Source organism: Sparus aurata, chromosome 2 (assembly GCF_900880675.1).
Source record: "Sparus aurata chromosome 2, fSpaAur1.1, whole genome shotgun sequence".
NCBI lineage: Eukaryota > Metazoa > Chordata > Actinopteri > Spariformes > Sparidae > Sparus > Sparus aurata.
The window spans coordinates 11546511-11687461 of NC_044188.1; the positions used below are offsets into that span (position 1 = coordinate 11546511).

Genomic DNA, 140951 nt, shown 5'->3' on the forward strand with positions numbered 1-140951 from the left:
CTAATCTTGTTTTACTTTGCAAATGCATTTGCTTGCACTTAATTGCAGCAGCAAGCAGTCTCTGAGTGGATCAAAATACAAAATTTGAGCAGTTGTTTGGGCTGCTGTTGACCTCTAATAAATTTCGAGGTTAATCTGGTTAAATTACTGACTAATAAATTCAATTTTGAAAATGTGGTTAGCACAGAAACACCAGCAATGTAAGTCAGGGACAAATCTGGAGAAGTGTCACACTTAGCAGCTGTAATGGGCAGTAAAAAGGCACGTAGAGGTTTTAATGGATAACTCGTAGAAGCGATTCTTCCTCACGCCGAAGATGTTCAAATATAGGACCCCTCAGTCTGTTTTTAGACCTGAATTTACCTATGATGACTGATATTTGCATGGTTGACTCAGACACTGCAGAAACTCTCTCTGCAGTGGATGATAAGCTGCACCTCCTGATTCAGCCTGACAGCAGCCCGACGAGCGTATAATGGTTCACTGAGGCACTTAGGTTCCCCTTAATGTTCCCCATTTCAGCAACGTAAGGCCTGTCTTTGAACGCCACGTGCAAGATACGTCAGATTGACGTAAATGTTTATTTAATGAGCGTCGGATGTCTTGACACTGTGGAGATGACAGGGCTTTTCAAACAGAATAAAATCTGCATTAATCAAGATATTCATGTTATAAAAATGGATGCCGCTGACCCATGATTATCACCCGACTCTGCAGAGCATTTTGGCGTCTCTTAAACCTGAACCTTAATCCATCTTCCCTCCACACGTGTCTTGGATCTCTTAATTAACCGAGCCCTGAACCTGAGTTCTTCTCCAGTCTGCTGTCCCTCCACACACCTCTCCTTCATTAGCCTCCCTTGTTCCAGTGTTTTTGCAGCTTGTCGACTTCTCCCGTTTCTAGAATTTTTCCCTCACCTGTGTTTCTCGCTCGACTCCACCTGCACCTCCTCCCATCGTTAAGTTGAGTTAGTTTTTATTTAAGTTCAGTCATTTTTTCAGTCATTGTTGGGTCATCTGTGTACGTGATCATGCTGTCATGGTTGCCTGATCTTGTCTTGTTTGCCTCTTCCTGTTGTTTTTGCCTCGTTCTATTCTGTTGTTTTTGCCTCTTCCTGTTGTTTTTACTTCTTTCTGTTGTTTTTGCCTCTTCCTGTTGTTTTTGCCTCGTTCTATTGTTTTTACTTCTCTCTGTTGTTTTTGCCTCTTCCTGTTGTTTTTACTTCTTTCTGTTGTTTTTGCCTCTTCCTGTTGTTTTTGCCTCGTTCTATTGTTTTTACTTCTCTCTGTTGTTTTTGCCTCTTCCTATTGGGTTTGCCTCTTTCTGTTGTTTTTGCCTGTTCCTGTCCTGTTTGCCTCTTCCTGTTGTTTTTCCTGTTCCTATTGTGTTTTTCTGATCCTGCCGTATTTGCCTGTTTCAGCCCTGTTTGCCTGTTCCTATTGTTTTTGCCTCTTCCTGTCTTGTCTGCCTCTTCCTGTTGTTTCTGCCTCTTCTTGTTGTTTTGGCCTGCTCCTGTTGTTTTTTCCTGTTCCTGTCATGTTTGCCTCTTCCTGTTGTTTTTCCTGCTCCTGTTGTTTTTGCCTGTTCCTGTCATGTTTGCCTCTTCCTGTTGTTTTTCCTGTTCCTGTTGTGTTTTTCTGATCCTGCCATATTTGCCTGTTTCAGCCCTGTTTGCCTTTTCCTGTTGTTTTTACTTCTTTCAGTTGTTTTTGCCTGTTCCTCTCATGTTTGCCTATTTCTGTTGTTTTTGCCTCTTTCTGTCATGTTTGCCTCTTCCTCTTGTTTTTGCCTCTTCCTCTTGTTTTTTCCTGTTCCAATTGTGTTTTTCTGATCCTGCCATATTTGCCTGTTTCATCCCTGTTTGCCTCTTCCTGTTGTTTTCGTGTCTTTTCCTGTTGTTTTTGCCTCTTCCTGTCATGTTTTTCTGATCCTGCCATATTTGCCTGTTTGCCTGTTCCTGTCATGTTTGCCTGCTCCAGCCACTGATCCCTTATCATCTCAGCTCTCATCGTGCCAGTACCTGCTAAATAACAAACGGCAAACAGACAAAGTTAGCAATTTAGCTAAAAAAAGCAACTGTTTTGTGACAAGGTTATCACATCTTCCTTAATACAGTGATAATATTTAAATGTCAAAACAATCAGTTAACGCTGCTCTTACTCACTTCTTCTCACGCAGCCACATTGAAATCATTTGCATACAAAAGATCAGTTCAGCTTAAAAGTGGTAGTAGAGAGTCACCCTGGATATTGCAGGGTAGCCTGTATTTTTTCGGATCGAGCTACACTTTTTGATTCTGAAGGAAAAAAATAGATTTGCCCTTCAAAGACCAGAAAGTCTGATGTCCTCACCTCGCACTCGAGCAGGAGTGCTGGGCATTTCAATTAAAGATGGGGTGAGGAGGTCAGTCTTAGTTGGTGACAGTACATCCATTAAAAAGTTTCCACTTTTTAAACTCTGTGTTACTTACAACACTCTTGGTGAGAGGGTATCCAATCAATGCTCATCAAATACAATATTTTGTAATCTATACTTGTAACTACGGGCTAAACGATCTGCTTGCAAATTACGGGCATGCATCAAAAAGTTTCCCAGCTTTCCTAATAAACACCGTCTGTGTCGAGAATTATCAGGTTTTTCTGCTACTTGCTTTACTTTGTAAAAGGTTATTTAGAGTCAATCAGCCTCTGTAATAAAAAGTCATGAAATTCAGAGCCGTCTCACCAGAGCAGGTCTGGGGTGAATGGCACAGCTAGCTAATCTCCATATGAAATGCAAACAACAAACGGGAAAATTAGCTGCAAAGAGTAATTGTTTGGAAGGAGGCACGGAGAAAGTAAATCGCGGGGAGTGAATGGGACATGTCAGCATTAGCAAAGTCTTGAACTGCCCTGTAAATGTCCCACGAGTTCACACAAAGGAGCTGTTTATCTCCAGAGTTATGTAAAAAGAATTTACAGTCAGTCCTCGGCGAGAGTCAATTCCACATCGACTCCCTAAATAGAAGCAGAAATGCACAATCAAGCCAGGAGAAGCGGCTCCTTGTTATTGGAATCATTTGACAAATGAATATTTTTATCGGAGCAAATAAATCGAGAAACAATGAACAAAAAAACAACAAGTCAGTGTTACCCAAGGCTCAACTCTGTTATTTAAACATGAACCTGCACAACAGAGCCAAAAACACTAAACAGATGCAATGTACACAAGGCCAGATTTTAGATATGGGCTGTGTTTGTGATCCGTGACACAGCCCCAGGCAGGTTTCAGTGTCATTTGCATTCTCTCAAACATTCCCAGAATGAAACAATGTGCCTTCCTCCGCTGCGAGCTCCAACCGCAGCCAGCTCTGCACCACCCGGCTGTCTCCCTTCGCAGCTGAAGGTGCATTGTCATGGACACGGCTTGAGACAGAGCCGATTGTTATGGTAACATCCGTTTGTTTGGAGGTGTGGTGTCAATGTAGGTGTGGCTAATTGCACTGTGTTCTTGTAGGCCGCTGAGGGCGAGTATAAACTCTGTGACTTGTTATCCAAAGCCCAAGGGCGTTGGAGAGATAATGTCAGCCCGCCGCTCCTGACCCAGACCGGGACTTAAACCTTCAGGGCAAAGACGCTCCACATTCCAGAGTCAGGGGGCTTTAGTCGTCCCTCTTCTGCAGCGCAACCGCCTGTGTTTAAACAGCCTTAATCAGATCTGTGTGTTGGAGTGTTGAGGGAAGGGCTGGATGTGCATTGTTGCCTCAGACAATGACAGGCTCTCTGGCAGCGGTGTGAGGTGACACCTGTAAAGGTGCTTCTTTCACACCCTGCAAACAAGGTATTAGGAAGTCAGTTAGTGAGCAAACTTCATTTACGTGGCGCCATTCAAGACTGAGGCCACAGAGAGGACATCAAGATAGACAGAGAGGGAGCTTTGAATAAAGGTTTAATCTCAGTAAAAAGCTTAAGTAATTACAGTAAAATTCTGTTTTTAATTTTAAAATCATTTAGTCCAATTGAATCTCCCATCATGTTTAATTTGTTGCCATTGTTACGGGTTAAATATAATGCAGAATACTATAACTGCCTGTAAAATGATTGGTTTGTTATTTGGCTTCTGTCCCTGGCATTTCAAGCTGAATGAATTGATCACCACAGGATATGGGAGATGCCTCGTCTCTAATTGTTTTGCGAGGGATTCACTTAAGACATCCGGCAAATATCAAGCAGTCAGAGTGGGAAATCAAGCAGCACCTGACGGAGGAGACGTTTTGGAATCAGGCGAATCTGCTTAATTGCGGCGAAATACAAAGAGCAGTCAAACTTTGAGTCAACTTGAAGCAGTTAATGAATTCAGCGAGAGAGAAATGCAACATGCAGCGTGTTGTTATGTATTCGTGTGCGTGCGACTGTCACCAATTGGGACCTGCAGCGGGCTCGTGAGCAGTAGTGCATTCAGAAATCTGACACTCCCTCAGAATAAAAGACAAGCCCTACTCTCTGTTGGAGACGAGCGTGAATTCGGAAGAGGAGCTGCAGATGTTTATTTCCTTCACTGCAAACTCGATATTTTGGACATGGCCCCCGTATTTATTTCATGCCGAACTGGAAAAAAGTAAAGGGAGGGTATGAATAATAGTGGCAATAAGATGAAAAAGTGTCAAATTCCGTGTTTTTAAAGGATTTAAACGAATAAAACTGACAGGAACTGGCTTCCAGACATCAGCAGCCCGGTCACTGGTCAGACTCATAAAGTATTCAATTTGCTTTCTATCGCCAGCAGTTCCCCACGACAGTCAAAATTTTACATCATTCATCAGAAGTTTTATTTTCATACATAAAATATGTCGGTCTTGTGTTATATGTTATATTCTCATCTAATGGTTGACTAAAAGAGGGAAATGTTGAGCAGGGCTGCAGAAACAAGTCTTGGCACACAGAGAGGCAGACTGTGTCACTGATGCATTACAGTTTTACGCATTGCATTACTTCTGTCACGCTTAAAGCTGCTGATTATCCAAAAATGTTTTCTTTCTATGAGCAGTGGTGGAATGTCTTGACTCACATCTGAGGTACTTGTTCTTGAGTGCAAACCCTCTCGGATTAGCTGGAAAAATGCATCGTCACAAAGCTGAGAGCTAGCAGTTTATCCTGACATCATCGTGACGTTCAGTTCTCACAGGACAGCGACGCTACAAATACATGATGATCTCATTTCATGGATTGCCGCAGATTAAACTAGACATCAACGTGTAATGCGGTTAAAATAAGCTCGACCTTAAACATCTGCATCGGTAAATTGTAACATACACATTAATGCAGCAGTAATGTGTATGTGTAATGGTGAAACACTGACAGGGGAGCGCTCTACATTTGATACTTTCATTACATTTTGCTGATGCTGAATAATCTTACCTTGGTGCGGTCTTGAATGGAAGACCCGTAGCCTACTCAGAGTTGAGTCATTTAGCTAAAGTAAAGAGTCTGAATAGTTCTTCAGCCAGCCTACTAGCAAAGGCTTCATGTGTGATGTGAAAAGGAAAAAAATATCCCAGAGGATACCTGGTTGTGTGAATTATGCCAAATGAAAGAAATTGAGGATTAGTCACAATTCTCTTCTGTTGTGTCCTCATTATGATGTGTTGAGAGAACAGAGCAGAAATGTTCTGGTGCACCGACGATGACAGATTACAATGGTTGTTTAATTTCGTCACTTAAAGCTGGCTGCCTTTGTTTCTTGGAAAAAAACCTCAGGATGTGTTATTTTGTTCAGTGATATTTGTAGTTTATATTAGAAAATGATGATTGGCACCAATATACATCTCAGGTAAAAGTAAGAACATTTGTGTCACTAGTTGAGGGTGATGTGTGTGATGATTGTATGTCTGTCCATCCTTTGGAGAGGGATCCCTCCTCTGTGGCTCTTCCTGAGGTTCCTTCCATCTATTTTTTCCTCTGTTAAAAAGTGTTTGTTTTTTTCTCAATATGGCAAGTTATTCCTCTCTCGAATCGAGGGGCTATATAAATAACATTTATTTGATTATTTGATTTGATTTACCCCTAGTTTATGTGCTGCTGCTCTGGTTTATGGTCTGTTTGTTTGGGCTCATTACTTGTGCAGTCGATCAAATATTGTGAGGAACACTGGTCTTTTTAGCCCACTGTTTTGACTTGAACAGTTGGGGATTTTCTGATTTGCTTCACTCTCACAGCTCTTATCAACTTGCTTTCAGCAGGTAGTTGTTTTCACACACACAGGCTTCTTCCTGCCCAGCACCAAACAGCCAGACAGACAAAGATAGCAGCGAGCGGGTGAACATATTGGAGCATTTAGCTGCTACAGAAACCGATATTTCTCTAAGGAGGTGGAGGAGACCAAAAACAGAGCCAGAAGGGTTGAATATGGGACTTCCAGTCGCTGAGTGGCCGAAAACACGACTGCAACTAAATCATAATCCTGCTCTGTACTTGTTGGATTGACATGTCAACATAAAATGTGTTGGATAATATGTCAAAAACACGATCAATGCAGGTTTCAGTGACTGTTCAACTTCTACGCAAAGCATCTTAAACTGATTTATATTCGTGCATTTAAAATGTGGAATACGTAGCTGATATTGTCGCACGTCACCATTTCAAATTTGCTTATATAAAACGTACCTATAAACTCCAACATAAGGAGTCTCCTCAGGCGCTCAGTGACAGGGTGAAACCTCTCGGGGGTTTATGTCACAGTCACTCAGAGGCGTCTGCGGGGAATTGTGAGGGGAAGTTTTGTAAAAAAAAATCTTCTCTTTGTTTGTGGAACTCTTAAACTTTTATGTATTCATGGATGATGAGCTACTTTAAATAATTTTTTTTTATACAGCATTTTTTGTATTAAGTAAGTGTAATTTCACTTACAAACCGGCACATTTAGACGACAAAATCAGTAAATCAAACAAAATGATGACGATTGATTGATTTATTGTGTTGTATTACTGTGCCAGTTTGTAACTAAAATATATTGCATACAGTGAGAGCAATCAAGTGACACCGATGCTTGTGTTCCATATCAACAAACACCTCCACAACTCTCGAAATCTTGTCTGATGACACATTTTCGAAAAGCTAAGCGAGAGCAGGATTACTGTAATGAATGCAAAGCTGAGGAGCAGACCGTACAGACAGCGGCTTCTTCTTCTTCTTCTCCTTCTTCTTCTGCTTCTTCTTCTCCATTGTACAAACTACATTTCCATGAAATCCCAGCAGACCATAAATGGTACCACCTGATCCGGCTGTTGTGGGAGGTAAGAAATAAAAAGTTTATCTCTATATTTGATTACTTTGTCGTCTGTTTGATATTCTCGACATGCCCTTTTCACTCCAATATATCATGAGATTGTATCTCACTTCAGCTGGTATCTTCTCCTTCTGCTTTAAAGATTATCCCGCGAACTGAATGTCAACCTGCTTTCACCACTGTATTGTAAAAAAGAAAAAAAGAAAAAAAGAGGAGGAAGACGAAGCTGCAAATGATAGCGCAGAGACAAATTATTCCCCAAACTTTCCCTTTGAAATCCCGGCGCGGCGAGGAGCTCCAACTTTTTTTAATTCTAGTTACGGAATTGGCATAACACGACTTATCTTTTGTTTAAGAGTTAATTTCATGGAACATTTGGGTGTTGCTCGTCATTATGAGGAAATGGCGGATACGTTCGCTGCCATATTAAAGAGGGATAACAAGAATCTGCCGTTCGTGTTTATTCTGGGTTGTTGCTCAAAGCGTCAGCCTGCAGCAGGCGGCATTTAAGTGCCTGCCTAAAAATCCGCTGGCAACGAAGCCGCCATTAGCTGACAAACCAACAAATAGTTTCAGGCTGAGGTGGGAAATAAACAATACTGACAGCTGACAGATGCCTGAGTTGTAGCAGACCGGTCTACATCTTCATGAATAATTTCTCTGCCTTTCATTTTGCCAGTGAATTACATTTATGCATTTCCCAACCAGGTAATTTGCGAAAACAGACACAACCAGCAGCCAGACTAGGTCGTATGTATCGCGCTGCAACAGCTGCATCCAGTGCAGGCTGGAACATTTCACCTGTAATACATCTGAACTCCTCAGCCCCTCAGTGTAATTGATTTTCCCTCACGAGAAAAAAAAGAAAATCCAAATTCAACTGGGCAGGTTTCCTTCTCTTTTATATGAACTCCTCAAACAAGGCTGAGAAAAGTGTTGAGACAAAGGAATCACCATCAGAATCATCACTGTTGATCTTTGAAGTCATAAAAGATAAAGCGAACGTTTCAGACATAGAAAAGCGCCTTGTTCACGTCTCTCTTAGAAATAATTTTGTCTGTAATTCCCTCTTTAGAAGATGTGTCGTATGATCGTTAAACACATTGATGTCAGACAGCAGAATCTCCTCAGAGTGTTTTTTTAATTCAACACTCCTTCTCCTTCTTCTAAAATCTTATGAAAAACTGCGGTGGTTTCTCTGCGGCATCTTCCCAACAGGTCGCAGGCCTGGAGGAATCACTTTCTTTCACGGAGCACAATGCCTGCACAAGGAATTTGTCTCGGTGAATTTGTGCTGACATGCTGCAACACAGTTCCACAAGACAGGATTAACTGACGGCACGCAGGATAAAAAAAAAAAGGCACACACGGTGAAAAGACATGCAGTACGATATTAGAGTGTAAAAAAAAGAAGCACCAGTACATGTGCAGAACAGTGTGACGGCAGGTTAATGCTTAAATATGCACCAACAAACAGAGATGTTCTTGACCCTTTATGGAAGAAGTATCACAAGCCCAGAGGGCAAAATAACATTGTCTCTCAGGTGTGTAATTTGAAATATCTTTGCGTCTTTGCACGCTAACTTTTTGTGTCCTAACCTGTCAAATCTTGTGTTTACATCCATCCAAAAGCACTTTCCCTCTAAGTCAGGAGAAGACCAGTGTAGCATAAACACTTTCTTTACTAATTATTGTGTTGTTGTGAAACAACACAACAGGCTCTTACTGCCACCCACTGCTTCCTTCTTCAGTCAAACTGTTCTATTCATAAATTTTACCAATAAAAAAATGTTAAAGCACCATGAAATTATGAAAGAATGGATTACAAGAACCAAAATGCCAGCCAAGTGGCATTAAAGTGTCAGCCTACAAAGCAAAGCTTGATGTGTCCACACACTTTGGTAACACTTTATTTGAAGGCCGTGTTCAAAGAGTTTTTGTTAATGCTGGTAACAGTTGTCATTAAGTGTTATTCTGTCAGTTATTACAAAATAAAATAAAGTTGATATGATCTTCACATGACTAGATGTAATGAGTCGCTCGTAGTGACAAACCCAACAATAATTATTTGGATATCTTTAGCATCTTTCAGTTGATTGTTTTGGCTTAACAAAACAAATCAGTCTGTGCAAAAGCTAAAAAACACAACAACAACAAAAGAACCACGTTAAGCTATCTGCCCAGTATCTAACGCCAAAAAGACAGAATTAGGGACTGGCTGGTGAACACAGTGAAAAGTCAGATATATCTTTTGGGAGTTGGTGGTGACCAAAAATGGAGCAAAAATTAAACTGAATAGTGGACTTATATTTGTAACATGAGGGTGCGCTGGGAATGACTGGACTACTCTTTCTGAAAAGAGACAGCAGGATGGTGCCAGATCACTTCTTGATGTGTTTTAATATCCTCCGTGCACGAGCAGTTTCACAACATGGAACTAACCAATCAGGAGCTTGCAGGACTACGATTAAGGTGAACATGAGAGAATCACAGAGGCATATTCAACAGGTTATTGTAACTAATTGTAAATACACAAATAATAAATGTGTCAATATAAATCTACAGATAGAAGCTGTGTAGACACTGTAAATATATTTTTAGCAAATTAACCCGAAACCTATGAATCAACGTAACTTCTGAAATACAAGGATCAGCTTCATGGTACTTCTACACATTCATCAGGTGGTAAAACACAAGCAGAATTTGTAAAATAGTTAGCTGTTTCCTACCCAGTCACCAGAATAAATGTGGGAACTGTACGTTTCTGCAAACCACTGATATGCTGAATCTGTAAGTTAAATATGTTGCAACTTCAGGTCAGTTTTCAATTTGATCTGGTTAGGTTAAGGCAGAAAAATGACCTGGTTAGGGTAAGGGAAAGATCTGTTCACTTGGTTCAGTCGCAACAAACATGGCCGAAAATTGTCCTGACGTCTGAGTCGACAAATACCCAGTTTTTGGCTGTAAATTGTTCCAACTTCCTGTCAAGAATACCCAGTTTTGTTGCCGCAACCACAGTCGGAAATGGCCGAAAGCCAAAATGAAAATTATCCAGTTGTTTCTTGCTGACAAACATTGAAACCGCATCTCGTGACAGCGGCCTTTCAGCCGTCACAACCACCACCAGCCCCTCCACCTCCTGACATGACAGTCAGCTTGCATGTAATCTGAACTTGCTCTCAAGTGACCATACAGCATCAGATAGAGCAGCTTTAAAGTCCCTGCTGATAAGATGCACAAGAAGCTATGCTGGGTGTTCGACATCAGTTAACAAACACACACATACACACACATTTCTCATTATCTCACACTCAAATTAAATACCAGTCCCCAGTCTGGAGAATATGCATTACATTGTGTGCATGCTAAATATTATTGGCACACTTGCCATTTTAAGCCTCATGGAAACATAGCAACCCCGGCAACACAACACATGCCATTTGGTCTCCTCATTTGTTTTACTGTTGCTATCAAGAAGCACTTTCTATCGATCGGTTATAATAGAAGTGAGGTATGGCTGGTATGAGGAGCTCAAACAAAGAGATCCATTCTCCTTTTCTTTGTGTAAATGTGAGGATTAGTTGGGGGGAAAAGTTAGGCTCTGCGGGGAACAATGAAATCAATAAAACAGAGACTCCTCGCAGAAAGAGAGGTAACTCTGCATCGACTGCAGGCTGCTCACACACTCAATCAGATTAACTAATGAAGCAATTATCGATCCAAAGTGGGGCTGCTGGCCGGCACAGGACTAGCCATTAAGTGGATCTTGCCTTCCCTTGGCCATGCTGCAAATGTCAGGGTCACTGTGTTCGCTGCTTGACACAGTTTACTGACGCCCAATCTGTCGAACACCGATCACCCGTCTGCCTCCCAGGAGAAGTTGGCGAACACCTCAACAGGACAGAGAGGGAGGACATTTGGAAGAGCCTCATGCAGGAATGCGAAGGAGAAGTGACCACTGCAGGGCTGCAGATGAGCCTGTTTTCTGTCTGGCTGCTGTTGTTGCTGAATTTCATTATTTTGATACACGACACACACCTATGGTAATTAGTGTAGACCTGCAACACGAGCCAGCGAGGGAAGAGGAAGGGGGGGAATCCGTCCCTGACTGTCAAACATTTGTATTTTCATAGCCCGAGTCCATGGCAACGCAGGGTTGTTTGTTTCCATGCTCATAGCAGGAGCAGTGTCACGAGATGTCTCACAAGATGTCAACATCGGAGCGTTCATTCTTTCATCAAATAATAGACAGCAGGCGCCGGTGCAGTTCCCCCAATATGACATGATATATTGTAATTCATTAGTCTGTGTGTAATCTCTTTCTCCAGTCATGGGGACTGACTGAAAATGTTCTCCAGTGAATACAAATTTAACTACAGCTGTCTTTATACCACTGAAAAGAAAAAAAAAAGGCCTGACATTGAGTTCCAGCAGCCTGCTTGCTGGTTTACTGTAGATTTCTTTTAGGGTTCTGACATGAAAATTGAGGTTGTTCTTCATTGTTGTTTTGTTTTTTCAATATTTAGTCCTTGACCAGCCTCACCCGAAAGCCCAATTACTACCTAGATGTTATTGTTTGGTAGTTGAATGCTGTGCTACATGCTTGGTCATCAGTCAGTCTCATTCACTCTCAGCCACATGGAGAGAGAGAGAGAAAAAAAAAAAAAAAAGCAAATTGTTCTTTTTTTTTTCACTCTGCGCACTGAGGCAGGAAAAATATTGCTTTGCGGTTAACTTCTAATCAAATTGCATTAGGTTTTCACAGCCTGTGCCCTCGCTCCATTTGCACAAACCATCACAGACCTACATGAATTTCACACCCAGGGTGAGGAATACTTACTTCTTCCCCCCGATAGATCCCCCCTCCACAACCCAGCACACACTGTGCGCACACGCAGACACACACACACGTTGTGATCAGACAAGCATGATCATGCAGTTACAGCGCAGTGGTAAACCATTTTATTTGCACCAAGTGTGGTTTTAATGACATTTTACATGCTCTGATGTTATTTTTTACCAACTTCTGAAATGGACTCGGTGGGGACTGTCTGTCACTGTTATACCTGTCTCAGGACCATGTTTTTTTCCTTCTTCATCTGTAGTCACGATCTGTTCGTCATCACAGGAAACCTGACTTGAAACCACGACGAGTAAATATAGATAACTACTGACATTGCGCAGAGCCAAAATAACGAGTGCAAGAGCAGAGAGAAAGAACGGCCCTGTCCGTGCCAAAACCTTCACATTCATTCCAATTATTAGCATAGTCATTATATGGATATTAATTATTGTGGTGCTGCTCTTGAATGTGCTCAAGGAAATAATTGAAAAGTAAGGAGATATGAGCGAGGATTTTAATAATTAATTAGGGATTAATTATTTACATGGAATTTTCTTCAATTATAATTAACCTTGGACCTACATCCTATAGCTCGCTTTACCACGGGCCGCCTGTCCCGTCGCTTCCTGCATGAAAAAAGGGAGCCGGTTGATTGAAAGCACCGCGATGTGTGTCTGTGTGAGAGTGTGTCTGTGTGAGAGTGTGTGTGTGTGTGTGTGAGACGACATGTTGGAGGCAGCAGAGTGTACATGTACATTTACCCGAGTGCAGCCGCAGTTAAGTACAATTCTGAGCTCCTGGCTCTATCCATCTTGGCAGACATCTACTGTTACTCCACTTCACATTCAGACGCTGTATTTTTCTACTTCACAGCCCTCGTGCAATGGCTGCAGTTACAAGTTACATGGTGGAATGTGGATTCTCGCCGTGATAAGCTCATAAAATGTCACTGTTGTCAGTTATAAATAAACAAATAAATATATAAATAAGAAAATCTAAATGCCAGCTTTTCAGAAACTCCAGCCTCTCGTATCTTGATGACACACTACGTTTCTGACATCGACCTGACATTGAAATGAGTCACCAGGGTAACATATCAGCAGTTTACATGTAGCAAACCACAAATTGTGTCCATACGCACGTGACATAGGCTATTTCTCCCAATTGACATCTGTATGTTTATATGTTTATTACAGGCAAAGAGGCTGCCAAACTGATGATCCCTGTTCAAGGCTGCATTTTTGACTTTTATAGGCATGAAACCACTAGATGCTTCTTTTCAGGGACACCTAAGCACAATTTCCGACCATGTTTGTGACACGAAAGTGGCTGTTTTTGACAGGAAGTCTGAACTTGTTTATAGCGACAAAACTGGGTGTTTTAAAGGAGACATCAGGAGAGAGTTTGTGGTGACCAAAGCAGGTATTTTAAGCCAACCCATAGTGTTCTTCAGCGACAAGACATAGAAATTGAACCTGAAGAAACGTAAAGTTGCGACATAAACAGACGTAACCTTTCCACTTTTCTGTGTTTTTTTTACAAAAACGTAGCTGACATGTATTCTGGTGATCAGGCTGACATTTCGGCATTTGTGAGCCTGAAAAAAGCATTTTGAAGGGACACCATGGGACTTCCTTTCCGTGTTTGTGTTGATGAAAGTGGACATTTTAAGCCAAACCACAATGTTCTCCTAACCCTAACAAAGAGCTTTTTTATGTATTTCATTTTACGAGTGAATGGTTCCCTTGTCTGTGTTTGGGTGAGCTCGCCGAAATAAATTCCATTAAATTACACTGATGTGGCAATAAAGTACGGAATCTTGAATCTCCAACTTTGAGACATAGATCATTTCTTTGATACGTGACTCAAAAGATCAGCCGATTGATCAAGTAGCTGGTGGACAGAAAATCAAGCCGCAACTGTGTACGCTATGTTGATTGATTTTAAAATCAGAAATGTCTAACGCTGTGTTTTCCAGCTTCTCGAACGTGTCTTTTTGGCTGCTTTTTCTTCTTATTCTTCCCTTCTTGAATCGCCGTGCGCAGATTATTTTTAGCTTTTCTACGACTGTTGATTAAAAACGTGACTTTGGGCGTTTTCCACTACTTCTTTGATTAATCAGTTATTTGAGAATATCCTCGGCAGAGTCTGCCGCTTTGGTACAGACACTCGGTAACGTGCGCTTTTAAACCAAGTTTAACTCTAATTGCAGGTTCAGGGTGAGGGTACGCGTTCCACCAATGGGTTTTGTGCATGAGACAAGTCTGAGGTGGGGCGTGATTGAAGGTTTCCCTCTTTCCCTGTGTGTGTGTGTGCAGAGTGTGCAGAGTGTGTGTGCATGTTGGATAGAGGTGGGGGGTGGGGGGTGGGGTGGGGTGGGGGGGGGGGGGGGGGGGGGGGTAAAGTGGGTGAGAGGAGGAGGGTGAGTTGAGTGAGTGTGTGTGTGTCTTAGTGTGTTTGGGGTGGGGGGGGCATCTTGAGGAAAGGGGTGGGGTACACTTCTGTGTGGGAGGAGGGGGGAGGTGCTGCTGGAGGGGAGAGGAAGGTGGTGGAGGGTGGGGGGGGGGGGTATCAGGGGCGGAGCTGCCCACAAGCACCCCCCCTCCCCTCTCCTCCCCTCCCCTCTCCTCCTCCCCGCCCTCGCGCTCCGTCTGTGAGCCCCTCGCAGTTACCTGTTCTACCAGAACTGATGTGAGCGCGTGTTGGCGAGCACATGCCACGTTTGGAGAGGAGCCTGAACCTGAAGTGAGACACAGGAGCGTTTTTTCCCCATTTCAAAACCTCACCCACCTGCCTGCAAGAGAACAACTCGACCAAGTGGTCCTAACAAAACCTCTGACACGAACCGAGCCGCAAGGAGGATCCGAGAGACCCGCGAGGATGCACTTGTTGTCCGCCAGCTGCGTGTGCGCCCTCCTCATCACCGCCGCGCTCCTCCACCGAGGTAAGCCATTGTCTCATTAACCGGCCGGCGGGTGCTCGCTGCTCACGCGGCGCCGCAGGTATGACGGGAAGGTCCCGGCAGGTGCCTGTGAAAACTTCAGCCCCGGCTTATCGATCACATTTCCGGGGGGAGAGGCGGAGCAGGCACGCGGGTGGCTCCCCTCGCTTATAAGTTAGTGAGCGGTGTTATAGTTAAGCATTTGGAAGTATTTGTTCTGTTTTCTATATTTATGAATGTGGCTTTTGCTAAAAAAGAAAAAAAAAACAAAAACAAAAAACAGTTCTTTTTATGTTGTTTTGGCATCTTATAAACAACATAATGCACAAATCCCTCTGTCAGATGAGAAAACTCCTTATCTAAATCTCTATAATGTGTGTTTTATAACCCAACTCCGTAAAATTCCCCATTGTTCATCATTTCCTGCTCATATAAGTATATAAAAAGTGACTTTCCTGTGTATAAACTGCTTATGAGACATGAAATCCATTGTGCCACCCTGTTTTTCCCTCCCCCCCTCACACTCCCTCCTCCCCATGATGGGAGAGGCGGGCATCATCTTCATCATCATCACCCATTCTTCACATGTGCTCCTGGCATGATGTCATCGTGATGCCTCATTTTTTTTTTTTATTGTGTGTGTTGTATGTGCTTTCGCAGGCTGTTGAGCCGAATGATGCCGCGTTCACATCCCGTCTGATGTGTTGTAATTATGGGTTGCCTTGTTGGGTGGAGGGAAAGCGCTCCTGACAGGCTCCCTCTAGTAATTACACGCAGGATAAAACACTTTTTTTTTTTTCCTTTTGGATGTGGGCAGTTGTAAAATGGGTTGCACAAGTGAGTGCTTCCAAGTTGAATTCGGGTCTCTTGGGTGCAGAGACTTGGCATTAAGTGCTGGCTTTGAAAAATAGAGTAATTTGATGAAATAAGGGCTGGTTTTCTTTTCTTTTTTTGTGTTGCTGTCTCCAGACTTCCTTGTTGTCTGCTCTGTCGGGCCAACAGGTAGCAGCACCATGTGCTCACATCACTCAGCCAGGGCCATTAAGCAAAGGGCTGCACAAGGAGCTCAGAGCACTCCCTCGGTTAAGGGAAGGGGCGGAGAGGTGGATCTCTCTGTACTCCCTTCGACCTCGTCACACCACGGTGACGCCTGTTGTTGTAAATTAACACCACGCAGCACCTATCAGTCAAGGCTCAGGTGGTTTGTTTGAGAGGAAACGAATGGTCCCTTTTTAAGATGTTTTTTTTTTAACACCGCTGTGCCGCTGCAGTGCCGTGTGCTTGAGACCGGAGGAGAGTGCACTGGGTTGGTAATGAGGTTAGACTTTTTACGGCCCCCGTCCACCCCGGTGTGTGTTTTAGCAGACGTGATGGTCAAAACATGTGTGTGTTTGCTGACACAACAGATGGCCAGTGCTGCCTCGGAGAAAGTGACCCCTGCGAGGTTTCTTTAAACAGAAATATTCGCGTTTCTTTTGGATTTTTGTTTTTTTTTTTGTGCTCAATCTGGGCTCAAAATCTGACTGAGAGGGGTTTTATTGAGTTTGGGATTTGCAATAAAACCGGCATCGATACTTGTAATAAAAAAACAGGCCTGTGTTTATTATATTTGAACAGATGAGAAGAAGGGGAAAAAAAAGCAGCAGCTCTGGTGGGGGGACGGGGGCTTCCTGCGGTCAAGGCCGGGGCTCGTCCAAATCCAGAATGAGAAACCGAGCTCCTGAATTACTCCTAGAACAAACACTGTAGAGAGATGCATCTGTTTTTTTGTTCGCTCCCCGTCTCCACCCTCCACCCTTCCCCCACCACCACCACCCTCGCCCCCTCTCTGAGCAGACAGACAGCCCTCGGTGTCACAGCTGGTATTACTTGTCGAGCGAGCGGGGCTCTCCCTCCTGCTAATGGACTAATCTCTTGCGGGGGTCACCCAATTTCACCTGAGATAGATTCACTCTCCTTTCTTTCATCTTTAACTAGGTTATGTCCAGACCCGTCTCATGAATGCCGTGATGCTAATGCACAGGACAGGATAAAAAAAAAAAGAAGTACACTTGTCTGGCGTGTGAGATTCTGCACAACTGCGTATATTTGTGTGCTTGTGCACGTCTCGTTTTTTTCCGGCAGTTTTCCCCCTCTTGATGTTTGAAGACTCTGCTTGTGGTTGTTTTTTCTTTGAAAAAGAGATTTTTCTTTGTGACTTGGAAAGTATTGTATCCCTTCATGCAAAATTCAGATGCAGCCATGAAAAGTATGGCAACTCAGCCGAATCACGGATTTGAATAGAAATGCTGCATCTGTACTTCACTTTTATGTTTTCGCTTTAACACTTCCTCTCTCTTAGAATAGTTTGCTTGTCTGTTGATCCAATTGTGCTAAAAGACTCGCTCCCTAGCAACAGAAGAAAATCAAATTATGAAATCAATCCTGACCATGTGAATATCTGATTAAATACACGAGGAAACAGGAGAATCTGTGGAATTTAAAGTCAGCGAGCAAAACCATCCTATTAATTCATAGTTCTTCGCACTTATTGGAATAGGAACGCTCAAAATGGACCTATAATGGGATATCTTCACAACTCATTATCTTGCTGATGCTTAACCCATTATAGCAGCTCGTAATGTCTCTCAAAAGGCTCTGTAGGACTCTCCTGTGTTCGAACACAAGTGTGAAGTGGAATCTTTTCCCAGTGTCACACACTTCATATACTTTAAAAAAGACCTTTGGATCAAGTAAAAAAGTGAGACTCATTCAACGTGAGTGAGATAGATGTTCAACGAGAGGAATATGTCTTTTGTGTGTTTGATTGGGGGCATTATATCCTTGATAGGAATAATAAATAAATGGTAATGTGAGCAGAAAAGCAGAGGTGTTGCTCACAGGGAGAGAAAAAGTGTGTGTGTGTGTGTGTGGGGGGGGGGTGCACTTTCATGGGTTCCTCGAAGAAGACAGACAGCCGAGGCCGTACTGTAAATTAAAGCAGCCTTTAGGGTTCTGGAGCCCAGGGTCACCTCTCAGCAGGGGGGTGTGGGATTCCTGCCAGCGCCCCTGGCAGCAGCAGCGCTTTACATCCTGGATGTGAGGATCAAGCTTAATTAACCACTCACGGGGGGAACGTTAGCTTTGAATTGCTAAATAACTAAAAACAAATCAAGATGAAGTTATGGGCTGGAACTATAGATAACCTGAAGTTATGATGAAATGAAAGCGCCGCTATTACATAATCTTGGATGCGGCGTTAAATAGGAAAGAGAGCAAAGAGCGGGTTTTAGTGCACTGCTGAAAACTGTGGGAGCCTCAGATAAGGGGTTGATCATTAACCTGCTCTACTTCTGTGGAGCTGTGAATGCTGCTTTCCAAGCAATTAGGGCCACAACATCAGCCCGTCCCCTGAGGAAATGATGCTTTTAAACATATGCTTGCGGGGCCATATGGTGCGTTTAGACGTACAGGAGACCTGAAATTTAAATATCGACAACTAAACGTAGGAAAGTGTAATTCTGATGTTACACAGCTGCTGCTTTCTTTTGGCCTTTGTCTGCCCTGCACCCCTCACACAGTGGGTTTGGAGTGGTGCACACCAACACATCCACACACTCACACGCACACGCTCTTTTTTTCCACCCCCAGCAGGACACTGAACAGGTGGAGCAGCAGTGTTGATTTGTTTTCAGGGCCATGAAGGGAGCGAGTGTCTCTTTATGATTCCTGTTTGTGTGTGCAGTTGTTGAAAGAAAAGCTTTTTGTTGCCATCACTCACTTTGAGCTCAATGATTAACTTCAGAGTTGTTTTTTTTTTTTTTTTTTTGCCTCGTCATTCACTTGTTTGGAACTTTTTACAGGCTCAAGAACTGTTTGTGCGTTTGCTCCAAAATCCAAACTCCACCTTTTTAGATTAGATGTAGCGGGACGGCGGGGAAAGAAATATGAGTTACCACATGAACATGCTGAGTTTCCTACGCGTCAGAGAGAGCAATTCGCTCTCAGCTGGCCCCTGCGAGCAGGAAGATGTATGAGTGGCCTTGCCTTGGGAAAATGAAAGGACTTGTGTGGCAAAAGTAATCACTCTGAGGCAATGACTCAATGAGAAAAAGGTCTTTTGTCCGCCTGTGACAGTTTTACACACAGGATTATCAGTAAAACAGCAGCAAGTGAATCTTAATTACACTGATGATTGGCTTGCCCCACTTTTGGGGCCAGAATGAGAGATATATTCAATTTTTAGAAACTCTCTGCGAAAATGGCCTCTCCAGCAATCCTTTCTGTGGTGTAATTTGCCTGTCAGGTTAAGAAGTTGAACTTAGCATTTTATTGACTTTCGACACATGCATGTTTTAGACTCGAGCGGGATCATTTTAAGGTAAACACAAGACCAGTGTCTCAGTCTGCTCCTGGCAGTTTTCTCACTTTCCTTACACAGGTTTTCTCGCTCTGCCGTGCAAAATAATGGTTTATTTGTTATCCAAGGGGAGGGACCAGGCATCTATTGTTTCAGCTATAAAGAAAGGCTTAACAACAGGAGAGAGATGACTGTGCTATGCAGTAGTGCCTCTGTCTTTATGCAGGACTACCCCATTGAAATGCATGGAGGTATCCTTGGTTTTGGTGAAAGCCCAACAGCACTCTGAAATTGGGCGGCCCTTGTTTCAGGGACAAAAAGTGAGGTTGTTTCTGTCCTTTGTCATTGACGCAGCCCCCAGCTTTCACTGGATTCCTGTGGACTCCCGCCGACAGTATTGTGAGGCTGGCTCTTTTTAAACAAATGAGTGTATGATAGCGACTTCTTGCTCCCGCTCCTCTCTTTGTCATTAATATGGAACAGCACACACCCCTCGGAGAGGGCACAGAGTAGCTGCTGCCTGTCCCTGCACTTCACATGTGCAACCTGGTGGAGGGGGGGAGCGTCTCTGCTCCATATGAAAAGCCAGTGGCCACACCCAGATTTTTACCGGGGCCTGGATCTTTGTTCAGATTCTCTGTCAGAGTCATTGCTCTGTCTTAATGAATTCTTTGAGAGGCCTCCATTAACTGTGATGGTAATCATCCGACCTCAGAGAGCATATAAGGAATATCATAAAGGGGCGCATAACGTATGTGTGGAAAGCCAGAGGGTGGGTGCTCATGTGCCTTTTGTTTTGTGAATTACATTTAATGAAGTTCTTTTTGTCATTAAAATTTATATTAAAGATTAAGCAAAGACAAAGGAGCAACAGTGTTCACACCAATGACAGCAGGGGGGGGGGGGCAGTGATGAACTCTGATATTTATGCCTGCACTCCCATAAAGTCATTATTTCTGTCTATTTATGAGAGTCAAGCAGAAAGGCGGGACGTTGCTATTGTATTAAACCTGTGTTTTCACTCTGTCTGAGGTTCAGGGAAGTCAGCCGGGTTGACACAGCCTTTGTGCAAAAGGTGAAACATTCATTTCAAGCCCGGGGCCAACTAATAAAATGACATGGAGTTTTGTCTTCCCATTCATTTCTGAATCATCCCCTGTTAGGTCCTTAGCTCTTTTGCAATACTGAGAAGTCGCTCTATTCACTCAGACGCTGTTTAGCAATCTTTCATTCATGAAACGTCGTGCTGGTCCCTGTTACGTCTTTGCCTTTGGGACTCAACAGAGTCCTTGTGTCTGCATATGACCTCGGTATTCACATTCTTGCCTTTTTAAAAGCCGTTCCTTTGTGTTGCAATGATGTCCACTATCCTTCTCTCATAGACTGCCGCAGCAGTCTGCGGCGCCTGAAGCTATCTTTGATTACATGCTGCTTCAGTTGAACTTGCAGGAGACAGGAGTTCTCATTCAGAGCGCCTCTCTCACACAGGGGGATAGCAAGAGTACATCTCTGATTGGAATTAAAAGCTTGTCATTCCGTTAGTGCCTAAATAGAAATCAAGATAGGAGATTAAATGGTCGGCCCATCTCTCTGGGTTAAGAATGTATCATGACACTCTGGAATAGCCCTGAGATTTATAGAGGTCTATAATGCACCCATAGGGAATATAAAGGCCCAACCTGCTCTCAAATGCTGGATGCATTTGAGGGTGTTTTTCTGACAATGGAAGGTCTCTTTTTTTTTTCAAAACTCTCATTAAGTGGATTTCAAGCTGCTTGATAAGATTCACCACTGGGGGTACTGCTGAAGATGCCACGGAGCATGTGGAAATATCAAGGATACGCTCAATTAATTTGAAAAAGCAGGAATTATACATTTTAAAGAAAAAAATCCAAATTGGATCACAGATTGGTGTGATGCTGATTTTCAGTGAATTTGTTGTCACAAAACCAGCAAGCTACCAGATGCAGGAGGCTGACTGCTGAGTCCACACCTCCCTCCGACCTGAGTAAGTCTCAACACACCACATGTTGAAATAGTAAAAATAATGGATAAGTTATTAGAATACTTATTTAGGAGAGGAGAACAGTTTAAATAGCAGACAAGTAAAGGGTGAGTATATGAAATAGTTGACTAAAAGTCTTGAATTACACTTTGAACTACTAAGCTAAAAGTCAACATTTTGAATAGTTGGCTAAAAGTAAAGAGTAGAAATAGTAAGCTAGAAGTCAAGAGTTGAAATATTAAGCCAAAAGTAAACATATGAAATAGTTAGCCAAAAGTAAGAAGCTGAAATAATATGATAAAGTAATTAGTTGACATAGTGAGTTTAGCTAAAGTTAGCTAAAAATAGGCTAAACATCTGAAATAGTTTGCCTCTAGTAAACAGTTGGTTTATCCTGAAGTAAATATTAGAAGTTATGCTAAAAGTAGGCTTAAGATTTTAAAGAGCTAGTTAAAAGCAATCAGTTGAAATAGCTAAATGTAGCATTAATGGATCACAGTAGTGAATTTCCAATTGAAATAGTTAGCAAAAAGTAAACAGTTGAAATAATATATGATAGGAATGTGATGGGTAAATAATTGTAATACTTTGTTAAAAGGGTTCGGTTAAAAGGGTTCAGTTAAAATAGTTAAATTTATATGTAAACAATTGAAATGCTAGGCTAAAACGGAACAGTTGAAATAGTTCAAGCAATCAGGTGAAATCAGGTGTTGAAATGTTCACCTTCTGCCTCTGTCACAGGTAGTCCTATTTGAAAAGCCAGACCGGTTGGGAACCAGTATTCTTCGGATGTTGTTGTAATTATCCCCTGATAATCATATATTTCAGAGGACAAGTTTATTGAAAGATGAGTTTATTATTTGACCCTGCTGGGAACAGTTCTTGCTCTTAACTTTACATAAATCATTAATCTCCCATTCCCTTCTGGCAGCAAGACATTTTCACATTCCAGTCCATGAATGCTTGGCCTCAGGGCATGTATTTCCTAATGAGCAACTTTCTTTCAAGAACCATGATTTAGTGAGAAGAAACGTAATACACAGGACAGATTACAGTATTCAAAACGATCTTGTTGCACATAAAAATGCATCAGCGGTAGCAGCGCTGTGTCCTCAAACCCGACATCGTTTTCTGTTCAAAGACGTCAAGTGGTGGCTTTTTGCTTGGCAATTACCCCACTAGCGATGCTTTGGCTGATGCACGACTTGTGGATGTGTTAGATGTTTTCGGATAAGGCGCTCTGCTTTGCTGTTAAGTATTCAGCTGTTCCACTGCCAGACCTTACACGGAAGGTGAAGAGATGCTTGTCGGGTAATTGGATGCAATACTTAATTTTCTAACGGGACATCTTAGGAGGTCAAGTAGCTGCGAGTTCCCGGGGAGACTTTCTAAGCATTACACATCCCTCTGGTGCAATTTAAATACTGACTTTTGGACTGACTTATCCTCTTAGCACAAAAGAATCTGCGTGTGTGACTCTGATTCGACTCGAGCTCGACTGCAGGGTGGTCATGAAAGGAAAAGAAGGCAGGAATGTTTCAGAGCTAAACTCAGAAGCAGCCTGTCTCAGCCGGGTCATTTAAAAGTTGCTTTATTGCCGTGTCCGGCTATGCTACAGAGTGAGGTCGTTATTAGAAGAACTTTGCAGTGTTTAATTCTGAGTAATGAAGATGCCATAACCCATTATGTTACCATTTATTTTCTCCCATTCAAGCAGTAGATACAGGGGAGATGACACGTAATTTCCAGATTTAATGATAGTGATTTCATTTGAACTTGCTGGGTCAGACAGCACAAAGTTTGACACTGAAAAATGACATGTCATTTCTTTTTCTTTTTTTCCCCCCGCGTCGTGCAAAGCGGATTTTCTCCTCTTTTCCGAGGAAATCTCAGGATTACCTGTCTTATTGTGGAGGGCTTGCCACAGCATGCTCGTCTATAAGCAGCGCCAACGGGAGCAGATAGTCCAAACCAGAACAACATCACAGCCACATTTTGCCATTATGAGAATATTTGTTCAGACAATATCAGATATTGTCCCCCAGTGGGTTTCCAATAATTGAACAACTCTGTTACCTTTCTGCTCAGGGTGGCAGTTCTTCACGTATCACGCTTGAATGATTATATTTCTTATTGTCCTCCTCAGCAATGCCCTGTGTTCACTTTATCTCAGGTCATTTCATCTGCAAATGTGAGTCTTTGTATTGATGACACCTGAAGTGGAGTGAGGCCGGGGAAGAAGTGTGTTTTTCAGAGGTAATCTCACTAGCTGCTCTCTGAGGAGTTTCTCGACACAGCAATGCTTTGAGCTGAACGCCAACATCAGCGAGCTAATGCTAAAATGCTGATATTTAGCAGGTATAAACGTTTATCATGTTGGATTCATTATCTTAATGCAGTAGCACGCTAACGTTTGCTAATTCATACAATACATTTCAAACTAAACCGAAGCTACAACAATTTGTCCTACAGGGAACATAAAGGCTCTCCTCAGGTTCCAACTAATGATTATTTTCATTATTGATTCATCTGAAGGTTATTTACTTGATTAATGGATTAGATCATCAGTCTTCATATAGCTTTACTTGAACCCTATTATGTTTTATTTCCGTACATGCAGTCTCTGTTTTTCAAGCAAAAATATAAACCATTGGCTTGTTCCGGCTTCTTAAATGTCCAAATTTGCTGCTTTTATTCGTCTTTTGTGATAGTAAATGAAGAGTAATTTGGGTTTTGGATGGTTGGTTGGATAAAAGAAGCCATTTGAAGACATCATTTTGGATTGATGCATGAGCGGGTTTGAGTGTGTTTCAATTTTTGGGGACATTTATTAGACTAAATGATTGAAACCTATGATGTTTTTTTTTCCTATCCTTTTGGTCTTGAAAGTTAAAAAGGGCAGAGTCTGCACAAACAGAAGCTCCTCTCTCCCACAGAAACACTGCTCCTGAAATGCCTCGTCAGTAGTCTTTCATTCTGTGACTTCTTGACATCTCTCTACGTCACCATGTCACACATTTGTGTAACTAGTGCATACATATGGCAGGCAAGAATTGGTTTAGCACAGCTGCTCTGTTGTTGTTGTTAGCGGTGCTGGCTCAGGCGTGTGTGCGCTGACCAATCAGAGCAGACCTGGTAGGGCGGCCTTAAAGACACAGAGTGTTTCATACAGAGGGGGAATACAGAGCTGCAGCACTGGACAGTATGAAAACACTAATGTGTTTTTTGAGTTTTAAGGCATGAACACATGTTTAAGTAGTAACCCAAAATAAGATTATGAGCCTGAAAATTAGCAGAATATGTCTCCTTTAATCTTTTTGTCCAGTAGTTGTTGTGATGTTTCAGACCATCATTGGCATTCCTGTTTCATATTTCCTGAATACGTGCAGTGTTTTTTGAACCACAGCGAGGTACTCCTTGTTATCAGAAATGTCTTGTTGTGTTACAATTTTTAGCTTTTTCTGGTCTTTCAGGGGAGCCTCCGCCTCGAGCCAGTGTCTTTTTGTCTGACCCAGCAGCAGAGGCAGCTCATTGCTTCGGAGGACTTTCAGAGCAGCGTTGTTGACTCAGTTTGCTCGAAGGTGGGAAAGTCTGTGCAGAACATTCCCGTGGAGATTTTAACTCCAGAGCACTCGAGGCCACGTTGCAGATATTTTTGTATTTTGCGAGTATCTTGGTATCAGTGGTAAGAAGAGATGTTGGCACGATTCCTTTTCTTATTGACAGGTTTTGTATGAAGTGGGGTGTTTCTCGGCTGTTCACTCTCAGTTACATCTGCAGGGCTTCTTCTGCTCTTGTTCTGGGTGTAGCAGGCAGGACAAGAAGCAGAATGGGAGCAATGCAACGCCAGAGTGGATAGTTAAAAGCACTTACCTTGATGTATGGCTTCCCCTCATGCCATGATGGGAGGGGAAAATGTAATAGCCACTACTAATGAAATTATTATGCCTTAAAGGAGCCATGTTCCCAAGACGACAGTGACATACGCTGAATGACACAAACTGAGAGTGGTTATCTCATCTCGCAGAAACAAGGGACCCAAATGAAACGGCGGGTTTTGGTTTGTTGTGACAGTTTTATCTCGTGTGTATCTCTTTAGGAAACAGGAGCACATTAGCGACCTTGCTTTGACACGAGATAAATCGTCTTTTGGACATAATTCATTTCACATAAGCAAACAATTCCCCCCCCCCCCCGCCTACAAATCATGCACAAAAACCAGCTCGGCGCCATCGCAGTCACAGGAGTAGAAACCTTTCAGCCAAATCATGTTAGCAGGTTATACCGCCGCGCAAATCTGAAAGTCCTGAAGTCGCGAGAAGACTCGGTGGTGTGACAGCGCATGTTAATCTCCAACCTTTCACAGTGCTCCATCAAAGCAGACGTCGGTCCGCGGGTATTAAACGTGAAACCACACAGATTTGATGTGCAAGCAGGTACATAATCCTTTGTATGTATTATCTGCATTCCATGTATTCCTCCCACCGCTCTCTGCTCTGTTTAGCCAGCAGCGGCTTTAGGACCCCCCCGGAGCCAGGAGCTAATGCAGGACACAATTTGAAACCGTCATGCCCTCTTAATACCAACCAGGCTGTTTGGCTTATTGGAATGGGTAGCAGTGCCTGCACTGTTTCACAGTGAAGGGTTAGAAGGTCAGGTCTGTCATTACGAGTGCACAACAGCATACATGACTCTTTGCTCAACTAATGTGAAACTATCAGTCTCGCCACGGCAATTACCACAGATGAAAGCTACACGAGCCATCTGCTAAACAAATGAAAATATCTTCGTGTTCTGGTATTTTCTCTTGTTTACGGCCTAACAGGGCATGTATGATTGAAATGAAGACGGGACTATAACGAAACTAGTTTGCCATTAATCATCCATTTTGTGCTCATGCCTCATGCAGCTACTAATGAAGCACTTTAAGATCGATAAGTGGATGCATTCTTGTTTCCCCACGAAGCGAGGTGACACAGTCGGGGCTGAATCATCTCCCTCTTCCTCCTCTGCTCCGGTCAGGGCCGTGCGTGGGTTTGTTGCCTGCTCTGCGGTGTAGAAAAGGCTCATTTTACCTTCACCAGGGGTGTGTTGTGGCAGCAGGTCTGATTGGTATCCTCAGGCATCACCTGCAACTGTAATGTTGTCATACAGAATATTGTATTATAGTAAACACAACTGCTCCCCCAGGAGCAATGAGATACAGATGTTCAAAGAAATTCCTATCGAGGCAAGCGTGGGGGGCAGGGACGGGGCGTTGCAGTCTTTACAGGAAAGTGAGCAGTTGCGGTGCAGACAGACAGGCAGGTACTTGAACGAAAAGAGGAATCTGTAGCTGCCAGCTGCGCTAGTATTTCAAAATAGAAATATAAAATCTAACCGCCGGTAGGAGGATGTTTAAAGTCTGATGGTTCAGAGGATGTTTGTTCGCATATAAAATATGGTGAGCATAAGCGTTTGTCATGGGTCCTGCTTCAGCTGCAGCTAACAATTATTTTCATTACCGATTCAGCTGTTGCTTCTGTCAGAAAATAAGGGGAATGTGCCTGTCATATGTGCCCCAGATGTGCGTAAATTGGTCGTCTGGTCAAAAACATTTAGTGTAAATTTACCTTAGAAACTAGCAGCTGAAACAGCTCGCTAAGTAATCGTTTGACAAAAGATATATCACCAGCAGCTTAGATAATCGATCACTGGTTTCATTTTTTAAGCAGAAATGGCAGCCTGTCTCCAGTTCAAGCTCCTCAACTGAGGATTTGCTGCTTTTGACATCACTCTACTGTTATGAAGCCTTTAAAACCAGTAAAAGATAACCCTTAAGTCATGTCACGATATAACGATATCCAAATCTGTGACCATATGTAGTCTGACATCATGACAACATTATAAAATCGATATGTTGCCCAGCCCTGACTCCAATAATCAAAGAAATATTGATCAATCAGTTACAGAGATCGTAAATAGTTGCTGCCTTAATTGAGGGTTTGTGATATGTGTTTATCTTTTAGTCTATAAAATGTTGAAAATCTGTTTCTGGAGTGTAACTTCTTCAAATTGTTGTTTAGTCCAACAAACAGCCCAAAGATATTCAATTTACAGTTAACTCTACTAAAGCAGCTTAATGTTCGACGTTTACTTCTTGTTAAATGACATAAACAATGAATTGATTCTGAAATGTGTTGACTGTTCATTATCCGTCGATTGTTTAATCAATTAATCGACTAATTATCCCAGCCCGTCGTGCCAAGCGCCCTTAAGGCTAATGTTAAAATTGATTACACGTGACGTTCCGTCTATAATCAAGAGAGGAGACACTTAACCTAGAAGTCAGTCCTGTTCGAGTTGGCTCGGTTGCTCCGGGCGAGAGAGGCTGGCAGGTTTATGGCCCGTATGCGGGAAAAAAAAAAAAAAAACCCGATACCTGCTGTCTGATGTGATACCTCTTGAAGAGACCCGGTGAAACGACGAGCACTTTGATGTCGAGGAGGTTGTTTTGAATGTGTCAGGAATATTTTAGGGCTGCCTATTAACACATCTGGCTGAACGGAGGGGGTGGGGGGTGGGGAGGAAAGAGAGAGAGAGAGAGAAAAACGTTCTGACAACTTGAGGATTCGCTCCTTGCACTGAGATTTATGGATTCCAACTCTTCGGTAATTCAAAGGGCACTTTCTTCATTAGCGAGAAGCATTACTGAGTGTTGGAGGCTCCATCTGGAGCATCACACCATCTGCTGCTCCTCCTTAACCCTCACATTTATTTTATTAGGCTCTAAACATTTATTTTATTATCTGTGTGGCTGTGTTTTTAAAGCCTTAATTGCGCTGATTACACTTCTCCGTGATTGCTGCGAGAGATGGGTCTGTGATTTTTAATTACATGTGCCAAATAAAGCGGTTTTCCGAACAGCAAGTCCTCCCCCTCTCAGAAACTGCATTTATCTGCGCCTCGTAATATCAAACATTAAAACCACCAGGGAGGCATGTGATCAGATACCTGTTATCAAAGCTCCTCTGAAAGTGTTGTGTTGGAGATCCCTAGAATACAGACTAAGAACATGAAGCAGAGCTGCAGGAGGTATTTCCATGTTTCGCCTTTCATGCGCACACCCCACAGTGAAAGTCAGATCACGTTTGGTATTCTCGTGCTAAAAACGAGCAAAGTGTGAACACCGGTCAAGAGATAAAAAAAAAAAAAAAAAAAAGACAAATCTTTCGATGTGAGATTGAGCTCAACTTCAGCACCCGGGTAAGACTCTAAGAAGTGTTTCAGTAACTGCGAGATTAACTAACTTAAGTTCAAAGCCGCTGTGATTAGAAGCAGAGTGGTTGCGTGTGGATGCCGCCTCTCCATTAGGCATGAGCGAGCAGCACCAATTCAATAACACTCGAAGGATCCTCGAGTATAATAAAGGTTGAAGGCTCCTTGGCGTATGAAAAAGTTATCACATTTAAATTACTCAGAAATAATTGAGAATGAATGAGTGGTTTCTAATCACACGTCTGAATTAACTGGATAGGGAGTTAATAAGGCTCGGCCTTGCTATCCCCCAGCACAAAAGCAACATCTGAAATAAACTCAAAGCAAATTTAATAGCCTTTCTTTTGGTGCGTTTAGGTAATGAAGTGAAAATGTTGAGCATTGAGGCGGTTCGCTTTTATAGACAAGGGCATGGCGTTAAATGCCTTTTTAATTATTAATATTAAGATACAGTATATTATTAATTCTGCGCATATTGAACGTAACTGCTGATTGACCTGTCAGAGGCTACAGATGGCCTCAACAGACAGTTAACTCAGACAGGTGTTGTGCGATCATTTGCACGTGTCACAACCCTAATTAAGATTTATCAGTGCAGCAGAGTGATTCGGGATGGCGATGCCCAGCTATTCTTACTGTTTTAATTGCTAGAAAGTATCTGATAATCCCATTTGCCCCGTAAACTAGTGATTTGCTCACAGGCTGCATCTATTTTTAGGATATTACTTTGATCAGAGGGAGCAGAAAGGGGCGGGGGTTTGTTAACTCTTGCCAGCGCTGGATGGAGTGTTTTTTTTTGTTTTTTTTCAACTCCTACCTGAGTAGCACAGTCATCGCTACACGGTCCAAATCCATTAGCTTCCAAATAGTCACCGCTACTGACAATGAATTTAAAAATCTGTCTTCATTCATAACCAAGAGACTTGGGTGAGGTAATGTGTGCAGAAACAGAAGGATGAAGTCATCGGCAAAACGTTAGGAGTTGCATTAGGAAGGGTTAATGGACAAGTAGGAAGCACTGTGGCTGTGCTTTGTTAATGGCCTAATGTTGCCTTTAATGGCATGACGTTAATGGGAGTTCTTTGTGGATGTTTGGAGTCAGGACTTCATGATCAGCCCACAGGCATCTCAGAACCACTTCCACCCTTGGGTCCTGTGGCCCCGCGCCCCCCTCCAATACATAATTCAGGATATAATGGACGTGATCTCTGAGTGCACTTACCACCCGATCGCTCCAGCCGGCCGCTGTCTTAAGAGCAGACCACGCCGCACGCGTGCAGCTCATCTGCGGATGCAATTTATGACATTTTTAAAGGTTTTGTTTTTTTTTTTTTTTACGGACGTTCGTGTGGTTGAGTGTATAGAGAGGAGCATTTCAGAGACTAATGATCGTGCCACAAGATCAATTTCTAGGAAACCTTATGGCAAGTCATTTAGAGTGATAATCACCCTTCTTCTAATATGCTTTTATCTTTTCCATCTGTCTCGCCCAGAGAAAAATGGAGCAAAATGACTCTGTGATGCCGCCAATGATGTGGCGAGGCATATACACAGTAGTGGACACATCTACAGAGGAGTTTTCCTTCTTAACTGTATATATACATCTGTTCTCCAGCCTTCCATTTATTCCTGCGCCACCAACAAGCCTTCCCCCACTCAGATATTAGCTTTCTTCTGCTGAAACTTATCAAATCAAAGCCACTTTGATTGCACTGAGTGAGACGGTAATTTAAAACAAGCTTGAGTATCATTAATTAAGAAACGCCTGACAATGGCTCCCTTTTTCAAAAATCTCATATTAAACGTGTTTTTTGCTCATCAAAGGGGAAAAAAAGAGATTCTTTAATCTACTGCAGGTTCTTTTTTGATAATCTGTGAATCTTTATGTCGTGTTTCTGAGGAAACAACTTCAAAGCTTGTATGTTAATCAATAAATGATGATGCAGAGACTCAGAGTGCACTTGTGTTCTGTGTACTGTTGGACGTATGTAGCTCAGAATAGGAAAAAAAAGCTTTTGTGCGATCTACCTAGCAGTCTGAGGTCTATTTGCTGTTTGGCTCTGTATTTTTCTTATTACCTCGGATAATTTGTCAAGGCAGACAATGTGACACCACGTTGAGATATTTCCACAGCGGCCTCATTGAAATTGTATGATAAACTTTACCAATCTAAAAAACATCAACAGAGAATATCTGTTTTTGATGCCACATACTTTCCTCATTACCTAAACAGATTGAAAACCAATACAGGCAATAAAACGATAAGCTACACCAACTGTCTCCTTAATGGACCGGGATGCAATGCGGTCACAAGATTTCCTGTATTTTGAGCTACAGAGCCGGCCTCACATCTTCTTCCTAGGGGCTTATTATTCTCTTCAACTACACGACTAACCCACAGATGATGCAAAGTGTTTGCACCTCGTCCTCTGGGGATTGTCGGTGGGTATTCTGGGAATCGTAGGAAAATCACAGCAGCAGAAGCAAACAAGGCGCGAGACAGCACAAGAGCTTTGAACCCGGAAAGTCTCACTCTTAGATTAACAAGGTAGGAAGGGAACAGATAGGAAGAAAGTTTGTTTCAAACAAAGTCCCACCTGGTTCAAATCAGCAACAGAAAAACAAATACAGAAATCTCTCATGTGAAATAACCAAATCTGATCTAACTCGGACAGAAAATATTGTTTCCATCGGTCACAGCGAAGAGTTGATTAAAGAATATGTTTTGGGGGCCTTTAAATCCTGTATCCCAGATTTATTGTATGAAAGACTTTTCTTAACATTTCTTAAGGGTTCCAGCCTTTCATTACACGAGTGGCTCGAACACACCTGGAGGCGAAAAAAATAAATCTTTCCCTCCTCCTTGAGCCCTCCCCCTCTTTCTTTGTCCTCTTGTCTCAATCCCTGACGAGAGGCGGAAGCAGCAACCTGATCCCTCAGCGGCAGGTCTGCACAGGTACTGAGCCCTGCTTGGGACGCGTCTGAAATCAGAGGGAAATGGAGCCAGCCTTTCCAGTCACAAGGCAACAATGGGAGCCCGACAGGTGGGACTGCAGGCGATGCATTAGCCCTGTTCCTGCCTGCTGTCGTCTGGAGGTGTCTGTTGTTGACCACACATGATGCAGCAAATGCACAATGTTTTCTTTGCCTGAGGGGGAGAGAGCCACCTATATGTCTCCCTCCAAGATAGGTTTCAAACTACACTTTATATTTAGCTGGTGGGGAGTGTAAAGCAGGTTTGGCTACTTATTTCTCAGGAACATTCGAAGAAGAAAGATGCATGAAGAGCACCGATGTCTTATTTTGGTGGCTTTTACTCTGTTGCTTTTCAGTCTTTCACTTTGTTAAAACCTCTTACATGCACATGAGAGCTGTTTGGTTTATTTTCCAGAAATAACATGCAGCTCTGAGATCGGGCATGTTGTTTGCCAAGCATGAACACTATTGTTGTTTCTGTTGTTTAGTGGCCTTAAAATATGTCCATGCATACTGGGGTGAAGGAGGGGAGCCATTATGCCTAACAGACTCAGACTAATAGTACTGTGTGTTGTATACTCTGCATACTTCCCCATTCACTGTCCATCCTGATCCTCAGCAGAACATAGGCTTGCTGTGCCCTGCAGTGGTTCTGCTCAGCACAGGCTGCAGAAATATCACAGGGTTTTTATTTATCTTATTTTAATCTAGCTTTTTGTGACGATACTGTGTGCAAGAATTCTGCATTAAAACGACCGTAGACCTTTGGTTACATATTCCCTCATGTACTTACATTATCCCAAATGTTCACCAACATTGTTAGGTGTTCAAATCGACCAGATTATTCAAGGTGACGTCTGACTCACATGGTAACCTGTCGCTGTAACATTACATCGTCCATGAATTTTTGTGCCTGGGTCCCGTCAAGTAGAGTTTCCATCAGAAATGGTGGCTGTTAAGTAGCGTTTCACACCCTGTGAGTTTGTATTTGCAGCCATATCACTTTACTGTGCCATAGTCGTATGATAGAGTATGTGTGCATCTGTGTTTGGGATTCAGGTGAATGAATGAACTCAGCACTCACCAGACAGGCAGTCAGGTTGATAAACAGGAGTGAAGATAAAACCACTTTATGATCTCAAAAATGTAAGGGCAAATCCCTGAGCTCCCCTCCTTTTCAGTTAATGGCTCAGAGTCAGAGGTGATTGTTCCTCCACTAGATCTGGCTCTGCACCGGACTCTTTCGGCAACTGGACAAAAAAATACTGATTCCGGCGCGCAGGTGGTTGAGTGGTTAGAGCGCATGCCACATACGAAGCCGACCCCGGTTCGATTCCGGCCGGAGGTCCTTTGCTGCATGTCACCTCCCCCTCTCTCTCCCATGTTTCCTATCTGTCTACTGCTTAATAAAGGTGTCTATGCCAGAAAAAATCTTTAAAAAAAAAATACTGATTCCAATAATCAATACTCAAATTTAATTCAGTTGAATCATTTTAGTCATTTGTTAAATTTTTGAGTTAATTCTTTGGAGGCTGATTATGAGAGGACAAATGCACTCATACCAGACATGTTCCATTTAGCATTTTTTCTCCGGAACCCAAAATATTGACTTTGCAATCAAAGAAAACAAAGAAAAACAGCAAATCTTCCTGTCTGACAAGTTTAAACCACCAAGTGTTTGGCATTTTTGCCTTTAAAAAATGAATATGGTCACAAATCGCTTAATCTCGATGTGTAATAACCAAACAAGTGTTCAGTTATCTGAACGCCGGAAGTGAATGAGTTCATTCAAAGTTTGAGCACAAATGCTTTGAAAAAAAAAGAGATAAAAGAAGATATCTCGCCTTTATGTTGCATAAAGAATGAAATATAATATATGGGAAAATAAATGGCTCTGCTTTTCTTGAGATTAATTTCCCACTCTGATATTTTTTTCATCGCATGTCTGTGCATCAGTTCAGCGTTATATTAATGTCAGGAAATATCACACGCTCTTTTCAGTCATAAAACTAATAAATGTTAGACTTGTGACAACGTTTCTCATGGAACTTGTAGATAAGACTCCATAGAGAGAGGATCACTTATTAAAAAAAAAAAGAAAAAAAAAAGACACAGGCCTAGTTCTTCTGGACTGCAGATATAGAGCCTGTGGGGGACATTGTCAGAAAATGAAACCTTTGTCCTCAGTTGTCCTGTCTGTAAATGGACCTTTTTAGCAGATTGGTTCCCTCTAAAAGACCTTAACACCCTTCCGAAGGTCAAAGAGATGCAGGGCAACATCTTCAGGGTATTAGGGTAGCTTTCCAGTGGCCTGCGACAGATGGTGTGACATAAAATGAGGCTCACAAAATGGAAAATCTGATGTCAGTGGAGTTCATTTCACACAATGTGTCTTTTGTCAACCACAAAGTACTTGTGATTTCTGCAAAATAGATGAATTTAGGCAGCTTGTCAACAACAGCACCAGAGCTGAAAGGACTATTTTATTATCAAAAATTCCTTGCAGGTAGTTATAAAGCACAAATGCAGAATATTCACTAGTAGCAGCTTCTCAAATGTGATGATTTGCTGCCTTTTCTGTGTCATATAGTTAACTGAGTGTCGACTGCATAAAACATGGAGATGAAATCAAGAAATGGGATCAGAAAATAGTCAGATGTATGAATAATATAAAAATACAGCTTTGGCAAATTATAATTGGAACCTGAAGACAGCTTTAGATTGGAGAAGAAAAACGATATTGAGAAGTTTCAAACTGGTCGATCTCATCAGAATGAAATAAATCTAAGCTTATAAATCAATGCTGGTGTAATGCCAAATTCACATGTCTACGCTGTTTGAGACTTGCAAAAAGAAGTATTGGTGGAGAGGAAGAGCACAGAACGTACAGCAACTGCTTGATCCTTTTTTATGGTGGTTCGGGTGATCAAATCTCCACCCGAAATCTAATTCCAGCAAAGAAGAGCAGTCGTGCTCACAAGTTTTACCTCTGCATTGATAGATTTATTTTAAAACGGAGACGTGTCATCAAAAAGAAGAGGGGAAAAAAAAAACATTTCGCAAAGAAGGATGACAGGAGACATTTTTAGTTAGGGCGGAAAAAACAGAAATACGTTTAACCACATTTGCAGACAGCACGGCCTTAAATTCCAGAAATCCAGTGTATTTGATTACTTGTGCCACTGCTGCTTTCATTGATGAAGGAAAAAAAATCTGCTTTCTCCAACTCAGTTCAAATGTATGCTGTATAAATATTCTCATTTCATTCATTTTAGATGATTACAGACAGACAGTTGCTCCAGCTTTCAGAGAGAGTTAATAAAAGAGTTGCTTTGAAGCTGAAAATCTGGGAAGGCATTCCTTTATTCACAGAGAAAATTGATCAGGAATCAGATACCCCTTTTCAACCAAGACGATTGAGGTGCTGGTTCTGTGCCAGTGCCCACTCTGGAACCAGTTCTTTGCGTTCTGGAATCAGGAAGCTTTGCTGGTCTAGAAAAAAAGAACCTCTTTAGTCTTGGGTCGGGGTTATTGTGACCAAGGATCAACTATAACTGCTTATGACCGCCATTTTAAAAAATCAGAGCTAGTGTAGCGTGGAAATAAGAGACGTTTATTGAATGATGTGACTCTACGGTGGCTCTCATGCCCATGTAGAAGCAGACTTTCTTAAACAGTTCCCAGGTTGAACTCCAAAACAGCACCAGCAACCAGACCAGAACCAGCTCTTTGTTCGCTTTGGTCGAACAGTGGCAAATAAGGGTGTGGATAAAAGCAGCATGATAGTGACATTGGTATTAGAACATCTTAATACCCATCCCTAACGATGGAAAGTTCAGTGATCAACAAAGTACTTAAAGTTCATCCTGAGGGGAACGTGAATGTCAGTTGAGACCCACTCAGAATCACAAATGTCAAGCTCATGGTAGTGCTAGAGGAAACGTCAGAGGATCACCAAAGTGTGTAGGATTTATCCCCCGGGGACCATGAATGGCACTACCAAATTACAAGGCAATCCACCCACCAGTTCCAGTGGTGACTACGCCATCAAACTGTCGCTAGCCCACCCATAAAGGTGGGCTGTAAACTTTTGTTTTGAGGCATAATGTTTCGGAGAAATACCGACCAAAACATACAAGGGTGGAGAGTCATTCAGCTGTGGACATTAATAATTTTTCGCTGTCTAGCTCTCTGCAGTCCGGTACAAAAATACAAGCTTATGCCCTTAGTTTTATGCCAAAAAGACACTGACAGGCAATTATAGTAGGCAGGAAAAAGCAAAATTATAGAGCACACAGTGTTGACGTTTGGAACGATGCCTCCATGGTTCAGCCCCGCAACAAAGAGAGAAGCTGTGTGCAAGTCCGCTGTCAGTTATCCATCAGTGACATGATTACACCCCTTCCCGAGAGAGAGAGAGAGAGAGAGAGAGAGAGAGAGAGAGAGAGAGAGAGAGAGAGAGAGAGAGAGAGAGAGAGAGAGAGAGAGAGAGAGAGAGAGACTCTAGCTTGTGTGTTTCATAAAAAAAAATGTAAAAATCCCCCTTCAAGCTATCTGGCCTGGAACACTTCCTCAGCGTGAAGTGATACTGTATCAGAATTCAAAATACAGTCATGTGCTTGTCATAGCTACTAAAGCAGGGGCTGATGGGCGTGAGCGAAGCAAAAGAGCTGACAGCGGCATACAGAGCTCCTGGACGACGGGGGTCCCTCTGTTTTCAAGTAATGACAGATCGAGCCCCTCGTTTCAGATGCTTCATATGGCTAATCAAAATGCAGAGCTCGTTAAATTATTAAAGAAGAGACAAGGACGAGAAGCAGGAATGTCACGCAAGGTTAGCTTTTCTTTGATTTCCCGCTTCTTAGGCAAGCGCCGTTCAGTATGAGAATCCAGCACTTTCCTCAAGTATTATTGATCTAGCTGAAGTGGTTCTGTCTGCCCTCCTCACCGCTGAACTGCTTCTGAAGCGAGGGCTATTTGCCATCAAGTCTTTGTGGACTTGCGCCATGGGATCTCCATTCACTGCACAATCCTCATTTTCAGTACTTAATAAGTTTGGGCCTCCGTCTTCTTGTTGATGTAGCAGCTCGAAGGCGTGCACACACACACACACATAATCTGACTCACACATACCCACACACACACACACACACACACACTATAATGGGAGGGCGTAAGGTAGCAAAACAGGGATATAGAGACTAGTGTAGGGAGGTAGCTGATTTCCCTGGTGAGCTTATATCTGAGCTGTCGTCACCTGTCTCTTCTGCGGGATAGAGGCGCCTTAATCAGGAACATGAAAGTGTCTCCTGTGGTGCTGCCTCCTGTCTCTGTCACTCGCCTGTCTATTACTTGATTTACCATCGCCAGAGCATCCGCTAATTTTTTTTGTGTGTCCAGTACGAGAGCTCTGAAATCCACATGAACGCCGGCATGCCAAGCTATTTTGGATGACGACAAAGTGTAGTGCATCGGAATATAGATCTTTTGCTGTAAAAGCTTGAAAACAGACTAAACATAGTTTCATCAGCCAAGTGCTTCATGACTTTAATTTCATAAGTAGTGCTCACAGACACGATTATGATCTGATGACAGGTTTTCAGAAGTCTGACGCGTTGCTCCTGTTTGAAGTCTCAGACACCCCAGCAGTGGATTTTCATATGCTCTATATTTGTGATTGGTGTCTACAGAAGTTTTTTTTTTATTTTTTTACAAAGCATCATTCCTCCCCAAATCCCAAACAAGTCTAATTCTGTCTGTTTTTAGATTTTTAGACCACTTTTGTTCTTCATCTCTCGCCATATATTACTCATGTTACAATAGTGTGTTTTTGAATTACCTTCTCGCAAACAAAAAAGTGTGATCAACCTTGTATGTGAATCCTAAAGCCTTGGACAAAATCATTCCTTTATGGTGCTGTTCAAGTAATTGGCGTATAGCAATCAAGTAGTCAACCTACTGTGTTCAGTTTGGGTTTTTGGATACATGCCCACAATTGAAAATACTTTCAAAACTTTGTTTATTTAATTTTCTTTTTTACTTAACTTCCTCATGGTAACCTGGGGCTGCGTGATGAGAAAAAGAAAGTAATTATCTCTCAATGAAAAACATAGTCCCCTCGAAGCTTTTGAGAAACTGCCAAAAATTTGCAAACTAGATGCAGCAGCAAAAACTTGGCGTCCTCAGGCCACTCAGACAATCAGAAATAGTGATTCATGGGGGAAGCGCCTGTGGTCCTAGCTGCCCTCATCTATGCACACATTGCCTTCTTCAGCGGGCCCTTGGTGTGGAAAAACCTGGGCTGTATTTTGAAACAGTCAATAAAATTCAGTAAATAGCTAAGCCTTCCATTTGATTACCGACTACTCTCAAACTGTTTGTACGAGTACCGCTGGAGGTACACAAGCTCCCTCTTGTGGCATGGCGTCCAAGAAAATATTAATACTATCAAAATATTGCGAAAATCTGAATTAGACTGTATATTTAGAATAAGTTTAATCCTGCCTATAATGTTTTTGTTTTAGCCTGCTACATAGTCATATTCATACATATTGCGCCACCTACTTTTAGAGCTGGATATCTGGGTAACTTTTCTAACTATCTGCCATTTTGCAGCCTCTCCTTCATAAGGTAAGCTTATTGGAAAAAGCATTTTGCGACGTTGTAACTACACAGTTTCGCCACTACGAAAGTTGGCTTCAAAGTCCGGCACTCTCTCACTGGCTTCTTGAGCAGCGCCCGAAGCACCGAGGAAGGTTAGATGCAGACAGCATAAAACCGGTACACTGAATGGAGTTGTATTTTCTTGAGTTGGTACACTGTGTAAACGGTGTTTCCGCTGTACTTATTTGGTGTAATGCCTCTGCAGTTCTGTCTCTAAATGTGGTTTGAACAGGGTCTGAAAAAAAGGGGAAAATTCAGATAAAATGCAACTTTTATAATTATTTCCTCACAAAACAATCAATTAGAATAATAAAGTACGGCAATAAGACAACAGGGTTAACCTGCCTGTTACCGCCTTCTATTCATAGAGACAACTGTTAGAAGTGATAATTTCTCCGTGCACAATGGGTGTGCATGTGTTTGTCGATGTGAAGTCACACTGTTCACCTACTTTTGTTGTGAAGGATTACCTTATCTCGGTAAGCAGCAGGAGCTTTGTCTTCTGTAACTCAACATGTGCGATTAGTTCTCATTGTGTAACAGTGTAATCTGCACAGATAAAGCCTTTCCCTTAATGCAGACTCTTTTAAAGTTCTCAGAGAGGCTGAACACAGCTTTATTTGAATATTCAAAAATGCCCATTTGAATATGAAATGTAAGGAGTCTATTATACAGGAAGTGCGATAACCTTTTCCAACACTGCAGCACTTGCAGCGTAACCTGAATATGACTGACTCTTGTTACCGAACAATTGTAAGATTCAGCAGAGGAGGTTGTGCAGCACTGTCTCCTGAGAACGTCTCAACGCGAGGAAAACATATGTGGACCTGGTTGCCAACCCAATTCTGAATAACATTAGGATGTTTCCTCGACCATTAGTGTTTCCTGGCACCAACATGCCCAGGTGTAGCACTTAATCTAGGTAGTGACAGATTATCTCTGACACCCTAAATAACTCAAAAAAATGAATTGCAGCAGGATATCATCAAATTTGACACAAATGCAAAACATGTCCCCATGCCTTGCGCAGAGAGCTCATTAACTGCCTCCCCTTAATAGATTCACAATGTCTCCTTTTTCAGCCCGCCGTGTGCAATCTTTTCTGCCTGGACCAGAAAACCTGCATGTCTGAGCTGAAGCCCGTTCAAGCATGAGAGGCAGTTTCATTAGATTTACATCAGAAAGACAAAAACAAGGGAGTGTGGGATGGCTACATGAGTGTGCTGTACTCGCACCAGCAATCTGCATTACCATTTCAGGTGGACGGGACTGATGTACGCCCAGTTGCCAAAAATCGGGGATGTGAGCAAGCCTCTGTGAAATGCAGACACACATTTACAGTCCAGCAAGCGGCCCATTTGCTGCGTGTAGACTTTTTCATGAGTAGAGGGATGCGGAAAATGCTCGAATACCTGAAGTAAGGTGGCATTTAAAACCAGCGAAAATCACTATTGGGACCGATCAATGCATAAATAAGCTTTTCGTCCTTTTAATTCACTCCATAATGCGAGAGGAGCAGATTACAGGTGTGGCAAATCGTAGACAATAAGAGGAATCAATGCAGGAAATGGTTTTAATTGTGTCGTATTTGGCAGTTATCCCTTGCTGAAATGTTCCTGGTGAAACTGTCAGCAGCTGAAATGTGTCGAGGTTTGTTTTGTCCTGTGCTGTCACGTTTAAATGTCGCCGAGCCTTATTTAAATGCATGGATTGTATCTGTGTGGGTGCAGCGCTGTGGTGTCTGTGTTTCTCAAATAGTTGTTATTGGGTGGGTTACAATGCTTTGATGCTCACATAAGCAGCATCTGCTCAACAGCTTTAAGCACCGATCAGAGGCATCATCACAGATATACCTCATACCTTTCTAAAGCCCTTATTGTTCTCCTCTGCGTCTATTTTTTGTTTCCTGTGTCCGTCCTGGTAATTCTTGATGTTTTTACCTCCATCAATCTTATTTTACACAGTTATCAAGTTCAGTTCTAAATAAATCACACTATGATGTTGTGCGTAAAGCAGCCTGTGCCAGATGTTCATTGACTGTATGAAGAGTTTGAAAAGTGAAGCCAATGCTGAGGTGCTTAAACCTGCATTCTGTCTAATGGCCAGAAGGACGCGACTCCATTGGTTTAAAAAAGAAGTCTGATTGCATGTCAGCTTCATTGTCACAGTCTCACTTGATTTATTACCTCAGTTAACATTTCCTAAATTAGTTTGTGGTCTCAATCTCTAGTTTTAAGTCTTCTTCAATACACCATGATGTCCTCTTTGAACATTATGGTCACATTTGGAGTGAATTGGACGATAAAGAAGGGTATGCTTTTGGGCATGGCAGCAGTAGCAGTAGTCTACAAACTAACAGGTGACATCATGGTCTGTTTGCACTTAATTAGCTATTAATGTGACTAATAAAGGTGCAATCATACATCTTGTGAAGTACACCTATTGGCTGTTTTACTGAGCTTTGGACGAGAAGATTGATACCCCACACACATATATGCCCAATTAATATGTAGCTAAAGCCAGGTGATTGCTAGCCTAGCTTAGCACAAAGACTGAAACTGGGGCAACTACCCTTGCTCTAGCCATGCAAACTTGTGTTTTTACACCTCAGTTTTGAACAGATTAAACAAACAAGTGTAAAATGCTAATTGGTCAGCTGGTTGTCAGCTCTGGACAGAGCCAGGATAGCCTTTATGCTAGACGAAGCTAACCAGCTGCCAGCAGTAGCTTCAGAATTTAACAGACACAATTTGTATCGATCTTTTCCTCTTTTTCTAAATGTCAAACTTTTTTTTTTTATAGTGAGACTGGTGGCCACTGGGCAGGACGGTCATATCAGTAACAGCAATTGCAGGAAACAATTTAAAAACAGAGCATAGCAGAGCCAGAGATGAATCAGAACACGTCCTGTTTAAAATCATCTTACAGTTTTGTCTGTTGTTTGTCAACAGCTTGCTGTAGCTTCCTTACTGACATATTTTTACTGGCTCGATTCAGCTTAGGACTCAATGTTGCTCCAGAGCTGACAGGCTCATAAAGATGAGTGACAAGTGTTGTGGTGTGAGCTCGTTCAGCTCAGTGTCAAGAGGATGCCATTAACAGCCGACTCTGTTTACTTGAGCTAAACTGTGACATTGTGTCTAAAATGAAAATGTATACTCTTATTAGAAGATCATGTTTTTTATTTTCTATTGTGTGCACTGTTTTTTGGCTCAGTCCACATTGTGGCGCTTTGTCTTCCATGCTTTTTAAGTTGGACCTGTTCCAGCTAGAGTTCCCAGCAGGTGTTAAGCGTTATCAGACGCAGAGCTGTACGAGACTTCCCCTTCAGCTTTTTCTCAGCAGAAAGAGGCTGATGAAGAAACTCAGGAGTTATGAGAAGACAATAAGCGTCTGTATAATAATCACAGGGTGTTTGTTGGTTTGTGTGACCTGTGTGTAGAAAATACAGTTGCTGGACTTCACTCGAGCCATCTCTCAGTGTGACAAACACGGGAATCCCTTTGCAAATGATTGACTGAACATTGCAATAAACTCTGAAAGAACTGCTTTGTTGAATCCACTTTATTACAGACATGTCCACAACAGTGAATCTTTAGTAGTAGTCAGGCATTACAGGATTGCATAACAGTTTTATGGCCTTGTTTTAATCATCTCGATGTGTAAAAGTCACTAGACAAAAGCAGGTTTAACATTAAACATAGACCAGACATCTGTGCACCTCCGAACATGCCCGCTCATCCTGACATCACGAGCAACTGTGCAAATATGCCTCCAGGGTCCCTCTTGTTACTCTGCCTCTAATGTAGACAATGGTAACCATAGTAAAAGTATTTACTTTCATTCAAACAGGATTCAAATGAGTATCACGCACAAAGCAAATGAATGAACCGCCTCGTCTTTGCACCACTCCGAGGAAACCTTAGAAGGATAAGTTAGAGTGAGAATCAAACTTTTGTTGCAGTGCAGAAAATGGCATTACAATTTTGCAGCAGTTTGCATGAATATAATCAAACAATTTCAGGCCTGAATGCACACAGCAGCATATTCAAGCATCTTCATTGTTTTGCGCTTTTTCCTGTAAATACTCGAACATTGTTTGTCACTGATTCAACAGATAGAGAGTGGTCGGCCACTGCTTTGTTCCCCTCGCACTTTACTGAACTGCTGATGAGCTGTTGTGGAGTTTAGCTGTCAGATTCCCTGCACGTCCACTCATGCGTTTACCTTAGCCTGAACTCTGAGAGGTCTGAAATGTGAATCTGAATACCAAAAAAACAGAGCAACACCTCATTTCCAGTCGCCTCTCCTTCCCCTGCGGCCCTCTGGCTCTAAACCCCTCATCGCAGCCCATTGAGACACTTCTGCTGGCACCCTCCTCCCATCCCCCCCACACACCCCATCTCGAGCACTTTGTCTCCATGGCGATGTTTTGAGTGAAAATTTAGGCCAGGGAGCTGTAAAATTAGCAGAACTCTATAGAAACTGCAGTTCCTGGCATCTGTGGGCGAGCACAAATTGGTTTTGATAAACGCCAGTCAAATATGAACATAAAGGAGGGTCTTTGATGCATTCAGAATAATAACGTATTTCAATTTCCCGTGAAAAAAAAATTCACGCTGTGTTGACGCTGACCAGATTAGCCCTCCCCCTTGAAAAAGTAATTGAAAGAAATGTGCCTTTGCTTCTCTCTTCTGCAGTCAGCGGTTCGGAGATCGTCGGCCTTTATGGGGAGACACTCGAGATCCCGTGCAACAATGGAGCCATAAAAGCAGATGACGTCCTGCTCACTAAATGGAAATATGTAAGTCACAGCAGAGGTCAATAGATTCACAATGGTGACATCCGTCTGACACCCACTTATCATGTCTGAACCACGCCCAGTCTGAGTGCAGAGGCCGTGCATTAGACCGTGCATCTGTCCCTCCATATGACACCGTATGAACAGAGAGGGTGTGGTCCAAAACACTGTGGGCTTTTATTTGAACTGGAAGCCAATGCCATATGTGACAGACACGGCAAAAAAAAAAAAATAATGCCTTGTGCTCTGCTCTCCAGGATGGAGGAGACCTGCTGGTCAAGAACAAGGACCAGAACGTCTCAATCACCGCCACTGATGAGTACAAGGGCCGCGTGAGCTTGGCTGCGAACTCCAGCCTGCTGCTATCTGCGGCCAAGCTGACCGACCAGCGGACTTTCACCTGCATGATGGTGTCGTCCTCGGATATCAAAGAGTACCCTGTTAGTGTGGAAATCAACAGTGAGTACAAGCAGCCATAAGCCTAAAATAGCTCTCTCCTTTGAAGGATAAATTCACCCCAAAATGAACATTTTAGTCATTATCGACTCACGCCTTGTGTCGAGGGAAAGTCAGGTGAAGTTTCATTGTCCACAAAACATTTCTGCTGTGACACAGTACTAAATATTTTAAATTCTCCTGTAGATCGGATTTGCTTTGAAACGACAAAAAAAAATAAATAAATGCGTGCAGCATCCAGAAATGTTTTATGAACTACAAAACTTCACCGACTTTAAATCAGCACGGGGATGCGTAGATAGTGACTGAATTTTCTTTTTTTTTGGGTGAACTTATCCTTTAAGTGCTGGAATGACTGCAAACACCAATCACCTTTAATTACAAACCCATTCATTAACACAGTTTTCATGTTCTTTGCTAGAAATGCCTTCAAGCCTGGAGATTTCTGACAAAGCGGAGGAACTGGAGATTGGCAAACGTACTAAGGTGGGTTTTCTTAATGATAAACATTTCTTATGCGTACGTTATTTTAGACAGTGAACCATCAAGGGAAACCCGTCACTTGAGCTCAGGTATCTCGAGGCATGGCAAAGACCACGTTACTACAGTAATGAGTTCTTTCAAGTGGTTCTCATGAATTAGTACCAAGCAGAACCCTCCCTTCTGTGTCCCTACTGCAATTAAAATACCCAAAGGATCTGAGGGGCTTTAGAAATGCTCTGGGCATTTCATGGTCTGCTGCGTAGAAAACTACTCAGTCGTCAAAGTGCCGGAAAAGCGCTAAAAAAAAACTAATTTGCTCTGATGTTCGGTCATTTAAAAGAGATGCAGATTTATTCTAATTCCCCCAATATTTTTGTCCTCGAGTGCAGGTTTTTGCTGTTCAAGTTTTGATATTGTTTTGTTCACAGCTAGGAACATGTGTTGCGCAAGATGCCAACCCAGCAGCAGAAATCACATGGTTAAAGAACAATGAGCGTCTGGTGGCTGATGAGAAAGGTATGTTTTCTTCATCCTCCATGACTGTAAGTGCTAACAAAACAGCCTCCAGAGTGGCTCTGACATTTATAAATATTACAATCACAAACGTGTTAATTCTCTCTGGCTAGGAACATTACTGTGAATTACTCTTCAGTGATGACTTGTGCTGCGCCCACCAACAGTGTGAACGCAGTGTTTTGGTCACTTTCTTCCCTCGTTAGAGTTTTCAGGCTGAGTTGTTTGTTTTCTGTCCAGGGATTTCCATCCAGGCCTCGGTGCAGGTGGACCCTGTAACTGGCCTTTCGACCACTTCATCCGTACTGGAGTACTCAGCTAAGAAGGAGGACACGAACGCCAAGTTCACCTGCATCAGTCAGCACAAGGGACTGACGTCCTCTCCAGTGAGCTTCAACATCACCTGTGAGTCAGCAAATAACTTTCACTGGACACACTTTCTAAACAGCACTTACTGCTGTCTGCAGATGAGCTTCTGTCAGAGTAACATCCACAGAAAATGACACTAAAATGCTGGTTGATGGTGTCTTTTTCTCACCATCACCACAGACTATGAAAAGTTTATACTCTGTCCTACATTTTGCTTCTCCAAAGGAAGTCGTTTTTTTTTCCTTTTTTTTATGTTAGCAGGTTGTTTCAAACATCTCCTCGCAGACTCCTATAATATTTAATGTAAAGTTTTTTACAAAAGGAGTTCTCAAAGGAATGGCACCACATTTTGAGAAATGCACTTACTCCTCGCCAAGTAATGAGACTGATACCGCTGGAAATATGAAGCTGCAGTCATCAGGTCAACTCAGCTTAGTTCAGCATAAACACTAGGAACAGCTAGACGGCCAAGAAATAACGTTTTGTAAAGTTTCTGTTACTGAGATTTAGACATATTTAAATGGAGGGATGCAGCAATTGTGAAAGGAAAACAAAGAAGTCTCATTCAGCCCTCCGTCATACAAATCAAGCAACCTTTAATATAACCGTATTGTTTTTAAGTGACTGCCTAAAAAAAAAAACCTGAAACACATTGTTTTTTCGAAAAAAACACAGCGAAATGTGTTAGATAAAAGAAGTGCCCTTTAGGGTACTTTTCCAGTTCACTGTATGTATATCACGACTTTCCTGCGAGCTGGTGCCAGGAAAAAAAAACAGACAGTCGTGCAGTATTAAAGGGAGAAGGTTCTGTCTGGATAAAAAAAAGAACAACAACACTTCAGCAGTCTGGCACTTGTAGACATGCTGTGTTACACCAGCTTCATCTGTTGAAAAATATTCCTCTTGATTCTGTGCTTTACTCCCCAGTAAGCATCGTTATCTTCTCATTTAAAACATGGTTCGAAAGTATTGACAGAAGTGAAAGAGCGGTGCTGTTTCTAATATCGAGCCTCAATTATTAAAGTGGGTAAGTTTCTATTGGCTGTAATGGAATAATGCAGAATCTTGTTTAATATGACATGAGAGTAAAAATACAGTCAAAGGTATTTGTAAGTCCAGTGCAGGGCTCTGCTGGGCTTGTCAAGACCACACTAGCTGCAGCTTCTGAACCGCAAGCTCTCAATGAAGACCAAGAGAAACTCTTTCAAAACCTCAACTGAAGCCAGTGGAGACTGACTGCCACCTATGTTATTTTTTCTGAATATATTAACGGTTCTTTTTACTTCCATCCTGGAAAGACAACAGTTGAGACACCTTTAATGGTGACGGAAACATCGGGTGTGGATCTTGTGACTCTGCACTGGGATTTATACCAAACGCAGCATGAAATATTGAAGTTACCTGCTCAACGGGGCCTTTAAAGTAGAACTTATCAGTGCGGGAACAGAAGAAATGTGAAAAGTTTGTCTCAGATGGAGCAGAAACATTGAACCTTAAAAGGACTGTTTGGTCGAGTGCCTGAGAATATGACTGCAATTCAACCAGCTGCTCAGCTGCATTTTGAAGTTGGTCATAACCAGTACTGAGGCACAAGTTACAGCTTTCTGCAGAGTACTGACACGGTCTGTTTCTGCAGTGCCTGCAGTGAGCTGTTGGGGGCATACGCTCCACTTAATACACCTTAATACACATCCCCATCTATGACTTTCTTCCTCTTATCTTCTGCAAAGACTCCACAGAGAACATCGTCCTTCAGGTCATCGCTCAGGAACCTCTAGTAGAGGGAGACAACGTGACTCTGAAGTGTGAGGCAGATGGTAACCCAGCTCCTACCAGCTTCATGTTCCACCTTAAGGTACAAAATGCTAATTAATATCTCATCAAATTCTCGTGTTCATCTGCACAACTTTGGATCTGAAAATGTATTATGTGCTAGTCCTGTTTAAGAACTGCACTTCTTGTTACTTCCTGTCAACCCTACAGTAACAATACCTTCACCTCCCACCACTGGGATCAGGGCCTTTTCATTCTTAGGTTAGCTTTGTGCATATTGTTAATGTCATTTTGTTTTAGTATATAGGGCTCTCAGCAATGATAGGAGGTAAGGCTGTCTCGATATAAGAATTCAACTACACGATAATCTTGGAAAAATAATGCTAGCACTCAAATACATTTGTTAACTGTGTGTTTGTTCTCATTTTTTGGAAAATAAATCAGCCATAACTGTGAAATAAGAGTACAAAACAGAACAATTACTAGTTGTTACTATTGAAAAGGCAACCAGATGAACTAAACTCAAAAGATGCACAAGGTCCTAACATCCACTGTGTCATCACCATAATATTATTTATTTTTTTAATATCTATCATGACTATCGTGATAACAGGACACCCTTAATAGGGGGGGTAGGGGAGGCCAGCAGGTCAGCTAGCCTAGCTTGCCATTAAATGAGATAACCATTAGCAACATTAGCCAGTCGCTCAGCGTAGCTAACACGAGGTCACTTTGGCTCCTTCTTTACACTTTCTTGTTATAGCAAGCTTTGACCTCATTGCTAATCATTTTGACAATTTTAGTTTTTGTAGCCAGCTCGGCCAGCTGACTGGCTAAACTACAACAAAACTCAAAAGTCCATTTCAGTAATCATTTTGCAGCACCAGGGTTGTAGAGCAACATGTGAGTTGAAGTGGCATTACGTTATGCAAGTCACGCAGTGTACTAAGCTAACTGTGAAAAGTGAAGCGACTAACCCTAAGATAAAAAAAGCACTGTGATCACAAAGCTTGGAGACTAAGGTAACGTTCCTGTAAGTTTGACAGGCAGTTGTAAAACAGATATATGTCACACTGGGGAATAAAGGATTGTAAACTGACCGACTGCCATCGTTTGATTGTATCTGAAGGGAGAGGTGATGAAAGTGGAAAACTCAGACACTTACACCATCACAAACGTCTCTCGTGACAACTCTGGCGAATACAAATGCTCTCTCATCGACGACCCAACAATGGAAGCAACCAAGGAAGTCTCAGTCAAATGTAAGAGACCAAAACATGATATATTTCTTGAAATATATTTCTGCAATTTTGCCACATAGCAGTGGCATTGTAATTGTATTTGTTATTAAAGTGTTTGCTGGAGAAAAGTGTTGTCAAGTGTCAACCCACGCTACCTCTAATAAGCTGCTATCGCAGGGCTGTGAGCCAAGTGCAGGGTTGTATGGTTAACAACAGGAATGTTTCGACCCTTGTCAGCCCTCTGAACTATCTTTTCACCGTCCTTGCCTCTCTTTTTAGACCTAGACATCAATTTAAGCCCCTCTGGAACTATTGTCAAAAAAGCCGGGGAGACCTTGGATCTGACTCTCCAGATTGATGCCTCTGAAGACTCAAAGGTCTCTTGGACAAAGGTAAAAGCAATCTTTTTAAACAACAAGGCCGAAATAAATAATGACAAGTGAGTGCTTGTTGTTCTCAGTGCTGATATTCTTTTTCAATTAAATCAGGATAATGTAAAACTGGACAAAGAGCCCAAATTCACTAAGGTGATTTTCTCGGAGTCCGGCCGCTACGAGTGCGAGGTGACGATGGGGCTCCTCAGCCGAAAGGCTTCTTTCGAGCTGGTTGTTGAAGGTAAGGCCCAAAAAAGAAAACTCCGAAATGTTTGGAAATATTTGCTCTGTTCCTGAGAGTTAGGAGAAAGATTTAGTTCTTAGCTGATTAGCTTAGCTTAGCTTAGAGGCTTGAAACAGGCAGATGCAGCTTGAAACTTAAGTAAAAAAATCCCCCTGAAGCTCACAAATTGGGATGTTTTATTTTGTTTGTTTAATAGATATAAAAAAGAATCAATCAATCGATAGATAACCTATTAATTAGTGTACAGTAGAATTGCTGGTTGGCAGATTTTGTTACCTTTAGGCTAGCTGTTTCCTGTCTGTATAAGCCAAGATATGTTGCTGCTTGCTTGTCGCTCTATAACTCCCATAAAGACGTCACAGTGGTATGTGTTTTCACCTCTAACTCAAAGCAAGAAAGCAAATGAGGGCAATAATGGTGTTTCCCAGAATGTCAAACCATAAATCCTTCATGAATGAAATGCAGCCATGTCAAACCCATCTTCTCATTCAGATGTATCTGAAGAGTTACGTCCTGTTGCAGGTGCTCCAGTTATCAGTAAGCTGATCAAACAGCGCGGCGAAGACGGCAAGCATAAAGTCCTGATTTGTGAGGCCGAAGGTTCTCCGAAGCCAGCTGTTTCCTGGAGCATCAACGGCACCTCGGTATGCTCACTCACACTCCTGCATTAGTAATCGTGATTATAAGACATTTCTTTCGTCCATAATTGTTGCCGTTTCTCAAGGTCGTAGACTATCTATGGATTCTTTTACATTAATTTGTGAGGGTTTTTTTTCTTCCATGTGCGCTCAGCACACAGATAGTTGTGCACATTCCTCCAAGCTTGAAGAAACCCAAGAGGGAAATGTGCTGTATTAATAATAACAAGTACAGTAGCACTGTAATTGTAAATGTAAATGCAGTCATTCTTTGGCTCATTATCATGTAGGAACTTAGTGAAAAAATATCACAAATGATAAAGGATAAACGGTCAAATGTTGGGTTGTGATACTTTAAATTTGGCTGCATGGTTGGAGGTATCACACTTTACTGGGGCTTTACAAAGTGCTGTGAGATTTCAGTTCCAGGCAAGAATTTCTAGATCGATAGACGCTGATTAAAAAAAAATCAAATTTGGTGCAAGGCTCAATGCCAACCGCCCAGTGTATATCCTAGTATTCAGGGATTGTTTTTAGTTTGAGATTTAATGGATACACCTTTCAGTCACTTCCTTGAAATAAAAAATAACATATGGAATGAAGCAATAGGTTAAACAAACACCCTGATCTTTTTGACTATTGTGGAGGAGGATGGTGTGGAGACGAGTTGTGGATTGAATACGTACCCTGTGGTAATTGAATGTGAATGCATATTAGCTATACACATGCAAGGGGCACTTTCTACAAGCACAGTTTGAAATTACAAACCTCGGGATTTCAGTTGTGGTGGGGTTTTATTTACAGCAAACGCCTCTTGAGCCACTACTGTATCAGAAAAGCAACTGTAGGTGAACTCGTGTATCTGTTTACAGCAGAACCAAGCAAACTATATTTCAATCATGCTTTTCATTGTTTTGTATCACCAAAATGTATGCAACCACTGGGAAAAGTAAAGTATTCACAGACAAAAGAGGAAGAGAAAAGGAAAAAGTAACCACACCCGATTCATTCCACCCTCACGGGAAAGATACTGATACAAACTGTGTGTTTGGTGGTAACTAAAGGTGCAGTATGTAAGAATTGCCCACCTGTCGATTTAAACTAACTGTAGCAGACGTTAGCTAGTCAAAACTGTCGTTCACATTTTGTTGATAATTTTTGAATGTTTTTAAACCAAAAGTCTTCCATATTGCGCCTTAAATTGATATAAATTAATCAGTGTGTTCATGAAAATCTCAAGGATTATAACTTTAAAACTATAATCTGTTGATATTTATGGCAGCAATAATGGCAGAGTTTCTGTGGAACGTTCTCTTCCTCTTGCTTGACTCAGCCTTTGGAAAAATGTTCCAGCAGGTGAAGGTTGACAGAACTTAACAAACACAACAGAATCTATCACCAGTGCCGTCAGTGACAGTTGCAGCCTAACAAGATGGATATCAGTTTAAAAAAATAGCCACACCTCACATCCTGACCACCAACAAACACACCTAAAGAGACAAATCATTCGAAATGCTTTGAATGTTTCTGTCATTTCCCCCCTTTAAAGCAGTCATTCTTCGGCTGATTAATCAATACTGTTTGCCGTAGACATTCATCTTCTGCCAGAGCTCTTCCTATGTGAGATGGCAGGAGGTTTGTCCTTCAGACTGCAGTGGCATCCTTAGGCAACAGCATCTGAATGTTGTCAACAGAGTAGACAAGAGCAGGTGAATGGAATGGAAAAACACTTTACATTCTAGGCACTATAATCAGCGAAGACAGACCGCTGAGACACTCGTGTGGTTGTTTAAATATAACGCCGCTGTTTTCCTCCTAAACAAACCCATGCATCACAGAGATATGCAGGTGTGACTAAACAGAGGCTGTCTGTTCATTAAACCAAACAGTCCAAGGTCTGCCTGTGTCTTGATCCGGAGACAGTTCATGCTTTGCTTTTGCCACTCACCACGCTCTGCAGAGTGACTGAGTACTCCCAGTTATGTGCATAGCAGTTTGCACTGTTAGTATTTTCCCCCAGCTGTCACACTTTTGAACTTATCTAGTCCAAACATTTCTGGGTGGCTGAGTAAAATTTCCTCCGGGCTCAAACACAGTATTTTACACCTGACTGTCACACAGACTATTGTTTCAAATGGACCTTTTTTTTCCCCCTCTTTTGTTTCTGCGGCTTACCTGTGTGCACGCTGATAGCAGAGGCAGTCAGTGAAGCAGTTTGAATATCGTATGAACCTGTGTGGGATGGTTGCAGTTCCTTTCAGCCCTTTCAGTCAGTGTCTAACCTCCAAAATAACCCAAAAACCCGAACCTATGTGCAATAATTAATCAGCTACAAAGGTGCACAGAACTCTTTCACTGGAGCACAATGCATTTTTGAGATAGCACACGTTTCTACATTTCAGCCAAAGTTTTTTTTTTTTTTTTTTTTTTTTTCCTCCTCTCATTCCATCCTTTAAAGCCTATTCAGGGGAAATAATGTGAGGGCTTGAATATGGGCTCGGTAATGGGTATTTACAAAACTGCCACATCCTCTTGTGTGTGTAGAGGATGTGAAAAGGGTGTTGGCAGTTAGTCTTTGTGTCTGAGGTTCTCCTCAGAGACTCAAGTGTCTATATCCCACAGGCACACGCAGTGTCTTTGTCATGGAAAGGCTGAGTCACAATTCAATCCAACATCCCCCCCTAGTGGTCCAAAATCTGCACTTCTCACATGCTGGGGCAGATTTATAAATCCAGCAGTGTCAGATGTGTACATACTAACGTTTGTGGGTGTTTTTTCTCTCATTGTTCAGCTTGATGAGAGTCCCTTCGTCAACGGAAAGATAACACACAAGATCACAGTCGTGCCTACCGCAAATCTGACTGTCTCTTGTACGGTGTCCAATGAGTTTGGCACGGACTCTAAAGCTATAAATGTGTCGTCCTGTAAGTACAAAGTGGTAGCACAGGCCTCCCGTCTCCCTCCGCTTCCTAAAGTCTAACATAGTAACCTGCCCTTGTGAATGTTTTCTTACTCTGATTGCTAACACTGTCTGTCTGCATGTTAAGTTTATATCATGTCGAGATGTTTAAGTAAAACTACAGTAATATAGCAGGTAAAATCACCAAATGTAGGATGTTTTTATTCTTTGTGTTGACAAAAAATCACAATTTTTGTGTGCACACAAACCTTACTGACATATATTTTGTTTTCACTCAGTCAGTTTACTTTAAAGGGACAGTTTCCCTAAAATGAAATACTTTGGGAGACTTAACATCAATGTCACTTCCCAGAAATCATGATCTGTTTACTGCAAGATAATCCACAGACTTTGTTGTGAGCAGTTTCATGTAGGAATCTTTTCTTTTTTTTACCAAACAGACGGCAAACATATCACTGTGCAGACGAAGGAGTTTATCTACTCATCTACTTACTGCTTATCTGTAAACAAGTCTAAAACTAGGGGTCGACCAATCTGGCTTTTTTTCAATTAGTTTGTTTTATCGACAATATGGCCAAAAAAAAAAAAAAAAAAACTACTACAGAAACCAGTAATGGGGAAAATGCCGACTATCGGCCACTATGATCAACCAAGCCCATCATTGGTCTGTCCTTGTATAAAACCTGGCAAGTCACAACTAAACAATCTAAATCAGTGAAATTTGGATAACAGGTAAACAGGTAAAATGTTCTTTTAATACATAGGATTCCTAATTATTAATTGTTTTTAGTGATCTGAACTCGGCAGAATAGCACTTGCAGGAAGTCAGTCAATTAAGGAAACTTGGGATCCCTGTAGGCCAGCAATTTGCACCTTAACAATACTATACATTAGATTTGATGTTGCCTTGTACCCTACCAGTACATTTGAGGGGAAATGCTTGGGCACCCACCTAAATGGATAAAATGCACTACAGTAAGGAGGAAAAGTGTTTCCTTTATTTTGGGGAGAACTGTCCCTTTAATCTAAAAATGTAAAACAGATGAGAATGAAAACATTAATAGATCCATGATGTGTACACTAGAAGCAAAACTAAATGCTGCTCTTGAGGTTTTAATAGATTTCTGTTCTGTCGGTGGTGGTTTGCCTCTTGGTGATCGAACTTTTTACCATCGCAACATCACAGTCGACATCTGATCGACTTGCATGCACTTGACACTTTGTCCACACTGTTGTCTTTAAAGCGTGCAGTGTTAAAACCATTCTTTGCGCTCTGCTGCTTACTCATTCCTGCGTGTTTGAGATGGCATTTCACCTCTTTCTCTTTCCTCCTCCTCGCTCAGTGTGTCTATGTTGGGATGCTGGACTTAATCTGTTCCCTCTTTGGACTACTTGCATGCAGAAGTAGAATAGAAGTAGAGTAGTATTTTTTTCAAACTTGTTTTATTTTTCTCTTTTTGGTTGGACGTTAATTTTATTTTATATCTGATTTCAGTATTTGAGGATGTGAGAGTGGATAAACAAGGTAAGTTGTAGCAGTCTTCTTGCTTGTAAGAAACTGTGGGAGGGGTGGGGGTGAGTTAAAGACTATGGGGGAATCAAATGTTGTTTACTGAAAGAAGGCTTCTTGATCAAATATTTACCTTTATCATCACCTTGTCTGGGACTCTACAACTAGAACTGGAAAAAAAATCAATGTTTGAACAGTGTGTTCACATTATTAAAACACTGATGTGAAGAAAATAAGAGGAATGGAGCTACCAGCATCCTGACAAAATGTCAACATTGTCCATGATCCCATTGGCTGACGAAATGAGTCATAAAATGAGAAAATCCGTCATTAACATTTAACTCAATGAGTCATAACCATGTACAGTGCGGATGTGTCCACTCATCAATGCCTTTATTGCACATAATGGCTTCTCAACCCCTCCCTTTATTCGTATGCATTCTGGCTGGAGATTCATACAGAAAGCGAGTCTCCTGCGTCTCTGATGTTCCTGTTTTGGTCTTTGTTACAGACACATTAGAGGACGGGGACCAGACCAAGTTGGTGGTCGGAGTTGTGGTCGGTCTCCTCGTCGCCACCGTAGTTATCGGCCTGGCGTACTTTGTCTACATGAAGAAATCCAAGTAAGAAAATCAACAGTGACACTTTCAAGTGCCCTAATCTTAAAGGTGCAATGTGTGAGAATCGACCGCCTGTTGAATTCATCCTCATAACAAAGAAAGAGCAGCATGTCACCAGAGTAACCACTAACTGCAGCAGCCAGTACATGGTGCACAGCTTTTACTCAGACTCAGACTTATTAAATTTGAAGTGCATGGCTCCAGTATTAGGTTGCAAATGTAACGCAGCAATTTTGTCAGCTGTTTTAGATTGGTCGAATTTTAGCCGTTTTATCCTTCATAGTTTTGGTCTAGTTTTAGTCAACACACAGTCAAGCATTTTTGTCAACCTTTCGGTCAAAGTTTTTGTTTTGCAGGAGTTTACATGTCAGGAAGTAACTGCTCCTGACAAGATCCCCTCACTAAACCATAACTCATCTATTCAACACAACAAACAACATATAACATGTTGATCACTGAGCTTTGGAGGGGCTGTTCCCGTTCCCCTCTGCTTTCAGTCATTATGCTAAGCTAAGCTAATTGGCTGTTGGCTCCAGCTTCAAATTTGACAGTTGGATATGAGAGTGGTATTGATCCTCTCATCTAACTTTTGGCTCCCCTTTTAACTGAATTAACAGAAAATCAGAAAATCAATTCTCCTTAGTGAATGTGGGGCTTTTAAGGCCAATTGGGGTCTTTGGCACCGGGGCAGCGGTCTGATTGTGGTTGGTGATCAGCCTTACATTTGCCAAATTAAGGGAATTTCTCTTGATTGATCGTGAACACACAACTGGTTAATAGATGAACAAAGCAACAGTACAGGGATTAATGCAGCCTCCATTTAAGTGGAAACTGTGTATTACATATTATCAGATATTAGATACAGTTTGTTTTTATACAAATAACAGTAAAAGAAAGGTGTCAGCATGTCAGGTAAAAAAAAAAAATGTTTTATTCTAAACAGGCAAGGAAGCTGGAAGACTGGTGAAAAGGAGAGCGGCTCCTCTGAGGAGGAGAAAAAGCTGGAGGAGAAAGTGGAGGAGAACAGCCAAAAAGCTGAGGTGTAAAGAAACAGCAAACCATCCTTTGGGAATGTGGAAGGTAGAAACAAAAACCCCCTTATGCCTAAATAAAGATTCAAAAAGTCATTCTCTTTCAAGTAATGGTGTTTTCTCACAATCTTCTCTTTCCAGAAAGTGAGAACATGGAACTTTTGCACATTTCTCTTCACCTCTGTCTTTTGGGAAACAAGAAAAAAAAAAACACGAGTGTACATTGGGATGAAGACGATTTGGTTTCAGGGAGAATTTTACAAAAAAAAAAGCATATCCAAACACACCCCCGAGTCCCCCCAGACCTTCACTCCCCCTCCATTCCCTTAAAACAAAAAGAATGGATTCTGTATGTGATATACATAACTTGTCTGCACTACTGATGCTTGTGTAAACTCGTCTACTATTAGGATTCATGTTTGTTAGAATGACATTTGGGAGAAAATGCAGATCTTCTCTTTTTTTTGGGTTTCGTTAGTTGATAAAAAAAAATAAAAAATTACTACTAGACCAGTTGCCTTTGCTGTAAGGATGTGTAGGCCCTGCATTAGTCTGTGTTTGACTCCCTCGGAGCAGGAACCGAGGGGCCGCGTCAGCATCACCGCCATCGCTTCTTAGTTTCATCACAGTCGAAACAAACCTCTGCCTTCAACATCAGTGTCAAATCTGTTTTTAAATGTCATCTTTTTTTCATTCAGGCAGAATTTGAGATGAACTTCCTGAAAGGGCTAAGGGTATACTGTTATACTCGGCATTAGTTATAGATGGTAATATGATTTTCATGTTGCATTGCAGGAAGTAGGTGATGTGCCACAGAGTTCTTTGGTGTTACATGATTTCTTTTTTTTGTTTGTTTCGTTCTTTGACTGTGTACCTCTTTGCAGGAGAGAAAAATGACAGAAAAACAAAAGCTCATTTTTTTTGCCTCTTTTTTCAAATGTACTGTACATTCAACATAACCACTATGTTATAACACACGCAGGTAGATTTATTGAGAGAATGTAAAGCATAACTCATTTTTACTGGCTGCACAGATTGTTTTCACATAAAGCCATTGTTGAGTAGTGAGCGGATTGTTTTAGTTGACCCGTCAAGGCTGTAAATTCTCCATTTGTGCTCCATCAGTGTTGAGGTATGATTGTTTTATTTTTCGTGTAGCTACTGTATGGCATCACTTTTGAGCCATCCTGATATGTTTGCCTTCTTTTGAAAATCTACCTGTATTTGCTTCAGTTTGTGATGTGCACTAGGGTTCATGTCTTCATGTCAGATCTGTGTAGAATACAATGGAATACGCGCAGCTGTTGGCTACATGTCACAATTTTGGTCCTTCAAGAGCATTTACAGAAAAAATTGAACATTTGTCAAAGACCAGGATGTTAATTGTGAAGTATGTGGTTTTAAGTTTTCTTTTTTGCTATTTATATTGTTCAAGATTAAAATGACCTGGTAGGCAGATTCAGTAATTGTTACATTATTCATAACATGGATTTAAATAGTTGAAGAATTGCTTGCAGACTTTAAAGAAATGAAATTAAGTTCTGAGTCATCAGTAGCGTCTGGTTGAATATACTGTAGATTCAGCATGTTATAAAAATTCAGACCTCCGAGCTGCTATTTTGTTGCCTACCTTGTTTTCAAACCATCCAATTGGAAGAATGACCAAAGAAAAGTGAACATTGCCATGCAAGTATTGTAAATACCTGATGTTTGTTTTTGTACTTTTGTTTAAAATAAAGTGTACATTTGGAAAAGTCATGTCCACTGGATATTGATTATGTTGTTTTCGCTTTTTTTTTTCATCTGATCATCTTTTGAAATAAAGAGCAACACGGTTCAGAAACGTTTTTTGCTTTAATACATGCAGAGAACTTCTGGGTTGACGATGGCTGATGATTGTAGTTGTACAATAGTTTTACAATTCTAATGATATAGTAGCAAATATATTATAACAGCAGGAAAGATTTGTAAATGTGGAAAAAAAAAAAAATGTTATTTCCGTGTATGAAATCAGTAGTGAATTCAACAGGAGTAAATGTACAAATGTTTCTGCATCAGAGGTACAAAAATCAAAGTGATTTTCCATATTTTCATTCATCCGTGGTAGGCTCTATTGTCAATAATGTAATTGAATGTTGGCCACTTATATTTCATCAAGAGGGCAACATGTGATTATCACCATCTCTGTGCACTAGACTGATCAAGGTATTGAATTTGATCATAAATCCACATCGAACTTGAACAGGGATTTTTGATTATTACTGCAGTAACACGTTTTTAGTCTGCAATCTCTGAGTAGAAATTGTTTCCTTTATAAGAAACCTGCAATCATCAGTTAAAAATGTTCCACATTTAAAGTGAGGTGTTGTGTCAAGAAGCCTGAGTCTTCACCCTGTTGCCAGTAGTGCGACCAAAAAACATCTGTGAATCAAATAGACTGATGGATGTGTATGAGATGTGTATAAGCTGCTAGTGATCACATCAGATTCAAAGCCAATTAAACTTCTTTACTATAAGTGGGAATTACTACTACTAATCTACTTGAGTACTGTGTTTAAGTCCAATTAATAGGTACTGGATATATATTTTAACACTAACTATAGTTGAAATTTTGCTCTAGTTAATATTTTGTATTCAAAATATGTGATCAACAAATATATGAATAAATATAAAATATAAATATATGTATTTTTATACCGTAAACTAGCAAACCAGGTATAAAGTAGAAGTGCAAAGTTATGATGCTGCTGACATGTTAATGCGCCAATAATAGTGATCAAATAATACAATATATTCAAATATAGCACAGTAAAAGGTGCTTCTGTGTAATGAAGGGCTTTTACATTTGATTCTCAGTGTATGTTTTGTTGATAATGCTTCTGTACTTTTACTTAAAGGGTAACTCCGCCCATTTTAAACATTAAAGTGTGTTTACAGGTCTTGGGAAGTACTACTGCATATACAAAAAAAGTAGTATTGAGCCTTTTGTGCATTTAGAGGAAGCTGCTTGTAATATGATACATTTTTTCCAGTGATGTTACTCAGTGGCTAAGTTGCATTGTGGGTAATGTAGGCTCCAAGTTTTGAAAAACAGTCCTGGTGTAGCATTGCACTCCTACAAGACTGTTAGAATCATTATGGACAGTTTAAAAACTAATGTTCGATACAACATAATCAGAGATATTGCCTTTGTAATTCCATGCATTCTTCTTCCTTTTCATAACCCATATCGTACATTACCCACAATGCAACTTAGCCCCAGAGTGACCTCATTGGGAGAAATGTATCAGATTACATTCAGCTTCCTCTGGAGCCACATTTATACTTCTTTTTTTACGCATATGCAGTCATACTCCCTAAGACCTGTGGATACACCTAAATGTGTAAAACTGGTGGAGCCGCCCTTCAATATTTTTAAACGCGGTGTCTTTTACACTGTTGTGTTGCTTTTTTCACTTAAGTAAATTATCTGATTACTTCTTTCACCTCTTATCATTAACATAGAATATATTGTGCAATGGCAAAACATTATGTTTTCAATCTATTTTTAATCTACTCTGTCTTTGCGGGGCCATTGTGTCAGAGTGGACAACATCATGGAAACACCATTAAATTCAGTGAGTATCCGCTGGCTGAAGGCCCGAGAGCACATCATGAAGAGAAAAGGCAGGGATGTTTGATCTGATTGATTCTTCACGGTTCAGGTCATTTTAGGCCTGAACATCTGAATAAGAAATGATGAATGTGCTTTTCTGCATTGTGTTAAAGCACACTGTGTTTTGTTAATCATGAAATGCAAGGTTATTTACATGTCAGTATAATTAGCATGTTAACTCACTCAACCCTGATAGCCATTGTATGTAATTAGCCATTACCTTTAACCGGCTTCTCCTCAGGCAGTCAGTAGCTGTGTCACTACACCCATCTCCAAATAAAGTGTACACTCAGAAGTCATGGACGTCATCACCAGCTGGTCTGCCTGAGAGCAACAAAATGAGCTTGTGCTGCCATCCTGTGGTCTAACAATATATTCAACAAGCGGTGTTGGAATCAAGGAAAAATCTGTTGGATGGGAACAGAGACTGTACTCACATGGCTGATCAGCTGCACAGTGGACCGTTAGGATCTGTTTTTAGGACGAGAGATTCATTCAGATTTAAAACATTACACTTTCAAATAGTTAAGTTTGTAGTATTTATTTAACAGTTGTATCTGTTACTGGTGTGCACAATAAATGGGAACATTTAGACAATAATATAGTAATAACAATAAACTTTATTCATATGGCAGCTATAATTTACAGTGCTGTACCACCAGACAACAGAGTGCTTTGTCAATCACGCAGGAAACTCAGGAAGACAGATATTACAGAATAAACAATAATCAAGCCAAAGACGAGGAAGCAGGGTCTAAGGTGAGTTACAACAAGAAAAAAGAGAACACAAAAAAATTGTGAGAAAACAAAAAGTCAATATGATTAAGAACATGTAAAGGGAACAAAAGCAATAAAACAGGTCAAAATCAATAAATGAATAAATCAGTAAAGGACGATGAAAAATGATATGGCATCAAATCAAAGGAATTAAGAGCAGATAAAAAGATTATGTGCAGTGATTAGAAGAAAGGACAATAAATAGATTAAAGATAACAAATAAGAGCGGTGAGGACGGTAAGAAAGTTGATTCACAGGTAAATGACAACAGGTAAAGTAGAAAGGAGGCTTAAAGGATTTAAGACATTTGGAGCATTTGTTCTAGCTTTTAACTCCCTATTTTAGTCGACTGTCAATTACAGAATACAACCACATAAGAGTCTAATATTCAAATTGTCACAATGCGTGTTTTCGTTATATTTTTAACAGCATTTTCCGAACTTGAAACACAATAATGACTTAATAAGTGTTTCATCACCATGTCTCAACACAACACATTTCCCTCATGACCTCTGTAGCCTTCAGTAAGTTCTGTATGACGTCTGACAGAAACGTGACAAATCTGATCAACTGAAATAGTTTAGCAAGTCAATGATGACGGTATTTTTTCAGCTGGTAACCTTTACTATGACTGGGACGCAAATGATTTCATGATTTGATGTTATTTCCTTTTTCCTTTTTTTTTTTTTTTTTTTTTTTTTAATAGAAACATTTAATAATCAAGAAGTTCTAGACTTTAATATCCTTCAAAGATCATTTTTCTTGGAAAAGTTTAAGAGGAATCTGAGATTTAACAGGCTTGAGTTACCAAAACCAATCTCCTTAAGGAACAAGGACTTAAATGGAGGCTTAGAATCAACCTCTAAGGGGGTCGAGCTGGTTTAACTTCAAAATAATGTCGTCCGTCAGAGGAGACACAATGAGGCCCAGCAGGCACCACCGGTCAGACAAGACCAGCACTTTCTGACACACTGCAAACAAACTGACTCCAAACTTTTAATGAAGTTGGTCTCCCGTGTAGCGGTGATAATTTCACCGAAACCGCACACACTGTACCATTCTTCCACAATGGGGAAACCCTATATCCCCTTCGCTCCACGTACAGATCAGATTTTGGGTTTGTGGAATTGTTTTCCTTGAACACGATCTTCTTTGTGCTTTTGTTGTTATAAACCCTCAATTTCACCAAAGTGTGGGCTTTCTGTGATCTCCTCCCCTTTTATACGCACATTCAAGGAATAGCTGTGTTCACATACAGTCACACATACGGGTAAACATAGGTTGCTGACATTATTTAACTTCATGATCGAGAAGTAAATGATACAAATTATTATTACTATTGCTATTTTGTGCTATGCATTTTGCCATTGACAGACTGAAATAATCAACAGTAAGTTGTAACAGTAACTTTATTTACAAAGCACCTTTTGAGAGCAGAGATGCCATGAAGTGCATCACAGAGGCAATAATCTATGTTATAAGGTAAAAAAACCCCAAAAAAAACAGAGACAAAAACAGAGAGAAAAATTTGACAATGGCACATCTGAACAAATGGGTCTTGAGCTTCTTTTTAAAGGTGCCTAGAGTAGAAACCTCCAGTAAATCCTGCTCGGATGACCCTCACACATTCTTTATCCTAATTCTAATTACAAAATCATTTCTTTTGTAAAACTCTTCTACTGACTCTAGGAGAAACAACAAATGACATAAATGACATGACAGTGAAGTAGGTTTACAAAAGATAAAAGAGACGCATGATGAAAAAAAAAGCCTGCAAATAAATAAAAGAGACCATCTTGTGATGGGATCACACCTGCTGTGACACCTGTGAGCGCTCTGTGCTCATTACTACATTATAGTCTACGAATTCTGCCTTTATTTCCCTCTCAGATATACAATCTGTGAACTTTCATTACTGCATTGAAGTGAATGTGGGACAGGAGTGTAAAACATGAGCTGGACACCCTTCTAATTTTGGCCCCCCTCTCGGACCACAGGCATTCTGGACTCGGCCCTCTTTTGGATTTCAACAGAAGGACATACCAACACTTGGCAACATTCTCAGAACTGCTTCTGTGGTAGTTCCTGCTACAGTCGGTGGCTCCAGAACCACATCTCGCCCACAATTACACTACAGGGACTCGCAACATGATAACATTACTAGTTGACGCTGTCACAGCTGGTTGCTTAACTAAATGGATACATAATGAAATGGTGGTTAAAGTTGTAGGCAATAGGCCATATACACACGGCGGCCATTTTCCTGTAATGCCGCAGTCAGGGTGGGAAGCTTTGAGTCGTAATCATTTCACCACTTCCATGTCGATCAGCTACTGAAAGACTTCTGACAATTTGGAGGGACATCGGCCTGTATTTCAAGTTAATACGACATATTTAACGATCCATTGGTTCGCCCACTTTCTAGCTAGCGTTACTGTTTGATAGTGTTGCACAGGCAAACAGGAAAGCTGTAAATTGATCTGGAAGACGCATCTTGGACACATTCATTTAGCCTGGGAGTGAAATGCACTGGATGAGCGATAATGTCAGCTAAGAAGTGGAATGCTATTGTTAGCCATTAGCTCTTCTACAGATTCAGAATTCTACAGTACAGCTGGAACACAGCAGTACCACATTTGAGCATCCCACCCTGAGTGTGATGTCAGAGGAAAATGGCAACCTTGTGAACATATGTTCTATGACGACTCATGATAACAAGGGCATAAGTAGGATTGAAGTCACACAATAGGTGGAATGATATAAAGACAGGTTGGACAGGTGAGGGTAGGTGGGCAGCTGGATGTTCTCTGTAATTTGAACCGGGAAAGAGGTTGCATACTCATCCAGCCCTTCATCAACAAGATCACTTTCAACGTTTGCTGATTCTCTGACATCCTAATCCTTCAGTTTCACACACATGTATCGAAACATCTCAACCCACCGGAACCTACATGCCGTTTGCAGGAAGGAACTTTTGGGAACACGTGTTAATTCTATATCTAATTTGTATTTTTCTATCTGTGGTCTTTGAACATTAGGTGTGGTTTCGCAGAAGTCATGTATTCATCTTGCAAACATTGTTTTCCATTTCTCCACGTGCATTAGCGTCTCCGTGGTGCCTGCATTGTGTGCCGAGGTTGCACGCTGCATGCGATGCCAACTGCTGCTGTGGGTTAGAAGTAACAATTTGTGGTCAACCGTTCACTGATAGCGCTCACTCAAAGACACTCTGCAGCCAACAGAAAGAGCACAGACAGCCTGCGCTTCACTGGTAATTTGATGAGCTTTCGGTATTGTTGTGCTGTTCTGTCAAATGTCAGGCACTTTTGGAAGTTTTTTTTCTGAAGAATCAGAATACAAACTTTTCTTTATACAACAGTCCTTGCTTTAAAAAGTGTCGAGGTATTAATTAAGTATTCTTTTCAATTAATTTATTGGCTCGGAAGCAGGTGTGATTAACTTGACTGGTATTCAGAAGTTACTTAAGTGCACCTTGGAAGCCTGATCGACAACACTGTGAGGGATATAAATGTTAATTTAGACTGTTTACAAAAGCTTTTTTTCAACTTTGCCATGAAATCTTTTCAAAGAATCTGGTCATAGAAAACTGAAACAATGGAATAAAATATTGAAACAAAGCTTATTACTTGAAGATAGAAGTAATAAATCTAACTCTTCAACCAAGGTTGAGGTTCGATAGAAATCATTTCATTTCACATATTATTCTAAAATGGGCCATTCTGCATGATGAGTACCGCTATGTTTTAGTGCTAACACTCCTGTTACTTTCTTAACATTTTGAATGCAGGACTTTTATTTGTAAAAGTGTACTTCTACACTAGTTACTGCTACGTGAGCTCAATTTACTTTTAAGTGGTTATGAAACTTAGCCCTCTATATCAGTGGTACCCAACCTTTTTTCCTTGAAGCACACCTTGCCTGTGTCCAAGACAAACCATGCCCCCCCAACCCCAACTCACTTACACTAAAAGAATAAAGTGATTAATTACAAACTTCTATTTGCAAAAATAAACAGTTGTAGGTTTTTGCTCTTATTCTCCTTCTTTCACAATGTATATAGATACATTTCTTCCTGTTTGTGTCATCAGGTGTATCACACACAAACACAGACACACAACTACACACACACACAGTTTAATTTTTGATTAGAATATGCCTACCTCATAGGGGTGTTGGTGATAAATAGCTTAATGAATTTAAACGTGGACCAAAAATATGTTTCAATTTGGATTATACAGAGCTTTGATTATCCAGTTGGGTGTGTTATTGGGATTTTATCATTTTAATGTGCACAAATATAATTTTGGTAACCTCACAACCTCAGAGCAGACAAAGTTGTGCGCACCCCCTGTGATCTCTGGACCCCAGGTTGGGAACCACTGCTCTATATGACCAACAAGCCAACAAGATAATCAGTGAAATTATTGGTTGTATCTGAATAGTTATTACACTTATTCTTAATGCCTGTCGCAGGGTTGGATTCAGACTTATTCTGGGTTGTTTAAGACATAAAATGAAAACGTTTTTATGTCGGAGTGCTAGGGGGGAACTGTGGAGTCTTGCACCCTGAGAAGAAAGAAGCTGCTCTGTCGTCTGGTGTTACAGCACTAAAAACAAAGTTAACTTTTTCCCCCACGTCATATTTATCTAAGGGGCCGCCAGAATCAAAGAAATTAAAAGACTTTAGTCTAGCTTTAAATAAAAGATCTGGGTACATTTGCCACATGGTCAGTGGCATCCACATCCGTGTCTTGCTCAGTCTGGGAGCTCCAGGACTGGACAGTCTTTATTTAGGCATTGTGGTGGTTACCAAGAGTTTCCTTTGCTTAGTTAAAGGACACAGGTTAAGTGAATTGCCCATTGCCTTATGATTGACTGCCAACAATGTGTCTCCAACCGCTTGACCAAAGAGCTCATGGGAAGGCACCCCAAGACACCAACAGGATAAAAAAAACTTGCTTAAAGAGTAAATACATGAATCTGAGGATGGGCGCATCATTTACCTGAATTTCCCACAACTGTTGAAGGCGACCATTTTCTTCTGGCAGGAGAGGAACTGGTGCAGCATGGTGGCAATACTAAATGCTATATCGTAGGCAACTGGACTTGTTGCTGTTGTATATAAAAGAAAAAGAAACCAGCAAATTCTAATTCTCTGGGACTTAATGTAAGCTGAGCGCTCCGCTCCTTCGGCCTCCGTGTCACCAAATCGGCTTCTTATCATCTCAAAAATATATCTCCGGTGTGGCCACTTCTCTGTATGGCTAATGCACACTTTCTTACCCAGCAGGCCAGACTGTTGCACCGCTCTCCTATCTGGTCTACCCCTCCAAAAAAGTCATAAATCAGTTACAATTGATTCAGAACTTCGGCTGCCTGAGTGCTGACGAGAACCAGTAGGAGAGAACACATTATGCCCATTTTAAAGTCCTTACATTGGTTGCTCGTCAGTTTTTGTTTTTGTATTGATTTTAAAATTCTTTTAGCTGTCATTAAAGCACTTCATGGTCTCGCACCAGCCGACTTGGCTGACATGTTTGTAATGTATGAACCAGGGTGGGCCTCTGGTCCTCTGAGTCTTTTAGTTGTTTTAAAGTGAAGAACAAAAAACTTGCAGAAGCTTTTTGATTTTATGCTGGCAGCCGTTTGAACAGGCAACCGAAGGATCTAAGAGCAGCTGAACGTGTTGATATCTTTCAACTTCAACTTAAAACCTCTTAAGCTTGTCTATTGATTAGGATGTTTGATGGACACCAATTATTTGATGGAGAAATTAAAAAACAGAAGCAAAGACAATTGCTAAGTCTGAAGAACACATTTAAAACCTGTCTGATGCAATAGATACATTTTAAATACTTGTCACCTCTTAGATACCTATAGTAATCAATAATACATCTTCTGATTACAAATCAATCAGGATGGATAGTTCTCTCAAGGAATATCACATCTTTGGGAGCAACTAGGACTATATTTTGCAGCGACAGGCCTTGTGTAAAGTAATGCTGTCTTAACATTTTATTAAGGCATGTAAAGCAGCTTTTTATTATTTAACAAAATAAAATCTCTCTATGGGGTTTGCATACAACCAGCAAATATTATAAGTTGACAACATCACAGATCGCTATCATGTGTAACTTGAACCTCTTGTGCTTGAAAGGCTCATGGAATAGACGTCCATTAATGTATGCACTGGTTTACTGTCAATACAGTTAGAGATGGAATAAAGAGTGTTCTGAGAGAGCAACAACATTCATGTTAAGATCCTTGTGATAAATAGCGACAAACGTGTCTTTATCAGTCAATCAATTCATGTTTTACTCTCTAAATATTTCCTACACTGCACTGTCTTCTTGTGTTTTGTGATTGTGGGTACAGACACTTGTTTCCTTTGTTCTTTTTTTAAAATGTTTTAACCTTTGGCCTTAAATAACAGTGCCAACAGTTATTCTTTTTGTAGCATTGATGAGACCCTTAATCTAACGGACCAAAGCCTGAAAGGTTGAAACTGGATTTTCTTTTGTACTTAAAAAAATAAAATTAGCTTATAGGGGACAAAATAAACAGGGATAAACAACAGTCCCATTTTTATACTTTTTAGCACATCTTTCAATCTGAGATGTGTCTAAGCAAACATAAAATAATAAAAAATAAATATAAGAGGTAAATGATAAATGAAAGAGGTTTGTTCACCAATTTCTGGGATTTAGGACTACAAACTACACCACTCTATTTCTTCCATAGTTGCAGTGTTTTTAGCGTTATTCTTTTATTGTTATTATTCTTCTTCTTCTTATTATTATTATTATTATTACCATTTTTACAAAAATTCAGACACCTTTTTATTGCTTTCTGGACGAAATAATTTTAAGGTGGAGAAGTGGTTATTTGGGGAGGCTTATACAATTCCAGTATTTTTTAAATCCTTGCTATGGCCTAGCTGTCAGCGATAGCCAATTGTTATGTTATGTTATGTTATGTTATGTTATGTTATGTTATTTTTCAACTCACCAACAGCAAGGAAGAGAATTAAGTAAAGACACAGGCCAACCAACTGAGTGAGGAGCAAAGCACCACAAAGCTACAGTTCCAAAAGGCAATGGTGGTTACAAACTGTAGATAAAAAATGAACCCAGTCTGATACATACATGTCTGCCGGATGGTAGCAACAGGCCAAGCACGGTTAAAAAGGCAGACAGGGACACCACTTGAGTTATATGTGTCCTGTAACTCTGGCCAGTTAGATTTTATTCGTCATTGGTACATCCGGGTACTTTAGTTTTTGATTGACAGTTGCCATGGCAACAAGCTAGAGCATCGCCATTTTGTCAGGAGGGTTTTTTTCCCAGCTCAGTCTTTTCAAATGTTCTCCCTTCCCGCCGGAATAATGCTGTCAGTGGATATATATTTGCCGTTTTTGGATATCGAAATGCGTCTAGTGGATCGGATTAAGAAGATCAAGAGGCCGACGTTTTAACATAGTTGAAATAATTAGGCGGCGCCGCACTAACTCAGTTGTCCGTGTCTCTGGTCCACCGGGCCGGTTCACTGCGCAGGTTTGGACCGCGCGCCATTTTGTGAAAATTGACACAAAATTCCTAACCAAAATTATCAGAGGACACGGTTTCTGTTTCATGTTTAAAATAGTCTGGATTTAACTCTACTGTCGTATTTATCGAAGTGGCCGACGCTAAATTTGCAAAGACAACGTTAAATCAGAATTTGGCATAACGTTTATTTAGCGGTAGCTAGAATTGTTAGCTTGAGGCTAGCCAAAGAAGCTACAGCTAGCCAGGGCAGGTAGCTAATGTTAGCTGCGTTCATTTTGTCAACTAGCTAGCCAGTTCGCTAAGGTTAGCTAGTAAGTTATGCGTGCTAGTTAACGTTAGCATGCTAGTCATCAGCTGATAGTAACGTTAGTCAAAGTTGCTTCGATCGCCGATGTTGTTCATCAAAGATTGGGAGATGAAACGCGTATTTAATCTGGCTGGCGAATAATTTTAGAGTGTGCCGATCAGAGGACGGGGATTGGATTTAACTTTAACATTACTCGCTAACCGTGCAGGGAGGGGAGAATCTCAAGCTGGATAAGTTTCCTCATCATACAGGTTATTGGACTTTAAATGAAGATCGTGCCATCAGAGGTGAGCAAATGTGAAATGTTATCTTTGACACAAGGCTTCGCTGGCTTAACATATCACGTTAACGTTTTCGCAGATGTATATTATATGTAACGCGAATGGTTAACAATGATGGACGCGACAGTGAAGTTGAGAATGGTAGCTTATGGTATGGCGGCTAGCTAACATTTTGTGGCGGTGCCGACTCCGCTGAAGCCAGCGGTAACATTTGCTTTCAGTCAGTAGGTCAACGGACTAAATTTAATGATAGACGGGAACAGTTTTCCATGTTGTTGTGAGCTAGAGGGTGCAACGGATTGTGTGGGCTTGGACGGAGAGTCATGCTGGCACGGTGTTAACGTTACGGCTAGCGTTAACCCTGCCATATTAGACACTGTCATTGTATGATTTAAGCAAATGTTGCCGTGCTAGCTAAAAGCCCCGTTTGATTTACTGTCAATGTAATGTCCAGCTGTATTTAGATTAGAGGTGCAGTTTGGCTTTTAGACTTAAACAGCACGGAAGCTCAACATGCTAACCTGGCTAACGCCTGATAGCTAATTCGGCTAACCTGGCTAATGGTTAACGTTGACTTGTTGACGAACCAGCTGAATGGGCCCCACAACCCGCTGGCTGAACACAGCGTCACTAGCTAACGTTAACGTTGGATTGGTGAGAGATATGCTTGCTTGTCCCGCAGTTTTCAGGGTAACGTTAACGACGACAACGTTAGCTAGTTAGACTGCTAACGGTAACGTGAGACCGAATACGTTTGCCATTTATACGAGGATTTGGAGGCATACACGGACAATATGTAGCAAGAGAGGACGCAAATTAACACTGAATATGCTTTCTAAATTCCAACCATGACGAGATCTACCCCATCATCTGTAAGTACAGAGCCACTCGGGCACCGTCTTTATACACGGACGTAAGGCTTTTAATTGTTTTGGATGGGTTACATTTGATTCAGCTTCGGAATGGATCTAATCAGTTGGGCGTGAGAAGATGACACACAGGGTTGTTACAGAGGTCTTTAGCTATCACTTATGATATGATACGGCTACTAATAGCAAGCTAGCTGTCGTTATATTTACACCTAAATAGGCCCGTTGATGCCGTGATGAGTCGAGCCAGGAAAGGAACTGTTCATATGTCGGTACTGAAAATGAAAGAATAATCAAACGTTTAGGAGAGAGTAAAGTGCTACAAGTGCGCTTGCAAAATGGCCTTGTGGTCAAATAGAGCTTTATTTTCCACAGTAAGGGATTTTTTAAAAAACGTCAAATGCACCCTATAGTTATGTAGGTATGATATCAGGTATTGTTTGTAAAATGGGCTCAAACCAAACTTTTTCTGTTCTTTGTCCATTTGCATAATCCTACAGTAATTTTAGTTGGGCTACCTGTTTTTAAGTATATTTCAGGTCATACAATTTACAATAATTTAAAGGTATTTTGACTATGGACGTGCTAAGAGGGAGATCCTGGGCTGTTGAGGCCAAAACAATATTAATCCTGTTTTGTTAAGTGTGATGTGGTCTGGGCCTCTTTGAGTGAACAGTTTATCTTTTTACAGATTCACAAGAGCTTTAGCTATTTTGAGTGAGAAAAACAAATATAAATCCTCACCTGTACATTAATTTATTTTAATTGTTGCCCCATAAGGCCATTGCTTTCTGTAAGTTAAGCTATATTTTCCTAAGTTCCCCTAAAGTTGATACATTTACTCAAAGCACACTTTTTAAAGTTTTGGGGTGTCCTCTGTTCTTAGGAGTCCTCCGTCCCCCCTTTTCAAAACTTAAACCACAAAGTTAATTCCCCACCAAAGATGCACAATGATAATGATCTGTTTTTATTCTTTGTAGTGGGTTGTGGTTTGCTGCTGGACTCTCCTCCCAGGATGATATGAAATTGTACAGGAGATGATGCATCCAGGTTAGCTGCTATATATTAAGTCTTAACCCTTTGGTGGGAAGTGGTGCACCTAAAATCTTCTTCTCTTTCACTTATCTCACTCTTTTGAATCTGACATCCAGACTCTCATGTTTAACACATTCTGAAGTAGGAAAAAAAAATAATAATAATACCAATAATAATTATTAAGATGGGTTAATAAGAAATTTACATTTCTATTAAATGCAGATTCTTTTGTACTTTATGACAGAGTTCAAAGTGATCAGAAAATGTTTGACATAAATATTTTCAGGTCTCAGCTGAACAAGCAGGAAAATATACACTAGTCATCATGACAAATCAGTCTTTTTAAGTGCTTTAAATGTAATGTATATAAAAAGATTTATACAAAATTTCTTGCAGTTAATATAAAAATGTATTTTGCTCCAGTAAAAACAAAGATTTATTTAAAAAAAAAAGATAAAACATTTTTAATTTATATTTTTATATATATAAATATATATTTTTATATCTATCTATATATAAGTGTGTATATATAATGCAAACACACACACAAAATAAAATGTATCTTAGTTTCTTAAAATACAGTCTTTGCCTGTGCTCTATCATCTTACAGTTCCTCTTATTTCTGTCAGTGGATGTGTATTTTTTCCTTTTCCAAAGCTGGGTCAGCTTTCTAATGCTCTCAGATGGAGTGCAGGTTTTGGGCTGTGCAGCTATTTTGCTGTCAGGCTCTTGTGTTGAAAGCAGCGTCTAAGTGTGCCAAAGTTCAATTTTATTTCTTGTTTATTTCTTGTTTTCTCATTGGAAAATGGGAGCAGCTCTGCCCTGGCAACAAAAGTAGGCTATTTGCATACTGCGTTGTGATTGGTCTGTGCATTGATGGGCTTGCCAAATCACGCTGTATCTCTGTGGTGATAGGCTATGCTAATTAGGTGCTGTTGCTGGGATTCTGAATAGTGGTTACTGTGTAGCACTGGTGAATTGTGTTGTCTGGTGAGAGATGCTGATAGCTGAACATGCTATTTGATAATTTTTTGATTCCTTCTGGCTTAAAATGAAGGATGATTCACTGTATAGTGTGGAGATGCTTTCTTTTCACCCCTTTTCACTGTTAAAGCTGCTGTTTCGCTCCTTTTTCTTCACAAAGGTTGATATATTACTGTTACATTTTATTTTGTGGTTATCCTTTGATGCATTTTTACGACTTTACATGTTTTAGAAAAGACACTGTATTAACCTGACATTTATTTAAATGATGAATTAATCATTTTTATTGTTCTCAACATTTTATGCTCATTTTTTGTCTGTGTTAAGCTGTGAGCTTGATCATTTCAACGTACATGTAAATATTACAGATGCATAATTTGAATTTTGCATATTTTGAATTCCCTAAGGTATATTTAGACAGTTTAGTTTTAAAGAAATGCTCACTGTTTACATTAAGCAGTGAATAATGCCTTTTTATATTAGATCTGTACAATAAGAAGCAAGTATCTTTGCCCATTTTATTGTAGGGCCAGAAATCTAATGTAATAAAGAGGAAACACAGTTGCTCTACATATAGAGTGTTACCCCTTTCCCTTCTTTGTGTGTTTTCTTACATGTAATGTTGAATTAAGGTAATATGCAACTCATAGCAGTCTTCATTCCTTCCAGGAGGAGAGACTTCAGCATGCAAACCTTCGTCCGTCCGGCTTGCGCCCTCTTTTTCTTTACACACTGCTGGTCTTCAGATGGCTGCTCCAATGCCCCATACGCACCAGCAGTACAGTGACCGCCACCAGCCAAGCACTGACCAATCTGTTACGGTCTTACCGTACAGCGACCAGACACCACAGCTCACTGCCAATCAGGTACACTAACCCTACCCTACCCCAGCTCTTGCATTTCTTTTAGTCTGAATGTGTAATGTTACATGAATTGCAATACTTAATGTGATATGAAAGTCTACTTCCCTTTTTTGCTGCTGTCACCAGGCAGAGTAGCTCCTTGTCAAATGCTCTCTCAGTGTAGCCAGTGCAACATTTTCTGTATTATTAGATATAATAAATGGCCTATGATATTTAACATTAGGAATTTATATTAGGCCCTGTTACTTACAAAAGTACTCTGCATATTGTTTGTTTATTAAATGTTGTGATTTTCCCTTTTGATACTATACAGAGGCACATGCCCCAGTGCTTTCGTGACCCAACTTCAGCTCCCCTGAGGAAGCTCTCCATTGACCTTATCAAAACATACAAACACATCAATGAGGTTAGTTTTGATTTTCATCAGATGCATTTATCTATATCATCTGTTTGTTACACTGTAAAACTTTGAAAATGTATAAGTAATATAACATTTCTTCATGTGTGATCATGTGAATTGTTTCATTGTTAATTTTTTAGGTGTATTATGCAAAAAAGAAGCGACGGCACCAACAGGGTCAGGGTGAAGACTCCAGTCACAAAAAAGAGAGGAAAGTCTTTAATGATGGCTATGACGATGATAACTATGACTACATCGTCAAGAATGGGGAGAAGTGGATGGACCGCTATGAGATTGATTCCTTGATAGGAAAAGGATCATTTGGACAGGTGCTTAACTATACACTACACACACACTTTTGAGTACATGTGACGGAGAAAATTATCTTGCTTTTGAAGAAGAAAATGGTTAATTTTATTGTGTATAAATAACTGCAGCATATTTGATGCACCTATTTGAAGATTTTTTATGTGGAGTTAACATTTGAAGTGTTCATGTTTATTATTAAAGAAACAACTCCGCTTTTACTTTTAGGGACATTTTAAATATGCTCTTGTTTGCATCTTTAGGTTGTGAAAGCATATGACCGTGCGGAGCAGGAATGGGTTGCCATTAAGATCATCAAGAACAAGAAAGCTTTCCTCAATCAAGCCCAGATTGAAGTGCGCCTCCTAGAGCTCATGAACAAACATGATACCGAGATGAAATACTACATTGGTAAATTCACTCGTGAAATTTGCCTCTGATCTGAAAAGACATAAAGGATCAATTAAAAGGCTTGTCCTACATTTACTAACATCATGACTATTTGTTTTTCCACAGTTCACCTAAAGCGTCACTTCATGTTCCGGAACCACCTCTGCCTCGTGTTTGAGATGCTTTCATATAATCTGTATGACCTACTCCGAAATACCAACTTCCGCGGCGTCTCACTCAACCTAACCCGGAAGTTTGCCCAGCAGCTATGCACGGCGCTGCTCTTCCTGGCCACGCCTGAGCTCAGCATCATCCACTGTGACCTGAAGCCTGAGAACATCCTCCTCTGTAACCCCAAGAGGAGTGCCATCAAAATAGTGGACTTTGGCAGCTCATGCCAACTGGGACAAAGGGTATCTAGCTTTCAGTTTTCCGTATCAGCAATACAGTGAATGTCTGCAAGAATGGCCCTGAGAAGCTGATAGTTGTTGCTTCTAAACATTGATTCATAGTTCACAACGTAAACGGAGTCTGACTGGCCATGCTTTCTTTTTGTAGATATACCAGTATATCCAGAGTCGCTTCTACCGTTCCCCAGAGGTGCTGCTGGGAATGCCCTATGACCTGGCCATCGACATGTGGTCCCTGGGTTGCATCTTGGTAGAGATGCACACTGGAGAACCTCTCTTCAGCGGAGCCAACGAGGTATAAGGAACTGAAATATTACTCTGATTTGTTCTGTGTTGTGTTTTGTAACATGACTCGAATGGCATTCAAAGTTCACTTTTCACCTGATGTTTATCTTGCAGATAATCTCATGTAGACCTCAAAGACTGAGAAGTAGAGTTCATAAACCTAAACATGTCATTCAACACTAAGTTGTCAAGACTTGAAATTGTTACCTTCAGTCCACATGCCTGAGCCGAACTGTTTGGACAGTGAAGTCATCTCAGGATAGCATTTGATGACATTTAGTTGCAGACACACATTTAAAATGATACAGTAACTTGATTGATTCATTTTCCTCCAGGTGGACCAGATGAACAAAATAGTCGAGGTTCTTGGTATCCCGCCTAATCACATAATGGACCTAGCCCCAAAAGCCAGGAAGTTCTTTGAGAAGCTTTCGGATGGTACATGGAGTGTTAAGAAGACCAAAGATGGCAAAAGGGTGAGGGTTTTTTTTTGGCTGCAATTTGGCTTGACTTAAGTTTGTGTACTGTGTATTTTCAAAACCAAGCCTGATTGTGTTAAGATATAAACAAGTCACAGCTGAGCAAATCTCTTAATCTTTGTGCACTCTGCCTTAAACAGTATAAGCCTCCAGCCTCGCGGAAGCTCCACTCCATCCTGGGTGTGGAGACAGGGGGTCCAGGTGGCCGGCGGGCGGGGGAGTCTGGCCATGCTGTTGCTGACTACTTGAAGTTCAAGGACCTGATCCTGCGGATGTTGGACTATGACCCTAAGAGCCGCATCCAGCCCTACTATGCCCTGCAGCACAGCTTCTTCAAGAAGACTGCGGACGAGGGGACCAATACAAGCAGCAGCGTGTCTACAAGCCCCGCATTAGAGCAGTCCCAGTCTTCAGGAACCACCTCCAGCACCTCCTCTAGTTCAGGTAACTGTCAGCGGTAAACTCGGAGGTGTTTGTTTTATGTACTCCATTCATTTGTGAGTTGTTGTTTTCTAAGGCAACATGAGAAAGGTGTCATATCACTTCCCTACAACTATCTATTTGATAGGGAGTATTGATGTTGTGGAACTTCAGTACTAAAGACTAAAGCCATAGACCCTTCAGACAATGCTAGCATGTGATTTAATTAATGTTATCTAATCGTTTTGTAGCATTTCATGTATTTTGTGTGAAGCTGTTGAAGCTGCACTGGTGACATATTCGTTCTACCCCTAGGAGGATCATCTGGGACAAGTACTAGTGGCAGAGCAAGATCAGACCCTACCCATCACCACTTGCACAGTGGAGGACACTTCGGCACGGCCCTGCCTGCCATGGATGGTGACAGCCTCTGCCCACAGGTCAGTAAGTCACCAGGAAGGATCTGCAGGAGTGGAGTTCTTGAGGTGGTTTCAAACAGAATGGTAAAAATTTGTCTACTAAACAAATTCTTTTAAAAATGTTTAGAATTTTTTTTCCTAAATTGCTTGATTGATTCAAATATTGTGGTCTTTAAATCCAATTTTATCAAACCTGTGCTTCCTAAATTAAGAATCATGTCAACTTCTTTACCTTATGTCATTAAGCATACTGTAACTAAAGTCTAAAGTGTCAAATGCTAAAGAAAAGAAAACCTCTGTATGATCACAAATTTGAAACTGTAAAAGTTTGCGTCCTTTTCCCACAACTGACCCTTCGCTTTGTTATTTGCTTGACATCAACAGGCAAGACAGCCTTACCCACCCCCGCTGGTGTGGGGAGGTGGTGTTGGACCAGAGTCAGTCACTGGAGAGACCCACCCAGTCCAGGAGACCACCTTCCATGTTCCCCCTCAGCACCCTAAGGCCCTGCATCCCCACTCACATACTCATCACCACCACGGGCAGATGATGGCTACGCGGCCACGCCCACGCCACTACACCTCCCCGACACACAGCTCCTCGACACAGGACTCCATGGAGGTGGTTCATGGCCATCTGTCCATGACCTCCCTGTCTTCCTCTGCCTCCTCTTCCTCTACATCGTCCTCTTCCACTGGGAACCATGGCAACCAGGCCTACCAGCTCCGCCATTTGCCTGCCGGAGCCCTTGACTTTGGTCAGAATGGTGGGCTGAGCATGGGGCTAGGTGCCTTCTCGAACCCACGGCAGGAGACTGGCATGGCAGCGCACCCTGCATTCTCCATGGGCACGAACACAGGGCCTGCCCACTACCTAGCGGAAGGCCACCTGGGCATGAGGCAGGGCATGGACCGGGAGGAGTCTCCAATGACTGGAGTGTGTGTGCAGCAGAGTTCTATGGCCAGCTCGTGACTGCACTGACATTTGGCTGTGTGTTCCCCCTGTGCGTCATTTTTAAGGTGGTGTTTTTTACTACAAGGTGTGTTGAGAACAAAAGCTGCTCACGTCAGAAGGGAGATATCACTGAACCGCTACTACAGAGAAAAACCTTTGTTAAAAAGTATATATGTAATTTTCATCAGTTTTTCTTTTGCAATCATTAGGCACAAAATAATACTGCGGAATAACCATAGTGAGATTGAGACATCCATCTTACCATTTCACCAGTTTCATGTAACCACCAAGTAATCACCATATGGTATTATGTGGCAAAATCTTCTAAGGAGCATTTCAGAGCGAAGTTTGAAGCAGTTTTGCAGGTAGCTGTTGGTGATGAAATGCTTGGCGTCCTCTTTCGGTTCAAACCGTGGACTGCCTGACATTACTGTTCCACTGGTTCTTAATTATTTTGCCCTTTTTAAGTGAAATTTCTCGTAAAAAGCTGCTTGTAAATCCTGTAGCTTGACAATGAGGGGAAGTGTTTGCGGTGATATTTCTTGTTGTTGGTCGGTATTGTGTAACTCTTGTTAAAGGGGAGCACATAGCAGTGGAGTCCCTATAGCGTGTGCTGGCCGGGTGGAGAGGAGACCCTGCAGGTGGATACTGACACCAACTGGGTCAAAGGAGAGGGAAGCACCACCCCTCAGGCCTAGAGGCCCCTGTAGTCCTGCAAGCTGCAACCGGGCCCGGCACAGATGAGAGCAGCGATGGGCACGGGAGACGAAAGGATCCAGCCCAGTGAAAGGAAGACAGTCAGTGGCTGGTTCTAGATAACCCTTTGGCCTTATGACTCATGGACTTGGAAATGGGATGGAGCTGGACATTATCATTTGAATTAAGATGGCTTTTCTCTATTTTTCTCTCTAGACAGCCCTTAATTCTTTAAGGAAATTAAAACAACTTAGAAAAAGGTAAATAAGAATGGTAATTTGAGGCCTTTCTCGACAAAGATTTCTTCTTCAGCAGGGCCCCACATAACAGGGTCTTATTGTACACAACAACCTCCTAAACATTACTTCCTTGAAAATCTTATTCAATGGTTAAGGATTTTGCAGTGGAAAGAACTATCTATTCCAGAGTCTACCCTTTTATGTTTTGTTATTTTTCCCTTTTGCATGTAGTTCCTCATCAGAACCACCTGCACAAGTCTCTCCATCCAAAACATGGAAACTGAAGAAAAAAATGAGTTAAGTGACTGCCTTTTTTCTCCTCAAATTATGCTGTGAATTTTACAAGAATTTATTTTCCCTTTGGATATGTTTTTATACCAAAGCAGTTGTTTTATAGCATATAGGTGTCTGTAACCAATAATGTAGCAGTTCACCACTTTGACGCAAAGTTTATCAAGATCTTATTTTAACGTCAATACAAACAGCTGCAATATATTACTTTAGCAAAACTGGAGACCGTTGTTGAGACCGTTGGCTATTGTGTATTCTGGCCAGATTTGTTTGCAACGTTTTACCAAAACTGTTTCCATATTAATTGGTAGATTATTTTGGGAGTCTTTTAAAACTTTGGTATGTTAGAGAATTTGGTAGTTACTCTGCAGGCTCCGGAGTAGCAAGATAGAAGCTGATGGTTTAAAAAAAAAGGAGACTAATGCGTTCTATTTCTGTGTCGTCGTTTTTCTTTTGCCCCCATCATACTATTTCAAAGGGTTTTGCTGCCTTTCATACATCATTTGGTCAACTTGGCTAGTTTCTGCCATGAAGCAAGACTTTATGTCATTGTCTTGGCAGGGTAAGGATAATAGTGGCAAATCAGTTTGTGTTGAATGGTATTTTTCTGATTTGGTAGGGCAGATCCCCCATGATTGTTGTCCTATTCAAAGGGAAAGGGTGTCCGTCAACCCACAGTCACATGCTTTGCCTAAGCAGACATGCATGTCCTCAAAACATTACAGTCAATAACCAGATTTTTTTTTTATATCAGGGATTTTGAAGTGCTTTCTTTCTTCTGTTGCTCATTTTACCAGCTTTGAAAATTAGACAGAAAAAACCCTGCCCACAGCCACCTTTCAAAATTTAAGGGCAGGCCACAGGTCATGCTGTTGCCATTTTAAAGGAGAAACCATCATAAAGAGATCATGCTTGGTATTTCCACAAACACAAATGTAAAGCTACCTATATTGAGATTGGGGTTTTATCTGGATGTCAAGGTTAATTGCAAATTTGCAATCATTTTTCATACCCCGCAGAATTTGAGACATTTAGAAATTGCCAGTGGTTTTATTGCTGGCACTCATACTGGTACTAAACATTCCAAAAATAAAGACTGAAAAATAAAAAAAATTGACTGCAGTGACTCGTAAGTGTGCGCCTATTTCAGATCATGCTGATTGACCTCTTATTTAGAGCAGTTGTCATGAAATGCAGCCCCTTTTTAATAGTTGAAATAGAATTTATGTATATATTTATATTTTTTTAATAAAGGAAGTATAGAACTCACTACCTTGCTCCTGCTGGTATGTTGATTATGTTTGTCAATTTGGTGACCATTCAGTGGGCAGGAACTCCTGTTTTCTTAGTGGCAAAACCTTGCCTTTTGGCAAAGGTACTTGACTACATCAGGACAACACTATGAGGTAGGGTTTGAATCAAACAGGGAAAGCTAGATCTTCAAACCTTAATAATTTTCACAGGGTATATTGTAAGTGCATGTACATCACAAACCTTACTTTTTGGTTATATGAGAAGCACATGGTTGAAAAAAAGGTTCCATCTTTCATAAGCCTGTTGAGTTTGTGGGTTATACACAAACACATATACTTGTTGACATATCTGAACACCCAACAGAAGTTGAAATCCTCTTATTTAATTTGGATTTATCCTTTTCATTTTTGAGTTCACATTTTTTCACTTTTTTTGTACATGCAACATGCACTATAGAATTGAACAGCATGGGGGAAAGGATAAGTCCATGTATCCACAGATTGTAAGATCTAGTCAAGACTTTGCTGTGTTTATGACAATGCCCTTTGTATTATATTAAGACAGTCTTATGTATGATATATAAAAAGAAGTTAATTGAATTGCTCTGTGTGTCTTTATTGTGCTCTGACAAACTGCTGTCTGCATTAACTACTTTACAAGAAGTGTTCACTTTTCACCCCTGGCAACATAATCATACATAATCCCCATGAAGGCATGATCATGCTGTGTGTTTGCTATACTTAACATTGCCATGACTACATGAATGGACACAACAGAGACAAAAGACGTGGAAAGAGGAGACCATGTGGCGGGATTGAACTTTATAAAAGGAGAGGCGCTCCGAGTAAGCGGTCTGGCTCGTTGGTCTAGGGGTATGATTCTCGCTTCGGGTGCGAGAGGTCCCGGGTTCAAATCCCGGACGAGCCCTGTACCTTTTGCCGACGGTGAGAGGTCTGTAAAATGTTGATTGACATTGACTCGTAAATACTTCAACTGTTAATGTAGTATTTGACGCACTTTCAAATGATATGATGACAATGTTTTTCCCTTTTAGTGCCTTTACTTTATGCCTCTTTAGTGGTGTCGAGAAGGTTTTCAGATGTTGGTTCGTGTTATGTCGAGGGCTTTATCCAAAGATGAGATCTGTTGGTAAATGTGATGTTTCCGGTACTTAACCTTATCAAACAGCAAAAACGAGGGCTCGTCCGGGATTTGAACCCGGGACCTCTCGCACCCTAAGCGAGAATCATACCCCTAGACCAACGAGCCAGATGACGATGAATTAGCATCCGCTGCTTTTTCTAACCGGACTGCATATACCTACAACATCGTTTCATTGCGCGTTTCTACAATAATTCATCTTGAAAATAGGCGTTTGCAACGACAGCATTAACTGATATGAACGCATTCATAGTTAAGTAGCTACTGACCGAAGGGGACCAGCGAGACAGACGGATGGAAATCCATAATAACGTTAGCTAGCGTTGCCGATTATTATTTTTCCGGATAGCTAGCCACCCGCTTTTTCTACATACGGACAGTTAAGTGACTTCATCAAAAATGGATAATCGCATGATAACGACTGTGAATCGCCCAGTAAAGTAAAAACAATGACAATCTACCTGTCGTCTTACCCTTGTATCTAGCTAGCCTAGCTCCTCTCATGTTGTAAGTTAACCAGCCGGTAGGTGGCAGGAGTGTAGCATAGAAGAAGAAGAGTAGAAAGAAGGAGAAGAAGAAGAAGAGGAGGAGGAGGAGGAGGAGGAAGGAGAAAGAACACGATTGGCTGTCTTGTAATTGGTTGATAGATGTAACCGTAATACACGAACAACCAATAGTAACCCCTCAGGGTTTGGGTTTGTCCAATCAGGTCCCGTGTGGGCGGGACATTGTCTTACACGACGATCAACTCTAAATTCAACCGATTTGAATGTATCGTGTGTCAAGTCGGCGCTGTTTGATAGTTGTTGACGGAAAACGCTTATCGGACACAATTTGGGGTCATATAAGTTGTCCGTCTGTGTAAGAAAAAGCATCTGCGTCCACCAAGCTCACTAGCGAAAGCGATAAAGTCAGCAGATGGTAATAGTCGGAAAAGTTAGCTAAGCTAACTACCTAGCCTGAAGCATGCCGAATTTTTGCGCGGCCCCAAACTGTACACGGAAGAGCACACAGTCAGATTTGGCTTTTTTTCGGTTTCCACGGGACCCAGAGAGGTAAGGCGTCGTTGACCAACTTAATGTGACTACTGTTTAACCAGTCTGACTTGTGTTCTGAAAACATAGCTTTTGTTAGGTTGGCTAAGTTACTAACCAAAGCACTGCCTGATATTAAACCCAATATGGTTTCAGGAGTGTCTTTCATTTTCCAATACCAATGTACAAACAAACTGAAGCAAATTACTATTTCTTTGTTATTTAGCAGTAAATGTATATGCCAAGTTACACAAGTCTATTTCAACTTGAGTGTTTATGTTGCTTATCAGGGTTAAAGGTGCACTATGTAGTTGTAGAGAAGACATTTTAATCAGGAGAGAAAGATCTTTATTGGCTGATCAGAGAGTTATAACGTTACCCCTGTGAGGCCCTAACAAACTAAATCAACAAACTCTCTCTCACCTTAAAGGACAATACATTTTCATACTGTTTTTACTTTGTTCGTATGTGGCGGACCCTGCCACCTTTCTAGCTGCAAACGGTGTTCTTGGGACCTTATTCTCATCCTCAGAGAACAGCGTGTTTCTTCACTTTTCTTATGTCTCCAAATCTACATACTTCCCCTTAGAGTGATCTTACTGTGTGGCAGAATGAGTGTAGGTCAACTTGATGGGAAACTTGAGTAGGCTTCAACATGCAAGCTACACCTTGTTAATGTGCACTTGTTACTTTCATCTGATGCAGTCTCAGCAATGCACACTACAGATTGAACACAATCACCGTTTTCATATTTTAATATTCAACATAAAGCATTTCAAATATGTGATTAACAGTGTATCACTAAGCTGGTACAAGAACCATTCCCCACCATAGTGTGAGATTTGTCTCCATAGCTGTGATTAGCTCTTTGAAGTCTTGACTTGTCATTTGATCCACATAAACATGATGCGTTGGAAGTTTATACAGATGCCGCTGCTTTGTCAGCACATTACTGCTTTTCAGATGTCAAATAACGCTGCTGGTTCCTTTTCTAGATGCAGAATCTGGGTGGAGAACTGCCGCAGAGCAGATCTAGAGGCCAAAACAGCAGACCAGTTGAATAAGCACTACAGATTATGTGCCAAACACTTTGACCCAGCTATGGTGTGCAAAACAGTGAGTATTCCACACAACTCGAGCCAACAGCCAGTTCAGCATGTTTCCACTTATTTCCCAAAAATGGCCCATTTGAAATTCTTGTTTTTCAGAGCCCCTATAGGACTGTATTGAAGGATACAGCCATTCCAACTATATTTGACCTGACGAGTCATCTGAAAAATCCTCATACGAGACATCGCAAGAGGATTAAAGAGCTGGTGAGAAAAATCTTCATTAGCTAATTAATCAAGTACACATTTTAGGCATAATAGTCTGACAAACTGTTGTCTTTTTTGAAATCTCAGACTGAAGAAGACTTAAAGAAGATTAAAGAAAGGAGATGTAAGTAAATACAAGATTTCATTTTACTCATAAATGTTATATATTTGCATGTTAAGTATCATTTAACTTAACATGAACGCGCTTTCTTTCTTGATTTTCTCCCCCAGTGGCTTCCTCTATTGAGCAGCTTAACAGCAAAAAAGATGCAGCGGCTGAGGACAGCACAAGCACCAATGACGATGAACCTCAACTGTCCACAGAGGAGAGGGCGTTTCGTGAATACCTAAGGTCCTTGTTTGAGGTTTTGGTCATGTTAGGAAAACAGAGCATCCCATTCGTGGCTGAAAAAACGTCCGAAGTTGAACGCATGTCCAACAACTTCCAGGCCCTTCTGGATTACCGCATGAATGCCGGAGATGAAGCCTTGAAGAAGCGGTTTGAGGCGACAGCTGTGAACACAGAATACTGCTCTGCCACCCAGCAGAGCCAGCTCCTGGACATCTGCGAGAACACGGTGAGGGAGGAGATCCTGATGGAGGTGAGGGAGAGTCGCTTCTTCTCCTTAGTGACGGGTGACCTCGTTGAATTCGCCAGTGAGAAACACCTGCCTCTATTTTTACGCTTCGTGAATACGCAGAACACTCTTCGAGAGGAGTTTGTGGACTTCTTGCTATTTGATGGTGACGAGACTGCACTGGTGGAGCGGCTGGAGGCCCAGCTGACCGACCGTTGGGGGCTCAGCATGGAGGACTGTCGTGGTCAGGCCCACAAGGCCACCGGTACTACCACCACCAAGATGAAAGCTGTGGCAGTACTCCTGATGGAGAAGTATCCCCTGGCATTGCATATGTCGTGCTCTCACATGGCGCTTAACATCCACCTGGCCAACAATCTGCCTTTTCCCAATGTCCAGGTCGTCATGGAGACTCTGAGGAGGATTGGTGCTTTCCTCAGGACCCCGCTCACTCAGGACGAGCTGGAGACGGCTATCTCTACTCACTACCAGAAGAATGAAGAGAAGGGAAGTGCTCTGAAACAAGCCTGCAGTCCGGGATGGGCGGAGCAGCACAGTGTCTTTGACGTGCTGCTCGATATGTTGCCGCCCCTGCTGCTGTGCATGGACAACATTCGGGAGAACGCTGATGGGAAATTTGCTGAGGCGACCACAGCGGATGCGTATGCAATCGCAGAAACTCTCGCCGACTTTGAAGTCATTGTCACCGTCGTCATCTTAAAGAACGTTCTCGTATTCACCAGAGCCTTCGGGAGGAATCTCCAAGGGGAAACGCTTGATGTTTTTTTTGCTGCCAACAGTCTGACTGCTGTCCTGCACTCACTCAACGAGGTCAATGACAACATAGATGTCTACCATGAGTTCTGGTACGAGGAGGCGGTGAATGTGGCCAACGTGATGGAGATTCCCGTGACGATTCCGAGGCTGTTTCTCCGTAAACAGCGTGCAGCAGATGTGGGCGAAATCCAAGCAGAGGCGTACTTTAAGGAGTATGTGACGGTCCCTGTTATTCACGGCGTCATGCAGGAGGTGGAGGACATGTTCTCTGAGTCCAACCTCAAAGCTCTCAAGTGCCTGTCGCTCGTCCCAGCCGTCATGGGCCAAATGAAGTTCAACACCACCGAGGAAAACTACGCCGACGTCTACCGCAACGACCTCCCCAGCCCTGACACGCTGGCCGCGGAGCTTCACTGCTGGAGGATCAAGTGGAAGCACCGAGGCAAAGAGGTGCGTCTGCCCACCACCATCCACGAAACCCTCCAGCTGCCGGACGTCAAGTTCTTCCCGAACGTGAACTCCTTCCTCAAGGTGCTCTCTACGCTGCCGGTGCTGAAGTTGGAGGAGAACAAAAGTGAAACGGCGAGCGAGCAACTGCAGGCGTATCTCGACGGCACGCCCACCAAGCTGTGGAACAAAAGCCTCGCCATGCTCAACATTAACACTCACGTGAAACACGACTTGGACGTCATGGTGGACAAATACTGCAGACTGTATCCAGAGGATGATCCGGATCCCGAAGCTGAGGAAGAGGTGATGAAATGATCAGACACTGACACTAAGCATCGCTGATCTGGAACAAAATGAATGAAACAGATATATCAGACATTAACACATCCGCCTTTGGTCACTCATTTATGTTTTCGATACCAGGATACAAGGACTACTCATTTGAATGCTGATGTAAAGAAAGTAATGGATGTTATTGGTATTCTCTCCTTGAGGTTGATGTGGTAAAAAAACTGTTATTGCAATGGTTTGGTTCTCCATAAATACACATTGTGATATCGAAAAGCACGTTTGGTGAGACTGATCCTATTTTGCATCACAGATTTCATTTTCACAGAAAAGAAACCAATACTTTCATAATAATGAGACATTTATTTGGCTCTGCACCAAACCATGTCCTCTGACGTCTGGAGAACAAGATTTGTAGACGAGGACATCACTGCAGCAACACAGTTAATTTAACTTTATCCAAACAGTGAAGTGTCTTGTGATTTGGGATATTCTACTTTCAATTCCTTTTGCGATTAATCATGCAGCCCTGTTATACATAATATTTCTAGAATGATTGGGCTCTTTGGAAGGGGAGTACATATTATCCGAGCGACCAACGTAGGCCCAGTTTTTTGTATAAATTGATAAGAATGATTGTGAACGGTGGCTTGCATGTCACATGCAACTCACTCCCCATCGATCCAAGAACCCTTAAATCGGGCTAAATGATAAAGTCTCCTGTTGATTCATCATTGGAAGTGAGAATTGTGCGAGTTTTGCTTTTGCATCGAGCAGCGAGAGTTGCAGCGTGACGCGTTTGAGTCAGACTGCCTTGTTTGAAAGTGCGATGTCGATGCTGAAGCTAAACATTGTGCGGCCCTGATTTAATCTCAATCTGGCATTTTGTTAATAAGTGAGAAAAAGAAGGAACACGTTAAGACAGATACTCAATACCTCATGGAGACTCAATAAAAAATTGCATCACCACAAAATGTCCAGAAATGTAAAACCAGTGTTGAGAACATAATCTGTAAATATGAAGTCCTGATTCTTTGTCAGGCTGTGTAAGTATTTTGTAACCTTTTATATTCCTTTGTTTTCGTTTGTGTTAAATGTGGTAGCCTCTGTCGGCCATGAACGCCTCTTTTACCGTCATCTTTCATTTTAAACGTGGAGGCAGAGTTGGATCTCAGTTCCTCTCCGCCGACTGTGAGGCAGGAGCAGCACAAGAGGGAGCAGTTACACCGACATCAGCAGCAGCACCCCTGGATCACACTCACTGGGAGGCTATGTTTGGTTTTCTTTTTTAAAATAAGTAAAAAGCTTGCGATGCACTTCTTCTTTCCAGATGAGAATACAAATCCTGATGTGTAGCGTGTTTGCCTCCTGTCCTGTTGTATTGTGGTCGTTATTTATGCCAAGATTGTTCCTCTTCTCTCATGCTAGTGTTTTATTGTGAGACTTTACACACACCTTGAAAACCTGTTTACAGTTTGGTGTAATAAAACCTTTATTTGTACAGCACAAGGATGGGTTTTCCCCCTTTTTTTTTCCAGCTCCATCTGGTTACCAGCTTAAAATAAAAATAACAAATGCACTGGAAACATTTAAGTGTACAAAAGGAATGCGCAAACCTGAGAATGAAGGAGAGGTTAAACTTTATGTCATGTGTGTTTTCTGCAACATATTCGGCCATTTCCTCCCCACATGCAACAACAGTAGGCCTGCTGCTCCATCCTCTGCGCTGTGAACCTGGGTGTCCTCTGTCCTCTCGGTCGTGGCGGCGCAGGGGTTAACCGTGTCTCCTCCCTCCTCTGCTGGCCAGACGGTGACGAGCTCAGGTGATAGTTCACCGTGCGCAACTGACGGTGCAGACCCCGGGCATCACCCAGCATCACACAAATGTGGGTGGGGTCGCTTTGATGCGCAAACCAGACAGCAATGTGTGCTCCACGGCGAATGCCCAAAGTCCGCGTAAACTTCCAGTGAGGAGAACAAATAGCCTGCGGGAGGAGAAGAGAGGGGGAGGCGTGGGGGCTCTACTTCCTTGTAGTCTCACGGGCAAACGACTGGTGAGATATTGCATAAAAGCTAGAAGGAGGAATAACCCTGACTGGACAGAAACTCAGAGGGTACAGGGCGAGGAGCGCTCGCAAGTCTTCGAGTCGTGAGTAGGACATTTATCAGCACGTTTATCTAGTCTTTCTGTGCACCTTTCCTCCCCTCGCAGCATCCCGCTACCCTGCCGTCATGGCATGGCCCTGCATTACGCGTGCTTGCTGCATCAACCGCTTCTGGACTGAGCTGGACAAAGCGGACATCGCGGTGCCTTTGGTTTTCACCAAATACTCGGATGTGGCCGACGTGCAGCATCTCCCGCATCACCCGCAGCCCAGGCAGAAGAGGGCCGGCGCCATCGCCATAGAAACCCAGCCGCATCACGGCGAGCAGGAGGCAGGGAAGGCACCGCCCGCGACGGGTGCCGCAGCGGGCAAAGATGGCTCTAATGCGTCCGTCATGCGCCAAGACTTCAAGGCGTGGAGAGTGCGCCCCGAGCCCAGCTGCAAGCCCCGGAACGAGTACCAGCGCTCCGCGGCCCCGTTCAACAACGAAACTCAGTATCAGAAGGACTACAAGCCCTGGCCTATACCGAGGAAACACGACCACCCCTGGATCCCCAAACCGAGCCCCACCGGCGGGCCGGAGCGCAGCGCGGGCGGAGGCAAGCTGGAGCACGCTGCCGCCGAGGCCGAGAGCGGCGTGGAGAAGAGCGAGATCGAGGAGAAGCTGCAGGAGAAGGAGACCAAGGAGGTGGCGAAGAAGAGCGTGAAGAGGGAAAAGTCGGCGGAGAGGAAAGCGGGTGAGAAGACGGAGGCGCAGATGGGCGCAGATGCGATCGCCGAGCAGAGGAAAGGCAGAGCAGCTGCAGACGCGCTGAACAGACAGATAAAGGAGGTGATGTCGACTTCCAGCAGCTACAGGTAAGAGAGGGACGCATCCTGCAGCAGCAGGGGGGGGAGACACGTGTTCATACATTCAAAGACCACTGGAATAAAAGTTCTGTGACTCTCTAATTCCTCTCAGTGCTGCATTCATGTGCCCTCTGTTACACAACATTTCAACTCTTCTGTGCCACCCTGCTCTGTCCAGTGATTCCATTTAGAGAACCATCAGAGGATATTTGGTATCTCTGGTTACAATCTCCAGTGATTTCCAAAGCAAACAGATAAAGGTTGCATCATTGATTTTCTGCTTTATCCTCCCTAAGAGTACTACCGAATCAATGCAGCAGGCCATGAATGAGTACAGCCAGTAAAAAGGGTCTTAGTGTAATCATGTGTCTTGGCGTGCGTGTGTCTCTGCACAGGCTTCCTCCGAATTGGATTAAGGATGCATAATGCATGCAAGTTAACAAGACTCACTGGCTTCTTCAGTCTGCCCCCGATGAAATATTCAAGTTGACATACAGTGTACCACTGCCCTAATTATTCTCTATTTTTTAATTTGTTAAAGATAAACTTATTACAGATGAACTTGACGGACACAAATTTAATGTTTAACCTAATTTGTACGCAATGAAACCACATTTTTATGACATACTTAAGGAAATGCCGGATAAATAATATGAGGAAGTTTTACAGAAACATTTAGGCAACCAGATAATTGTCAATACACAATTAGGTTTTATTTCAACTAAGAAGAAACAAAACAAAATTGATTTCACACTGCATTTAGATATATAACCATAAGACATTTTTTTTACAGGAGACCGATTATGTGCTTTCATTTTCTTCCTTTCCTTCAGCAGTTTATATTTGTTCTTGTGCATATAAAAGATCTTGAAAGTTCGAAAGGTCAAAGTCCACACCAACAGAAGCTCTTCTCTCCCACAAAAAAAAACACTGCTCCTGAAACGCCTCGCCTTTAAGTCTGTGACATAGTGACATCACACTACGTCACCATGTCACACATATTATAAAATGATTTTTTGGTTTGGCATGTAAGAATCAATTTAACAAAGGTGCTCTTTTATTTTATTAGCGCTGTTTAGTCAGACGTGTGTCAGCTGACCAATCAGAGTGGACTGGGTATTCAGGAGGCGTGGCCTTATAAAAACATTAGCTAAAACAGAGTGTGTCAGAGCTGCAGTACTGGGCAGTATGAGACAACTGATATATTTTTGGAGCACTAAAGCATCTAAACCTTATTTATTATAGTAACCCAAAACAAAATTATGAACCAGAAAATGGGCAGAGTATGTCTAATTTAATGTTTAACGCCAAGAAAAGTGTTACCACCTTTTAATCCATATTAAGTGAGTTTAAAAACACTCCATGCTGCCATGTCGAAGCTCACAGAGCTTTGGAAGTAAATCTTAAAGATCAAATTTTGACATGCTAAAAATAACATTTTGCCAATATGGAGAATTTAATAGGCCAACAGGATCCTGTGATATAAATCATGCACTCAGCAATAAACTGGCAGCTCTGCATTGTCTGGTGCTGAGCTACAGTCAACATGAGACATTATAAATGCAACAGCTAAAAAAAAAAAAAAAAAGTGTCTTCTCATTGTCCATATATGTCCAGTCCAATTTAGTCTTTCCAGGTTTGTAAGTGGACAACAGATTATATTAAACTGCACTCAGATCCCTGCTGATGTTGATGTGCATCATTGATGTGTCAGAACATAATTGGGACTACATTGTTTCTAAATTTCTTGTTAAATTGGTAATCCTATTCCTAAGTAATCCTAAATTGCAGCTGCACAATCCCTTTCTGTTTACCTTTTCCTAGGACTGAGTTCAAGGCGTATAAGGATGTGAAACCAGTCAAGCCCATCAAAGCTCCATCTCAGTATAAACCCCCGGCCGAGGAGACCAGCCTTGAAACCAGTTACAGCGCCACATACAAGGGGGAGCAGGTGAAGGTTAACCCCACCGACAACAAGGTGGTGGAGCGCAGGAGGATACGCAGCCTGTACAGCGAGCCCGGCAAGGAGCCTGCCAAGGTGAGAGGTCAACGCACAGATCCACTAATGTTAGCCCAGGTCTGTGAACTACTGCTACCACCATGAGTTTCCTTTAAGAACAGTGAATTATAGCCGTGTCTAAAACTTAATTAGCCCTGTTATAGCCAAGGTTTAGTGCTTTGTGATTAACGCACTGTTTGTCAGTTTGACTTTGTTTTGAAATTGAGCTCTTACTCACCGGACCCTCTCCTGCATAAATGTTTTTTATTTGACATGCCATCCATTGTTGTGGCCTGATGGCAGGTGATTTGTTTCTCTGACTTATTGAACACATAAAAATACAGCTTCATATTTGAAGTTTAAGATTTTCTTAAATCACACAATAAACACAAAAACACATTGTTATATCAGTCCATCATGCAGATAAATCAGTCGGTAAAATGTTTAAATAGCGAGTCTGTGTACATTTTTACTAAACAAATAATAATAACCCGATTGCCCAAATAAATGTTGTTAATGTACATTTCTGCAAACCACAGATATACTGAAATTTTACATTTCTTGATGTTCAATCTTCAAATTATGTTGTGCCAAAGGTGAACTAAGGGCCAAGCTGAAAACATCCAGTGGTTTCACACTTCTAAATGTTGAGAATGCGCTTACAATGTTCGCGCTTACAAACATCGAAGCTCTGTCTGGAACGGTGGTCTCTAGCTCGACAGTGGACTCTCACAGCTGTTTTAAACAGTGATGTCTTGCCTAGTCAAAAATACCCAGTGGTCTCTTGCAGGCAAGTATCCGCTACTGTGGTTTGCAGAAAAGTACAATGCCAACATTATTCTGGTGACTTTATGATGTGCAAATTTTACATACCAATATATATAGAATATTTATTGCATAATTTTGAAATGTTACACTTGTATCCCAACTTTGGATTATCATATAAAAAAAAAATCCTTTATTTGAAGATATTTTTAACATAGTTTGGTGTGTGCATGTTATCGACAGCTCAGACAGGAAATTGGTTAATCTTGTGTCTACAGTAGTGTGTTCATATGGCCACTCCCTCTCTCATTCTTATAGGACGTCTCAGAGACTGAGAGCAGTTCTGTTCTTAATCTGCTGTAGTCAGGTGTGTTCTCTGTTTCTTCTAGAAGGCATGGAGGCTGACCTCAAAATGATCAGACGCAAACGTGCATACTGTACCCACGCACACACACACACACACACACACACAGTATGCGCCTCGGCCAGTACGCGCCACAGTCACATGTTATCACCCAGCTGCCAGATGCAATCCTGCGAAAGGTATCCGCCACATCTTCACTGTTTGCCCACCTTTCAGCCTGCACCTCCCACCACTCTTTATGCAGCTTAGTGGTTTTTAAAAAAACTGACTGTGCATATTCTGTGGGTTTATGCAAGAGGGTGGATTCATTGATAAATGGAAGAAACAAAGAATCTGAGATGATATTACCAAGAATCAAAACTAAAGAGACCGATTCATTGCATCAGCGAAAGCCAAGAATAAAACCTTCTTCACATTTGATTAGTTTACATTTAAACAGATATGTGCTGTTTAGAGCTCTATTTTGGTGACGAGGCATGGTGCAAATTACAAGAGGCAAAATATGATTTTTTTTACATGTCTGCAGACAATTGGTTCAGCATCATTTTGACTGCGTACAAGTGGAGAGGCACAGCGGAGTATGTGCCAGTGGTAGCAGCAAGTGGTCTAGAACACCTTTGGTATCAGGACTTGGTAACACTTGTTTGCAGATGACATGATCCTTTACGCTGTTGGTGCTCACTGTTACCACAGTTTGCAGCTCAGTGTGACGCAGCTGTGTAGTTTTTATTACATTCTTCGAGTAAAATTAGAACGGGTTGAGTCTAATCTTATAGACTAGATTGCACTTTTATCATTTTTATGGTCATGAATAACACAGTCCCCTTCTGCAAATATTCCCCCTCATTTGAACTGGGCTAACTTACTTTGCACCACAGTCCTTTTACTCACAGAAATAGAGCCCTCCATGTTTACTGTCAGAAACAGCCTTTTTTTTCCACAAACATTTGTCATCCCTTACAATATACATGTTTTTAAGGTTTATTTATTCAGCAAAAGTTGAGCATGTTGGCAACTTTTTGCTGTGCACTAATTCATTTATACAACTTGAACTTCTGGGGACTTATCAAGAAGTCTTTCATTGTTGTGCAGAAAGAGCACCTACATTGTCCCAGTCGGTAAAGGAATTTCAATCAGCAATCCTCCAGTCACACGTCTGCTTTATAAACATATAGGTTTTGCCCCAATATTTATGGTTGGAAAATGTTCTTTAAAGCGTAGGACTAACATCATGTACTAATATAAGCCATATATGTTATGCGTTCTTTTAAAGTTGATTTTTATGGAAAAAATGCACGAACCACTGTTCTATAAAAGGAAAGGCACAAATACACCTTTTGTGCTGTGTTTTTTTTTCTTTTCTCTTCATTGCACTAACCACATAAAGCAAATATCACCGAAATCTTATGGTGTCATTTGCCTGTCATTATATTAAGTAACAGGAGAAAAAAAAGGTACGTATTGCATGATAAGATAGGACCTTGACATGATTTAAAGCCTCCATGAATTAAGCAAACATCTAAAGGAATAGTTTGACACACTTTTGAAATGTGCCTATTTGCTTTTTTGCAGAGAGTTTGATGTTACAATTGATACGTGTTGTTTGATATTAAGTTAACGCCAGCAGCTGATTATCTTAAATATTTAAATTTCTGAAGTCTTGCTGTCATGGGAAGGCTCCAGGAAGTCACTGCTCCCAGTCAGGAAGTAGTCCCCCAAAAAACACGTTTTTTTCCTTTAGACGGGATGGAGCTAGCCGTTTCCCTCTGTTTCCAGTCTTTGTGCTAAGCTAATAGGCTGCTGGCTGTAGCTTTCATATTTCACTGACAAACGTTGCAAGAAAGCAAATATGCCCATTTCCCAGATTATTAAACTATTGCTTTAACGTCAATCTAAGCTTGACTGACTATGTGTTTGTGAATTCAATCTCAGTACTTTCACCTCTCTTCTCTTCCAGGTGGATAAACCAGTGTCTCGCACCAAACCAAAAAAGACACCGACAAAAACAACAGGGAAGATGGTGAAAAAAACTAAAGAGAAGCAGATTGCCAGTTCCCAGTCAGCCAAGAAGAAGCCGTCTTCGGGCGCCGCAGAGCCCAAACCGGGCGGAGTCGTCGCCACAAAGAAGAGCAAAGAGATCAGCAACAGACTGGCCGAAGCTAAGCAGTAAAAAGTAGTTCACGTCTGCACCTTCGACCAAAGGCGACTCGACGAATGAGGCAAACTTCTTCCCTTTGGTTTCTTTTCCTGTTGTTTTTGCCGTCCTGTCATATATCGTTCACCTCTGAATGGGCACCAATGTTGAGCTTTTAGACTAATGCAAATGATTCCACTGTGCGCATGTGTGTGTGTGTGTGTGTGCGAGTGCGTGTATGTCAATGTGCGAAAGTACAGTGTGATGTGATTCCTTGTGTTTTGGTGCACTGAACCGCTTTATATTATTGAGCACATAATTTGCACATTATTTATATGAGTTCTGTTTGGCATCGAGCTATAATGGAAAAAAAAGAGAGCCATCAGTACACATATGCGTGTATGAAAGGGCATTTTTACCTTCGTCTGAATGGGTGACAATTCAGATCAATATTAAAATGATTGTAGAAAAACAAACGTCGAGGGGGGATGCTTTTTCTCTGAGAGGTCTTGTGAAAGTACGAAATCTGTTTTACGGTTGCGTTTCCTAGTTACAGTGCCTCCGCTGTATGGTCCTGGTTTTCATTTCATTGTTCTGGATGATATCTGGTTTCATCAGTTTGGTTGCTAAGGAACCAAATGAACTGTAATATAATTGCTACGGCTTGCATGCAGGACCCCTGTTTTTCGGTTGAGTAGCAACATTTTAGCAGACTATATTGTCACAGTCCCATTTTAGCTTGTAAATCGAGCCATTATAAAGATAAATGTATCGGGGCGAGAACCTTTTTCGAAATATAATGCATGTGTAGAAAATAGATTCTGGTCTCACCGAAAAAAGTACATACAGTAACAAAAATCATAGTCTAGTGGCTGTTAAAGCTCTGAAATAAAACACACACCAGCAATATGGTTTCACCCATAAACATGACTCTTGCAAATCTAACTGGAGATCCTTTGATTTAACAGGAATACTGCAGTTCAACGATGACTCAGTGTTTTGTGACATTGTGCTCCATCCTCTCCCTCTGAGCTGTGACGCTGTAACGCTAAAACAAAAGATGCACAGGCCTGTTAAAAGGAGAACTGACTCTGATCTCTCCAGGTGTTGAAAGACAAGGAATGGGCCAGGACTTGTAGTTCAGCTCTTTAAAAAATGCTGCTGTCTGAAAAAAAAAAAAATGCGCAAATCACCTCTGTTCAATGTGAGTGTGACATGTTTCTACTGAAAATGCCATCACACACCCCTTTCCCTCTCTGGTTGTGAACACAGTCATGCACCGTGATGCCCTTTAGCGCCAACATGGCTGCAGAGCGCGAGGGCCCGAGTCGAGCACTATACCCACCGTGAGTCTGCTTCCAGTTTTAGCTTCAGTGTGTGTATGTGTGAGTGTGAGAGCGACTTTTCCTTGTCTGACCTCTACAGCCTGCTGCCTGCTATAGCATCAAGTCTGACCCAACCACCAGACGTGCTGCTATGCACTCCGACACCCTGGTGCTATATCTCTCGTCTGGTTTGGACTGCGTGTGTGTTGTCAGACCGGAGTGAAATGATGATATGACAGTGTCATACCGCTGCAGACATGTTGTGATATTGTGCTTGTATTCTCAGCTTGCTCCGAATGAACTCTGATTAAAATGATGATACAGAATCTCGTGTCATGACTTATTGTATCCTTTGTGTCGGACATTAGTGTTTCATAAGTGTATTTTGTAAACTGGGTAACAGTATTTCACCTCCACACTCTGACAAAATATTACTTTTTAGTAGTAGAAATGTTTAAAAAGTTAAATTAGAATATTTTTTTAAACAATTTGTATTGTATTTTATTTTTGTTTGATGTAAGAACATTTGACTACCCCAGTAATAGGAAGTAATTTACCTTTATTCAATACCTTCGCTATATTCTTGTAAATAGTGAAACATCAAGGCATGACATTGATAGCATAGTAACTATATTGCAGTTAACATAAAATGTAGAGGAAAAGGTGAAAAGTTTGTATTTGCAAAATGTCATTTATAAATGGATGTTTGCAGTTTTTTCGATATTTTCAACGATTTTGTTGTTAAATTTCAAAATGTACACAATTTGATGAAATGGTAGTTTATTATTGCCCCACCAAAAAAGAAAAACACATCGGTGTCCCATGAAAAGTTTATCGTTATTACAATGTTTTTCATGTTATAACAACACAAGGTCTTCACACTATGACAAGTATCTTTTCTTGTTGTAAGAATATACTATTTGTCTTGTTATAACATAAAACATTTCATGTATTAATGTGATAACTTACAACTTTAACTTGTAATTTGAATATTTCTTCAAAAACATAAAAATATGTTGTGATAACATGAAACATTTTATATTATAACAACAAATAATATATTAATAGTTTCTTGTCATAAAGGTGATACGGTTGTACTTCTTAATAATGTTAAATAGCTTTCTCATTTCTTTTTCTGGCTTGGCAGCAATATGCTTCCGTATTATGACCTAATCTTCTACCTACATTTATCTGCATCAGTAAAATATCACAAAATGAGCTGATACTTAAGGGTGCAACATGTGTGAATTTAAGCTTAAAACATTCAAACAATTAAAATCATAAACAGAATGTGAAGAAATCCTAGTTTTGACATTGTTTCAAAGACATTTATGAACTGTGGTGATGAGATATCTACTGAAGTTAGCGTGCTTACCAGCTAGCCCAGGCCTGAATATATCTTTCTCCCAGCAGTCCGAAGCTCCTGTGTGACTGGTACATTCATCTGGTCATCCAGCTAACTGAGCTAACATGCTAACAGTAGCTAGTACAGTCATGGGTGTATAAACAGGTTACAGTCTACAGTATCTGGTGGAATCCTGTTCACATTTGTTGGGAATATGAATTCACCAGTCAAACCCTTTCGTACAGTGTTCAGTACGTTTGGTACAAATGCAGCATCATGCTCACTGTGATGGTGTCATTCTGAAAGATAGATGGACACGTGTCACGCATGTATCTGCTTAAACATAAAAAGCATTACAAAATTTGGTTGGAAACTATATGGAAGTCATGTCCAAGCAAATTTGTCTCTAAATTCCAGTAGTCAAGCAAACTGAATTACTTCCTTTTTTTAATCTTAAATCATCACTGGTTTGTAACAATCTATTATATTCTTAGTGAATTCTGGGAAGTCATTTTCCAGGCCTGGATTCTGTCCCCACAGCTCCCCTAGAGGTCAAACTAAGTGCAGCATGAAAGGCGTTTTAGGGAGTGTGCATGTTGTGCCCTGAATGTTTCAATCCTAAAAAAAACTCAGCATGCATTTGGAGCCATTTACAGCATGTTTCTCTTAATGTGAGGCGTCATCAGTGCATCCTTCCCTCCTTGTTTTTTACAGTTCAGGGATCAAAACAAAGAGATGCACAATGGCCTCATCTCAAAACCAAACGCTCATACTAAAATGAAGCAAAGGTCAAACGGACAAGGAAAACATTATTTGCTCATATTTCAGTTCATTCACTTGCTTTTGCTTTTGGATGCTGGTGGTAATTTTCCTGTGAATCAGTCATCCTGACATAAAACTGCATGAATAATTCAGTTGTTATGGGCCCTTATGTTTGCAGAGCAGCATGAAATATTGAATAACAGATCAGCGATGGCACTGGAGCTGCCGAAGCACTGTCCCTTCTCTAAAAGACTTGTCTGGCTGATAACAGTCTCACCTACAAAGCTTATTATGTTGTGTTGAAAGGGAAGAATAGAGATCCCATACCCTTCGACTGTGTGTGAAATACTAAAAAGGAAAAAAGGAGTGTCATTTCTGTCATCTGTGGATGTAACTGTCATATAACATAAAGATTACAGTTTTAACCAAAAAAAGGCCTTTGGGTTTACCTTTTTATGTGTCTCCGATGTATAATATGAGAGGCCACAGAGGAGTTCCCAGTTTATGAGTCTGATCAGACTGTTCTTGGACAAACAAACGTGCCAGCCTGAGAGATATTTGGGTTAAAAAGGTACACAACAGCATAAATGGTTATTTTGATAACCTGCATTGTCGATATCAGTGCACAATATTGTTAGACTTGCACGCACCCTCATGAAAATATTATATTATTTGGACAGGCAGGACATGGTACAGTGTGGTGCTGATAGTCAGCATATAATGACCTCTAGTGGTGAAGATCCACTGCTGCCATTGCATCAATGATGAAAAGTAAGGAGGCTGCAGGAAGCCACAGTGGGGATGGTTGTGTTGCTGTCTGCATCAAGGATGGGGTGGATGGATGGATGATGTTTTCCACATGAAAAGGAAATATAACAAACAAAATAATACAAATCACAACACTAGGTTAAACCAGCGATTGAATTGATAAGGTAAACCATGTCATCACACCACAGTCTTGGCATGTATTTAGGCTCCCTTCTCAGGCCTTCCTGAAATTAGAAGTCTAATATGAATACAAATAATCATTAAGATAATTGATCGAATAGCTTTTAACCAAATAAAGTAAGATGTTCAAGTCGTTATGTAAGCTTATGTTTCTCCCACCAGAACTCAACAATGCAAGGAATATTTTAATAACAGGTCTAACAAACCTACACTGTAAATTTTAAAAATTTACTTATCTTTATAAAGGTCAGAAAACCAATTACCACAGAATCATTAAGTGAAGTAGAGTAGACTATTAAATTTAAATTGTATTAGCTAAAAAGTTTTAACAACTTAAAATTAGTAGTCTGCTTTACTTGGTAATTTTGAGGTTATCCTCAAAGTAAGATCACACCAATTATTAATGATAACAACAACAACCTAATATCATCCAACTGAATTTAAACAGTTCGCAGAGTTTCAAATGTGTCTCCAAATAAACCTGAATACACATTTTACATGCTCCAGTTTTTTGTTGATGCACTCCTGAACAAAATGTGGCGGTATGTTCTTCTACTCACTCGGTGTTTTGAAAAAAGAAAAAAAACAGACGAAGAAGAACAACTTCCGCTTCGGGCTCTCACTGACCGGAAATAAACAAACTGAGACAAGCTGAGAGGAGGGAAGAGATAACAGAGCTGCTGCAGCAGGTGACAGTAAGACCCGTAAGAAACATTTACAAGCGTCTGAAACATTCCTGTGTTTGTACAGCTTCTCTGTTTAAATGTTAAATATCTATCATGTTCAACGGTTAAAACAATGTTAATAAACGTTTGCTGTTTAGGACAAAAAGAGAGGTTTGACAGGTTTAGCGGGAGCTAGACTGTTAGCCAAAATACTAACTTTTCTATGAACACAACACACTAAGCTACATATAAACTAGTGCTAGTTTCTTGGTTCGTTAAGTCGTAAAATATTGTAAGTGTTGTGTTGGTAATTTAACTCTCAGACAGAAATATAGACTAGTAGTCTGTGGTAGATAATCAGCTAACCTGAGCTAACATCGGTTAAAATATTTAATTTCTAGTCAGTGAAACGGCTTCTTAGCTGAGGTATTTTAGTCCATAGTTTAATTTATGTGTCTGTTTAAATGTCTTTTTCTGTATGTGCTGATGTGCAGGTGGTCTGGATTGTGTGAGCAGCACACACTGCTCTCCACCATGATGACAACGAAGAGACTGGACAACTTCGAGGTGGCCTGTGAGTGGGATTCATGCGACTTCAAGGGCCACACCATGGAGGAGCTGAGCGATCACATGTCCCTGCATCTAAAGGACTACCTGGGAGACAACGATGCCTTAGAGGAGCTGGGTGAGTGAGGAGGCTGGGAGGTGTTCCTGAAAGCAATAGGCAAGGTCATTCATGTTGTCAGTTCATCTCAATGAGATCAAGATCTGTTTTGCACTGGAGACCTTACACTAGAAGACAGCAGCCTCAGAAACAATCACAGAAATCTCTACAACTTCAGATGTCCAGGGTAAAATGTGGGGTTTTGAGATGTAGCTAATCGCAGGAACTCATTTTTAAATGTGACACACAGCTGCACTTTTAGTAAGAGATGTTTAAGAGATGTAACTGCGTAGTTTTCCTCTTAATGGTGTTTTTCTGAGAACTGTTTCATTATAGAGAATATGTAATGAAAAGCAAGGTGCAGTTGTAAAGTGTCACAGTAACAGTTTAGATGTGATGCTGAAGGCAACCTACTTGAAAAGTGCATCAGTTTTATTTAAAAAGCTGTACAAAACCTGCAGTCCTTTCTTTATTGCAACAACTCTTCCTTCTCTTTGTTTAGATGAGTTTGCTTGTCTCTGGAATGGATGTGAATTTCTATCCATGGGAAGCCTCGCAGAGCTGGAGGTCCATGCTTACTTCCACAACTATCACGGTAAGCTCAAGTTCATTGGGTCACAGCTGCTCAAGTCCCGTCCTGATCTGCCCAGCTGCAACCAAGGCGTCCACAGCAACAACCTGGTGCCCGAAGGATCAGACGGATACGTTTGCCAGTGGGAGCACTGTGATGTAGGTATTTTTAGTTCAGTCATTGGTCATCAAATGAGTTACTGCAGCATTTTTGTCAAATTGATATTTATATCTCTTTTCACAGAGTACATTCAACAATCCTGAGTGGTTCTACCGACATGTTGACAATCATGTTGAAAGTGCTGAGCCACAGTCTCTCCCACAACAACAGCAGGCTCTCTTCTGCCACTGGACAGGTATGACTGAGCAAAGACGAGCTTAAAGATGTTCTTTGTTATAGTGTTATCTATATTTCATGTTTCTGTTACAGGCTGCGATGCTTTCTTCAAGATCAGGTATCGTCTGAGAGAACACATGCGTAGCCACACTCAGGAGAGACTCGTAGCCTGTCCCACGTGTGGCAGCATGTTCTCTAGCAACACGAAGCTGTTTGACCACCTTCACAGGCAGGCCGAGCCAGTCGGTGAGACGAACTCTTTGGTTTGCATAATTTCTGTGTTGAAGGTCTATCGTAAATACTGACCTTGTTACATTCACGTTTCCTTTGAACAGAGTCGCTGGTTTGTGAACACTGTGGCAAAGCTTTTTCCAGCGAGAGACTTTTGAGGGATCACGTTCGTCAGCACGGTAATCGATTTTCGTTTGATGATTAAGTTATTTCCAATCATTCTCATGTAAATGATTTGTTTTATAGAAATGTTGTAAGTATAAGGTTATATCATGTGAAGGTCTTCATCATGTTATCATGCTCATATTGTCATAGAGTTAGTCTGATTTCCAATGTCTTGTTCTATGGATTGACTAGACAATAATTAAATGTAATCTGCAAACAAGAAGTAGGATCATTGATGGCCTGAGCTGTTAATGAGCCATTTCTCACTCACTTTGTTTGATTTTTTCTTGTCTTCCTGTCTTTTACTCTCAGTGAATCAGGTGAAGTGTCCCTTCTGTGACATGACCTGCACCACTTTGGCAGCTCTAAAGATCCACATCAGGTTCCGCCACTGTGATGAGCGGCCCTTCCCATGTGACTTCTGTGACAAGAGGTAGACCTTCAAAACTGCCGATTAGATGTCCCGTTGACAACATCTGTACATTGGCAAAATCGGGGCTGAGGAATACTTTATCCGTAAAACATCTTCAAAGTGATTTATCATGAAAAGGAACAAATTAAAGGGAGAAAATAGAAGAGATGGACAACACATTGTTTTCAGTCCAGATAGCCTCTGAAATCATTGTTCCACAAACAGGGTCTTTACCTTTATACGTACAGCCTTTATAGAGGAGTCTCCTTATCTTAACCTTTTCCTTCAGATTACCAAACAGTGGAAAAACCTTTAAGTAACTAATTAATTCAACATTTTGTATTAATTTTCATGTGATTTTAAGGGTCACTAGGGTTTTACTTGTGTGTAAGTAGTATTTTAAAAAAGTAGTATATTTCTGTGTTGGACTCATATCAGCATCATAAAATCATGTTTTTTTTTTGAGCACAGATTTAAAAACCAGCGCGATCTACAAAAGCACACAGAGGTTCACAACGAGGGCACCGTGTATCACTGCACAGTGGAGGGTTGTGATTATTCCTGTCACACTTTCCAAACTATGAGCCACCACTTCAAGAGGGTGCACGAGGTTCGTCCGCACCAACATAAATTGTATAATCTCTTTAGCTCATCACTACAACCTGCTGTTACCTTGGTGAAAGTTATGATGATGAGGCTTTTTTGTTGTTAACAACATCAGATAATATGTTTTACAGGTCGGGGGACAGTCCAAATATAAATGCCATCTCTGTGATAAGGTGTTCTCCTGGTGTTACACTCTCACACTCCACCTTCGCAAGAAGCACGAGCTGAAGTGGCCCTCTGGACACTCCCGCTTTAGGTTTGTCACGACAGCCAGTCGCCACCGAAACAACCAAATCATAAATCCACTCCGGTGTAATTAAAGATACTATAAAAACAAGTAGAAATTAATATTTAATGCATGGCGACTTTCTTCACAGATACAGGAAAGATGTAGATGGCTTCCTCAAAGTCAACATGGTGCGGTTTGAGACCGTGGAGGTGACGAAGGAGATCATGAAGAACATGGCCAAAAAGCCGCAGAGCCTTCGGAAAAGTCAGAGAACAAGCAGTCGAAATAAGAGGGCTGAGATCACACCAGAGAGCAGCCGGAGCTCCCCCGCGGGATCGTCCTCGCCCTCGTCCAGCTCCTCCTCCTCATACTCCTCGGAGCTCTCTGGATGCGAGGACGTTTCGTCTCAGCCCAGCCCCAGAGGCAGTGACTCTCCTGTTTACTGTGTGATGAGCACCATCCCTCACATTGAGGAGGAGCCTGGAGGTTTGTCCCAGGAGGACTGTGATGTTAGTGGCACTTCCGGGGCAGTTCAGGCCCTAACCGAGGTTGCGAGAGGCCTCGGGATGGATGTGGTTTGATTCCTCCACGATGCACTGCACCATGCATCCATTGCAGGCTCTCATGTAGCTCTTATGCGATTAAATTGGTTTGCCTGTTGCAGCGTATTCTGCTGCGGCGCTGTCATTAACTGAAGCCTTCTCCTGGTCTCCAGTGTTGTTGGAGTGGTGTTACGCTGAGATCACTTCACCGGTTTCAGAGACCACGCTAACATTTTAGCAGTTCTGATGCTTCATCGTAGCTTTGTGACGTGTCTCGTTACAGAGACTGCCTGTAAAATATTTTTACAGCAGAGTCAGCGCTTAGATATGGGTTTTTTTTAAATGCGGGTAAAACTGCTGAAAATAGCCAATCATTTTTTCCCCCATTGGTAGTAGACGGGTTTACGTCTATTTTTTCTTTTCCTGGTGTGTCCCGTTTGACGACACAAATGTGCTGTAAAACAGGGTACAGTAGGAAGCAGCATGGAGGCCTTTTTAATGTCTTTGACTTCAGTCTCTTTCAAACTCTGTGCCGACTGAATGATGTTCAAGCACCGCAAGAGCAGAGGTGGATAAAAAAACATTGACGCACCAACGTCCCCAACTCCAACTTACATTGTAGCATCACACTGGAAAACGGCCAGAGATTTGCGTCTCCATCCAGTTGTCACGTTTCCACCACTGCTGATTGGAGCTAGTTGATAAAAACCTTTGAACACTGCGGAGTAATTTAACCTGGGCATGAATGCTGATTGTACACTTTCCAACAGAAGACAAAAGCCAGATGTTAGTTGTTTTTTTCTTCCTGTATGAAAGGTTTAGAGGTTCATGTTTCTGACCAAAAGTTAAGTTCAAGCACTACAAAGCCAGATGTGTGAAATGTTGTGATTTACACACAGTGTTCCATTTTCTGTGATATTTTCCATGATGGTGCCTGATGAAGGATTTCAGAAGACATTATTTTTTATTGCAGCCTTGAATGTTGCTTAATTTTATTGTTATACATTTTAAATACATTTTTTATACAAAAGTAAAGCTTTCTTGTTTGTTTATTCGGTCGGACTTGTGGCGTGGCTGTAGGGATTTTAATGTTGTAAGGTCAGTTGGTTGGTCAATCAGCAATAGTAGAAAGTAACTAAGTACTGTACCAAGGTAAGCGCCACCAGCAGGTTGAAAAAGAAGATTTTTTTTCCCATACATAATTACGAGATTATCTAAACGGCATTCCTTTCAACCTCAAATGTACTCAGTGTTCATTGCTAATCGACAAATGTTAGCATGCTAATGTGCTAAACGAAGATGGTGAACACAGTAGACAATGAACCTGCTAAACATGCAGCATTGTCATTGTGAGCATGTAAGCATGCTGATGATAGCGTTTCACTCAAAGCGCCACTGTAACTAAATCCTATGGAAGCCCATTCCTGCCAGGTAAAGAAAAAAATAAAATAAATGAAAACTTGATTAAAAACAAAAACATCCCATAGATCATAATGATGAGATAAAAAGTTGAAATGATCAGATAAATGGTCATTATTTTAGGATAGCATGTCAAAACATTTGCATTTCCTGTGAAAATACAGTGTGGATGCTGACAGCTGAAGTGATTTGGGAAAAACTGCTGAATGTACTGGAAAACACTGATGGCCTGAAATGCATAAAACTATAAGAGTGAATGGTCGAGATTTTGCAGAAAAAGAAGAGTTTTTCAAAGGCTGAAAAGTAAAAGGATGAATGAGCTCAAAAAGCTGAAGATTTTGATAGCTGAATGGTTTCTCTAGCTGAAAATTAGCTAAATTAGTAGCAGAACCAAAGTTGAAAATGTCCCCATAAATGTCAGTGGTCAAGATCTTACTGAAAAAGAAGAATTTTTCAAAAGCTGAATTATTCAACCAAAGAACCAAAGTTGTCCCCGTAAGAATGAATGGGAAAATCAAAATTGGCCTTCCATTTAACACGGCCCTCACAGAGCTGCTGGCATGGCTGTATGGTCCTTATCTCGTAAGGTGACCACATCAAGTCTGTACACGGCTGCATCCGATTTTTTAAACTCAACATTTTAAAACTTCTTACTCCTCCGAACATGAGCATCGGCGTCATCTGACCATATAAAAAATGAGCAAGCACATCGTCTTAATATTTTTAATCAAATAACTGATTTAACAAGGGAGTCATTACAGCGTAGGCTTCACTGCACAGTCGCCAAAATCCATCTGAGAAATTGATCTAATGAAAGCTGTTCTAGTGCAAATAGTATCTTTGTTTTTTTTATTTGTTGGACAGAGTTCTGTTGAATTCATATCCAGACCAGAGTCACCAATGAACTAGTGAACCTAACAGACATACTGTAAAATCAGTGATCGCTGTAATAGGAGCAGCTGCTCTTGTTTCTGTCAGGCAGACTCCAGGGGAGACTCAGGGCTCCAGGTAGGACGCTGCCAGAAAGCCGGGATGAGTGAGCTGATATCTGCAGCCTTGGAGTTGAGAGTTCTCCTGACGTGAGTGTAGAAACTCCCTCCCTCTGAGGTCAAGTGTCTCCTGCTGCCTCAAAGAAAGGGGCAGGTAAAGAGGTGGCGTACAGAAGCCATGAAGAGTCTCTCTTTGCCTCTGTGCTACAAGAGGAATCATGATTGACTTGCAGGTATTCGCTGAGCAGTCTTTCAGGGCGTTTTGTCTGGAGTGGAGATCCCACACCGGCTCCCATGAAGCAGCGTGGTAAGGATGCATTTCAGCTCCTGGATAAGGAGTTCTGGTAACGTTGGACACAGGATACAGCACATACAAATCACTTCTGTGTTGCGCTTGTACGGGCTGTGAGTGTGGATGTGAGGAATTGAACTGGTCGTTTATATATTCCTGCTTCGCCCTCTTTATTCTAACGAAGCTGTCGCCTTCAAGTGACCTTTTCCTGTTAAGCGAGTCGCTGTGTCTGCCGTCAGGTTCAGGGGTCACTGCCTGATCCCAGGAGATCAGAGACCTCTGATCTCTGAGAAGTAAATCCTTCGGCGTGGCGGTTAGTTGGCTCCTGTGTTGCTTCTCCGTCTCAGCGAGTTTCTCTCTCCAGTGCAGGTTCGGGGGCTTCTCTGGTTTCTCCCTCTGGGTTGGACAGCTGCAGCAAGGTGGAGATGTGTAAAGGTCAGAGGGGTAAGTTCTGTTGAAGTGGCTGAAGATCTTAGATGGTTTTCTTGAGTGTCCACATGGAAAATCTAAAAAAAAAATATTGGGTTTTAGTAATTTACACATATATGCACATATCCTACTGTTGCTAGATGTATTTTTCTAACTCTTCCAGTCTGAAACTCACCCAGATCTGGGTGTCTGCAGCAGCACTGGTCTGACTCCTTTTGTTGGCCTGAGTCAGGTGGAAGGCTGACAGGACTCTCAGGTGTCACGTCTCGATGGAGACTGCGGGGTTTCTGCTGTATTCTCTGTTAAAATATGGATCAAATTCAGTTTGCGAAGCACAAAATACTTAATCAGACACAGAATTGCGCAACTCAGAAGGACAAAATGTCCTAAAGGGTAGTTCCTCCAATTTCTACACATAAAAGTGTGTTGTTTTGGGGAGTACTACTGCGTATGTGAAAAAAAGTACAGTGACGTCTTTTGTCACTCCAGAGGAAGCTGCATGTAATCTGATGAACTGTCTCAAGTGATGTCACTCAGTGGCTAAGTTGCATTGTGGGAAGTGTAGGCACCATGTTTTGAAAAAGCAGTCCATTTCAGAGATATCACCTTTTTTTGTTCCTTTTCAAATCTGGTGCCTACATTACCCACAATGCCACTGAGTTACATCACTGGGGGAAATTTATCAGATTTCATGCCGCTTCCTCTGGGGCCACAAAAGACTTTATACTCCTTTTTTTCCCCATATGCAGTCGTACTCCCAAACACCTGTAAACACACTTTTACATGTTAAGTTGGTGGAGTTACCCTTTAAATCATAGAAATCTTTGGAGCTCATATGTGTTGCTCCTCAAAACTGCCATTGTAAGTGTTGTCTGTCAACCGATACCTTATTTAAACATGTCTGACTTCATGTATTGTGTGCTTATCAAAAAGATGTAAACTTGAAGATACACGAAGAATACAATCGTAATTTTAATAAATTTGTCACATTATGACTTCCTTATAAATAAACAACAAAAATCCACAAATCCAGTCTAAATTACTTCAGTTTCTGCCATAAAATGGCTCAAATGCAAAAGACTAAATCTGAATACTTTTTTGAATTCACAAGTTTCTGTCACTGAAAGCTTGATGCCGACATTACCTCGAGTTGTTTGTTGTAATAAATCCTCCATGCTATGAACACGTGTAAGGAACCCCATCTCCCTCGTTTCTGAAACAAAAACATAAAGACTGTCAGTTGATTCACTACGCTTTCCATCAATCATGATGGACATCAACTGTAGTATTAACATATTAGTTCTGATTGATGCGTGTTGGACTCACTGTTGGCCTGACGGACTTCTGTGTTCTGTGGAGGGCAGTGACTGGAGCAAAAGAGGGCTTGTCTGATCCTCTGAGAAGATGCATGTTTAACTGTAGCAGGAGGTGAAAGATTACGGCTAGATTATTCTCGGTGGCTGAGAGGCAGTTGAGTAAAAATGGGAGTAGAAGGGAACAAATATAGACCGTAAAGGAGATAACATTCGGGTCAGAGGTGGCGTGCAGTATTGTGACATGTCCTTACTTCACTCTCCTGTGTTCCTGCTGGAGCGGGCAGGGTGGTCAACGACTGGTGCAGGTAGGGAGTGAAGGCATGCTGGTGAGCGTGCTGATGCATGTGAAGATGTCGATGAAGCAGCCGGTGAATCTTGTGAAGTAAACTGCTGTGACAGGAGACGAGAAAGTGTTATTGTAGTTTCCCCGAGCAAGCTGGATGGTAAAAATCTAGAGATGGGGTTTACAAAGTCTTTTATACTAGCTGGCTGTCAGTCCCATTGTCTTAACCTTTAGTTGTTTGTTTGTTTTTGTTATACATTTTTGCAAATTAGCAGCATTAAAAGTATGCCAAATTAGCTATCAGCAGCTCCTGTTTGCAATGTAACCATTGATGTCCGAGCATAACTCACTAGATTACCTTGATACTGTAGAAACTTTAAAAGCTTGATGATTCTCAAGCAAGTTCTGCACTTATAAGGAGCATTTGTTTTTGAGGGTTGCGTGATGTGAAGTTTTTTTCAGCCGATATCAGCTAGTAACCGATAACTGCAAACTTCTTTTGGCCAGTACCGAAAAGACATCTTTACATTCTTGCATTTTTAAAGAGCAGATCAGAACCTTACATTTACACACACAATAGAGGGTAAAGAAAAGGTCAGGCTGAAGTGAGCAGAGATGTCTGAATGCACCTGTGGATTCATATTTATTGGCTTTTTTTCATTATCAGCTGGTAGCCTATGATATAAATATATATCATAAAGTATATCTTAGTCAGCATCTTAGTCTTTCTTTCCAATTTCAAAGCCGATTTACTACTTTTTATTTCTGATTGGCACTGAAGGGGCCAAAATCAGTGAGCCTTGCGTCTCTTCCTTTCTGTAAATCTGAAATTAACAATCAGTTTTAACAGAGACATTTTGCAACATAAACAAAACAGCAGACACAGCAGATAAAATGTCTCCATGTAACTCAGAGTGTAGTTGGTCGTACCGGCCTGCTGGCTGTCTTTCAGAGCTTTAGGAACTCTAATCAGTGGCTTTGCTCCACACATAAATGAAGCTGGAATGAGTTCAAACACTGTCTGAGGTCATCGTGGAGCAGTTCAGAGACACAACAGCATCAATTAGCGAACACTTAGACACTCATGTGTGTTTATTCATTTTTTTCTTTTGTCTTTTTTAACAATGCCAGCACATAAGCAATTTGTAAGAATGTAAAATTGTGAAAGCATTTAATTGTTTCCGGGCAGTTTGCCTTCCAAATCACATGCAAATGACAGCATCTTGTTAGACTGCATTACAGACTGTAATCCAATTGAGGCATTCAGTGCGCCAATCCATTTAAATTAATTTAGGATCCATCCGCTCCAAGGACACATGATTAGCAATGCTGTCAGTGAATGGGGAGCACTGAGAAGAGGCTGCTGTGATTTACTGTAATGTGTTTTAAATTAATTCACGTTTTAGGAAACGGACAGAAAACAGGACTTCTCTAAAGGAAACAGAGACACATTGAGACAATTTAAGCATCCGGCCTGCAAGAAAATAAAATAAACATTGGTGCTACAGGTTACATAAAACATTAATAAAAGTGCTTTTTTGTTGATTGATTGTTTTATCAATAGATTTTATATTTAGATAGTTGATCAGTTGTTTGATTTTTCAAGCAACTTTCTCTGGTTTCTGCTTAACAAATGTGAGGATTTGCTGCTTTTTTGGTTTGATATCAGTGTAAATTGAATATCTTTGTTTTTTGCATTGTTAGTCAGACAACCCAAGAAAGTTTAGGACACCACCGTGGAATTGTTTTTGGGTTTTTGGGTCATTTCATTTAGTTAACTGAGAAATAATCAGAAGGTTTCTCTCTGAAAAGAAAATCTTCACATTCTAAAGATGGATGAAATGAATAAAATGGAGTCGAATACAAACAAAACCCCTTTAACATGTTGTTGAATCAACACCTTTTGACAATTAAACATTTCAGAAGTTGTCAGACACAATACTTATAACAGGTCTGTGTTCATTAAGAGTAAATAATAATCAAAAATCCTACCCTGAGTTTCAGTTAACAGACTGGTGTTGATTGTTTGTGACAGACCAAATGTTTCTCTGAAGGATCTCTTTCCTGTTTCCGAGTATTTGCCTCCATCCGGCTGTTTGTGTCAGAGCTCCTTTAACGTCTCAGCAATCCGATAGCCTGATCCCTCCTTTCTCATAGCGACGAGATTAGCTGGAGGTTACACATCCTATGTTCTCTAAATTTCGTCCATGTCAGCTTGTCAAAGAAATCTCTTAATCTCATAAAGGAGCTGCCTGTTAGGAGAGTGAACGAGGCGTCAGAGGCTGCTCGGTGGGGTCGTCTCAGGGCAGGGAGAGCACCGTCACTCGCCTCCATCATCCGTCAGCTAACTCTTAATACTTAAAGGTGCATTATGTAGTTTAAAGGATTTTAATCAAAGGCGAAAAGATCTTTATTGTTATTTATTGACTTTTACATTTTTTTTTTACGTTTCTGTTTTCATGACAGAATAAACTGAACAAACAAATTGACCTTAAAGAACAACACAACTTCATACTGTTTTACTTTGTTTATATGTGGTGGACCCTGCCACCTTTCCAGCTTCGAACAGTGTTCTGGGGACCTTATTTTCCTCTGAGAACAGCTTGTTTATTCAGTTATGGACAAAATAAATATTTTAAATTCTGAGTTTGACCTACATATTGCACCTTTAAGAGTTTGGGTCGATGCTTTTTAGATTCTCAGTAGTTCTCAGGTGTCAGACGTCAACAGATTTGAACTTCTATTCAGCGCTTGCAACTAGTAGAAAAAACAAGAATTTAAAAATGCAGCCAACAATTCTGATAAACTGTCATTTTTATTAAAATGCATCGAAAAATTCACTGGTTCCAGCTTCTCAAAGGTTGATATTTTCTATTTTTCTTAGACTCAAATGATTAAAACTGAATATCTTTGGGTTTTAGACAAAACAAGGCATTAAGAGACAATCGCCTCGAGCTCTGGATACTGTTTGTGTCGCAACTTTTTCTCTAATACTTTACAGTTGTAAGATCAAACAATTAAGTAGATTACTTTGTAGATAAATGATTGATAATGAAATGGTACTTGCAACTCAGAAACGGTTTGAAAACCTTCGTAAACAGTCCTAAACTGATAAATTATTGCATATTGGACTAAAATCAGGGGAGAAAAAGTTAAAATCGGATGTTCTTTTTATACAAAAGACAATACAAACTAAAAATGGAAAAAAGAAATCCATAATCATGTTTCTTACCTGTGTCGACGTCCTGAAGTTTTGAGGCTTATTATCCAGCTTCTGTTTATCACCTGCAGAAGACTTCTTTAACGTCCTGTCCAACACAGTGACTGTGTTGATGCGGTCAGCTAACAGGGAGGAGAATCCCCTCTTCAGATCCTGAACGAGTGACTTCAGAGCAGCGGCGACCACCTGTTGCTGCGAGCCAGTGTCAGCTGTCTGCTGGCTCTGGTCAATTAGTGTGTGTTACTTACTGACACTGGGAAAGACCATTAACTACTCCTAATGGCTTTAAGTAATCCCATCAGCCCCCTAAACCCTTCTGAGTGAGTTTAGAGAAAGACAGCTTATGATGGTTTTCAAGTAGAAAGTTCAGAGACACAGTCAGACATACAAGTAGATGAATAAATATTTGACACTGGCTCTTAAAAGTTCATTTATGTTTTAAGGTGTGAGGTTTTCTTTGTTGTTATTTCTGGTATTTTTTAGGTGTTTTAATATGTTGAGCTCATTTGACTTCCATCCATCCATAATCCATTGTTTACATTATACCATCTGCACTGGAGGATTTATTTTTTCTACCACTTTTTTTGTATTTATGTTATGAACTCAATATGTTTTTATTTATAACATCGCTTTAACTTCTGTTCTCTGCTGAGAGTCTGCCCCTTGTTGCACTGAGCTCACCAGTTCACCTAAAAACACTCAAAGGATTCATCATAAATGGATGAAACACTGGAAATAATATTATTATTATTATTTCACACAGGCAGATTTTTTTGGTAACAACAGGTGATTTTAAACAGCCCTGATCGCCACATGGATCTGTGGATCTGCTGTATGGCTGCGACTTATTGATTCACTCCTCGTGTCGAAAGGACAGATGTTTATGTTTGCACAGACTCTCTCTCCACCTCTGTACAGTTTAGATGATTTGACCAAAAACTGATAAAACACACAAGAAACAAAGTCAAGATGAATTTGACTGAAAGCCTTTTCAAACAGAACATCTTAATATATTGCGATAACATCGCTACCATGAATTCTGTGGTGAAAATCTGACATCGTGACTGCACGATTTCAAGATCACCCATCAGACTGTGACTTTAGAACAGGAACTCTTTTTCTGTAAAGAAGAAAAAACATTTTTTTGGAGCATTGAGCAGCTCCTTCATTTCTTTTGTACACTGCTCTATGAGACACGAAGAACAAGTACACTCAGAAACAAAGAATTTCTTACACATGTTCAAAACCAGCTCAGGTAGAATCAGCTGTGGCAGAGGTGATGTTTGGTCTGTGCACACCGTTGTTATAAATCATACTGAACCCCTAAATCATTGTCATTTTGTTTTATTTGTAAGGAAGAAGGCCATGTTGGTAAACTATGAATAAAAAATGACCCGAATTCTAATTTGAGAAATGATCTGATGGTGATATAAAGCCACTGCCTTCACATGTTCCTGTGTCATAACACGCAGAAAGATGCTGTTAATGCTGTTGAGCAGAAACAACAGTTGGCTTTGTCACTTCTTCACTTTTAGGATGTTTGGAGACAGTGGATGACGTTCTCCGGTCGTGTTCTCTGCAGTATGTCTGTATGTATGTCATGCAAAGAAAACAATGGAAGTATTTAATCAGCACTTGTAAATCCTGCTCTTTTTGTCAAACAGGGGCCACTCGGCAGCCTGTGAGGTCACCGTGGAGCTCAACCCAGAAGCACAGATGGCACCAAACACCATCGGAGTGAGTAAATCCGCCTGCTGGCTCCCATCACATCGACTCCAGCTATAGCTCCAGTGTTTGGGTTTCCTGACGAAGTGCCTCTAATTATCTAGAGGGATTGTTTGAATTGTGTGATCTCACCCCCTAGCTCGCTGTCCTAAAAGGCCCCAGACAAATTAGGCTACCCTTCAATTGGATCCCATTAAGCAGAACATAAGACGGTGATTGGATGAGGCTTTGGGATGACATGTTGTCCTTAATTAGCTAATTCCATTCTCACTAACCATCCAAATCCTGTTAGTATGGGCAGGGTTAACGCTGCTGCTCCGTCGAGGAACAGCGTTCACTCCAGCCGCGAACCATTACCCTTTACAACCCGCAGTGCGCTCCTGAGCCAGGAGCGATTGGACAACTTGGAGCAGCGTCTTCAACAATGGACGCGACTGTAGACTCACTCTGTTACAACGTTGTTCACCTGCTTATCAATGACCGTAGTCTCGCTCTAATAAATCTCTTCGGTGATATGTTGGAGATTAGCCAAAGATATTTGCAGTAATTCAGATAATATGTCCACCAGAGACGACTGTAAAATGTCCCACTCAGTAAGTATCTTGGTCAGAGAATGATTTAATACCAAATTGTAGAGATTTATATTTTACTTTCAAATATTAGTTTGGGTATTGTCAGCAAAATTCATTTTCTGCATCAAAATGTCTAAAAATGACTCAACCTTTGTTAGATATTTTGCAGATTTGTGTGTTACTGTCTGTCCGTATTTTTCTATTTTTCATTTCTGTTTCTGTTTTTAGTGTATCTTTTAATTCATTTTAGTATTGTTTGTTGTTTTTGCACTTACAGACCACGGCAAATTCCTCTTGTGTGAAAACTCACTTGGTAATGAAAGCAACTCTGATTCTGAGTTGTGTACTCATGTTATCCAACAACGTTCAAAGCCAAACGTTCAAGACAACGGTGTGTTTCATTCAGTTTTTTTTTCCGTTATGCATGAAAAAAGTTGAAATGTCAAGTTGACAAGACGACTCTTCCGCTCTCTGCCATCACTACAGCCTTTAAACTTAGCTTGCACGCATGCGGCCACCTCTTCCATGATCGTGCGGTTTTTCCTTCTCAACAGACGTCATTTTCGACGTCGTTCTCGTCAAAGTCCTAACACCGACATCTACACTGTGTTTATGAGCTGAAAGAGAAATCATTTCTTTGTTACTAAAGCTGGTTCTAAAGTACAGTTCATCTACACAAGGCATTTTGTTGAGGCAGTCAAATGCTGTTTGATGTCGTCTCAAAAGGTCGACTTTAATCTTAAAAATGACAACTTTACTTTTGACATTAACTTTTTTCTTGAAATGCATAATGAAAATAATATTTTTTTTCTCACCCCTGGCCCTAAAACTCTTCCGTATCTCCCTGAGTCACATCAGAAAGATCTTTTTTTTCTCTTTTTCTTTTTTCCATCAGTATTTGCATCCCTTTGGTCGCTGTTATTTCCTTTAAAAAATGATTCACATTTCCATCTTTCAGAGTTTGACATTATCTTCCTATGAGTGCATTTATTATCAGATACTTAAAGACTTTTGTAAAGTCATTTGTTGTTCTGGTCATTTTGAGGACAAAAATATTCTAACATGATATCGTTACTTTCACTCAAGTTTGATTTTCAGGTACTTTTAAATACTTTAACTCCACTAAATTCAGATCAGCAAATCAGATTAAAAATGTTTTTAAAAACTGATTTGATGATCAGAAAAATGCTGAATATTGAATCTGATATTATTCAATCCGATTCACATTTATGTAAATATGATTATTTGTACTTTCGATACTTCATTTAGTTTAATATCAGATACTTTAAGACTTTTAATCCAGTACTGTTCTTATGGGTGACTTCACTTTTACCAAATTAATATGTGAACATGATATTACTTTTCTGAAGTGACTTTTGGGTACTTTTTACAATACTGATGATGTAGAACAAAGTGTTTTTGGAACTTACATTCATACTTTTCTGTGTAAATATATTTGTATCTTCAAAACTATTTAAAGACGTTCTAAGTGCTGTATCGTAGGCAACTGGACTCGTGTCGGTTTCTTGAAGATGTTTCACCTCTACGATAAAGCACTTAGAATAACCAAGACCTTGGTTGACTGAGAACCTTCATCAACATCTTCATGTAGGTGCAACATTAAATCACTGGAGTACTTCTTTTTCTTTAAGATGAGAAATATTTATTTACCCAAAGCTGTTCAAACCTGTCAAAAACAAGCCAACCCGAACAAAAGAGGATAAGGTAGACGCACTTTATTCCTAAAACAGAAGCTGCACCATCAGTAGCGGCACACAATTATATGTACACATATACACACACAATTACCTAAATCTGTTATATAAAATATATAATCTGACAATGTACCTTTTAATTCCTCTTCAGAGCTCATTGAGTTACTGTGCGAGAGACTCTGGAGCCAAAGCAGACAGAGAGGTAAGTCTCATCCACTCATTGGGTGGGACACAAATGCCCAGGCCAGCTTTTTACTTCATTTTTACAGCATGGCAATAAAAAGGTCTGTACCCTTTGAAAAAATAATATTCTAAAAGCAATCTACAGCAAATTCACTTGAACAGGTTTGTCCGTGTTGTAATTGAGAAAATTACACTTTTTAAACCAATTCCTTTACAGTGAGATGTACACACCCTCTAGGATTTGTAATATATAAAAGATATTAAGCATTAAAAATTCCACATTTAAAAACTTACAATAAATAATATATGCAGGCATTTCATTAAGATAAAATTTCATAGATTGCAATCTACAGTCATTAAAAAGACAATTTATTCTCCTTTATGAAACGTCCCTTGATCTTCCAAAACGCTTAAAATGGATTCTTGGCATCTGATTGATTGATTGGTTGATTGGAAACTTCCAGTCAGTCCGTCAGTCAGTGTTGTGTGAGATACACCAGGGAGGATTTAGGAAGAGGGATGCTTCCTCCACGTTTGCCCTGATGGAGTGTGAGGTCCTTCGAGCGTCGGGGATTCCTTCGCAGCAGGAAATCCACGACTCCGACTGATCAGATCTCAGCAGTTTGATCCTGTTTTTAGAGTTCAGAGCATGTTCATGATAAAGTTGTACATCTGGGTGAGCACCACGAAGTGAACGGGCAGACAGGAGCGTCGGTCCTGGGTGGCAGGGTCGCATGTCAGCCAGGAGAGGGCGTTGTACTGCTCCAGAACGAATCTATCATGTAGACGGCAGACAGACGGCAGAGTTGATACAAGTCGTTCTATTTATCTTATCATACAGGCTCTTCTGATCTGAGCAGCTTACCTGAGCACATCAGAGGTGTGGTTGGAGTCCAGAGGGTGGGAGTGCTTACTGTGGAGAAGCTCATCTGACTGGACAGAAGACACGTGCAGGTGCAGAGAGGCCTGGGGGAAGAAAAGATGGAGATACAAATTAGATTCAAAATTAAAACTTATTTGGTCTAAATCTGTTTTTTCAAGCTGAAATATAAAATTATCTGGTTCCTGCCTGCAAATAAACCAACAAGAAAACTTAAAATGTAACAACAAGAAGTAGAGAAATAATCAGCCAATGAACCTCTAATAAAAATAATAAATTAGTTGAAACCCTAATTGAGAATGTGACTGACTGAAACAAAACTATTGCAAAATAAATGTTTTAGTGCTGGTGTACCTTGAGGAAGAGCGGGCACTGGTTCTTAGCTTGAGGGCAGGCCGACCAGAACCAGTCGGGTAGCGGTCCAGCCTTGGCGGTGGAGACGAAGTAGCCCAAGGCCATCGGCTGCTGCAGGATGTTCAGAGCCTCCTCGTGGGACTCCATCCGGTCTGCACCCTGACCCTGCAGGACGACACCGACGGAATTATCAACACAACAAGACTGCTACAACATGAGTTTTGGACTTGAAAGGATTTTGGATTTATTTTTCTCAATTTTATGTTTATATTCTGTTTACAGGTAAGAAAATGTGTTTTTTTTTTATCTGCCCAGGAGCAGTAACCTCACTGTTTGAGCACACATTTAAGTTGCCCTTATTAAAAAAAAAAAGTTTTTAAATATCTAGTTTCAAACATCAGGTTTCATCTCAAACAAGACATTATTCACTTTCACTGGGTCAAAACCTCATTTTGACACAAAATTGTGTTAAAAAAATACAATTCCATAAAATTGTCAAAGTGTCAAACTGTCTCGGTTCTTTGTCATAGCAGACATGCAGGTGAATACTGTTTATGGTCTGTACATTTTTAATTTATTAACTTGTGTACCCAATGAACATGGGCTGCTCAAAATGGGGCTTGTGGGCCAACTTGGGCCTCTCATTAACCTGTTCGCACCCACCTATTTTCAGTAACTTCACCTATTTAGCATACCCAAATGGAAAAGCTGATAACACAAGAACTACAAGTCCGAGATGGATGTATGATACGCCATTTGAAAGCTGACAACCTCTAGTTTCTGTGAATGTGTTTATTTAGCATGTACCATACACACAACCAAAATGACATCAGTTCAAACATGGCTCTAAAACATTTTTTTTGTCTTCGAAAATAATAGGTCATATTTGAATAACAATAACTAGGATGTGCTTTATGTAAGGCATATGGCAATATAGCACATACCTTCCTCATCTTGTCAACTACACCTGGGTGAAATTTTTGACTTCTAGGCCTACCCTTATGGGAGTTATGGAGGTTTTAGTTTGTGGTGTCACTGGCGTCCACGAACCTCTCCAAAACGTCTCCAAATGGCCAAATTGTGCCAAATGCTTTTACTCACTTCTGTGACACTGGAAACATTACTGAAGCATTCTGGTGACTATAAAACCTTTCTCCATGATTCAAAACATAATTTATTCACACATTCATTTGATGGGTGGTTGGAGGGGTTTCCACACGCTTCTAGGTGGCCATATTGAGATATTGTCATGTGACAAGACACTACAGAATAGTTACCATTATACAAAAATGACAGACTATACTGAACTGAATTTCAAACAAGGATTGTATTATCTATCAATACACTATTACTGTATGTATAACTGTGCCAATATCAACAAAATATTAGTGTTTGCCATCAAAGTCCCAAGCACTGCGTCGGTGAAAAACAATCTGAAAAACTGCAGTGGACTGGTTGCCACTCTGGTCTCCTGCTGTGGTCCGGGCTGTCTCACCGGCATGAAGGCAACTTGAGCAGGCTCAACGTCGTCATCCCCCACATCATGCCACTGTTGTTCCTCCGTGTGGGAGCTATGTGCTCTGGAGGATCCTCCTCTTCTGCCCCTCCCCCGGGCACGTCTGGCAGCACGGGAACGTCCAGCAGTTGGTGTAGAAGCTGCAGCTTCCCCTGAGCCAGAGGGGGCAGTGAAAGATGAAGCGGGGGAGGTAGCACTGGTGGATGCAGACGATTGTTGCCGCATCTGCCGACCACCTTCAGCAGGAGATGGGGTTTGGCGTCTGAGTGTCCTACTTTGAGGCTCCCAATCCACGTCACTGTCAGACTGTGACCTACAAAACACAATGCAATGCACAAATGTTACCAAATATAATGAAAAAATATATAAATGCATTTCAATGGGGTGTTATTTACATAGGAAACAAATAAACACGGATATGATATTATATATTACACAAAACCATCAGGGAAATAACTGTACATAAACAGAATAATTGAATTGGGGGAATATTCCCAGTGTCTGGTCAGTGAAAAAGATCTAGTTCAATTTGTTTACAAGCTTGAAAAAAAAAATCTAAATAAAAGGGAATTAGAGGATAGTCTGTCCCGGGGGGTGGGGGAAGAGAGAGACACGGACGGACGGACGCTCATCGCCGTCAGCCGGGGGACGGACGGACGCTCGTCACCGTCACGCTCGGAGTATAGCGCCGCTGAACTAGCGGTTTAGCGGTGTAGCGCCGCTGTTCCACCGTCTGGGGAGAACCCTGCTTAGGCGGGAGGCAAAAACGCTTGGGCGCCGCGCCTGAGCCGTATAATGGCAGGGAAAACCCTGACATTATAGAATAGGATTACAAGGATTACATAACTTTGGTTGAGTAGTTGAGTAGCTAGCTAGCTAGCTAGACTTAGCAAGGCTAATAAGGCCCTGGGGCGCTAACCATTTAGCATCATTTATGACATGCTAATGTATACTGTACTGTTTACTGTAATCATAAAAAAAACCCCACCCACTAACTTTCATTCAAATTTCACTCATGGCTAAATAAATAAATAAAACATGATCAAAGATAACGTTACTCACCGATCTAAGATGTCGTCATGTCCCTGAGCGAACATCTCCTCTCTCTCAGAGTCATACTCACTGTCTTGACTCTCATCAGATGATGCTATAGTTCATTCCTGGTCATCTTCTCGGATATATTTGGATTTCTTCCTGGCTTTCGGCATTGTAAACTCTGAAAATGCCTACGAAGAAATGTAAATGTTTGCTGCGTCTCTTCACCGTGCGTCTGCTGCGTAAAGTCCGCCCACGAGTCGCCAGACGCACGGAAACCCCTCGGCTCATAAATACCTGACCTGGGCACGCCTGCCCTCATTAGAAAGGTAAAATAATTGGCTAGAAGCCTGAGTTATTGACATGTCGATAGCCAATACGCTATTCCTATACTAAGGCAACGAAAAACAGTAAACAAAGTCTATTGGTCCTTCAAACAGGCAGCGCTCGATCTACTTCAGGGGCTCTGCTGGGGTGAAAACTGAACAGAAAAAGATGGGGACACTTTTATTTTGTAGCTAGCAAAGTGATGAAAACAAGCATACCCAACATCACCATACAGGAACTAGAAAACATTTCGGTGCGGCCGGTAAAGTATGAACTTTATATGCCGGACAAAGTTGGCAGACGGTAAACAAATGGATTTAACAGGACGATATTCACAAGCTGGAATAATTTTATGAAAAACCATTTTTATGCTTTTGATCAGTGGATTCTTACGGACAACTGGAATATAGATAATTGAGGAATGGACACATATTACGGCTTTATGGCCGCTTCAAAGGTAGGGAGTCGCCGTGTGTTTCTTGTGTCTCACGTTTACCATGCTGGTGAATATCAATGATTTATGGTTTGGTGCTCATGATTTCTGCAAAATCAACTGGATGAATGAATTGCGGAGATTCTCCTCTTTCTAACGACGTATAGTATGTCCATATTGATGAAAGTTGAAGCGGGATACGTCACTGCGCAGTGTAGACATACAGTCATTTATCTGAAATCGCCCGTCGGCGGGCGGGTGGGTGCGGAGAGGTTAAGGTTCAATTTTGAAAAATTTAAATAAAATAAAACAAGGAAAAGAACATTTCTATTAATATGTAGGATCTCTAATCATTTGTGTTTCATAACCTGAGCATGGCCAGCAGGTTGATACTTTTGTGCAGGAAGTCTGTAAATTAAAAGGAACTTGGGATCCTAGTAGCACTTTTTGTCTTAACAATACAGCATGATATGTGTTTGCTTTCGTCGTCTGTACCACCATGAAGTTTCTGTTTTGGGCCTAAAGTGAAAAAGTTTGTGCACCTTCGCTCTAGAACAATGACATCTGTGGACGAAGCCGTGCTGGTTTGATCTCAGTTTACAATGAGTGAGAAAGTGTGATCAGACTATTGCCATAGAACTCAGACACACCGAGTCTGGTTTCTTATAAATCTCTTCCGAAAATCTCACTCTTTTTGCAAGTTTAGAATGTTTGATATATATTTTTATTTACATTTCAGTGACAGGATTTTATTCCTATTTTACCTGCTCTGTCTGTTTTTATTTCTTTTTGGCCAGCACTTTGTGACATTTTTAGGGGCGGCTGTAGCTCAGTGGGTAGAGCTGGTTGATTGGTGATCAGAAGATCACTGGTTCAAATCCCAGCTCCCCAGGGCGGGACTGAGCTACAAGTCGAAGTATCCTTGAGCAAGATACCGAACCCCGAAGTTGCTCCTGATGTGCAGTTGGCACCTTGTGAAGGCAGCCACTGCCATCAGTAAGGGTCCTGCGATGAGCTGGCGACTCGTCCAGGGTGTACCCTGGCCTACGCCCATAGAGTAAGACTGGATTTGGCCCCAGTAAGCCCGGCAACCCCTTAGGGGGAAAAAAAAAAAAAAAAAAAAAGCGGCAACATCCCGCGACCCTCATGGATAAGCGGAAAGAAAACGGAACGGAACGGAACTTTGTGACATTTTTAAGAAAGGTGCTTTGCAAACTAAGTTTGTCATAATTTTTAAAAACTTAATTTTTATTAGTTGGGTAAGATGACCAACCTTGCTTCCATCTCCCCCCTGGTGGTAGTGGGAGCCAGGAGAGTGAACGGGGGAGGTCGTGGGGGAGTTGGGCAGGATGTTGATGAGGTCTGGATCCACCATGTCATTGTCAAACAGGTCAAAGATTCCCATTCCATCAGATCCGTCTGCAAAGAGAAAAACAGGCAGAGAGCTCAGGGTTAGACTTTGATTGAGCGTCTCTCTCACAGAAAAAAAGTCCCTTCAGTATCTTGAGACGTACCAGGATTTATGGGGTTGAAGTTGATGTCGATGGGCTCTGTGGTGTTAGTGTTGACCTGCACCATGGCTGAGGTGGGAAACACCAGGATGTGTGTGCAGGATGTGTCCTGAGGTGTGTTCAGCTGCGATGTCTGCATGTTGAGTGTGGTGCTGCGACCAAACACTGAACCCGTCGACACAGAATCTGCAGGGACAGGACGGAGGAACCATCAGATCTGGAGTCTTGCAAACTTTACTGTTACAACTTCAGAATAACCATGTTACTCCCCCCCCCCCCCTTTTTCCCCTTTTACCTGGCATGATGACAAAGGAACCCTGGGGCTCCATGGCGACCAGACAGGCGCTAAGGATGCTGGGAGTGTCAGCAGCAGAGATGCCGCAGAGCTTGCATGTCTCCTTCAGACGTTTACTGAGAGACTGCAGGTTCCTCCTGCTCAGCAGAATACTCCAGTCTGGAAGAAGATGAGAGCACATCAGTGTGTGTTCACGCATTTCTACACATCTACATGTTCTGCAAGTGTGTGTGTGTGTGTGTACCTCTCAGCTCGCCGTGACCCATTCTACCAAGCCGTCCAATGACCACCCTCCACGGCAGAGATGTCACCTGCACCAGGCCGAGACACCACTCCCACAGCTTCTGCAGACCCACTCGCCTGGCTGAGCCCTTTTTCCTGCGAGCCCTGAAACACATACAACACGTGGACTTTAAATATCGACTTTGGATCCTGCGTGCTTTTGTTTTTGTTTCTGTACACGAGTGCACTTACCTGTTGGGGACATCAATACTGATGATGCAGGTCTCCAACAGTTCTCCGTGCTGGTCGGTGCAGGAGGCCAGCAGCCAGCGCTGGTCGTGGGACAGGCAGTAGCCGACAAACAGGACGTTGTACTTCTGCGAGGCCTCGCCGAACGTTTCCCCGAGCTCCGTCTGCTTGTCTTTCACAGGAGCTAAAATGAAGGGCGGCGTGTACAAACGCAGACACTCGGGCCTCTGCACGGAGAGAAAACTTGTTAGTTTAAAAAGAGAGACAACACAACGTCTGACTGTGTCCTTTTTTCAAGAATTACAAGCAGTCACCTCTGGGTTCTTGAGCGCCATGTCGATGGCGAGACCGGGGCCGAAGCCCGTCAGAGCCTTGAAGTTGGTGGAGTTGGGCAGAGGCCGACGACACTGAGTGAACACGGAGAAGGCCAGCGACTTGAGGTGCTGGCCGTAGACGTGACGCTCGCCGCTGTGTACCGGCTGCAGCAGATACTGGCAGGGAACAATCTGAGAAGAACAGGTAACAGTGTGTAACTTTAGGCAGGGTTGTGGCTACGCATCTGTTGAGCTCTGATCTAGAAAGCTGACCTTTCAGTTTGTGTTTGATCTTCATATGTACACATCTGTGGTTTCACACCTTTTCATTTCAGTAATATTGGCTTGTTTCTATGACAGCATATAAGGGCTTTAGTTGGTCAAATAAGAATTATGTAACCGGGGTAGGGGGTTATTTCAATATTCTTACATGTAATTCCAATGTGCAATGGTAAAAATTCAACTGTTGAGTTTGTTTTCTTGTTTATATTTTGGAATTTATTTCCTTTTATTATGTCTTGCTTTTTTTACTTTTCTTTTTTAAATAAATGCTAATGTATATTTTGCTATCCCATTTGCTACTGTAACACTGCAAATCTCTCCGTCATGGGACTAGTTATTATGATTATCTAATTTAATTTCATATTCCAAGAATATTAGGAAAGAATTTCTGAGTTTAATGTTGTACATTTGTGAGAAAAATTCTGAGATTAAAGTCATGAAATTACAAGAACAAAACCTAGGGGGAAAAAGGTTTTCCTATTGTTTGTTTTATTTTAAGTGTACCTTAAATATTTGCATTTTAAGTTCAAAGTGATGTTTGAGAAATTGAATCAACAAATGTGTAAAATAAACTGAAGTAAATGTAAAAACATACTGCTTCCACAGCAGCACCATGCATGTTTTAATAATGGCTATCAAAAATCAAATCAAGTATGAATATGAAAAAAAAGACAAAATCCAGTGACACAAGATAAGTAGAAGGATATTAAACCTGCTGGAAGTGACTCGTTACCACGTTCACACCTCCACTGCTTCAAATATTCCCTCTGGCATGTTGATGCAATCTTATGTCACTACATCACAGGTGTGGAAGTTAACACCTCTATTAGTGGCTGTTAATGAGTCCCCTGCTCTTTCTCACCTCCCTTTGTGGCTGCTGCTAACCTGCTCTGCTGGAGCTAAACTGGCAAAGACGACAACAATCACAGCTCATCAGCAACTGTGTGATCTTAACCGGTCCCTCTACTGATACTGTGGTAGACTCAATTATTAAGTAAACAAACAATGAGACTGCGACGTTGGCCCGTACCTGCACTGAGACTGCGTTTCTGATGCGAGCGGGCAGGAACTGGAGCATCTCCATGTAGCAGCGCAGTAGGCCCAGCGTGTAGGCGCTGGAGTGGACCTCTCTGTCCGCGTCCTCGTAGCTGAACGGGTCGACAATGTACACCACGATGGCAGGCGGGAAGGACACGGCGTGGGACTCCCCGTCTGTCGGCTTCCCCACTTTGTCTCTCTCCATTGTGCTGATGAGACGAGACAAAGGATTTTTTACGTGAATACAACACAGATGAGCCAGAGGTCGCCGCACAATTAAAATCATACCACAGTTACTCCTAAAGATTGCTATGCTGGTGTCAAATATCTACATTTTTATTCAAACATGTGGCACATTGGATTAATGGGACACATGAACATGGACAAGCTGCAGTTGGTGTGCGTGATGATCTGTTTCATCTCAGTGGCAATCTCTGAGACCACAATGCAGTGAATAAATACATAATTCCTACACTTTGCCTTTTTAGGAGTATTTTGTATCCTATAGTTATACAGATGATGCTGCAATGTATCGATTATTGCTGAATCACAGGCAGTGTATCATGAATTTTATCCCAACTCGGATTCCCACGCCTACTCTGGAGAATAACAGTAAGTATATTATGTATGTATAAAGCATAAATACTTGAGATAAGCCAGTCAGAAGAAATTGTGTACTGGCTAAGAAATGTTTTCAGTTTAATTAAATTTGAGCATATTATTCAACTTAAAAGTAAGTAAAACAATCGAAACAACATCATTAATCATCTTTTGCATCCTTTCTGTCTGCGAGCAGCCTCACAGCACTGCCACCGTAAAAAGCAGTGACTGGCTTTGCTCTTTTGCTCGTGTGTTGGAGGTTCACATGCACCACTGGATGACAAGTATGCAAGACATATCGCATCCCCTCAGTTGTGGACAACAGCGTCTGTCGCAGCTTAAATACAGACACACTGTTTTTAGACTCGGCTTGGCGTGCTATACTTTTACACAAGTGTTTACTGAGATATCAAATGTTTCATTAGCAAAAAAAAAATCTGCCATCAGCAGAGCAACAGCTGTGTCAGAAAAAGGTTTTAAAACAAAACGCTTCTCAGAGCTGTGAAACAAAGGACATACAATCTCTCTGTCTGGATGATTAATTGACACTCACCTCTCTGGCGCCTCTGCGGGCACTTGAGGCTGGTTGGCAGAGGGTCCGTTCTCCGCCAGCCCCCCGGCACCCTGCGAGTTTGACTGCGGTCCATTCTGAGACGCGTTGCCCTGTAAGCCTGCCGTCCCAAATGGCGAGTAGGAGCTTGGCTTCATTCCCCCGATAGTCTGGGAGCCTGAGGAGGACGAGGGAGGGGTGCTGTTGACCTGGGACGACTGGGCAGAGCTGGTGCTGGAGCTGGTAGTGTTGGTGCTCTGGGGTCCTGAGGAGGTGCTGGAAGAGCTGGAGGTCTGGGATGACGCGGAGGAGGCGGGAGAGGGCACGACGGGGCTGCGCTGCGACAACAGAGAGCCGTCTAAAGACTGCTCTGACAGGTATGGAGCTGAAAAGGAGAGAAAAAAAAGGTCAATCATAATTTTTACAAACAACACGTTTCTTACAAATGATGGGTTTTAAATTTAAAGATGTTACCTAGATCATAGCGGCACACTTGAGCAAAGAGTTTGAGCTTATTAAAGGCTTCATTGTTTCCGTCTCTGGCAGCCATCTTAAGGAACCAGTCACTAAGGGGCTGCTCTGTCAAGCTCCTTCCTTCTGTGGTGCCGACCTTCAATACGCCCTCTGGGTGACTCTTACAGATGGGCCTGTGTTGTCCCAGCTGGCATGCCTGTCAAGAAATAGGGATTGAATGCGACAATGAAACAGTGTGAATCATTTCACAAGAGTGGGAACTGTTTTTCGTGGGCATGTCGTGACAGGAAGGACGAGTTTTATCCACCAGGTGCGTACCTCATACATAGCACTCAAATCTTTGAAAAATGTCTTCGCTTTGCCGAGCAGAGCTTCGTTTTCTGGGCAGATGACGACGTATCCCACATCTCTCTGAGATCCAAAAGGATCCAGGAGAAGCTTCTCCCAGTAGGGCAACCCGAAAGGAGACAGCACCACAAAATCATATTCATAACCGACCAAAAAGGTCGGGATGGGCAGAGGCTCGGGAGACTCATCTGTACCTGGAGTGAAATGAAGAGGGCAAAGGTCTAACAATATTCCACAAAGTGCTCTGTAAATGTGATAGAGATAAGCATGATAAGGAACAAACAATTTCAACGTACCATATGATCCCCTCCCGGCCATCTTGTGGAACTGTTGCCAGGTGAGCGGTCCCTGAACGCCCCACGAGCGCACACTCCTCTTCTTCTGAATGGTGTCCTGCAGCACAGGCTGGAGGGACAACAACACCCGCAGGACATCCTGAGAGAACAGCTTGCTCATGTCTGCTGCTGCAGGAGGAAGAACAAAGAGAAAGAAGTCTTAACTTGAACATGCTTGAGGTCAGGAATGAAAAGTGAGGAACATAATCTTGTAGTTAGAAGACAAACTGATACAAAAATACTCACATTTGCATTTTGGCCACTGATGAAGACAGGTGCTTTTCACTAGTGTTTCATCTACTTTGCCTCCTGACATATTATCCATGAACTGCCGGCCGTGCTCGAGCGCCATGTAGCAGTCGTTGTAACAGTCCCTCTCCTCCACCCTCAGAAATGAGCTGGTGGCTGAGCTCGGCTTGGTGTACTCCACGCCTGCCATCGGGGCGAACGGGTTGGTGCACTGGTCCTGCAGCAGCAGGATGAGCTCATCTGGAGGTTTCTCCATCATGCCGCCAGCTTTGTGCGCCGTGGTCGCTCGCAGCTCTTCGAAACACCGCTCCGTGTCCCGACTGGAGTCTGAGCCCCGTCCCACCACTTCAAGTTCGTCTTCCAGAAACAACCCGGCCAACTGGCCGAAGCGCCGATTGGAGACGGCGCTGAAGCCACAAGTGCAGGGGTACTGAGCCTCGCCGTTGTCCTTGAGGTACACGCCCACGTCTGCTCCCCTGATGTTCATGTTGCAGACACACACGCAGCAGCTCTCAAAGTTGCAGTCCTTGTAGAGGTTCATGACAGACTCAGAGAGGATGAGGGTGACGTAGAGGCTGTGTGCCTCGGGGATGGAGGGCACAGTGGCCGGCTCGACGGAGCTGAGCGGTCGGCAGGTGGAGGGAGTGGAGGCGGGCGAGTAAAGGTCAGAGTTGTCGTACTTGAGGGAGCCCTGGACGCTTGAAGGGCCGCGGGGCGTCCGTGGAGTGCGTGGGGTGCGAGGCGTGGGCACGGAGAAGCGCGGCGTTGCCGGGGAGGGCAGGATTCCGGTGCCGCTGTTGCTGGGAGGGGCGCTGCTGGACATGAATGGGGTGTGGGTCTGAGGGGTGTAGGTCTGGCTGTAGTCCGGCTCCACACTTGGGACGTTACTGTTGGAAGAGATGGACAGAGATGAAATACTTAATCATCTTTTGATTCTTTGTTTTGTTAGTGTTAGTGTTAGTTTTTTCATGGCAGCATCTACAACTGAATGCCACGTGATGATCCAGGTGTGAGGTAAAAACTGTTGCTCATACAAGAATCTATACAGTAAGTTATATGTTGCTTTCAAACAATAAACAATAAAATAGAGCTGCAAAAATATAATAGTTGGCAACTATTAAACCAACCAACAACTATTTTAATAAATCAATGAATCAGTAAACAAAACATATCTTAGGGTCGTGGACAAAAGAAGACATTGGAGGAAATCATCTTTGGTTTTGTGAAACACTGATTTAGTTAGTTGCAGCCCAACATCTAAATGAACATAATGAAAATCTACTTTAATAACCCAGGCATCTATAAATGGGCACTCATCCCTTAACAATCCCTTTCACACCGTTCTGAAATAAACTGACCACCCTTGGAGGACAACCATCTGCAATGAAGGACAGCTATGACCCACTGTTGACACTTAATGCACCAACCTGTCTTTGGTGAGGAGGTTGACATTCGTCACCGGGGGTATCAGTTCCATTTTGCCCATGGTCCAGCTGGGCGTGTACACACAGTCTTCTGGCAGTTTGACAGGCAACAGACACTGGCTGGGTAGCGTCTTCAGGGGGGCGTACATGGAACAGCCGATGAACAACTGGCTCGTCTCGGTTTTGTACACAAAGGAGAAGTCCTGAAGGCACAGTGAGAAGGGTGAACAACACTGATGTAGCAACATTTTTCCGATTGCTCCACACTTGGCAGGTGTGTGACATGTCGTACCTTTATTTCAGATGGCTTCGGGCTGCAGAATCCCTCCTCCACCTCCATCTTGAAGTGGTTGTTGAGCTGGCTGCCGTCCAACAGGGTGAGGCCTGCCCCTGCTTCCAGACTATCCTTGCTGCCGGAGTTCATGGGAGAGTATCCCTGCTGCTCCAGGGAGGGCGGAGTGGGAAACATCTGGTGCAGATCTGCTGAGCCTGGAGAAACAAGGGGTTGTTAAATCTCTTGAAACAATGTGTGAATAAATATGACAACGCACACTGATTAACTGATGCGAAGTCTTCTTACTTATGCAAGACAGAGGGTCCAACGTGGACGCTTTTGAGTCTTTACAGCCAAACTTGTCCTCTCCGCCAACTCCAGCTCTTTTGGATCCAGGCTGAACGGACACAGAGAAAATAAATCTACTAAGCACATCTTCAGTGTCAATTTTCAACAGGCTTTACCATCAGCAGCAGCACCAACAATTTCATTCACCACACCGATGCACTCACCGTTAGCTCATCTTCATCCGAGTTGAAGATTTTATCCAGGTCGCTGTAGGAAACCGCCAAGTCGAACTCGTGAATAAGGCTGGTCGAGGCTAAAGGTTTATTACCGGATGGACCCTGACCGTCTGCACCGCAACACAAAGTACAGAGGAGAGCTTGAACAAGACATCAATCTCCAAACTTTTGATCTAATTAAATGTCAAACTGAGGTGCTAAACAGAAAAAAAAGAAAGGTGTTCTCACCGTCTGCTGAAGATCCAGCCCCTTCATCCCCCTGGGTTGAAAAAAGAAAATCATTTTAATCTCAGAAAAAAAACTGCTGCCAGTTTTACTGACATACAAAGCTCTGGTTATCCAATTTATTCTGACAATCTCAACATGTTAAAAGTAAAGGTAGTTTTTATGAGTGGGCCACCACGCACATGCACACAGTCGCACCTGCACCTGAGTATAAACACATTTGTTTGTTTACAATAAAACTCCACATGGCACTGTTAAGTGATTACAAGGACTGGCCAAAACAAACAAAAGTTTATTTGCTGTGATAAACTTCTGTTTGTTTGCGGTTCACTACATCCCAACATGGACTTTGGCGTTAAACTGTAGCTCTAAGAAACACCCTGGAGGACTGCCACAGCTGGGAACTGTTTGACAACATTTCATTACCAGTGAGGAAGAGCAGATGCCCGTGTTTCAGTACTGATTCCGAAATAGCAGGACTTTCTCATTTTTTACCAAACTACTTGTAACCAAAAGCCAAACTTTCTAAAATGCTTAAAGTTATTTTAATGATTAAGTTCAGAAAATTATTCGCTGACTCTTTTGGATTATTGATTGATTGGTTTAAGTGTGGTACAAGCAAACTTCAGTCAGAGCGAACACATTCAACAGCCCCGACTATTGCCGTTCACACTCTTGATACCCCAATGTAGCAAAAAGACTGATGGGACATAAACTTTAAAAACAAATCCTGACTCCGTTATGTGACTTTAAAAATCATCACCTCTCGGGAACACACAACTCTTTTCATCCATGCACGCACTTAAAATCCCAGGTACCAGCAAATACTTTAAAGAGAAGCAGAAGCAGATGTCAGCCAGAACTCCCACCATCTTTAATCAACCCACCTTGTGTTTCTTGTTGCCCTCTCTGTCAGCTCCGGCCTTGTCCTTCTTCTCTGTGAAGCTAAACTCCTCGTCTCCCTCGACAAAGGCGTAAGGGTCTGGCTCCTCGCCGTGTTCTCCGTCTCCTGTGGCGGAGACAAGATGGCTGTTTCTCCGCTGGGCATAAGTCTTGACAAGCTCCTGGGACACCTTCAGCGGATGCGTGGAGCCCGACATCACCCTGAGAGGAAAGTGATTTTACACAGATGCTTAGAAAAAATGCAGACAGGCTACACTTTCGATGCAGCTGATGATGAGTGATGAAATACGCACTCAGTGATGGACACGACACTTTCTGATCCTCCGCCTCCCCCAGAATCATCATTCCGGATTTTATCCACAGGTAGCGCTGGTGTCAGGAAGTTGGTGGCCTTCTTCCTGGGAAGGTTGAAATACTTCCAGGGGTTGTGGGTGGAGTCTTCATTGGGGTTGATGGCTGAGCCCACAAAGACGGTGGGCTCCAAGGTTTCACTGTAGGCTGGGGGGAATGGCAGAGGCATGGGCATGTTCTCCAGCGGAGTCTCCTCAGACGAGCCCTTCTGTGGCAGCAGACAGGGCTCCACTGACGGCGGGTAGAACGGTTGGTGGATGGGCGTGGATGAGTTCTTCATGCCACTTGGAGTCATGTCACCTTCTACGTGGTCGCAGGGGTGTGGGCTGAGAGGAGGCGGGGGCGGGGATCCGACAAGGTCAGCGGGCGGGCCGTGCGTGTGCAGCGTGGGGGCTTTGGAGGGCACCGTGTCGACGTGGTGCAGGCTGGGATACGAGCCCTCCTCCTGCGATCTTAAACAAAGCCTCTGAGTCTGCGGCTCCAGCGACTGCTCCTCGCTCACAGAGTTGCGGTGGTGAAACGGCGTCTGAGGCCTCTTCTGCTGCTTTTCGCCCTTCTCCAACTTCTCGCCCAGCTTGTGCTTGGGGGCCGGCTGAGCGGGCTGGCCGGATGAAGGCAGGTGTCCTGAGGTGCTGTTGGATCGCTGCTTCTGATTCTTATGTCTACATGACAACAGAAACAATACTAATAAGATACTTTCTTTACTATAAACAAAAAATCCCATGTGAATGCATCATGCAACTTACCGTGAGCAGTTGCAATGCGGCCTGTGAGTGGGCTCCACAAAATCCCAAAGTCCAGTCTTGTCGGACTCATCCTCACAGGTGCCATTGGTCAAGGTTGTAAACTTCCTCCTATTAAAAAGGGAACATTCACATTTCAGTCAGCATGAAGGCACTTCTTTGACTGGCAATGCTAATTTTGAGGAAGAGATGATGCTAAACATACTTGTGCCCTGTACGGTTAATATTATACTCCTGCCACACAGACTCCACCATCTGGCTGGCCAGCCTGCGAGGGATTTTACCCCCATGAAGAGTGTTGTTAGAGCTGTAGCCGTCGGATGCAGAGGACAACTTGAGCCACCTCTGGGCAGGCTGATAATCTGCAAGACAAAGAAAGTGCAACACACTTAGTATGCAGCATTTCAGGCTGAAAAATGTGTATGTCTCCTCATTGTGCAGCTCCAAGACTCACCAGTCTGAGCCTCCTCCGGTGACGTCGGAGGAGTCAGAGTGACAGAGGACATGGCAGGATCTCTGTGGGCCGCCTGGCCCTGCTGAGCACCGCACAGGCTTCCTGAAGTGTTGGCTGAGCCCTGAGGGACCACAGCCGGCAGATCTGACAGGGGGAGAAGCACCAGGCAGGAGGGGTACACCATCCTCACACCCGCTGCAACCAAACAGGCAATTATATATCAAAAAATGCATCAACAATTTTAAGATTGAGATCATTGTCTCGACGAAAATCCTGTTGGATTGATGCGTTTGTTTTTTAAGTCTATACATATCCATATCAATAATGCACAAGAAAACTCAGAGACTGAGACTTTCCTACATCTGTATGCAGCTATATGTTGATCTCCAGAACAAGCTTTTATGAAAAGGACACCATACCACTTATTGTAAGATACTACGTATTACTAGTCAACAAATCCCAGGATGTCAGTTTCTCAAACTTTCTGACTTTCCAGCCCTGTTTCACTCAAACCCAATTAAAATTTTGACATCACTGAAATTAGTCTTTAAAATATACATACAAAGCTTGACACAACAATCATCAAAGTCTCATTTACACATTATGGTCTCTTACCGACAAGGACCTCTACAGCTGCTAGTGAGTCGTCCTCCCAGTCCGAATCCTCAATCTTGTCTTCCTCCTTGACCTCCTTGGGATTGGGGCTTATGGGATAAAACTGCCTCCACTCCTCTATGAGCTTCTGAGTTGGGTGGTCTGACATCTTAAAAGCCTGCCCGGTGAGGGTCCCGTTCAAGCCGTATGGGCTCAGGATGACTGCAGGGCAGAGAGGATACTTATGTAGGATAACGCCATTAATAAAGCCAAAGGAAACTGCGTTATAAAAACACATGGACCTACCTTGCAAGGGGCTGGAGCTCTGCTGGGCGAGGCTCAGGTGCTCCTCCCCCAGTCGCTGGAGAGGCTGATGCTGAGCGATCTCCACGCTCGTGCACACGTTGCTGTCGCCGTGCACGAAGAAGGTGAACGCACAGGACAGGTGCTCACTGCGAAAAGAGGCATTGCAATGTTTAGAGACATTTGTACCCAAGCTGACTAATGAGGTTATCAGTGTACTCTCCATCATTGTTAGGAATTACTGGAGAGGGAAAGAGAGGATTGAAAACTGGTAGAGATGATGCGAGAAGAGCAGTTCCTTGCATGTTTGATCCATCAAGCTTTCAGGTCACAACTGTTGCTTTCACTGAGACATGACAGCCTGTTGACACCTCAAATCAGATGTAACACATAACACACGCTGTGCTTCACCGCAGTCTGAATCTTTATCAAACCATCTCGCAAAGCACAGGCAAAAAAAAAAAACTGTGTGAGATTATTATAGTCGTGCGTTGTTAAAACAATATTCACATTTATTTTCTAACTACTTCTGGAAGGCCAGGCGGCTAAATGCACTAAAATAGTACTTGTTGACATGGTTGCTGTAAAACCACAGTGCACACTCAGCATTTTCCAAAGACTGCCCTGTTTACCAGCCAGAGAGGGCAGGCAGGCGACAGCGAGGCTGCCAGACTCTTCTGTCAGAGGTGCTGCCTCAACACACACTTGTAGACATCTTTATGCAAAAACAGAAGCTCGACACCACCGCGCAAGAAAATCCCCCTCCTGCACCATGCAACAACTCTTTTATATAGCTGCTAAAACTCTCTGAAAGCATTGGGCGAAGCTGCCAGAGGGAGCCGAGCCAAAGGGGCTGTGCATCAAACACAAGTCAGCTTGGATCAACGCAGCCAAAAAGCAGAGGCTTGAATTAGCTCGTTAGGGAACTCCAGGATACACCGGCAGCCCCCCTCACTCAAGGGCAAGGGTGACGCTAAATCTATGTCACCGCCGTTATGTTATGTGCGAGAGGTAAGGAAACGCAGCTGCACAGAACCCCTCTCTGAACCAGACAGTTATTTATGTGCCGCCGCTGGTTCACCTCAAGCTTGTATTTCTACAACAACAACACAGAGCAACTCTACAGTGCAGTTGGGGAAAGTGGAGGTGGACATTAAACATTACCCTGGAAGTGGTGTTCTATTAATAGCCTTGGAACTGTCTAAACTGATGTTGCAATTATGCAACATGCTGCTATTAAAACAGGTGAGAATGTGTCAGGCTGATTATGCCATTACATTAAAACAGTAATAATCCCGTCATGCTCCATCGCAGCATTATCTGATTTCATTCCAGGAATCAACACGTTCTCTGGGAACTGCAGGAACTTTGGTGAGTCAAAGCAACTTGGATCTAGTTGTTAACCCTGATTCCATGAATAATGACAGTATGCAATGATTCATTTCAAATGAATACAGTGTAAAGAAAACTTATTTAAAGTTCAAACTGCAAAACTTTTGTTTTCGCCCATGTCCAATTGTTTGCTTGCTGGTCAGCAAAATCCCTTGTGATTACACAAAAAACTAATGAACAGATTTCCACGAAACTTGGATAAAGGATGGGTCTCAACACAGAATTGACCGCATTAACTTTTAGAGCATATCTGGGAATTTTTCCTCACTATCTTTAACATTGTGAAACAGGGCCTTTAAAAAGAAAAAATGTAATCCCCCATTTCTCAGGAAACAACCCATGGATCTAGTGGGATATAAAACAGGTGGCTGGTATCAATGAGTGAGTACAAACTGATATGGATCCAAATAAAAATCTGGATGCAGCGTATTGAAATTATTTGATATTGGATTAGGCTTGATTGAATTAAAGGGGACTGTTGGGCCACTGCAGACATACTGAGTGCTGCTCTACTTATGAATTTGATCCCTGCAACATGGAAAGTAAGAAGAACAACAGTTCCCCAACACTTTAGGTATAAAAATGGTAAACCTTATCAGTAAGTTCAAACTAACTCGAGAATATTCAACAAATAAAAAAAAAGAAACAGTAGTTAAACCAGCGCATCAGGTAGTAAACAGTCTTGTGTCATTGTTACACTGCTGAAGCCAAGCCTAGTGTGCATCTGTTCAAGCCATTTTCCTCTTTAGAAGATGATGCCTCATTCCCAGAAACAGGCATCATCTTGGAACAACAGAGTTGAAACAATACAGCTGCAAGCAGAATTTCTCCAGTTGAATCCCAAATGGGAATTTTGACTATTAAAGGCCGTCAGAGGACAGGAATTGTTATGAGTAGTTTAACAGTGTGGACATCTGCCCGATGAGGCAGAACGCACATGTACGACACACATAATCATCTGTCTTGAACAAGCACAATGCTTCACGTAGCAAATATGTCACTGTAATACACTGTAATCCATCTCTTTATAAAGACAATTGTAATACCCAACCTCCGCATGTTTCAAGGCCTGAGCAGCATGAGTACAATTCAAGACATCTAGTAAAAGTAATGGTCGTATAGAAACGTTTCTGGCTTTCTAGGAAGCATATTCTCTTCATTTTTACTGGAAGAGTCTGAGATTCATTAACAGTCGCTTAACACAAGCAGCATCCGTCAGCAGTGAGTAAGAAGACAGCTGAGTATAGCAGGACTGTGTTGTTTCAATACAACAGGTGGAGTCTCAGGCAATTCCCAGGGCATTCAAACAGAAGGCACCCCAAGTATAACTTCTGACCTGACCATTAGCTGAGTGTGGGCTTTAATTTGACAATTTACGGCATGTCATATAACTTTGCTGAAGCCGGACATACCTCTTATTGATGGTCTTCTCCTCCTTTTGGTATGGCTTGACGAACCACTTGCCGATGCGGACGAAGCCGCGGTTCATGAGGCAACGCTCCAGCAGGTTGTGGATGGCCTTGAACAGGAGCGTTCGACACTCGTAGGACAGGCCGCTCTCCCACTCGCCATCCTCCTCACCTAGAAACAAGGCAGACATCATTAAACCACATGCTTTCAACAAACAAACCTGATACTTGTATGCCTACTGGGTTTCACACATAAATGGTAGAGTCAAAAAGTCTGAGATCACTAGTTATATTTTGGGGATTTAAAACTATTGTCTCATCACAAATGATATTTGAAAATGTATTTCAGAATATCTTTGTATTTGGTATGTGCCCCTTTAGCTTTAGTGAGAGCATGTATTTGAGCTAGCATGGACCCCACAAGTTTATCCATAAACTGGACAAACTTGTGGAGCCCATTCCAGCTCGAAATTAAAAAAAGGGATTTGAGAAATATTTTGTCTAATGGTCTCAGACTTATTGACTGGACTGTAGGGAGACGTACTAGACTTTGTAAACAACTGAGCACAGTAATAATTGAAATAACCCATTAAAACATATGACTAACATTTGAGTTCATCAATCTTATTAGTTATAATGCAATAACAAGATGCAAAAAGTCCCTGAACTGTTAAGATTAACAGAACATTTACAAATAAAGTGAAACATTGCGATCGGTTCTAAATGTGTTCTGCAGGTTAAGCCTGCTCATGGACATTTTTGGTGCTTTTTCATGGCAATTTTTTCACACATATGGTTATTAAAAGGCATGCTTTGCAGGATTTGTCGGCCACTGACTGTAAACAATCTGGCGATTCTGGAAAAAGATGGTTGATTCTTGAGTCTCATTCAACAACGGTTTGGTTTACAGTCATTGGTATTTGATGACCCGGGAATGCGACTCAACAATCAACCATGTTCCTACATCCCGAGCACAGCAATATACTAACAAAATACAGGACAAGTGAAGGGTCTCTGCAGATAGAGACACCACAACTTGAAGAAATCATTTTTGTATGAGTCTACACATTTTTTTGTTCTTCAGGAAAATCCTGTGGCGTACACCTTCAACAAAGCTTGAATGAACCCTTCCTCCAAAGTCAGGACTTTTTCAGGTGACTGTGATGCACAACAGCTTGTTCTTATGCTGCCATACAAGTCTGTACCTTGGTGGCTGTGAGCCAATAGATTCCACAAGGCTTTAGAGACTTTAAAAAGACCCGTTAGCCGCAAATCGGTCGGTCTATCATAAGTTATTATCATCAGACTTTGTATCATTAAAACTGCATTAGAACTCTTTGCCGCAGTTAAAATGGTTGGCATCGGCATCTAACATCCAACGTGTTTAAACATGAGCCGAGTTTCCACAAATGGACCAATTTTGCCTGCAACTCTCTGTCAGCGCAGCAGGTCTAGAAAGTAATAACAGCAACAATTACAGGCTTTTTTTATCTGATTTCAACATCAAGAATAGTGATTATTCCAAAGCACTGAACCGCCTGTTTATATTGTATAGAATGCACACGAATAGTGTTGTTATTCATTCTGGGTAAAGAATTGTATCTTAGTTTAACCTACTGTGATATTGTGAGAATTCAAATTTTTAATTTTGAGCCTGCTGAGAACATGTTGATGTTCGAGGTGATGTTGACTGCACTTACTTGAGAGTTCATTGTGGATAAGCTCGGCGAAACTGGGGTCATCCCCCCACCAGAAAAGCCAGAGCTCTCTGCGACCCGGGGTGTGGTGCCTCCTCCACACACTCAGCACATCTGCCGCCAGGCATCGGCTGAAACTACACAGGATAGGGTCCTCCTCAGTCACAGGGAAAAGGATGGGCGAAGAGGTGGGTCCTTGCCACACAAAACGCCGCCATTTAATTCCAGTCAAATCGGCCTGAAAGAGGAGGAGAAAAAAACAATATCAGAATTTAATCATCAATCACCTTCACCGATCATCTGTTGTTGACTGCAGAACTCAGTGGTCGAGGGGCTTTCTCCCTCTACACAGAAAGTAATGCATGTCCCGTCATACAGAGAATCACTTTCAATAAGAAAAGTTGACACCTAAGATGTGCTGACATCTTGGAAAGTTTTTGCAGTACTTTGTTGTACATGTGACACCACAAACGTGCCTGAAAATAACTGTCATGCAGTCATTTACTCAACAGTCATTAACAACTAGTGACGCACCACTGCAAGTCAGTCCAAACACAGAGTAGTTGGCAGAATTTAAAACTCCAACTATGAGACTAATTTTGCTTTTTCTTTATCCATAAATACTGCAGTGTCACTTTAATCGAAGTAAAACAGGATGTTTGCGACATGTTTCCAGAAATTCCCCTGTTAGCCTGACCTGTTACCATCATGTAACTAACGTTTGCTAGCAGTACATTTCTGTCACCAAAGCCGTGTAAACACACAATTACGCCATATTCGTGAGAAACCCTTGAATAAAATAAAGCTGCAGTGTGTGCTGTCTCTGTTGTGAAAGTTAGCTAACGTTAGATAACGATGTGCAAGTTGCAGGCCCAATGCCTTCACGCCAGTCTGCAACTGACGTTACAAAGCTTGTTGCCTGATTAGCCAAAATGGCTTTCTGGCCTCTCAGTATCAAAGCTAGCGCTAGCTAGCGCAGAGAGCACAGAGACTTACCAGGCAGAAGAGGTTGGAGTGGCAATCCTCCAAACTGGCCCCGTTTGGTACAAAGCACGAACTCATCCTTTCACTGCGTGGTTGTAACGTTAAAGTCCATTGTCTCAATCACCATCGGGGGCAATAGCTGATCTTCTTAACTCGCTGGCGAAGCGATGTTCAGTTGTAATTATCCCGTTAAAGCGCTGACCAACTTGCTAGCTACAGCTAGCTACCACCGCTAGTCAACCAGACAACTTCTAACCGGCGCTAGCCGCCGCTAGCCCGGTAGCTATGCTAACGTTAGACAGGCAGTCAGATAGCGTCAACTGTAAGCTTCGAGCTATTCGATTCATCAATCCTATTTGAAATGTATTGTCTGATCTGGTTAGCCACAAGCTTGCTGCTACATTACCTCAACGTCTAATAGTCAACGTTAACATGACCTGGACTAACGCTGAATCAAACAGCAGAAAAGTTAGATGCGCAATAAAAAACAAATACGAGCTCGAAAACTAAAAAAAAAACTTCACCCCGAAAGCTTAGTCCCTGGTGTGCTAATGCTAATGCCAGCTAGCTGATCTGAAACAATTTCAAAGCAAAGGAACTCTCCCCTCCCCCTGATCTCTCCTAGCCTGCTAGCACAAAAGCTAACATACCAGAGCTCCAACCAACGCTAGCTTGCTAGCTAAATAAAACAATTAGCTACACCGCCCTCCTTTCCGCTAAAACCATCACAGCGCTCCGTCATAGTAAAACTACTCTCAACACGGACGAAATGCCAAATCGGCGAGGCTACTCATCGGCTACGTTTCCTCTGCCTGATCCATGGGTCCTGCAGATTTCCATTATTTCAGTTCATGGATTGAATTCTTTAATGGCGGCCAGGAGGACAACTCTGCCTCTCAACTCCTATTGGCCAATTTGTGGTAATGGGGGCGTCATCCGTCTTCAAGTAGCTCCATGACTTCACAGTTTACAAGATGAGAGCTCCGGTGCATCTGTCATACAGTCAGTGGTCGCTCCTTCACTGGTGCCTGTTACTAAACATATTTCTCTACGGCAACATCTACTGCATGGCAAGAACAATTATAATACTTTTATAATTTAACGTTAGTTGGAAAAAATATATATCATTTTTTGCATCGTGGATATAAATAAGAGCCTGGTTGTATTGTCTGTCTGAGCTTTTTTTTTTTTTTTTTTCCATGCACTTCCACTGCAGATATGAAGTTATCTGGGTCAACCTGTGCAGACAAAGATGATCCCAGCGCACGTTTATTGGGTTAATAGATTGATCCCGTCCCTCAGGTGCAATGTGCATGAACAACTTTTCTCCTTTTGTGCAAAAAAACAAACAAAAAACAACAAAAATAAATCAGCTATTCAATACAAAAGAATGCAAAGTGCTGCGATATTTTGTAGCGCTTTTTCATTAATTTTTTTTAATTATAGCACATATTTGAAGACGCACTCCAGCAGCCCTCCTGTCATGTCCACAGTGAACCACAGGGCGGAGACTTTACACAACGGCTCCCCTCGCAGGTCCCTCCCACACGGGCGGAGCGTCGGACGAGCGTCGAGAAAATGTCAACAACATGCCGGAGCGTTCCTCAGAAACAGAAACCGAAGCGGGCAGCGGCGACAGACAACAAAGAGATCGAGGCACCGCGTCATCCCGCAACGTCGTGTCTCTAATATCTCAGCTGGCAGATGATAATCTGACACTCGTGCGGGTAGGAGGCTCCCTGTGTGGCTTGCTGATGCATGTTAGGGGGCATGGATGTGCATTATGGATCACTTCTGTGCCCTCCTGCAGCTCATAGTTCTGTATTTGGTACATATTGAAGGTATCATAAATCTGGACTTTCATCCCCTTTGTGCCATATGGTGTCAAGTAAACATCCTGTCAGGCCTCACCAGTTGTCCCCCCCTGTGTCACCATTACACCTGTCAAAGTCTTCCTCAGTGGTACAACCTGGTCTTCCTGTCTGTCACCTCTTTAACTCCTGTAACACCTGCTCTCTTGTCTCTGGCACAGAACATAAGCACCGGGCTGGCTGTGGTCGGTGTTGTTGTGATAGCGAGGAGTATCAGACTGGTAAGAGAGAGAGTCAAGACACACACACACACACACACACACACACACACACACACACTCAGGCACCTTTGTGGATTTAAAGGAATAGTTTAATCGAGAATGAAAATGCAGTCATTGTGCCGACTGAAGGTGAAGTTTCCCCACGTAAACTTGACGGAGCTTCGCAGCGAAACTGTCGCAGCGTTCCTCCAAACAGCTGAAGTCGATGGGGATGGGAAGTCGCCCGGCCAAATCCAAGCTGCGGGGAGTCCAGAGATCTCAAATTGAATCGAAAAGATATTATGTACCCAAAAAGTGTTGGCATGCACCCCGTCCGAAAGGGTGTAAATAATGTCTTTTCACATCAATATGGGATCTTAGGAGAACTTGGATTTTGCTGAAATGGCTGAAGCCATTTTATGTTATTCTTTTTCGGTTGTTATTTTAAGTTTTAAAACAAGTCCCCGTCTACTTCAGCTGTTCAGGAGAATGTACCGTCAGCACTGTTCTGCCATGAAGCTCCAGGATTGTTTCGTGGACTACGAAGCGTCCGCCGACTTTCTGTCACTGAGGTAATGACTACACTTTTTACATTTTTGGGTGAACTTTTCCTTTAAATTAAAGTAAAAATACCATGATCCAAAAATAGACAAAGTACTGATTTCACAATAGGGCTGTAACACTGAATCCACTGTTTGTCAGCTATTGAATTAACTATTTTGATAGTCAATTAATCAGTTTGAGTTTTATTTCAAGGCAAAAAAGTCTAAATTCTCAGATTCCGGCTTCTTAAATGTGAGGTTGTGGACAAAGCAAGACATTTAATAAACCACACAACGCATTTATTTATTTTATCTAGCCTCAGTATGGGTTTGATTTTGTTAGGCCAGTTGTTGAACAGACATAAATCTGTAATTTGTTGTTAAGGCAGCTAACAACAGGTGACTACAACTTAAAATGTGTGGCCCTGATTGTAGTTCATTAAGGTGGACACAATGTGAGATATCTGGTATAGGGCTGGATAGATTAGCAGTATAGTACTGCATCATATAATTGACCAAAGTACAACAAAATGAAAAAGTATGTAAAAACTGTACACAAGTCATACTCTCCATCACTGTTAAAAGTCCTTAAAGTGGAACTTTATGGATTATTGCAGACTAAAAATTTGAATGGGACCAAAAGGCTTATAATTCTACACCTGTAAGATGCGAATGAAATGCAATTTCAAGTATTTTTACCAAATGATTCGTTGACTTGACTCCTCAGATCACCAGATTTCGAGCTGCGTCAGAGATCCCCGCTCGATTCATCGAGAGGAACGTCAGCCTTCGTGGGAAAGTTCACTCGGTCACAGAGAGAGGAGTCGAGGTGGAGCATGTTCCGATTTACCTGCCGGTCATCTCCCCGTTACTGTCCAAACACAAAGGTAGAGCTGGGGTGTCCTTTGAGTGAAAGCATGAAGACATGCACACACACACACACACACACAGAAATGATTAAATCAGCTGGAACGCCTGCCGACACAACAATAACCGGCTGAGGTCTGAATCTTGTTACAACAAAATTGTCATTGTGACATTTTTACTTTGTATCGTCAGACTCTGTTGCATTTGATTACCTTCTCATGAGTGAGAGTGTCGGGTAAGCTTGTTAGCTGTGATATCAAATCAGGCTCTTCACTGAGCTATAAAATCAAGCAGCGTATGCTTCATATAAAGTGCTCCTTCAGCAGCGTCAGTGTGAAGGACTCACATGTGCAGCAGTTTCAAATATTACCTTCGTCCCACTCGACCTCCAACATTTTAAAGCTGGTTAGACTCGTCGTTTGGGCTCTGAGGCTGTGGCAGAAACATAACTTACTGGAGTTTGTTTCATAGACGCGATTGTTCATTTTTTCATGTGAAGTCTAAGGCAATCATAGTTAGTTAAATAATGTTTAATTGCAATACCTTACACCAATTAAAATGCGCCCTTATTGTAATTGCAGCTGGAATCAAATGTCTGGTCAAATTTGTAGTATTATACAGGTAGATAAGCACTGATTTAAAGGGACAGTTCACCCCAAATCCATGTAGACTTTAAAACTTTATTCATGTAGAAATGTTTGGTGTTAGTTGCTGAGCTTTGGAGATAGTGGCGGTAGAAATAGAAAAATCTATCTATCTATCTATCTATCTATCTATCTATCTATCTATCTATCTATCTATCTATCTCTATCTCTATCTCCAGAAGTGATAACGCGGCTACTCAAGATAACCTTGTCATTAGCAGTTTCGTGTAGAAACCATTTTTTTCCCCCACAAAACTAGATCATATGATTGACAGGGCTGATAATATCGTAAACACATGAGGCAGGTCCGACCAAAGAGGCAGGAGTGGGAAGGGGTTTACATTTACAGGGTGAATCAGTGCTGAACATACTCTCTGAAGTGTGTTCTTCTTTCATTTTCTGGAGGCTTTCCTTCATCAGAAGTCAGGTGACGTGGATATGTTGCCACAATCTGGCTCTAAAAGTGATACTGTGACGTAATGACCCTTCTTTCTTTTTTAAGCTTCCTTGCCACACAGGAGGAAGCGTGCATCTACTCATGGACGGGAGGCTTATGCTCATAACAGCGCTGGATGTGAACTTGAATGACGTTAGCTGGCCTCTTGTCCATCAGTAGATGCAGCTCCCTTCTGCGTGGAGGAATTCAATTCATGAAACTGTTCAAAACAAGCTCTGTGGATTATTTTGTATAACCACATCATGATTTCTAGAAAGAGACACTCCTGTTGAGTTTTTTTGGCGGTTTGAACAGCGCAAGCCGAGCAACATATAGATCCATTATGTCCCTGAGAGGGCAGATATCTCTTTGGCTGATATTTCAAAAACTTGGCAACTTTAGATGGATAAAGAGCCCTACACATAAGAGGAAAATATGTATTTTTGAATTAGGGGTGAACTGTTCCTTTAAAGCTAAATATGTGCCAGCTTAAGACAGTCTTTATGTGGGCAAAGTTCCTGAACAGCTGCTTGTGTTTCGACAATATTTGACTGTTAAAAAGTGTCTCTCCTTTGTTAGAATTTACATGAAAAGATAGCCGAAAAACATGTTTATATTTCTCAAACTAAGTTTACAAAAAGCTGTAATCTTTACTGTAACATGGATGGTAATGGAACTTTTTCCCCCCTCTCCAGGTGTGCTCACGTCCCCAATGCTGGTGCATCTTGCCGGGGTGGAGTTGACTCCAGAGGGCAGGGTCTGGCTACAGAAGAACCTGACTCCTGCCCAAACAGTCTGGCTTAAGCTTATCAGCCGAGAGGACGACGCACTGCACTGTCTGGTGTCTCAAAGCAGGGTGAGGCATTTCTCATCCATTTCTCATATATTTGTCAGAACTGTTCACTAAATTTGACGGGGCTTGATATTCCATGAATCATTCCCTTGTCTTCCCTCATGTCTCCAGCAGGGGTCCATGTGGAGCTACTGTATAAACGAAGAGGTCCTCAGACTGGGTCTGGCTCGCACTGCGCCCATTGTCGGAGTCCTGCCCGGCTCTCGCCTCTACTGGCGTCTCCACAAACGGTTGCACAGGGCAGAGGTCAGGGCGGAGAGGAAGGGGCGGGGACTGTGGAAGGAGGACAGCCTGTGGGAGAGGGCCTCCAAGGTTGCGAGGGACAGCGTCCTGTTCAGGCTGA

General features: G+C 41.9%; 7 protein-coding genes, 2 long non-coding RNA genes and 2 other non-coding genes across 25 annotated transcripts; 7 read left to right on the forward strand and 4 right to left on the reverse strand.

Annotated features, from left to right (window-relative positions):
* Positions 1–14737: 14737 nt before the first annotated feature.
* On the forward strand, positions 14738–57035 carry LOC115571409 (CD166 antigen homolog A-like). Of its 2 annotated transcripts, XM_030400821.1 has the most exons (16): positions 14738–15050; positions 42988–43091; positions 43346–43547; positions 43966–44030; positions 44456–44543; positions 44781–44945; positions 46640–46764; positions 47812–47944; positions 48203–48315; positions 48412–48538; positions 49064–49185; positions 51971–52103; positions 53595–53624; positions 54121–54232; positions 55173–55309; positions 55402–57035. In XM_030400821.1, exons 1-15 carry the CDS (start codon positions 14987–14989, stop codon positions 55273–55275), a joined length of 1686 nt encoding a protein of 561 aa, XP_030256681.1. In that variant the 5' UTR covers positions 14738–14986; the 3' UTR covers positions 55276–55309; positions 55402–57035. The 2 variants fall into 2 exon arrangements, with proteins under 2 accessions (XP_030256681.1, XP_030256687.1); XM_030400827.1 differs by lacking the exon at positions 53595–53624.
* Positions 50145–66947, reverse strand: LOC115571419 (uncharacterized). 2 transcript variants are annotated; one of them, XR_003981923.1, is made up of 5 exons: positions 66859–66947; positions 64717–64825; positions 59353–59386; positions 59136–59239; positions 50145–50856 (listed from the first exon to the last, which is right to left on the reverse strand). It is a non-coding gene; the product is annotated as an uncharacterized LOC115571419 (long non-coding RNA). The 2 variants fall into 2 exon arrangements; XR_003981926.1 differs by lacking the exon at positions 64717–64825 and having other exon boundaries at positions 66859–66941.
* Positions 66948–67011: 64 nt separating this feature from the next.
* On the forward strand, positions 67012–78741 carry dyrk1ab (dual-specificity tyrosine-(Y)-phosphorylation regulated kinase 1A, b). Of its 6 annotated transcripts, none has more exons than XM_030402461.1 (12): positions 67012–67854; positions 69698–69767; positions 71406–71602; positions 71913–72005; positions 72140–72328; positions 72569–72716; positions 72822–73108; positions 73254–73400; positions 73726–73866; positions 74010–74313; positions 74605–74792; positions 75093–78741. In XM_030402461.1, exons 2-12 carry the CDS (start codon positions 69755–69757, stop codon positions 75678–75680), a joined length of 2295 nt encoding a protein of 764 aa, XP_030258321.1. In that variant the 5' UTR covers positions 67012–67854; positions 69698–69754; the 3' UTR covers positions 75681–78741. The 6 variants fall into 6 exon arrangements, with proteins under 6 accessions (XP_030258321.1, XP_030258346.1, XP_030258330.1 ...); XM_030402470.1 differs by lacking the exon at positions 67012–67854 and adding an exon at positions 68443–68720; XM_030402486.1 differs by lacking the exon at positions 69698–69767.
* A 34-nt stretch (positions 78742–78775) lies between these two features.
* thap12b (THAP domain containing 12b) lies at positions 78776–85255 on the forward strand. 2 transcript variants are annotated; one of them, XM_030402438.1, is made up of 5 exons: positions 78776–79093; positions 81333–81453; positions 81546–81653; positions 81741–81777; positions 81885–85255. In XM_030402438.1, the coding sequence occupies exons 1-5, from the start codon at positions 78906–78908 to the stop codon at positions 83771–83773; spliced, it is 2343 nt and encodes a 780-aa protein (XP_030258298.1). In that variant the 5' UTR covers positions 78776–78905; the 3' UTR covers positions 83774–85255. The 2 variants fall into 2 exon arrangements, with proteins under 2 accessions (XP_030258298.1, XP_030258308.1); XM_030402448.1 differs by lacking the exon at positions 78776–79093 and adding an exon at positions 79407–80358.
* On the forward strand, positions 78998–79069 carry trnap-cgg (transfer RNA proline (anticodon CGG)). The gene has a single exon. It is a non-coding gene; the product is annotated as a tRNA-Pro (tRNA).
* trnap-agg (transfer RNA proline (anticodon AGG)) lies at positions 79340–79411 on the reverse strand. The gene has a single exon. It is a non-coding gene; the product is annotated as a tRNA-Pro (tRNA).
* A 183-nt stretch (positions 85256–85438) lies between the features above and the next one.
* map6b (microtubule-associated protein 6b) lies at positions 85439–93613 on the forward strand. 3 transcript variants are annotated; one of them, XM_030402525.1, is made up of 4 exons: positions 85439–86709; positions 88525–88777; positions 89783–89831; positions 91786–91907. In XM_030402525.1, the coding sequence occupies exons 1-3, from the start codon at positions 85979–85981 to the stop codon at positions 89825–89827; spliced, it is 1029 nt and encodes a 342-aa protein (XP_030258385.1). In that variant the 5' UTR covers positions 85439–85978; the 3' UTR covers positions 89828–89831; positions 91786–91907. The 3 variants fall into 3 exon arrangements, with proteins under 3 accessions (XP_030258385.1, XP_030258396.1, XP_030258377.1); XM_030402536.1 differs by having other exon boundaries at positions 85440–86709; positions 88525–88738; XM_030402517.1 differs by lacking the exon at positions 89783–89831 and having other exon boundaries at positions 85447–86709; positions 88525–88738; positions 91786–93613.
* Positions 93614–96939: 3326 nt separating this feature from the next.
* On the forward strand, positions 96940–101798 carry LOC115575869 (histone H4 transcription factor). 3 transcript variants are annotated; one of them, XM_030408283.1, is made up of 10 exons: positions 96940–97031; positions 97502–97692; positions 98174–98400; positions 98486–98597; positions 98672–98824; positions 98914–98988; positions 99287–99407; positions 99858–99996; positions 100124–100248; positions 100370–101798. In XM_030408283.1, exons 2-10 carry the CDS (start codon positions 97542–97544, stop codon positions 100800–100802), a joined length of 1536 nt encoding a protein of 511 aa, XP_030264143.1. In that variant the 5' UTR covers positions 96940–97031; positions 97502–97541; the 3' UTR covers positions 100803–101798. The 3 variants fall into 3 exon arrangements, with proteins under 3 accessions (XP_030264143.1, XP_030264134.1, XP_030264125.1); XM_030408274.1 differs by having other exon boundaries at positions 96981–97037; XM_030408265.1 differs by having other exon boundaries at positions 96993–97046.
* Positions 101799–102891: 1093 nt separating this feature from the next.
* LOC115575883 (uncharacterized) lies at positions 102892–108933 on the reverse strand. 3 transcript variants are annotated; one of them, XM_030408302.1, is made up of 6 exons: positions 108724–108933; positions 105460–105595; positions 105219–105308; positions 105037–105105; positions 104068–104191; positions 102892–103969 (listed from the first exon to the last, which is right to left on the reverse strand). In XM_030408302.1, the coding sequence occupies exons 2-6, from the start codon at positions 105550–105552 to the stop codon at positions 103179–103181; spliced, it is 1167 nt and encodes a 388-aa protein (XP_030264162.1). In that variant the 5' UTR covers positions 105553–105595; positions 108724–108933; the 3' UTR covers positions 102892–103178. The 3 variants fall into 3 exon arrangements, with proteins under 3 accessions (XP_030264162.1, XP_030264155.1, XP_030264170.1); XM_030408295.1 differs by having other exon boundaries at positions 105460–105598; XM_030408310.1 differs by lacking the exon at positions 108724–108933 and adding an exon at positions 107484–107769.
* Positions 108934–112729: 3796 nt separating this feature from the next.
* On the reverse strand, positions 112730–136114 carry LOC115568210 (mediator of RNA polymerase II transcription subunit 13-like). Its single transcript, XM_030395314.1, has 30 exons — positions 135208–136114; positions 134215–134449; positions 132518–132686; positions 129717–129862; positions 129432–129632; positions 128817–129011; positions 128568–128724; positions 128366–128473; positions 127562–128281; positions 127253–127469; positions 126369–126399; positions 126129–126250; positions 125923–126013; positions 125635–125831; positions 125346–125545; positions 123916–124805; positions 123631–123798; positions 123305–123528; positions 122987–123182; positions 122516–122897; positions 121355–121571; positions 120043–120234; positions 119732–119955; positions 119502–119644; positions 119258–119416; positions 118966–119148; positions 118725–118870; positions 114141–114305; positions 113772–113872; positions 112730–113681 (listed from the first exon to the last, which is right to left on the reverse strand). Exons 1-30 carry the CDS (start codon positions 135271–135273, stop codon positions 113549–113551), a joined length of 6378 nt encoding a protein of 2125 aa, XP_030251174.1. The 5' UTR covers positions 135274–136114; the 3' UTR covers positions 112730–113548.
* A 785-nt stretch (positions 136115–136899) lies between these two features.
* LOC115566700 (uncharacterized) lies at positions 136900–138588 on the forward strand. Its single transcript, XR_003981070.1, has 3 exons — positions 136900–137036; positions 137228–137287; positions 138536–138588. It is a non-coding gene; the product is annotated as an uncharacterized LOC115566700 (long non-coding RNA).
* Positions 138589–140951: the final 2363 nt, after the last annotated feature.

What these genes read in the sequence shown, in the direction of transcription:
- LOC115571409 (XM_030400821.1), top strand. Translation starts at nt 14,987, where the DNA reads ATGCACTTGTTGTCCGCCAGCTGCGTGTGCGCCCTCCTCATCACCGCC. An exon ending in TGTTAGTGTGGAAATCAACA is followed by an intron (nt 43,548 to 43,965) that starts GTGAGTACAAGC and finishes GTTCTTTGCTAG; the next exon opens with AAATGCCTTCAAGCCTGGAG. An exon ending in AGTGAGCTTCAACATCACCT is followed by an intron (nt 44,946 to 46,639) that starts GTGAGTCAGCAA and finishes TCTTCTGCAAAG; the next exon opens with ACTCCACAGAGAACATCGTC.
- dyrk1ab (XM_030402461.1), top strand. An exon ending in GAAAAGGATCATTTGGACAG is followed by an intron (nt 72,329 to 72,568) that starts GTGCTTAACTAT and finishes TTGCATCTTTAG; the next exon opens with GTTGTGAAAGCATATGACCG. An exon ending in TCTTCAGCGGAGCCAACGAG is followed by an intron (nt 73,401 to 73,725) that starts GTATAAGGAACT and finishes ATTTTCCTCCAG; the next exon opens with GTGGACCAGATGAACAAAAT.
- thap12b (XM_030402438.1), top strand. Translation starts at nt 78,906, where the DNA reads ATGGACACAACAGAGACAAAAGACGTGGAAAGAGGAGACCATGTGGCG. An exon ending in CCTTTTGCCGACGGTGAGAG is followed by an intron (nt 79,094 to 81,332) that starts GTCTGTAAAATG and finishes TTCCTTTTCTAG; the next exon opens with ATGCAGAATCTGGGTGGAGA. An exon ending in CAGCTATGGTGTGCAAAACA is followed by an intron (nt 81,454 to 81,545) that starts GTGAGTATTCCA and finishes CTTGTTTTTCAG; the next exon opens with AGCCCCTATAGGACTGTATT.
- map6b (XM_030402517.1), top strand. Translation starts at nt 85,979, where the DNA reads ATGGCATGGCCCTGCATTACGCGTGCTTGCTGCATCAACCGCTTCTGG. An exon ending in TCGACTTCCAGCAGCTACAG is followed by an intron (nt 86,710 to 88,524) that starts GTAAGAGAGGGA and finishes ACCTTTTCCTAG; the next exon opens with GACTGAGTTCAAGGCGTATA. An exon ending in CCGGCAAGGAGCCTGCCAAG is followed by an intron (nt 88,739 to 91,785) that starts GTGAGAGGTCAA and finishes CTTCTCTTCCAG; the next exon opens with GTGGATAAACCAGTGTCTCG.
- LOC115575869 (XM_030408283.1), top strand. Translation starts at nt 97,542, where the DNA reads ATGATGACAACGAAGAGACTGGACAACTTCGAGGTGGCCTGTGAGTGG. An exon ending in GCCAGTGGGAGCACTGTGAT is followed by an intron (nt 98,401 to 98,485) that starts GTAGGTATTTTT and finishes CTCTTTTCACAG; the next exon opens with AGTACATTCAACAATCCTGA. An exon ending in CAGGCAGGCCGAGCCAGTCG is followed by an intron (nt 98,825 to 98,913) that starts GTGAGACGAACT and finishes TCCTTTGAACAG; the next exon opens with AGTCGCTGGTTTGTGAACAC.
- LOC115575883 (XM_030408302.1), bottom strand. Translation starts at nt 105,552, where the DNA reads ATGCATCAGCACGCTCACCAGCATGCCTTCACTCCCTACCTGCACCAG. An exon ending in CAGGAACACAGGAGAGTGAA is followed by an intron (nt 105,309 to 105,459) that starts GTAAGGACATGT and finishes CTCCTGCTACAG; the next exon opens with TTAAACATGCATCTTCTCAG. An exon ending in CTGCAGACACCCAGATCTGG is followed by an intron (nt 103,970 to 104,067) that starts GTGAGTTTCAGA and finishes TTTTTTTTTTAG; the next exon opens with ATTTTCCATGTGGACACTCA.
- LOC115568210 (XM_030395314.1), bottom strand. Translation starts at nt 135,273, where the DNA reads ATGAGTTCGTGCTTTGTACCAAACGGGGCCAGTTTGGAGGATTGCCAC. An exon ending in TATCCACAATGAACTCTCAA is followed by an intron (nt 132,687 to 134,214) that starts GTAAGTGCAGTC and finishes CCTTGTTTCTAG; the next exon opens with GTGAGGAGGATGGCGAGTGG. An exon ending in GGACCCTCTGTCTTGCATAA is followed by an intron (nt 125,832 to 125,922) that starts GTAAGAAGACTT and finishes TTGTTTCTCCAG; the next exon opens with GCTCAGCAGATCTGCACCAG.